Source organism: Rhopalosiphum padi, chromosome 2, assembly GCF_020882245.1.
Source record: "Rhopalosiphum padi isolate XX-2018 chromosome 2, ASM2088224v1, whole genome shotgun sequence".
NCBI lineage: Eukaryota > Metazoa > Arthropoda > Insecta > Hemiptera > Aphididae > Rhopalosiphum > Rhopalosiphum padi.
In genome coordinates this window covers 34,464,730-34,588,396 of record NC_083598.1, presented here as the reverse complement: position 1 = coordinate 34,588,396, position 123,667 = coordinate 34,464,730, and the positions used below count along the sequence as shown (strand labels likewise).

The 123,667-nt window shown below is 27.6% G+C and overlaps 6 protein-coding genes across 8 annotated transcripts; 3 read left to right on the top strand and 3 right to left on the bottom strand.

Annotated features, from left to right (window-relative positions):
* The first annotated feature begins 10,020 nt into the window (after positions 1 to 10,020).
* Positions 10,021 to 13,873, top strand: LOC132923443 (prohibitin-2). The gene is made up of 7 exons (XM_060987438.1): positions 10,021 to 10,261; positions 11,596 to 11,768; positions 11,828 to 12,001; positions 12,944 to 13,177; positions 13,255 to 13,332; positions 13,392 to 13,488; positions 13,734 to 13,873. Exons 1-7 carry the CDS (start codon positions 10,138 to 10,140, stop codon positions 13,850 to 13,852), a joined length of 999 nt encoding a protein of 332 aa, XP_060843421.1. The 5' UTR covers positions 10,021 to 10,137; the 3' UTR covers positions 13,853 to 13,873.
* Positions 13,874 to 14,307: 434 nt separating this feature from the next.
* LOC132923441 (kelch-like protein 17) lies at positions 14,308 to 63,591 on the bottom strand. Its single transcript, XM_060987433.1, has 12 exons — positions 63,232 to 63,591; positions 31,099 to 31,232; positions 30,900 to 30,996; positions 30,720 to 30,841; positions 27,768 to 27,882; positions 26,739 to 26,845; positions 25,395 to 25,511; positions 19,725 to 19,938; positions 19,456 to 19,600; positions 18,162 to 18,418; positions 16,772 to 17,027; positions 14,308 to 15,650 (listed from the first exon to the last, which is right to left on the bottom strand). Exons 1-12 carry the CDS (start codon positions 63,278 to 63,280, stop codon positions 15,335 to 15,337), a joined length of 1,929 nt encoding a protein of 642 aa, XP_060843416.1. The 5' UTR covers positions 63,281 to 63,591; the 3' UTR covers positions 14,308 to 15,334.
* Positions 63,409 to 74,104, bottom strand: LOC132923442 (uncharacterized). Of its 3 annotated transcripts, none has more exons than XM_060987435.1 (10): positions 74,024 to 74,104; positions 73,124 to 73,227; positions 72,931 to 73,052; positions 71,946 to 72,047; positions 70,929 to 71,062; positions 69,454 to 69,961; positions 69,072 to 69,293; positions 66,851 to 67,006; positions 66,582 to 66,737; positions 63,409 to 66,455 (listed from the first exon to the last, which is right to left on the bottom strand). In XM_060987435.1, exons 2-10 carry the CDS (start codon positions 73,182 to 73,184, stop codon positions 66,330 to 66,332), a joined length of 1,587 nt encoding a protein of 528 aa, XP_060843418.1. In that variant the 5' UTR covers positions 73,185 to 73,227; positions 74,024 to 74,104; the 3' UTR covers positions 63,409 to 66,329. The 3 variants fall into 3 exon arrangements, with proteins under 3 accessions (XP_060843418.1, XP_060843419.1, XP_060843417.1); XM_060987436.1 differs by lacking the exon at positions 74,024 to 74,104 and adding an exon at positions 73,681 to 73,811; XM_060987434.1 differs by lacking the exon at positions 74,024 to 74,104 and adding an exon at positions 73,301 to 73,424.
* A 120-nt stretch (positions 74,105 to 74,224) lies between these two features.
* On the top strand, positions 74,225 to 76,554 carry LOC132922080 (2-phosphoxylose phosphatase 1). The gene is made up of 3 exons (XM_060985405.1): positions 74,225 to 74,902; positions 74,971 to 75,141; positions 75,216 to 76,554. Exons 1-3 carry the CDS (start codon positions 74,812 to 74,814, stop codon positions 76,418 to 76,420), a joined length of 1,467 nt encoding a protein of 488 aa, XP_060841388.1. The 5' UTR covers positions 74,225 to 74,811; the 3' UTR covers positions 76,421 to 76,554.
* Positions 76,555 to 91,171: 14,617 nt separating this feature from the next.
* On the top strand, positions 91,172 to 96,303 carry LOC132923444 (uncharacterized). The gene is made up of 4 exons (XM_060987439.1): positions 91,172 to 91,653; positions 94,829 to 94,897; positions 95,037 to 95,129; positions 96,147 to 96,303. Exons 1-4 carry the CDS (start codon positions 91,279 to 91,281, stop codon positions 96,267 to 96,269), a joined length of 660 nt encoding a protein of 219 aa, XP_060843422.1. The 5' UTR covers positions 91,172 to 91,278; the 3' UTR covers positions 96,270 to 96,303.
* Positions 96,304 to 106,509: 10,206 nt separating this feature from the next.
* Positions 106,510 to 122,660, bottom strand: LOC132920450 (mitochondrial carrier protein Rim2). Its single transcript, XM_060982853.1, has 7 exons — positions 122,284 to 122,660; positions 121,881 to 122,174; positions 117,112 to 117,290; positions 109,894 to 110,018; positions 109,090 to 109,312; positions 108,530 to 108,803; positions 106,510 to 107,480 (listed from the first exon to the last, which is right to left on the bottom strand). Exons 1-6 carry the CDS (start codon positions 122,334 to 122,336, stop codon positions 108,556 to 108,558), a joined length of 1,122 nt encoding a protein of 373 aa, XP_060838836.1. The 5' UTR covers positions 122,337 to 122,660; the 3' UTR covers positions 106,510 to 107,480; positions 108,530 to 108,555.
* Positions 122,661 to 123,667: the final 1,007 nt, after the last annotated feature.

Sequence of the window (123,667 nt, the reverse complement as noted above, 5' to 3'; positions counted from 1 at the left end):
ACAATTACGTACAATTTTGATTAATACAACATGGGTACTACACAACAATTGTGAAACATCTAACATAATTATTACAACTATAGAGAGTCTGTCGATGAAAAAATTAGTGTCAAGAATTGCTGGACTGGAAAATTTTAAAATATTCATGAACATTTTTGAAGAGCTCTCATATGAATCAAATACTTTGAGTAATTATGATTTACAAACAGTAAATACTTTAAAAAGAATTGAAAACGATAATAATATAATAGCAATATGCAAATATTTTTCGTCGCTCCGAGAAAAATTACTGTTATTTCAAATGTTAATTGTTGGATTTCAAGCTAGCAATGCTCAAAGAAAAATTGATGACTCAGTTGTCAAAAGAGCAAAGGCGTTTATTTTTGAAATACTTATGCATATATTCCAAACATATATAAATCATGATACAATTAAAAAAATTATTTTACCTTTAATGATTCATTTTAAATATAATCAAAAAACAAATGAAAATTTAAAAATATTGCTTCAAGTATTATTTTTGAATATTAATATTATAGAACATTTTGAATTAAATAATTGCGATTCAGCAAAATATAGTATTGATGTGTATTATAATAAAATAAAAGATGTTTTGGGAACTTCAGACTTTCAAATTTTCAAACACGATGAAAGAGGTATTATTCAATTGAATAATTTATTTTGGGATAGTAAAGAAAGTATAATGACAAATATGATCGAATCAAATACAAATTTTTTTCATAAAGATAGTGAACTAAGCGATATTCGTTCAATGGTCATTGATCGACTTATACAAAATGCAAAATTTGGTAGTTGTAGTAGCAGTGAATCCGGTCATGGTGTTTCTGAACAACTTTTTCTTTGGGATGGGTCAATGGAAAGTGTTGAATCTGTTTATTCAGTAATAACAAGAGGTGTAATCGATTATCAGTATTTAGTCGCACTTCAGTGTTCCATAGTTAAATGGTTCATATCACAAATTATCGAAAATATTTTAAAAGTTAAACAAATATGTAGTAGTTGTACAAATAAAGGATTTATTTTGTATTTTTATAAAAATCAAATTAAAAAATATACAACAGAATTTGAAGAGATTCCTTTTTCAAAGTCTTTAAAGATGTATTTACACAATACTTTTCATTCTTTTAACGTATCATCAGATAATATTCAAGAAGAAAAAAGTCTTACGGAGTCATTTATAGAAACGTCAATGTTGTTTGTGAATATTGATCGATTTATATCGAGTCAACCATTAAACGAAGAAAATACTAGTCAGAGTATCGCGTTAGAAGAGGTGATAAAAATAAATACAATAATTGAAAATAACATAAAATTCTTAAAAGGTGTTGTAAAAAAGGTAAACGATTATAAATATATTTCTGAAGATGTACAATTTTCTACATGTATTTTTGTATGAAATTGTCGATTTTATACAACAATGATATATTATGCATGATTTTCACTTTTTTTTTTAAATTTTTGATTTTAAAAAATTTATTGCATATACATTTCATTTATATTAATCATAAACCATAAAATATAAAACTCCTAACATAATATATACATATATATATATATATATTAATAAATTAAAATAATCTATATTTTTTTTATTCTTTATTGGTTAAATAATGATTAATAATTATAATATCGGTTATAAAAAACATAAATTCTGATTACATTCATTAAAACATTATATTAATATGTAAATATTGTAAATTATAAATACTTAAATGTTATTTATTGAAATAAATTTAAAATGTTTCTTATACCTAATTTATTAGAATACAAATTTCGATGTTGTTTCCTTTTTTTTATCGGTTCACACTGTTCAAAGCGAAGCGTATAAACTATAAATATAATTTTTATATAACGTAATTTTATTTTAATTTTTTGGTCTAATAAACGGTTTTATGTTTTTTGTTGTTATTTTATATACTTTTTGAGTTTTAATCAGTTTTAATGTACCTAGTCCACTACCTACATACCAATATTTCGCGATTTTCTGCATAAACATAGATAAGTACTAAACTAATTATTATTCTAGGCAAATGTACGTTACAAAAAAACTATACATCGATCAATGCTATAAATAAATTAAATTAAAAATATTAAAGATTACGTATAAAAAAATTAAAATTATGGATGTCAATTGACGAAACTACTAATTAATCCAGTTATATCTTAGATTTTCAGCTCGGAAAAATTCCCACCTAGCTGAATTTTGGTACACACCTTTATGACATCGTTGTAAACAACGTTTAAAAAGTCGCCATCTGTATCATGTACCAGTCAAAGGTTATTCGAGGTCAAAAGTCATGAAATTGGCCTTTTTTGAATATCTCGCTTTTTATAAGTCGTACAAAAAAAAGTCCTAGTTATAAATTGTGGAGGAAGTAATTATCTATAAAAATAAGTCTTATGACATTTTCACGTAAAAGTTATAGATTTTGCGTTATAAGGCCATCAAAATGTACACTTTTAATGAAATATGATTTTTTTGCTAAAAACAAGTAGCCTTTGCGTTAATAACTCTCTTTATACTGGTTGTACAAAAAAAATTTTCATACAAAAATTGTGGAGAACAAAATTATCTACAAGATGGGTACATAATATTATCATTGATTATAGAATAAACTTATTCTATAATCAATGATATTATATATCCAATCGCATTTGCAGTATACGAATTTTAACGTTTACCGTACGAAATTTCAAATTACGATAATATTGTATATTATGTATGCTGTATATAATATAATAACGATAATAAGAATGCATTCGTTTCCATACCACCATTGAGGTAGAAGCACGGCGCGTAGGTCTAATCTATGTAGTCAACAATTATATTATCATAGTAAAGTTATCTAATAGTCAAAACAAAGTAATGCCTGCAGATATAAATGAGCAGATTTTACTTACAATTGGTTATACTTAAATTGGACTAAGATGATTTACTGGCAATTAAAAATTCCACATATTTAATTTAAAACGCAGAAATAGAATAAAATGTAATGAATACATAAAAAAATAATTTTGAATTATTGGTTACTAAATTTGCATACATATATTTAGAAATATCTGGAGGGATGCTACTTACAGAAAAAGTTTGTTCATTTTTTGTAAAGAAATGATTAAACACAAAATTAAACAATAGCTTCGGAAAAAATAGGAAACTCTGAAGTTTCAAAAAAAACTTAATTATATGTTAAAAATATTTTGTTTTAAATTCTTACAATAATACCAAGTATTCCTATATTCTAAGAGGCGAAGTAATTCATTTATTTATTTCACTTATTTTTAAAAATTATCTTGGACAGAAAAAAATTAATTTATAAATTAATTGTAGAAGAAGAAAAACAGCGCGTCTGTGAGTAATAATATAATATAACTTTGTTTGTAATAATGTAATGAACAATAATGTAACAAACAATTTAATAATATATATATTTTTTCTTAAATCCCGTTTTTAAAGCTTTTGAAAAATTTGTAAGTACTCATGTTGAATGTTTTTCAAAATTGTTTAGTGTTTCAAAATCTGTACTCCAATTATAATTAGGTATGTGCATTCCTGCAGGTACCATGAAGTCTAAAATATATATAAGACATAACTACAATTTTTGAAGACATTTGAATTTTTAGTTTTTACAAAATTGGATAATTAAACAAAGAATATTTTTTTATTAATTTTGTTATACTTCAAAAATATTATTCATAGACAATTGAAAGTTCAAAATATTCTTAGAAGTAGAGACTGACAAATTGTTTTCGTTCAGAATTGTTTATCGTATATTATTATTTATCATTCATTTTAATTCAAATTTAACTTGTCCATTACAATTTAAAGTAGCCAACTTAATGACGATGTACATAAGTACATTCGATATCTATAATAATATGTATTCAGAATTCAAATCAGTTCCCTAGATTACTTTGTCTATTAAATCATTTAAATCTTTTTTTGTTTAAAATCGTATATGCAAAGATGCCTAAATAATAATTTACAAAAAGTGTTAATAAATATTATGTACAATTTTCATTGTAACTTTTTTTACTATTTAATTTAATTTTTGAATAAATTGAAATAATGAAACATTTTTTGTAATAATAGTTTTATTTTTTAAAATTTATATTTAAATTATTATAACCATTTTATTATTAAAAAAAAAGACTACAATTTACTCGGGCGGGTAGATAATAAGTAATAACTAATAATTAATAATTTATTGATACAAAATAAAAATACATTTTTCATAGTTTATAAATTTATAGTTGATATGTAGGTACATATAATAAATTAATAATGCTTTCAGTACTAACCTAAAAGAATATAGTAGAGAACTGTTGTTTTTCGATTAAATTATCATCTTTAATGACTGTTAAAATATCTTTTATATTTTTAATGGTGTTTTGCAATAAATTAATAAGATCAGATTTAGATGTATACATATTACTTTGTTTTGTATAATATTCTTCAGAATACTTTACTGTTGGCATACTAATTATTTTGAGTTGTTGAAGTATTTTATCTTTGCATACTTGCATAATTGGTGTATTTTGGTTTCTTAATGCTATTAAATATTGATACAAAGAACTTTGTATATATGAACTTATAGACTCTGGAAATGGGAGATTTTTAAATACACTTACTTCATTTTCAATAATTGCCAAACAACGATCATCATCATAACTTATTGTTTCACCATTATTATTTTTTAAAATAATAAAAAATAATTGCTCAAAAATTCTTGAAATCATCCATTTAATTTCAAACATTTGAAATCTAACTAACTGCTGATAATCTACTATTGTATTAGATGATGTAAAAATACTGTTACATACTTCATGAATAGACTTTTTGGATCCATTCCATAGGAAATTTATAATTGTACTACCATCAATGATACTACAAATATGAATTGAATTTTGAATGAATTTGTCAACACTTGTTGAATAAACTGCTTTTTGGTTCTCATAAAGCTGATATATTTTTGTTCTTTCACTTATAGCATTTTCTAGTGTGTTTCTATAATTGACCAATAATGCAGCAAATGGTAAGTCGTAAAGTTGTTCACCCTTAACTTCACGTAATATTTCCCGATTAAATTTCAACAATTTACAGTTATTTAATTCATAATATTCAAGTAAGTTTAAAGCTAATATCATATTTTGTCTTAAAATAAAAAAATTATCAGTATTTGTATTATTTTTTAATTTGGAAAAATTGATTATTAATGGTAATAAAATTTTATTGAGTTGATCATTATATAAAAACGTTTTATAAAACCATAATATATTACTGTAAACATTCTCAATTATTGATGTATCAGTTGATTTTCTTACACTTATAAAGGTTCTATTAACAGTTACTTGTGCATTAATATTCAGCCAAACCAGTAATGTGACAAAATTATAACGAAGTTGTTCAATGCTCTGATTACATACTATTCCATTACTGCTATATTCAATTTTTTCATCGGCATTCTCTCGATAATAATAATAATCTCCCAAAGTATTTGATTCGTATGAGATCAATTCAAAAATCTGAATGAAATGGTTAAAAAATTCAAGTTTTAAAATATCCTCTAAAAACTGGGACATCACTAATTTATTTATTGTTTTATTTATTTCGATTGATTCGCTCCAAGATTGTATAACCGGGGTTTTGATTAATAGTATTAAAGTATTATCTGAAAGAACTTTGCCATTAGTAGGCTTAACCAAGTGAACATCATGATAAAGTGAATTTCTTAATGTTATGATCGGACTATATAAATTTGTTGGATAATTATTCGGTATTATTTTATCCACGAATTTATCAAATTCATCAAGTAACTCAACTTTTTTAGTATTATTATCCTGACAATTTTCTATATGTAAATTGATAAATTGTATATAAAAAATTTCTTTAATTACCTCAATTAATAATATTTGATAATTGAATATTATTTTAATATCATCAGTATTTTTAACTTTATTATAAACATTTTGTAGTTCATCCCATTCATTACTATCTTGCCATTTTACTTTAAGGGAAGGAAAAAATGAATATACATTTTTAATGCTGAATATATCTTGGAACATTAAATAATAAGGGTCATAAATTTTAAATAATATATTATCCGAAATATTCATTTCATCTTCATAATTTATGGATACACTCCTCAAATATGGATCAAATTGTTTTTCTGTGAATGTTTTCAATAATTCATAGATCATTTTATATACATCATCATTTTCTGAAGCTAAACTTTTAATGTTCTTATCTAAATCTTTATTAAATTTATATGCATCCTCAATATAACAGTGTCTGCAGTTATAACGTTCAATCAAATTTATCATTTGAGAAAGTACTATTTTTATATTAATTTCATCGCTTTTTGTTTTAAAGAACTCATATAACTCATATTCTGTTGCATAAGTTTTCTCATGGTATAAAAATAAATTTATGGAGATTAAAGATTTTAATAAAATTTGATCAGTAGATCCCAGATTTGGATGTATTTTCTTAAATTGCATTAAATCGTATATCATTTTTGCAATATACTTTTTTAATGTATAGATAATTTTAATAATACTTGCTACACATTGTTCTTTTTTATTAATTTCTCCGTCTTCAATTAAGTTATAACATGAAGTTGTGCAGTCAAAAAAATAAGTATATGTACTAATAATTAAATCAGAATACTTACACTTTAAAGCCGTATACATATACTTGGAAATAGGTAACATCGATTCGTTAAATTTATCGACTGCCTCGAAGTTATCATCATTAGTAGAAAATGTGGATACGTTTTTACATAGTTTGCTGTAATCCACAGTTTTTAATTCATTGTCTATAATAATTTTTTTTGACAAAATATTTAGCTTCCAAAAAGAATTGTTACAAAAATATTCCATTGCTTTTTTTCTTTTTGTATTAGTTAAAATTGATTTAAATTCTGCAATTTCACTGTATATTCCCCAAAAAATTAAAAAAATTAAAAACTTCATCTTGTACGTTAAATAGCTTTTTATAACTATTTTAATATTATATTATATTGGCAATTTTAATCAAAATAATTTTTTACAACAATAAATCCTCGAAGCTAATTTGATTACTAAATTTATTATACATTAACAGAAAAAATATATAAAATGTGGTTAACTCATTTTTTTTTCACTAACTCTATATCTCTCTTTATTTCTTTATTATTATATAAATAAGTTTTTGGTTTATATTCATTATAATACTTCACATAAACCCGTTGTACGACATTTTAAATATGTATTTTAACAGTTGTTTATAGTTAAATATTTGGTGAATACCATCTGCTTTAATTTTTACTTTTTAGTTAACTTTATCATATGCGTTTGAAAATATGATCAAAAACTTATTAAATCTAAAATATTTTAAATTAATAAAATAAATGCGGAACTCAATTAAGTCGAATAAAACAATTTTTTTTTAAAAATTTAAAAAAATCTTATTTGACGACTTTGACTTAGAACTTCAAACCAAGAAAAAAATTTACATTTACAATTTTCAAAATATTTCTCAAATTCTAAGACTAAAATAAATATGGAGAAATCGCATTACTATGAATGTATGAAGTATGGTATAGCTCAGCGGTTCCCAAACTGTGAGGCGCACCTCCCTTGGGAGGTGCGAGTTTTTGACAGGGGAGGCGCTAGCCGCGTAGTAAATATTGATATTTTTAAATCAACAATAATTTTGTTGAAATGTCATAACTATTTTAAACAAATATTTCACTATTATGTTAGTATTACTTAAAGTCGCGTACACCATTATCGTTACACCATTATCGCATTATCAATAACGGTTTGCGTATATTTAAATACTATAAATTTGCAATTTAATTTTTTACGGGAAGCGCAATTATTTTTTTTTAATTTTTAGGGTGGCGTGAACTAAAAAAGTTTGCAGGGAACCGCTTTTATAGCTATAGTTTAGGACACTCTAATATACTAATATACAGCAGAATTACTTGTCCACCTTGTCCTTTCATCATTTTTTTATATTCTAATTTTTGAAAGTATACTTAAAGATATTTCCAAATATTTAGATTTTGCATGTAATTTAATTGTCCTGGATTGATTCCAACTTACTTTTTTTTTTTAACTAGGTACTCGGTAGATGAGGTTTTTTTAAATGTAGATGTAAATAGATCAATAGGTAGTACTGGTAGTAGGTACACGAACTACTCGTTTCTGAATAATGAAATTTAATTTAATACTTTAATAGTAAGTACTAGACTAAATATTATATCTATTTTAAATGAAACTATTTTTAAGGACTATTATTACCATTAGTACACAAATATTGATAATTAGACACTAATAATTAAAATTAAAATTTACGTAAATGCTTCATAAATAAAAAAAATGATGTGCTTTACATTTTACACTACTTACTAAAAGCACTTTCCGTTCAATATAATTATATATTTGCAGTATAAAACTCTTTAAATGGTATAAACAAGTATTTGATTTAATTGATTTTGGAATATATTTCAAAATTCCAAGTATCAGAATTTCAATTAATCCTGACAAAAGTACCTATAGCAAATAGGAAAATATTCTTTCTACAATGCAATTTATAAAAATATGATATATGGTGCAATAGCCAATAAATACATAATTTTAATATTGAAAACGGAAAAGTATTATAATTTATTATACCATTTATACCATATTATTAAAATATCATACTAGAAAAATGGAATCATGAAAATGAAACAATTATATGACGTGTATAATTAAATAATCTGACAACAGTGACAACTAAGAATTTAGGACGCTCAACATAGCTCCACTCATTTGGATTTGTTGATAATTTTCTTCACCAATATTTAGTATACATATTATAATTTGTATGGATTTTGCAAAAATTTTCAAAATATGTATAATCATCTTTGTTTTTTCGTTATAGAAGAAAAATAGTGAGCAGGGCTGAAATTTGATTACAATCACAAATTCACAAATATGATTAAAAATTAAATATTCGTACCTATGCTTAATTGCACCATATAATATTATTAATACGTTATTTGTATTTTATGAATACTTTTAAAATGTTTACAATACCGTTCAATGGCAATTGCGTTTATTTGAAAAAACAAAACTACTCCACCCTAGCAATCTTCAAAATTTTATTTTATTTTTTAATCTTATTGTGGGCGGTGGTCGTTTGGGCGAAGGCAATAATTTTGACAAAAAAAAAATAATAGTCTGTTTGGGCGACTATCATTTGTACCATTTGGGTCAGTCGTGAGTGAAATTGTTTTTACTTATGCGAGTAAAATCCTGGTGACAGATACGGATTATATCGTTGAATATTATAAGCATTTTCATACAAAGCCAATAGACTGCTTTAAAATGTACTAATTATATAATATGTAATTATGCAGCCTTGGCTCTATATAGGCACAGAGCCTTTAATTCCTATGCACTATACCGCTCTGCGATGTCAAGTATTTAAATGACTTTATGGGTATAAAACCTTCTGTTTAGGAGAGGAAGGGTGAATTTCGGTGTTAGTCCTTTAAAAATAAAAAAAAAAATAAAATCTAAACTTTGATATGATAATAATTTTAATAAATCTTAAAAACCATATAAAACAACTTATTTTACACCAATTTGAATATTTCTTTATCCTTCGTATTTAAATTTAAAACAAGATAGTTGTAACAAATAAAAATTGTAGCCATACATTTTATTTTTGTAGGCCCAAGGCAGAGTGCCTATAGTGCCTATGTGCTAAATACAGCCCGGCCAGCTGCCTACAATCTACAGTTCTACACCATGAACTAAAATTTTAAACTATTAAGATTATGGATAACACCAATAATTTTATAACTCTTATCAGGGGTTCGAACGGCGCCGAACACGGAGTACCTATTATATTTAAATATTTAATCAATCCGATGGTATACTCTATATATGTCATGTTACTATTTTATGAACCACTATGTGTACCATCATTACCGGCGGTTTTGAGGTTATGACTAATGTGATAATGAAAAATTTTCGTTTTCTTCACAGACTACTAGATGATATTTAGCTACATTTTTTCGTTTTTTGAAATTTTTTTATTACATTTTACTAGTTAGGCAATAAATTATAAAAAATCTAAGTATGGACAATAAAATGAACGACTTTGTTAACAAAATGGGAGCTGCTAAAGGCTTGAGTTTGGGCATGAAACTGGTCGCTGGTGTTGGACTTGTTGGCTACGGTTTGGCGAATTCCATGTTCACAGGTAACATTATACTGACAGATTTTATTTTATTCAAATATTAACTTTTATGAACTATTCCATTTTGATTATTTATGTAATTTACTTTTTATTAATGTGATGTCAGTTTTAATCGTTCAGCATTTATGACCATATATCTTGACTTTTGGTTATTAGAAGTTCATACTTTATTATATATTTCAGATGTACATAATATATAATCATATATTAATTAATCTTATAATTATGATATTTTTAATAAATATATATTATTTATAAACATGTTATGTACATTCATTTTTATTTATTTAAAGCTATTTTTTTGAATGCTGCCATTTTTAAATTTTTTGCTAAACTATTTCTTTTTTTAAGCATTGAAATTGTTTAAAAAAATAAATATGTCAGTCTTTCCTATTTCTATGTGGTATAAAAAAATGATATTTTTCTTTTTTATTGATCTTTATTACAACTCGGCAATAAGGGCCAATAGTTACAGTTTCATACAGCTCAATTATATTTTGTCTATTATATTTATTAAATTTTAAAAGTTAAGGATTTGCCTGTTTGGTTCCGAGTTCAGTCCAAAAGGGGCGTTTACAGTTTTGGACATGTTGAGATTTAAATTTATTTTATTTTAAGTAGTTGGTTGTTAGTAGGTATATAGTATATTATTATTGCACAATAGTGTGACATTGTCATAGTCAGATCTAAGGGGAAGTAAACCGGAGCACTTGCCCCGTAAGCTTTAGTCTGGAACGAAATTACCAAATAATAAGTGGTTTGATTAACAGTTGAATTGTATAACTTGCTAATTTTATACTTTGTCCCGGGTAAAAAAATATGCTAGATCTGGTTCTGGATATCATAGTGTTTTAATACATTAATTTTTGCTAATTACACATATTATAATATATAGGTACCAAGATTTTTTTTAAATCACTTAACTATTATTAAATAATACTAAAAAAAATATGTTCTAAAAATTATTTGATATTATCAATTGCACAATAATTAGCATAAAAGATCGTTTTTTTTGTTGTAAATTATCAAAAACTATAAACATTTTTTTTAAATAAAAAAAAGTCAAAAACATAATGTCAGATTTTCAGTGTCTTGTATAGGTGAAATGTACTTAGGATGCTTCTATATTATATCATCATATTATGTAAAAAAATCTGATATGAAATTAATTATTATATAATACAACCCCTTTACTTTAATATTAACAATATAATATTAATGTTTTAAGACCAAGTTGGTTTTGTTTCCCATGGTTTTTTATTTCTAGATTTTTTTTACATGTATACCTATTTGTTTTAGATAAAAAAAATTAATTTTTACCCATATTATTTTTATAGTTGAAGGTGGTCATCGTGCTATTATGTTCAATCGTATTGGGGGCATACAAAGAGAGGTCTACCCTGAAGGATTGCATTTTCGTCTTCCATGGTTCCAATACCCAGTCATCTTTGATATTAGGTCAAGACCAAGAAAAATCTCTTCACCTACAGGTTCCAAAGATTTACAAATGGTAAAATTGTAATCATAATATACTGGTTATATTGTTTTTATACATGGGTTTTTTATTAGGTCAACATTTCACTTCGTGTATTATCCCGACCAGACGCCATTAAATTACCAGATATGTACCAACATTTAGGTATTGATTATGATGAAAAAGTTCTGCCTTCGATTTGCAATGAAGTTTTAAAATCAGTGGTTGCCAAATACAATGCATCACAACTAATTACACAAAGACAGCAGGTATTAAATACATTACAAATTATTTTTATTATATTTTAATTAATAATTATATTCTAAGAAATACTCTGTTTAGCAAGGGAACTGGTTAAAATCAGTCTAATCTGCATATCACCCTGCTAAATGCCCTTAACCAGACTGGTTGTAATCAGTGACACGAGTAGCGCTACTAATCAGTGCTGTGTCTAGCATAATCATTAGGGCTAGGATTTGTATGCAATAAAAAATTGTAAAATATGCATTTAAATTTTTATAAGATAAAAACAAAAATTGAGTTACAAAAATAACTATTTATTTATTGAAATACATCAGTGATTGGCTGTTTGTCTTAATATAGTATAATCGATAAATAAAATAAAATAATTTAAAAATAAAATTTATAATTCACATTCAATAGTGGAAATATGTGTGTTACATGCTACGACCATATATTTTTTTAAATTTTTGAATATAAATGATCGGCTATTGAATCGTAGTATTGATTTATATTGACTGAAGATTTAATCATATACCTATTGTACCATAGAATTGTATTTATAAAAATAAAATTTATGTTTGACAAAAAAACAAAGTTTTATACTTTAATCAGTGCAAGGCTAATATGAAATCTTAATCACGAAATATATTATACAACATGCAATTTTTGCTTTCTTATAATCGAAATATGCAATAATATGCATTTTATCCAAAATATGCAAAAATATGCAAAATATAAACACCACAATATTTATCTCATCATGAGGTGATTCATGGACATTTTTAAGAAAATCAATAATCAGAAGTTGCAAAAAAACATGCTGCTGCATATAAATCCTAGCTCTGGTAAGGAGCGCATGTTAATGCTCTAAAAAATTTAAAAATATGCATGCAATTATGCACTGTAAAGTATAAAAATATGCTTAAAATTTTTTGTGTTACATTTTGTATTTTTTTTTTTACACATAGGTTTCTCTACTAATTAGGAAACAACTTGTTGATCGGGCTCGTGATTTCAATATCATTTTAGATGATGTTTCTATTACTGAACTGAGTTTTGGTAAAGAGTATACTGCAGCTGTAGAGGCAAAACAAGTAGCACATCAAGAAGCCCAGCGTGCTGTGTTCTTTGTCGAAAGAGCTAAACAAGAACGTCAACAAAAGATTTTACAAGCTGAAGGAGAAGCTGAAGCAGCAAAAATGATATCCTTTTATTATAATACATTTATAGTACCATAATATTACGTATGATGTGATTTTGCCTTAACTGAAATATCTACTTAGGAGAAGCTGTCGGTAGAAATCCTGGTTATTTAAAACTTCGTAAGATCAGGGCAGCACAAAATATTTCCAGAACGGTATAATAAGATCGATAATTTTAAGAATATATTTAATTAATAATTTACTTGTTGTTTAGATTGCCACTTCACAAAACAAAGTTTTCCTCAGTGGAAACGGACTCATGTTGAACATAAGTGATCCCTCATTTGATGAACAAAGTGACAAATTGAAAAGTAAGAAGTAAACTGGGTGCATTTATATCTCCTGTAGTACGAAATTATTATGTGAACTGCTTTAATATATTCCATACACAACTTTGTATAGTTTCATCTTAAATTCAGATATAATGTGGTTCTGTTAAATTAATTTTTTTTTTATGTGTAATATATACTTTGTTAGAAGTGTATAAATTTAAAACTAATAAAAAATAGTATATTGAAAACATTTCTTGGGTGACGTTTTTTTGTGATTATTTTAGGCGGATCATATAGCATAGTATCGAATTATGAGACCAAAATTAAAGTTCAATCCAATGAAACTGTTGGTAGTATTGCAAACAAAACTGTAACCAACTTAATTAAACCGAATAAACTATAATAAAGATGAATTTTATTATCACTCTCTATTCTATTTTGTACTTTAAAATTTTAATATATTTCTGTATAAAGACAAATGAGTAATTCATTATATTTTTATTTAAGATATATTAAATAAATTATGTAGTAAATGGACTTAGTGTTCTAGATCCTAGATGTATTATTTAAAATTTGTCTATATCACTTAAAATATCATACTAAAATGAACAGAAAATTACCATAAATTTTATTTAATGTTAAATATTTGTATAGTAATACATTTTATTATTTTAATTTAACTCATAGAAGTATTCATTATTTGATAGTGAAGCTTAACAGTTTAAATTCCATAAGTGTTATTGCTTTGGTTTCATCCACATTCCACATACTTGACTTGACATCTACTATGTTTATATTGCAACTGAAAATTTCAAACAGGATAAACAAGTATTTGACACAAAATGAAATCAACCAAAATAAAACTTTTTAAAACACAATTATCACAAGGTTTATTCTATTATAAAAAAAAATATGTATATATAGCTCAAATCTGAAGTGATAATAGTACAGGTGAGAAATACACAAATTAATAATTATTATCCATCACAGTAAAAAGTTTAATAATTGGTACAAACGTATATAACAAAAACGCTAAAACAAACATTTCGACAAGCCAAATATTTATGTATGTATATGTAATAATAATATATAAATATATATATAAAAGGACACGCGTTAAATCTGCTGGTATATGTATAATATAAAAATGTGCTTAAATAATAATAATAACAAAAAAAAAAAATGGTAAATTAATTAGGAACCAATAAAAATCAACATTAAGTAGGTATTTATAATAGGTACGGCGTTTAGAAATCGTATGCGTAATTTACATTGGATGAGCATTTTGGTCCCCCAAATAAAATAGTAATTTAAATGTCCGTCCGAAATAGATTTTTTTTAGGTATAAATAATATATATGTTAGCGTCATATTAATGAATGTATTATGAATGAATTTGTAGTATCATATTTGATAAATGTATTATTGTTCAAAAGCGAACGAGCGATAAACCGCATCATTGCTCCAGGTCCAGTCATATTATTTATAACGCCGGATGCTGCGATACCGTACCGATAAATAGACTAATAGATTATATCAACACAATCGTAGACGATATCAGCAGCAAGCAAATAGAGAGAGAGAGAGAGAGAATAAGTGGAACTCAGCAAATGCGAATAGATACCGACTAATTCGTCGTTCGCGAGAATATACTTAATAATTAATATCTTTAAATACGCCGCGACGATTTCCTTCGTTCGGCAAATGCGCAGCGTGTGCAGACGTCGCGAACGTTTTCGTCCTGCAAACAGCAGCTGCCAGACGATTCAAAAGGTTTCTGGTGTTTCGACGGGCGCGACGTTCGCTGGTCAGTTTGGCAACGAGTGAGAACGTTCGGAATCGCTGTTGTTGTTCGACCGCCAACCGCTGGTGGTCGACCACGGCAATCATACGGACGTGGCCGTGGACTTGTACGGCGAACTGGTGACGGACGCCGTGCCGGAACCGGCGGTGGTCACCATCGAAACGCCTCCGCTGAGGATGGCGGCGCCGGCGGTGGCGGCCGTCGTCAGCTTGCCGTCCATGTTGAAGCAGTACAGGAGAGCGGCGCCCACCGAGCTCCGGCGCGTCGGCATCGGCGTCGACATGGTCCACCGGTTGATCCGCGGATCGTACCGCTCGGTCGAGTGCAGACTCGAATTGCTGTCGTTGCCGCCGAGCACCAGCAGCCCGCCGTCCAGTTCAACCATGTCGTGGGTGGCCCTGCAATACACGACAACCGCACGCATTATATCGATGTACCTGTTGTTGTTGTGATAATTTAGTCGCGTACGGGCACACGTCAATTATTGACGTGATCGTAATGCAATATTAGTCGGTCGAACTTCGAATGCGAGCGATTCAGCAGGTAACTATAGACGAAAGACAAGTCCGATAAAGTGTAGTAATATAAAAAAAAATGCCCCTATTCAACAACTGTTTGGCAGTCAAAACGTTATTAGTGTTATTACATAGCCGGTTTTATGACCAGGCGTCCGGGCTTTATAGTGTCAAATCGTGTAACGTTCGTTCCGTACAGGACTTACGACGGCTGTTAGGATAAACCCGCTTAAAACCGCTTGGAAGCTAAACTATGTTCAACTTAAAACGGACTGTATCCACGTCTAGTATAGATATAGATATACTATAATATATAGTTCAGAAATCGTGGTACCTATGGCGAGGTATAGTTTGAGTTTCGACCCTGAAAAAGGACTTGGCCCCGTTTTTAAATCAACCTTAAAATATAGGAAACTAAATAACCACTCTAATGTGATTAAAAGTCAATTGCTGAACTGTGGGAGTAGACGTTTTAAATGTTTAGTTGTTGATTTTATATTTTTAGAAGATATTAGGTATCATGTAATTTTCTATTTCGTATTTAGTTTAGTTTTTATAATACAAATAAATTAAATGATGCTTAGCTTTTTGTTGTTTATTTTTTACTGTTACTGTATTCAAGATATGTAGTTTGGGATACCTACATACATTTTATCAGTTCGTTATTAATTTATTAAAAATTAAGTTTTAAGATTACGTGTATAACATATTCACTCCTAGGCTCCAACAAATATATGTTAAATAGTTATTTTTGAACTAACAACGTCAAAATAGTAGAAAAAGTCATTATTTGACTATGTGAGTTTAAGAATAGGTGGATTTTAAACTAAGTAGGTAGGTACGAAGTATGCACAGATATAATTAAAAAGTACACATGTTTGTTATTGTAATGCACGTTAAGGGTAGAAATAAATTATACCAACTCCCTAGACTTCATTTGAAATACATCATAGAAACTGATAAATTGAGAAAATACTTTCTTAGTTTCTCGGATGTTAAGTTACCTGCGACACTGCATGGTAGCTATGGGCTCCCAAGCATTCCGCCTGACGTTCAACCGTTCGCCGCTCGACATGCACATCGTCCCGTCGTTGCCACCCACGCAATAAAGCATATCGTCCAACGTGGCAACTGCGCAGCTACTACGCCTGCTGCTCATGGCCGGCACGGTCATCCACTTGCTCATTCTGGGATCATACCTCTCCACTGTTGACTGGTAGTTGGTCGAGTCAAAGCCTCCCAAAGCGTACAGACAGTTGTCTAGAGGGTAACCAAAAAACGAATAGGTATTTGGCATACATTGACAAATTATAGATATTTGATTGACTAAATAAAATGGAAAAGTTGATATGGGAAAATTTGAGATAGTTATAGTTGACGTGATTAAATGCCCAATAGTATTATATTATGTGATATATTCACTAGAGAATTATAAAGCAGTTATAAATAAGAGATAGCGGTATTACATTAAGTATAATATGTTATATGCACCTATCTATCTAATTATCACTTATCAATCATATGTATTTTCATAAATATCATATTTTATTAGTTGCAGTCCTGTGTCTAACCCCTAACCCAGTGGTTTTCAAACTGGGTGCCGCGAGTATCCACTAAGTGAGCTGCGGTTTTTCCATAAATTACCGATTGCATTGAATTGTTATATAAAAAAATGCGGATATTCGTCCAAGAATTAAAAATATGTGTTAGCCCATCAATCACACATTTCTTATTAAATGTATATATAATTATAATTAATCCAAAACAATTTTGTTCATCTAAAAAAAAGGTCAGTGTGCCATGTATAATAAAAGTTTGAAAACCACTGCCCTAACCCTAAGGCACCTAGTGAGTTTAATATTTCATGATATTTTTTTCTTTGAAGACGATGATCCTTGAAAATAGTATAGATAACAGGTAAGTATGAACTAGTATGAACTTTTAAATATAGAATCTACATTGCAGATACCTTTTATATTTATAATTTACATAACGTACAAGATTAATGGTCAGGTATAAAGTAAGTATATAATATAAATATCAAGTTTACCTTTTGGCTATAACCTACCTATTTACAGACTATAAAATTATATTAAAAAAAAAGTTTCCTCGTTTACGTATATTATTGTTATATTAATATAATATTGTTACATAGGTAATATAAATTAAATTAGTTAGTGGTTTTTGCACGTCATGGTGGTCATGTCAGTGTCACATACGATGAGTGCTAATAACAGACCATATAATTTTATACTATTGGGTTAAGATTTTATGACTAACGAGTAAGCTGTGACTTCATAGGTACCGGTATCGGAACTCATTACATAAATGTATAATGTTTATTATATATACACGTATCTTAAAATCTTTAAGACCTTAACTTATTGATCTTACCAACGACAGATACGCGACAATACCGCCGACGGGTGGTCATGCTAGGACACGATGACCAAACGCCGGTTAGTGGGTCGTATCGTTCCACACTGCTCAGGCAAGATGCGCCATCAAAACCACCGCAAACATACAGCAATCCATGGTTAGCGCTAATTCCCAAACAACTCCTCTTCGTGCCTAGTGACGTGACCGCCGACCACTTGTTGCAGTTTGGGTCGTAGCACTCAGCCGAAGAAAGGTCCACTATGCCATCGTATCTAAAATATAATATAATATATTTATATATATATACGATGAACAATATAATGTCGAAGGGTTCGAAGTTATAGTATAAAGGGTAATCGTTTGATATATTATTTAATATTATAATTTATATATATATACATGGCACATTTAATCGTTCAATATAATATGATTTTGAACTGAACTGAAAAGGTAACTATAAAGAAAAATAGGAAGACGGGAAGTACCTAATCGAAATTGGTTTCCTGCGTGAATACTGAATAACCAAGCTGCAGAAACAGAAAAGTCAAATATTGAGTTGGTTCAACAAAGAATTACTATCCAGTGCCCTTTATAATATATGTATATAGTATAGTATTATAAAGCAAAAATTTCGAAAAATTAAAAATGAAATACGTCCACTATATAATAATATTGAAATTATATAATTGTAAAAAATAATGTATTAATATAATTTTTTTATTAAATTCTTATTTTTATCATCATTGTTATAATTATATATATTAAATTAAACATTAATAACATATTATATTATATGACGTATAATACTATAATTTAAAGTATTTAAAGTTTAAACTACTATAAACCATATATATAATATAGGCATATTATTTAGATAATACTCGTTAGGTTAAGTTAAGTGTTATTTTAATATACAGCTCTATCTACGTATTTGAAATAATATGTAACATTATGTAAATACCATACTAATTTTACTGTATGGATAAATTAATTTTTTTTGGAAAAATATAAATATAACGTCTTATAATATTATATATTTATATATCCATCCTATAAGTAACTCAGACCCATTCACAAGGCTGTAACTGGGGGTAGGGTCCAGGGGTCCGAACTCCTCCCCCTTCTACCGAAATTTTTTTTCAGTTACGGCCTTGTCCATTCTTACATATACATCTGGGCACCTGGCTAAATATTTTTTACTAAATATATAGCTTAGTACATCAGTGCCAGTATGATTGCATACACCTATATAGGGTACAGGAATTTGGTACGGATAGATGATATAATAATAATACAACAGTATATTTACCCTCCGATAGCGTAAATCAATTTGCCCAGTGACACGATACCCGCACGACTTCGACATTTGGACATGGGCGCGATCGGCAGCCAACGGTCGTGTCTAGGGTTATAACACTCACCGGCGCTGTGTATAGTGAACAAGCTACCTCCTCCTTTTGAAATTTAACCATAAAATAAAATATTATTCGATTATAATTATATAATAACGCATAAAACAATAATAATTATTAATTAGACAGGTACGAATGTATAAAATATTATGAATCATATGCTCACCAATGGCGAATATGTACGGCATAAGTCCATCCGGGCTCCTTTGTTCGGTCTGCTTACTAGCAAAATCAGACCTTTGGTCTGGCAGCAAATGGTACTTCATGGCACCTAACAACAGGTCCTTGCAACTAGGTTCACTGCGCACTAATGGTTCCGTCTCGACTACGTTCAACAGGAACATCTTTGACATTTGGGCGAGTCGCACGTGTCCCAAAAGCTGCAATACGAAAGACATTCTAGGCGTTATATACTAAATACCATTTAAGATATTTATAGGCTTTTCTATAGGGGGGGGGAGGTAAATTTGAACAAATTTATGTCTAATTACTAATTAGAATCTTCACCCTTAAACAATTTTTACAGCTTCAATATTATGTTTACGCAACATTTTATTGATATATTTTCAGTATTATTTAGACTTATCCGGAGATATCTTTAGGAGTTATCATCCTCACTTTCCTTTTTTAGAATACAGCATGTAAAATGTGCCTATATACAGGAATGACAGGATTTTAACATCCTTAACATCCATATAGGTACAGCAAAATTAATTACAATACCAAATAAAAAAAAAACTAAATAGTATCCACACAGCATGTAGATACATTAGTACATGTATATGTTTTAAGACTACTGACTAATTTATCACGACAATAATAACTAATAAGTTATTAATATAATTATAATAAGTTATGAGTTAAAATTACAAATACCAATAATTTCCGCCTGGTCGACATCGAACAAACAGTCAACCAATATTGGTTTTATTTATATAATTTATCATATATTCTTATTTTTTATTATTTTTTTTTTTTTTTTTTGGGTGGAGGATATAATTGGTTTTGTCCATAATGTCATGGACCATGGAACAATCTTTGTATCAAACAAAAATAAGAATGACCCACAGGGCCCTAAAAATTTAAATATTGTAAAAGAAACCTAACACTATATTTACAGATAATTTCCTTAACTTTGAACTTAAGGTAAAATGTATAATAATATCTAGATCAAACAATTATTTTAATATTAAAGCTATTAATACATGATTGGTTCTGCTGAACACATATATAATTTGTTGTACGTGGAAAACAAATAGGTATAATGCGCTGACATCCTCTTATTATTTTATTAATCTATCTTATACATTTTTAAACAAAAAAAATATAAATAATAAACATTATATAATCATATTATTCAGTAACTGTAGCTTCAGTAACAGATTAGATTTTAGAAATATTGTCAACAAAAAAAAAAAATAAAAGAAAGGGATTTTAAACATATTACATTATATTTATTATAAATTATATAATACTTAAAAATGTATTATGTGATAATACAAATGATTTTATTTATTTTAATCATCTCAATGGGGTATGTATACCAATCCTCTAGAAAATAATTTTTATTTTACTTACAGAAGCAACAGCAATTATATGGGTGAAGAATTAAGGCCAAGGAGGTATAAAGCAATATCTCGTATTCTGTTTTTATCATTTATATAATACTAGCTGAGAAGCCCGACTTTTCTCGTATGTTAAAAAAATCGATTCGTATATAAATTGAAAGCCTAGCCGTCAGGGACGTACACATAAAAAAGTTTTGGGGGGTATTTTTGAAAATCAGTTATAGAAAAGTAGAACTTTTTTTTTAATAAACGTACGAAATTTTTTTATGAAAACTAGCTATACCTACTTTTTTTTAAGTATGAACATTGATATACAGAAAAAATTACAATACAAAATCTAATTTTCTCGAAGTTTTAGCCATTATGTTAAGAATATCTTCACTAAGAATGTTAAGTCTTTTGAAGATTATAATCGTTTAAAAGTATTATTATATATATTGAAAAAATAAATTATATACATTACATGATTAAAAATTAATTAGCGTAGATCGAGTGACGAGTGTTTGGTACACTCAAAACCATATATCGTGTTGGTGCGTAACGGCCGTCCGACGATTCACCATTCGTCTAACGTCTTGGTATGTAATTTGCATTGCCATCACACACATATATATATATATATATATATATGAGTCAACCTCGTATGTTATTGGTGGCGCATCAGTTTCGTTATAAATACCTACGGCCCGTAAAATTCACTATTACCGGACGAAGCATCACATCGAAATCGCGCGTCTTCGCCGGTGATGCAAACACTGGCCGGTCACCTTAATGTAATTGTTCCGTTGTGCTCATTATTATTGTTATCAATGACGTATTGACGTTAATATCACATTATATAGTCCGTGACCCGATGTCAGTGATGTCACCACAGTATTCTGATACATAATAAATAATATATATGTCGTCACCATCACGGCTACAGTCAGGATATATATGTATATACGGATCTCGTTCAGTACCGCCGTGTCACTGCAATTAGACATTGCAGTTGACCATTGGTTGTATGTTCCCGCAATCCATGTCACTCGAGATTTGTATTTTATTTTTACTTTTACAATAATATGTTGTTGAGACGTCTCCGACACCGACATCGTATTTTTGTACGATCGCAAAATACCATTTGCGATTTTGATCGGCTGCTTTATCGGTCACCGTATTATTTATGTGCGTCTTCGATTGCGTTCGGCGGTTCGTCAGCCTCCGCCGGCCGTGTCGCGACAGGTAAACGTTGTACACCGGGACGTTTTTATTTCGACATGCGTCCTAGTGTGCCACCGCTTCGTACGCTTTAGTACGTTTTTAATGTTTTTATCGTTGTTGTCCGGCTTCTTCGCGGGCTGTTCCGTCGCCGCCCGCCAACTTTTATACCGTTTGTCGTTATACCTTTGTACGCGCGATGCAGTACATTATCGCTCTAACTATACCGTTACCCATGACGTTTCGTGTCCATCAAACAGTCGGTCGCATTGTTACGTAACGATTAATTGTCGATCTCTCGTAAATTAGTAACGATTGCTATAGCTGCTATTGGTGCCGTTAAAATGGTAGCACCGTTGTCCACTCCAGTACTGCTTATAATACAGCCACCGTATCGCCGTCGGGCCGCGCGATTGTAAAAGGCGGGTGTGCCGTTCGGCTTGCCGCCATGCACAGGGGGTCGTCTAACGCGTCCATAACCGAGCACGCGACACCCGTGAACGCTCGTCACACCATCACGGGATGCCGGAAAACGCGCGTTTGTGACTTATCGCCAGACTTCGTGCCTCCTCTTTATCCGGGTTGTCTACTGTCTGTCGTCCTATCCGACGGCTTCAACTAAGAACTGCAATTTTACGTACGTCGTCGGCTCGTCAACTGCTGTATCTTCAATACACGAAACCATTGTATTGCGATTATGATAATATACGATTACCGATGATTTCATTAATAACAACAGTGAGTCGGCGTATTCGATTTCATTGATGTTGGCTGATTCGTAGACTACAGCCATTCACTCTTGTGTGGTGTTTGACGTTTGAACTCTGAATTGCAAATGAACTAAATTATGGTTTCGTCCGATGCCGTGCCTTCCAGACGACGAGTAAAACGTTTTTTTTTTTTTATTACTAGCCAGCTATAGTGTGATGTTCATTATTCTTAACGGCTAGTAGATATTAGGAATTAACGCCTTTTATTATTTTCTATAGACGATTATTTTTATGTATAACACGTAGTAGTACCTATACGGCAAATAGAATATTATATTTTAATATCTTAACGAGGATTTGTATTATTTTGTACTCGTTTTATACTTTGAAGAGGGGGTCTTTTTTATATTTAATTTTTCTTCTTTCAATTTAAGTTTACAGACATACTTTTCCAATGACACTATAGGTAATTTGAAAAAAAGTCAGTGTTTGATTCAATGACTAGAAATCGTCATAATTTACAATGAGTAGTCATGTATAATACATAATCATTTTTGTAATTTAACTTAATTTATGATATTTATTATCACTGAAATGACAAATAAAATGAAATTGGAAATAATAATAAGAGTGATTTCCTCGTAGGAGTATTTGGAAAAAACTTTGTGAAAAAAAAAATCGTTTAATTAATTACATGATACGCTAAAAACCTGTAACACCTATTTAAATATAACCCCTCTCCCACTAGACAAAAAAAAAAAATGAAAAATCGGGTGACGTGGTGACACTCGGGAGAGTATTTGGAACATCTCTGTGAAAAAAGTTAAAAATAGTGTCGTCACAAAATTGGATCATAAAAAAGCCTGTTCTTCTTTTATATATACCTAAGGATTATTATCATAATACATGTGCAGTGTACAGCACTGAACTACTGAAGTCTTTTGAATGCCACGTGTCGTATCAAATGTTTTACTCAGTTTCGTAACGATACACGTGATTTTTTTATAATAGGTATGCCGTATGCGTCTTAAATATGAAATAGCAACTGTACCATTATTTACGGGAATCCGTAATCCATAGGCCGTGGTATAATATAATACAATACATGCTTATTATTGTGCGTAGGTACTATAGGTAGGTACGTCTCGTCATATCATCGAGGTTGCCATTGGAAAAAAAATGTGATAAATTTATAATAAACGCTTCGTCCCGTAATTCGAACCAGATAATGAATAATTATTGTCGCGTAATAGCGTTAACATAATTATATTATATAGGTACCTATTTGCTTCATTGTCGTGATCCGTTTGACAGTAATATAGCTACCGCTACAACCATAATGATTATTATTTATTTATTGCCGTATAAATACAAACAGTAAATGCAAAATGTACCTAGGTACCTAGGTAATTGTTTTGTCTGTAACACGGTAACACCTACATGGCTATAGAATATAATAACTGATGCAATCGGAAACCTATATATCAATGTATCTAATAGTAAGCGATCACATTTATAACAAGATGACTGCCCTATTAATTTCACTGATCTTGCCACGAACGGCTTGAGTATCATATGTGCATCACTCATCAGTAGTCTTATGAAATCGGGCCGAGACGCCGAGTATCCCTATATTTGGTTATTATAAGAGTTTATGGTATGGAAAATTCCCTAGGTATAAATAAATAATCTTGACAATTTTTGAAAAGTATCATATTATACGGTACTCAAGACAAAATTTGCAAGTACATAAGTAAAAAGTAAAACATAAAGGGCGTCTGATTAGTATAAAAAAATATATGTATGTTGTACAGATGATTTACCAAGTATACCCTCATATTTTTCTTTAATAATATATTAATTGTTTTTTTTTTTAAATATTAAATGACCATATTTTTAAATACTTAGATTTTGTATATTATTTTAGTGTCCTACGTCGATGCAAATTTTTTTTTTCAAATAAAAATCACTTTAAAATTATAATTTATAATAATCACCCGGTAAATTGTCAAGTAGATGGTATTTTGAATATGTTGATGTATTTTAATTAAAATTCGAACGCGTATTTTTTGAGTTAATAAGATAAATATGAATACCTATGCATCTTCTGAATAATTTACCGAAAAAGAGCAATTTTCATTTGAATAAAAAAATTTGCAGATATCGACATAGGATACTATTTAAATAGTATCTATAAGCATTTGAAAACAAGGTCATAAAGTTTACTAAAAAATTCCGAATAAAACTATAATTAAAATAAATTCACTGTGAAATGAAAAAAAATGGGAGTGAACATGATTGGTAAATCACTGCATATTATATGAGTTGTGTTCTAGTCGTTTGAGTTTGTTATTGTACCTGAGCAATGTATTGCGATCGTTCGGAGGGATTGTGTTTGATCCAATCCATGACAGCTACAAAAACCTGCTCTTCGGACACAACATTCAATTTGTCGTTAGATACTAAATCTTCGACCTGAAAATTACACAAGCGGTATGTTTTATAATGCAGTTTTTTTCGTCTGATAAGTAAATTGCATACATTTTATTTATATCCGTCAGCTAGGTGGTCGAATTATACAAACCTATCACCTTACTCCAGTTAACCTTTTACTGTGATTCAATCTATTTAACATTTAACCACAGTCTTTCTCCTCATGCGTGGTTTTTAATCAATTTTCCTATCACGTGTAACGTTTTTATATAAATATATATCACATATTAGTTATTAAAATAAACACTATATAGATAATAGATATAATGCACATTAACTATTATACGCGTCCCCGGAGGCAGCTGGCTCACTGTCTGCTAATATAATATATAAGTTCGTTTATTATTTTATTCAACCGCCTTGGCGGTGGAACTTTATCCTGTATTTTATCTCCGTGTCCCATTGATTTTTTACTAGGTACATGTATAATATTGTTTCGTTCCGTGTGCATTTTATTAATAAGCAGATGTCTGCCGCGGGGATAAATCCACATACATATATGTCGTATAATATATTAAACAGACGTGGAGAGAGTCTTGACGAATAAAACGACATAATTTTGTTTCATGTTTGTCAGGCGAACGATATTAAATACACAAAAATACGTATAATAGATAATGTTAAAAATATAAGTCTGTGCTATAGAGAAATTTAATTAACATTTAATTTTATGGCATACAGAATGTAGCCAGTGTAACCATAATAAAATAATATACCTATTACCTATATATTGACTAAAATTTAAAAAATAAACTAATGCTCAATAGTGATATTATTGTTATACCAAAAAGTATATTATTATCTCAGCTATGTTAAAATCTTATTGCTTTTCCTGATTAAAAAGTAATTTCACGCGGAGTAGATACAATATAAATAATTGTAATAATAATAATGATAATATTTTGTGGAAAGGTAGAAGCAATTTAACGTTAGTACGGGGTGAAAATTCTCATTAGTCTATACCACGCGCTGTCAAGGACCCGCCGTAGACGGTCTGTGACGCCATATATAACACCCCTTCACCTATGTCTGCAAGGTTTCACCCACTCATTATAAATTTCTACCCCAGTCCGGGCAGTCCGTCTGGGCTGACAGACTGCCAAGCGTCGACGACCTTTGGGGGACTCGCCGCAGCAGTTCTATAGCAGGTTTATATTAATATATTTGATACGTAAATAAAATTTGCTACAGTAGTAGCAAGTCGATTACCTCGGAGAACGATAGAAAAAGAAATTCTTCAGTTTTCACTACTTCTTCGAAATTTTGTAATGCATAGCGGTGTGATCGGGTCCTCAGTTCGTTGCACGAATGCGTCTCTAAAACAAACGAAAAATGTACAATTTATAAATAAATTATTCTAAATCATTTATTATTCCTTATGAAAAAATATAAGTTTTATTCATATAATTATATTTATTCAAATCTACTATATTATAGATCTATGTTTGCCAACGTCATAATATAATATATTATATAATATCTAAAGATATACTGTATAGTCATAGTGTATATGATCGAAAACTATTACTTTTGGTTTTATAGCTTATACTCATCTGAACATATACGCTACGGCCGCTCTATAGAGTTAATTTAATTTTTGGATCGTTACTTGTTAATCTACTGGGCTTCCAGATGGCTTTGAGCCAATCGTATCTAGAAAATGGAAGTTCACTGCGTCGACGACTTATACGATAGGATAGGTTTTAGTGATATTATATTGGAGAGGTTATTATTTGTATCTTGTTAATAATTTTATTGGACACTAGAATATTATATAAAAAGTTTCGAAAACCATCGAGTATATAAGGAAACGTCAACGACTTCAATCTGCTCCACGGGTCACAGCTCTGCCGTATCGCTAGATATGCGACGAATGCAAGACATTCAGTTGGGAGATCACGTTCGACATTTTACATAATAATTATATTATATTAACCAAATATATAGGTACCTAAAGATAATATACGTTTTATACACTTGTACAATGAACTGTCCACCATACATTGGTAATCGGCATCGATTATTTTCGTGAATAAATAAACATTTATTACGCGCGATACGCCGAGCTATATTATACCATTTATACCTGAAGCTACATATAGTCATATATTATGTTTTCTATTATATTCATATACTCGTGTTTAAATATTGTTTAAATTCGTATTTGTCTAGACATTTGGTGTAATTAATTAAATTACTAAAATATATAATTGATACTCAGCGTGCGAGGACACTTACCGGCAAATTGTCTGATACCCAGACAATTAGTCGGATGTAACTGTTTCATCAGGAATGTACAGCACGCGTCTCGAACTGAGTTTATCTGGAGCAATGAAGACGCGGGTAAAAGTACCTGTGGAAAAAAAACACCATCGTATAATGTAACATATCCGTATATTGATATTATAAAGATAGTTGAAATAGGGGAAAAGTTATTTTCGATAAGAAAATTCGCGACGGCAGTAGTGTCCTTGGACGTACAATGACACCACCACTATACCGTGACATCACTACTAGCTATGTATATATTAATATATATACATAGTAATATGACGTAAAACGTCAGTCCTTAAGCACGTAACGTCTGACCTAGTTATGGTCGTGCCGCTGCGGGCGAGAAAAACGGATTATGTGTTAAGGGCAAACAAAAGTTCATAATCAAATGCCACGACCGATGAACTGAGCTGCAGCGTGTGTAATAGACCGAATAAGGTCAACGACTAATTTTGTCTAATTTTGGATCCCGGTGGGATTTTTATAACCCATTCCGCGAAAGTAAAATCCAAAATGGACAACTATTTTTATCGATTCGATTAATGTAAAATGTAATTAAAATCGTAAACTTTAAAAACGTAAACTACAAAATACGATAAATCAGATAAAACAGTTTTGTTTGTTATTGGTGTACCCAGCTATATTTAAATATAAATTAATAAACCGATGTGAACCATTAATAAAAATAAGGTACGAGAATAGAGATAGAAACGTAGAATTGTTTTGGGAGAAAGAGAAAACTTGCGTCATCCTCTCTCGAGATTGATGATGATAGGATTATAGTTGGCGTGTGCGTGTATATACGTATATTACTTTCAGTTTTCTTTCTTTTCTCGTTCCTTTCGTATACCCCCCGAGGGTCGTTTCAAGTATATAATATTTCGTATGTGCCTTCACGAATGCCCTTAATCTTATTTTTGAGATGCGAATCTGTATTTCCCATGTAACTATGTAAGTACATACGTACTAGTGTTACTACAGTTACTACATAGATTATGTCTTATGCGTGTCGTTTCTAGTTAGACGTTTGTTAGTGATCGTAATTCTGAAGTTGCCAGAAAGAAATTAAAAATATGTTACTGGAAAGCCAGAAGATGCAACCGACTTTATCTGTATCAGATTTTATAAAATGTGTTTCGAGGGGAAGTGACCGACCGACCGACGTTATACGAAAGTATACCTAAAATGATGAAGAAATACATTAAACAAAAACAAACCTACCACGCATTTTTTTATGTTTCTCCAAAACTTGAACATTTTAACATATTTTTTTTGTTTTTAAACTATTTAATTATCCTATCGACCAACATACCCAATTAAACCAGAAATTATGGAAATTATTATTATTAAATTGAAAAAAAGGTAAACATTTTTATCAAAAGTTAGAATTTTTAAAAATAAATCTTGTCTTAATCCAAATAATTCAATGTTTTAGTGTGGGTTTTTTTGTTTGTGTATTATTTTATTGAATAATACCTAGAATACCTTATAAGTTTGGTTTTCTTATCTTCCATAATTTCAGTTATATACAGCTAAACATTACAGGTATTTTGTGATTATAATTATTGGCTATTTATAATAAACGTAAACATCAAGCATAAATGAGGTATATAATTTATATTATATTACACTGATGTAAAAAAATAAAAATCCGTTATTACATTTATTTTGAGAAATATTGTAATAAGTGGATGATAGTAAAAATAATAAAATTAAAAGCAATCAAGTATATATTATGTATTCTTATTTAATGCATCTTATAGACAGGCAGGCATATATATTTTTTATCTTAGATGACCATTAGATTCCCCTTTTTCTAATTTATCTAGATGAGATAAAGATACTGTAATTCTGTTCATAGGAGTCAACGCTCAACAGTCAGTGCACCATTTTTCAAACATCCAGGAATACATACTATAATAATATTAATAATAATATACCTAGTAGATAATTGTGATTATATTGTAATAGTTTTTAGAGTGAAGAGTAATTAAAATATTGCATGGAATATTTAAAATAGACAAATGTATTCCCACAATCCAACGACAACTACCTATATTATATAAGTATTATTATATGAACTCGTTAGACTGTACACATGGTGACGCCATAGTGGTTTATAGAATGTTTATTTAATTCCCAACTCCGATTTTATTATTTAAGTATTTAGCTCTAACTATACCAACTACTAGGCCAATTTCAAACATAAAATATAAATACAAAACATAATTTCTAAAACTATCGTATAATTAAATTTCGCTTTTTTTTCTTTCACTTTTAATAACTAGAAGTGCTAAAATTATATTAATTATTTACAAGGTTTAATATGTATGAACAAATAGATATAGCCGTTAGGACAGTTGGTCGTAGAAAATAATCAATAAAAATATTAGTTAGGTATAGCCATAGCCGGTATAGGTACAAAATTAAAATACGATATCAAAAATAGTTATTATTATAATACGTCAATAATAATTTAGAATTAAAAAATTAAAAATATGTTATAAAAGTTATACATATATTATTAATTAGGTGAAATATTTTAATGATTCCACGTAATAATTATGTTTTAGATTTGGTTTATAAATATATATAATCAATAACAGTCCTCACCAAAAACTACATTTATTGATATGCAAAAACGAATTCTAAGATTTTACGCCATGGGTCCCTCCTATAATCATAGTTATGCCACTGATAATACAGTTATTATAATAAGAACAAATATTTAAGTAGGTAGTATGTATATATAAAATATAATAAATATATTTTATAACTTTCAAGATTTACGGTATTTTGAATTTTGTATTTTAACTTGGACATTGATACAGTATTACGGTAAAACAATTTGTATTATGAATAAATGAATTATACCAATAAGTAATAACTGACATAACTCATTATGTATATACAAACCTGAACATTTTCGTCTGTTATGTGTACTTGTCCAGTATATGAATATTCAATTAGAAGTTGTAGAGCACCCAAGTCTACGTCGTGTAGTTCGACTTCGGACTGTAATTTTTCAGCCATGTCATCTATTAAAAATAAATAAATATGTTTTAATGAGAAAAACAAAAAACTTATTTCACTCACCGTTGAACATTGCGTAAAAATAAGGACTGGAAGAGGCTAACACCAATCTGTGAGCTTTTGTTACGCTGTTACCGACTCGAAGAGAAACGTCACAGAGCTGTGAATTATATTTGAAACAAAAATATAACATCTGATAACAGTGATAACACAATAAAATTGGACACGAATATCGTATTTTTTTTGTATTAAGTTGTCGTACTTGGATGTTGACTCGCATCTTGTTGATGACGGAAAACGACGACATAGGATGGTCGGGATCGTGGTGCAAGTAACAGGACATCGGTTCCGGTGATTCACAAGTCGGAGGTTCTTCGATGCCGGACTCTTCGTGTTCTGGAATATGTTTATCACGCACATATTAAAATATTTCACGATACAGAACAAAGGACACGTATAATGCATTAATGCATTATTATAATATGTCGTTTAATCAATGTGAGTTACAATCGTAAATTTAACATAGGTAATTTTAATTATAACTCGGTCATGCAACTTTATTATAATACTTTTATGCCAATACTGGGATAGGTGTAATATATAATACTATGTATAGGATTTTATAATATTTAACCATACATTATAAGCGTTTCCTAAATAAATATCATATAATATATAGTGTCTTAACGTACCAGACATGACGGGAATTGGCGTCATCACAACTACTATCACTGGCGCCGCCAAAAGGATTCTGTCGATAATTCGGGTTTTTTATTTTTATTTTTTTTTTTGGGGGGGGGGCGGGGGGTAACATGTATTATTATGTGTATACTAAAAACTTTTTTTACAGTTTAATCAGTTTTATATGTTATACGCGTATGCCCGGCTTTTATTTTTTGGGCGTAACTTTTATTTTTTTTTATGGATTCTGGGCAAAGTGATGTTAATCTGTTCTGTGGGTTTATAGAATAGTTCAAAAATCATATTACACTCAGTATACAGAAGTTTTGCACATATTAAAAAACAATCTTAGTAATTTACATATGAATCCAATGAAGTGTTCTCAAAATCTAAATTGTATTCTTAATCGAGATTTTTGGGCTAGTCCAATCAATAATAATAATATGATTTAGTTTCGCAATACTTATGTCATGTATTTATAATATTATAATAATAATATCGTAATACACATTGTAACTTGTAAAGTATTTAGCTATCGATTTTTCAATAATCCTGTAAAGTTCACAAAAAGTTCAATCAGAGGGATATTGTTACTATTTTCGAAGGAAATGCCTGATAACTAAGATAAATCATTACAGGAACTGACATTGATAAATATTTACGGCTGGCAATTCTTACTTCTTAAGTACGTGCTTATAATTTAGTAATGATATTTATATGGCGGATTAATTATTATAATTTACAAGACATTATCTCGGTATATGTTATAGACTTATAGTAAATTATAAAAATATGTTCAACGAAATTTTATCGAACACATCATTTTATTTTAATGTTATATGTTACTGAAATTGCAAGGGTAATAATAATTGTCAATAGTGATTATAGTGAATGCGTCATTAATTATTATAATATTGAAATTCATACCAAGTTAAAACGCTTTTTATTTTATTATTTCTGTAAGTATATATTAAATAGTCACCTAATTCTATAATTATATTTTGCATATCTGATGTATTCATATTAAGTCTAAGAAATATGTAGTAATTCATGGTTTGGCAATTATTATGTGTATAATTCATGTAGGACTTAATTAAGACTTAACATATTATCATCTACTATTATAGTACTATACGTCTGTAAACTCTATTAAGTAGACGGGAAACAGAAAAAAAAAAGAAAATTGTAGCATAACGACTATATATAGTATACATTATATATTGAAGTATATTATTACTATATTGTAAATGATGACTTTTCTAACGATTGGCATGTATACGCACAGCAGTCGCGTGTCTTGGGTCAATTGGCGACGACCCGACCGACCGGTTTAATCAGACTTGACGAGCGCCCACAAACGCACGACGAGCCTCTGGCCTGGTGGTTAGAGCTAGCATACACGTCAAACTCTAAACGACAAGCTGATGGATTATGTGAATGGGTTTGACGGAGTTTCCCGTCAAACTCGATGGAATTATAACTGAACGCAAGAGGTATAACGAAAAAAGTTTATTTATATCCTTCGTTATATGATATTTCCAAGGATCCGTCTTGCCAATCTATTTATTTATAATATAAAAAATATATAGGTACGTATATTGTAACCGTGACTTATATTATTATATTATAAAAAATTGCCGCGTATAGGCCTTTTATGGCGTGTTAGTATCCGCAAACTGGATTGGTACTGCGGCAGGGGAGTGCGCGATAAAAGTTCTTTTGAAAATTGTGTTACATATTTACATTTATGCGAATACCCACTTCGGAGTTAAATAGTGCATAAATAAAGTCTACTGCATTTTTCTATAGCTAGGCATGTTTAGTGTTTACCATGAAAGTTTTCTTGAAATGTCAAATCCTACTTTTTCTTGTAGAATTTTCAACCATAAATTTAATACATGTATATATTTTTTAATAAAATTTACTTACTAGAGTCTGATAATACATATTTATATTTATGTGTTTTATACATTCCACAAATTAGTCAAAATGATACATATTGATGGAACACTACATCAGGACTATTTTATGGTATATTGCTCTAGTTCTGTTAATAATAACGAACGCTGTATCGATAATAATATTCATATGAATCATTGAATCGTTTGTTGTTGGACATTATCTCCATTCCTCAATTACAACAACAACCTTTGTCCTTCTTTTCTTATTTTTTCTTATTTTTTCCTAATTGCACGTATTATATTATTTTTAATAATGATCTGAAAATGTTTGTCTTTTTGATGCACTTACAGACTTTCAACATCCATATTTTCTGTACTTAATATGGTTTAATTGTTTAATATATACTCATAATAAAGCCAGTGACAGTGAACATTCAATCGATTGATTTTACATCAAGTATCAACTCAACGCTTTAACATTTAGTAGTAAAATTAAACACATAATTTATTCAACTTAATAGCATTATAGGCACTATCATACATTTTTTATCATAATAAGTTTTAATTTTGCAATGTGGTTTTCTACATTTAAATGTTAAATCATATTATGTAAAACCCTTTTTTGTGGTATAAATATATATAATATAGTAGTAGTTGGATTATTACTTATTTTTAACGATTACAGGTTTTTATAATAAAAAATTATGTTCACTATTATTGTTTCTTTTAATTATTATTTCAATTAATTTTTAATAAAATCAAACATGTTTTCTATCTATACATTTCATACACAGATTTTATTATATACATATACTGTAGGAATATATATGACGATAATAAGTAATTGGTAATAATAATAGGTAAAACCTATTCAAGTTAGCCTTCTAAACCGTTAATTATTGTATTGAGTTAAACGTTTATACTATATATTACTTATTACAATATAATAAGATGTGCGTGTAATAAGTGCGTTAAATATATATTATGGAATAAAACTTAATTAATTTGAGAAATTTTGACTAGGTACTTTACAGGCACCATACATTGGTACACGTGCGTTGGAATTCATCATGCATGATGATATATACATGTAGATACACTATACAGGGTTTTTCTATTTATCTCAGTAAATTTAAGTGTTTTTTTTTCAACTTTTAGTTTTAATAATTAAATGTAGCACTTATTTTTGTATTTTTTATAACTATCATAATCATTTTATTTCTTCTCTATACCTCTCTTATTTAAAATTAAAAAGTATTTGCTTTTAATTTTTAATTTATAATTTGAATTTATTTTATTAGATATATTATTTTTATAAGAATTTTAATATGTATGCATAAATGATTAACCTAAATTTTAATATATTATTTTAGTGACCGAATTTGATTATTAAAAGTTAAATCTGGTGGAATAACGATATATTGTCCTAAAAAGTAACTATAAATATCTCATTTCGTATATTTATGTATAATAGATTATAACTTGCTATACTTTTTCAAATGAAAGTTTAAATAATTTAAAAAAATTCTTAATTAGTCCTAAGTGTTAAAGTTAAATAAAAATGTCTAGTAAAATATAATAGGTGAATAATTTATATTATAATTATGTAAAAGTAAAAAATATAGAACTGTGTAGTAGTGTGTACTCAAGTTTGCAAAAAATACGATTATAGGATCGAGATAATGGCCCAGCAGTCAATAAAAAAACACACTGTATATACAACGATCGTGTACTGTGCACATTATAATAAATTATAATTAATATTACAATGAACATGTTAGTATTTTGTTTTATGCGAGATGAAACTAAAACATCTGATAGTGTACTCATACCTATCTGGCTATTTAAATACGAAGATAACTTATCAGGCTTATGTGAAAATTAATACTGAATGAGAAAGATATTTGCAATAAGTATGGTATACACAAGTGATGATAAGTACATATACTCGTATTACCTATACAAATAAATTACATATGATATAAAAATATACAACTAATTGTTATATACTAATATTGTAATGAGAAATAGACAATAATAAAATAGTCGATCGCCGAAAAACGTATTGTTTACTATATTCTGTACACGAAATGTTGAAAATTATCACAAATCATAATAATACAATTCATATTATAATATGTTATATGCGCATCGTAATTCGGAAACATAATTCTGTCGATGTAAAAATAATCGATGATAAAATAAATAAAATATTCTATTTTTTTCCAAGGGGCAATGGCATACCACACATTATTTTGAACACTTTTCAGTTTTCTAAATTAATAATACATGATTAATATACCATAAAATAGGCACACCAACCAATGCAACCATGTGAAAATGAAATAGAATTTATGCAACAAGTTATATACATTTATTCCTATATAACTCTTCAATTTCTTAATATTATACATTTTCATAAATATCTTACTAGGTACTATTATCATTATTATTATTATTTATCATTTTGTGGACGTAAACATAATGTTAAACGAAAGAATTAAATTTGTGCGGTCGCGTCTTTAATATGGTAATTAATTCATTTCGTTTCTCCTATTATGTAATATAATATGTTGTTGTCTGTTTAAATAAGTATATGCTTGTCATAGGAGTATAGGTGATTTACCGTTGACCGATATTACACTTTTTTTACTGCAATAAAATGTGCAAAATAGATGAGATAGGTCTCGTATTATATTTATCATAGTCACGTACTTCTATACTCATAATAACGCTGTGGTTTTTTTTGGATAAAAGTACAATGTACATTTTTATAGGTAGGTATACCTATATCGTCAATATAATATGGTATTATAATACGTTTAAAAAATAATAATAAAATAAAGCCGTCAAAGTTATAATAATATAGTGTTCTTTTCGATATCGATACGATCGCTAGTATAAGCGAAGGTTGTAAGTAATAATACGTACCTATATGCATACATTTTTTTAAAATTTATTGTATATCTCACGCACACACAATATATATTATTCTATACGTCTAAACCTACATGAAATATTCAAATATCCACTTCCTTTATTTCCTTATTTTTAATTATATACAATTCGAATTACGATAACAATAGTGCGGATCAAAGTATTGATATGGATCGAGTTATGAAATAACTATTAAAGTGCATTGTAAGAAAATCGAATAAATTTGATAATAACTATCATCGATATATTTGGTACCTATCATTGTTTATTAAAATTTATCTCGGAGACGTTTTCAAAATTATAAATTATTTCCCATATATCAACACCTAAAAACGCCTTTGCGGTGCGTGTTTTATAGACGGGCAATGTTCCATTGCAGCCTCACAAGGACTAATCGGAAAACAATCGTAATGTATCTAAACGAGTTGAATAGTTGAAATCGGTGTAATTATATATTAAGTATATAATATACATATACTGATTTATCAAAAAGAATAATCAGACATCTGTATATTATTATTTTGTTATGGAACTTATCTACGTTGAATATTCTTAAATTATATTTAGCCAAAAAAATAAACATATTTTTTACGGTTTCTGGTAAATGTTTTTTTTAAATATGCTCCATCATAACTCACAATTACAATATGCAATCCTTTTTATCAGTGCGAATTGCATACCGTGGATATTCCATTCGTCGTGTTTAGTCGCAAATAATCGTAATTACCCAAAATTCAGTCGTTTATGTTGTATACAAGTGAGTGTATAGACGTGCCAATATACACACTAAGTGTAACGTACACATTATCACACGCCTTGTCGAAAATCAATCCGTCGACAAGCAACGCCGGCGACCAACACCCATTCGTCGACCGTCCCGCCAAGTTTCCGCAAATTCATGAAACTCGCAAGTTATAGTTTAATGTATACCTATACTATATGTCTACGTTATAGCAGACATGTATAGTACTTACGATAAAGTTTATTATCATCGTGTGGTTTTTTTCACACTGTCAAAATCTTCGCAATAATTTTATTAATAAACTGCTCTTCGGCGATTAACTTCTGAGAATATGATAAATATATCGCCGCAACGCAATATGATATTGCCATTCTCTAATAATATGAAATAAACAAAACTATTATAAAAATCGTATTATATTTAAATTACTGTGGCCGTGAATTAAAATTTAAAACGTATATTGATGTTCAACAAAAATCGCCGTTCAAATTGTGTGGTGTATAATGCATACGTGAGCGGATGTTTAGGTTTTGATAAATATTATTGGATTTATGCAGCGCTCGAAAAAAAGACGATTTTTTGATTATAGAATTAGTAGAAAAAATATTGTTTTACATGATTAAACATATTTTGGGGTTTATAGAGAATATATTTAGCTTACTATTCATATTTTAAAATATATATTATTTTATTATATATTTTATATTAGGTATAGCATTATGCCATTATATTTTAAACTTTTAAGAATCAAATAATACTCTTGCACTATAATGCACTTTAAACGATTGCTTTGTTTGCACATATTTTATATATATCGGACACGACCATTAATTCCATATTTCCGCGTTTAGACTTTAGTCGACACTATGACAAGGTACATTATATTAGATGTATACGTGAGATTTACAAAACATTTCAAATAGGAAAACTTTATATACAACATGCACACAAAGACGTTACACAATAAAAGAAACAATAAAATCATATTATCAGGAATAGGCACGTGACTACGTGAGTAATATATTTATCACACCTATATTATAAGACATAAGCACGATATGGCACTGGTCCAAAACTTGTAGGTATACACCGGCGTTTTAAGTACGCTTAGACTAAATCACGGATATAATTCAAAAACAAAAACATAAAGTAAAACAATTTTGACCTCGATACAGGTTAGTGTTAAATTATTTTTTTTTTATAAACGTTTATTTTGTATTTTAAAAATATTTTTATTCTAGTCGACATTTGAAGAAGATCATTTTATAGCAACCATTTACAGTAAAGTAATATATTTTCTAAATTTGCTATAACATTATGTATACCTCAGTTTACGGTTTACGCTATTTTGGGTTGAAATGAATAATATATTTGAAAATCAACGATCTTTATGGTATTTGGATGTCATTTGATTAGGTCCTATAGGTTCTAATTTTGTTAACCAAGAAAAACAATAGGATAATCTGGTTTTTAATAAAGCTCATACCGACAATAAAAAATTATCTCTTTTGTAGCAAAAGATTTTTGTTTAAAAGAAAATGTAAATACAAATATTATGCTAAACATATACATTGAGAGGCATATGTTCTCTAGTAAATATTTATTCAGTCAATATTTTATTTAGTACTGGTAGCACTTGAGTATTATATAAAACGTTATTGAATATTAAATAATATGTGGATTTAATTCAAATTATTATTGCATTAGAATATTCTGTAAAAAAAAACCTATCATTTCTCGGTTAATGAAGTTACAAGTTATTTATTATATTATTATTATTGCGTAGGTACTTAATCGTATTTATGCAAAATGTAATATCTGTTGTTTGTTTGTTAGTTAATAACCTGAGATATAGTATGTTTAATAAATTAATGTGTATAAATATGATAATGTTCAAAGTAATGAGTAAATAAAGTAAAATAGATACCTAAATGGCTATATGTGATGTTCCTTTTAATTACATTTATAGAATAATGCACTGAAAAGGTGTAATATAAACATTATTATATACTACATACATAATAAATAATAATAGATTAATTTTCATCGAGCAATGTTCAAAATATGTATATACGTTTTTAAACATAAACGATATTATCGTTGCTAACGCCAAACAAACAAAATAAAAACACTTTGAAGGGTTAAAGTTAAATACGAGAATTTTTAACATAGGTATATGAATAATTATCATTTTTGACACGGTTTTTCACTTAGCGTTTACAAAAAATATAATTCAATTCAATTTAAATAAGTGGTTTAATATAACATACCGCATACACATTTGTATATCGCCGGTTGATAGCGTCATATTTTCTTTATATCATTTACAAGTTAAACCATTATTATACACCTAATACTGTTATATTTTGAGGGGAAATTATTTAATCTATGTGCATTGTACATTATATTACTTTACGAAGGATTCCTCAATAGAATTAATATTAAATTGTTTTCACCCCTAATAATTCAACCACAGGAGCAAACGCAGAGGAAGGGTAGTTTACTCCCCCTCACTGAAATATTATAAGGAAAACAAAATGAAAAATAGAAACCATTCATTTTTGACAATATCAAATATTACGATATTTTTTCGAAAAACCACCCTGAAACATTTTCCAGCGTTAACCCCAGCAGTTCAACCGCGGTGTTTTTATCTCACGCCACCGCGTTACATAATGATTTATATATTATATTGTTGTTGTTTTCATGACATAATTCTGTCCATTGTCGTAGATTAGAAAAAACAAGACGTAAAATGCGTAATCATTTGAATGTATTTTTAAAAACCATATATTATGCACGTGCACAGCTGCAGCGTGATGAAAATGTTCTTATTTTTTTTATCTATTCGTACTACAATAAATTCAATGACACGCAACGTAGTTTAAAGTATTTATAAAACAAACCAAATATTTCATATAAATTCTATTTCATAACGCAGTCATATTTATTTCAATGAACTCTATAGCATATAATGTTATTATTGGAAACAAAGTTAAATTTATAGTATATTTAAGTTTTTTCTTTTGAAACAGCTATACGACGCACATGTTAAATGCGCACTGCAAATTATAATTACTTTATTTTAAAAATAACAATGAATACATTTTTTTATAGTTATTAGTTCTATGATATATTTATATACGTGGTATATATATATTATAATATATAATATGACATTAATCGTGCGAAATCAAATTGTAACTAATTCAGTATAGGAGATTATTATATATTAATACGAGTAGGTATTGTGTTACGGTTTAAATTTTGATATATTATATACATTTGAATTTTCAACAATTTTTTTTTAGAGAGTTAAAATTAAATTCGAGCTTTTTGTATAATACGACATCGAAGAAAAAAATCATATAATGCAATTTGTGATCACTATAATAAATTGTACCTACTATAAATGATATAATATGTCGTCTAAAATTTATCAATTTTTACACATTTTTCAAGAATGGACATCGAGTTTTCATTACAAATTTTCACGAAGTTAAATATATAATTCATATGCCTCACAACTCACAAATAGGAAGTAATATATTAATAAATAGTCATAGGCGCTGCCAGGAATTTTATCGGGGGGGGGGGAGGTGCATCGTGCAAGTAGGTATACGCTAATTTCTAAATAATGCTTATATACGTAATAATAATAACAATAATAATAATAATAGTTAAATACGTAATATAATATAATGTAGATAATTATGCAAAATAAAATTGTTTCAATACCATTCAATTTTTTTAATTTAATTTAACATACTTATTACTTATACATGATAATTCACCAAGTATGGCCCCAATAACGCACAGAGTTATTTAAAATCTGATTTTTATAACACTTTTATTTTGAAAATGTTTGTATTACATACTTAAGCTTGAAAGAGTATCGTATGAAGACACAAACTTCTGTTTTTTTTAATGAGAACCCGTCTTTTTTACTGTAAATTATTAGTAGATAATTTTTTTGATAATTTTTACGTGTCAAATCGGGACAAAGATAGGTTTTATCATATTACTTTTATGAATTTCATTATTTCAACGCAATATTTTTAATTAATTATTTATTGATTAACTTTTGTAGCTGACGATGCAATGACTATATATAATTATAAATTATATTAAATTATTTATGTAGTGTATGACGTATAGGTACAACACGTGTATACCTACTTCGTCAAAATAACCCAAGTTTTTTGTTCCATATGATTACATATCGCCAAGGCATACGTTGTCGTGAGTTACTATATTATTCATATTATTATGGTGTCATGTTATAATGTATGTTAATACACTGTGACTACTGTTTTAAGACGTAACAGTATAGTTTTCGTCACTAAACAATTTTTCTTTATCTAATACTGTTTCATTTAGACAAAGATTATATGTATTTTATACATATAGACATTTTTTGATATTAAGTGACTATAATAAGTTGTAATTTGGAACTGCGCTAATGATATATTATTGTGATTCTGAAATCCATAAATGTCTAATCGTAAATAAGCACTATAACCTACCGCATGGCGTGTATTTACTACGGAAACAGAGAACACTCTAAAACTCAGAAACTATTTTTGAATTCGGATTGCAGAATATTAAACTACTGGGCCATCAATAACACTGACTTGAAATTTTAACTCGTGTATTCTGTGCATACGCAAATATATATTTTTTTTAATTAGAACTCCATTTATAATAACATTGTTAAATCTGTTGAATGTGTACATGCAATTTTATATATTTCGACTAGTAAAATCCAAAATTGTCTAAATAAAATATATTGTCGTAATATGGAAAATAAATTAAATAAACCTAGAATTTTGTATTCTTGATAACAAAATTTGGTGTATAATTATTTTGAAACTGTTGATGTACTTATCTTAAAATTTGAACGAGTAGTTTCTCAGTTATTAAAATGTTTGTACTAAGAATAAAAGCCTTTAAAAATGGTTTAGTAAATATTTAAAATAAATATAATATTTTATCTAATAAATAGTATTTATTATCCTTTGACCATTTTTATTAATTATAAATGCTGATAGATTAATATTTTTAATTACTAAAATGTTCAAATTACTATAGCTATGTCATTCAAATCTATTGCCATAGAATTTTTGGCACATAAAGTTAAATAGGTAATTAAACACCTTTTCATTCAATTTTAGATTTAGATTTTTGGTTCGTTTAAATTGTTTGTTTAGCAACTAATGTAGAAAATGAGAAATGGGTTTTTATTTGAAAAACAAAAGTTTATATTTCCATAGGACACTTCTTAAATATACCTAGTACAAACTATTTCAAGCATTTGAAAATATGGTTTTTAAGTAAGTTTATTTAAAAATTCTAAAAATCAGATTTTGAATGACTGCAGTACCCATATTAAAGAAAAAAGGGATCAACATACTTGGTGAATCGTCCCGATTATTATTTAATAGGTTCCTATGTATAATTATGTTGATTTCACTTAAACAATCTCAAAGTTTTTCGATTTTTTATTCAGTGAAATGTCTTTTTTTCATAAATATCGACAATATTGTACTCATATACTCGTAGGCGTAAATTTGCCTTGTTTGAAGGGGGGCTAAAATTATAAACATAGAACAGGCTCGCGGAGAGTTTCGCCCCCCACACCCCTTACATATTAATTTTACAATTTCATTGTAACATTTATTATATAAAATGTATATAAAAACTTCAAAATTATTTATTTAACGGCGTATAATACATAACTTTTTATCGTTCTCGTTATCATTTATAACTTATAATTTAATATTAACGGATAGCTCAATCATTTTAATTTTATTACAAATTTATTGTACAAAATTCATACGTGAAGCTTAAATGTTTACATAACAGTATAACACATACCTATCGGATATCCTGATTAGAAATTACGTTTTACATTTTATAATTTTCTCTAATAAATAAAATTAAATTCCTTGAAAAAATTTAAAAAATGTAGGGGGGCTAAGCCCCCCTAAGTCCCTCCTCCTCAATTTACACCTATGCGATATACTGTTGAACATATTTTTACAAATAAAAGTTGTATAAAAATATTTATTCGATTTAATATCTATACACGTTATAAATTCTATCTATCTTATAATACTATTAAATTTACATAGCTTTTAAAATTCAAGTTCAGTTTAATGAACTTAACTATTACCATTATAATCACACTACTACACAACCAGTCGTGTAATTATTGTGATTACTGTGTATTTTTGGTTAACTAGATAGAATAAATAGAAATATACAATGCATTATTACTGGTAATGTGTAAATATATCTCAGTAGTTTCAATACTACAATATTGTAGCTATGGTGCAAAAATGACAAGTATAACTTCGATTTTTATACGTTCAATGTTGTACAAAGATAAAAAAAATTATCCAGATGATAAGATAACATTTAATTCATTATTGTATCTAGATAATAAATAAAGGATAACTAAATATCCACATTCATACACAACACTGAATATAAGTTATAATAATAAGTTTAATAAAATAATAATAAAATACATTATAATAACTAATATTTAATATTAATGTAATACATTTTGGCCAAGAGGACCTCCAAATGGTCTCATGAGAAAATTAAATTAAATCGCTGTCAGTAGGTATATTTAACAAGACGTTATATCACTCAGAATAAATTAAAATGTGAAATATTAATGACGATCTCCGTGTTTAGGTAATGAGTAATACCCCGTATATACCCGTAATAAACACCCCGTAAGAGATGTTATGCATGATGTATTTATAAATGCTCCCCTGTGATAAGGATTCAGGTAAATTATAGATGTAAAATTACGTTGTACACCCTCATCCATAAAATATTACCAGAGTCGGACGGGGCACTGTGGATCTCACCAACAATTAAGTTACAAAAGGCCTAAGCAACGTCTGTAATTAATAATGAAGATGGGTCATTTTTTCACCATAAATTATAATAAACAAACTTTATAATACTCAAGCTAACATATTTATTTATGTTTATTGTTTATTTTAGTTACGAATAAATTATTAGTTTACATTTTATTTTTTAGTAATTTTCAAGAATCGCGTTATTATTGGATAATAATTTAAATTATCAAGATTATTAATAAATAATTTGAATAATATTATTAAGAGACCTATTTATTAATTAACAGGAAATTTCACGTAAATTCAATTTTGTTTTTTTTGGCGTAACTTGAGAACAAATAACCATAAATACTTGACATTTTCATAAAACGTTAATGTTATTATTTTGTATTTAGGATTTATTTTTCAAAATATTTTTGCCATTTTTGAGCTATTTATAAACATGAGAATTTTTCGAATTTTTTTTTCAGTTTTTATATTCTATGAATGTTGATTTAAAATTATTTGCTTGGTATAAATGCTTGAAAATTTAATGCAAGATTTCTCATGAATAGTTCATATGGAAACTATAATTTCTATAAAATATATTAAGGCAATTATTTTATATAGATATTTTAAGTTTAAATTTAGACGAAATTACTAATTAAAACTTTTAATTTTGTAATGATTACTTTGTTATTATTTAAAAACATTATTCGCGGCAACTTACAACTTTTATATATACCTATTGTAATATTATGAATTTTACTATATATTATTATGCAATGACATTTTCAATTTATTTTAACTTTAAGATATTATCTATATTCTATATTTATACTATGATCTATATGAATCTGTTATTATTGTTTTACGGTATTTACAATACAATAATAATTTACAATAAAAAATATATGTTATTATATTATTAGTTACATAATCTGATTAGTTAATATAATGTGGTATAAACTATAAATATATAATATTATAATAATTAAATATTAATAATATAATACATAAATATAATACTTTTGAAAAGAATTATATCAGTCTAAACTAAAAGCAGAATTCAATTTATTCGTAAATTTCTATTTTCATACATCTTCGCGTATTACTTCTTCTATTGGAATTTGATAAGTCACGACTATACGGTTGAGTGCTGGGTTAACACGGCCTATGGTCAATGCTCAACCACATAATATTTAAATAGGATTCGGCCGGAGGCCTGTCTAGTGCAGCAGCCATTGTTCCTTAGGCATGGTAACGACACACGCTGTACAGGATGAAGCACTATAAAAGCGGCGGTTTAGGATTAAATTTTTCAAAACGTATAAGATCTCAAAACTCAATATATAATATAATATCTATAACCGTAGGGGTCGAGAATATTTGTATAGACCGAATAAACTTGTTTCCCCTGTATAATATAAAAACAATTTATGATAAACAAATGTATTTATATTGTAATATAGCACAAATGCGTTATTATATTCGGCGAAATAAAATTGCGTATTCGACACTAATATTGGTTTCTGTTATACAATATTGTGTTCCCTTTCTTTTACATTAAATTGTGTATTGTTTGCGGCTGAAACTTTCGTTCGAAATCATGTTTATTATACTCATAAATTGTACAAAACAGAGACGATACTCAAACATTTACATTGGCGACACGATTAAATGGTCTCCGACGAGACGCTTTTCCATTGTAGTACTTTTATTATTCGATCGATAACTTACAAGAGCTTTATATTATACAGCCGTCATCAATGCGGAAAAGCTAAAAATGCGCGATAAAAATGTTCATAAATATTTCAACTTTAAATTATTAATTATTATCAAAAACTCATAACAAATGTATACCATCACGAGGTAATTACGGGAATCGTGGCGACTTCGATTATAATATTATATTATAAATGAAAAAATCTAATAGCATACTTTATGAAAAAAAAAGAAAATATTAATATACATTATATGCAATTACATTTTTCATAAAAAATATTTTTTTCTAATTTGACGTTTTATTATGAAAACTTTAAGATATACTTTTAAACTCAATATACTCAATGAACTTAATATATTATTATCGGTTGTCTATGGAAATTTACTTTATTAAGGTCATTATTGTGCGATATAACTTATAATGATCATTATGCGTGCATAATATAGTAGGTAGTATATTGTAGTAGATAAACATATAGTACCTACCTACATATAAGTGAATGAAAACAAGGCTGGACAAGTTAACTAATTTTTTAAATCGTAAAGTTAAGTTAATATATTCATAGTTTCTATGGAAATGTATACAATGGTGTATTTATATATATAATATATATGACGTTATTTTGATCTTTATTGAAATTCAAAAATAGTGTGTTCCATACTTGAAAGTCTAAACATTTAGTATCTACTTACAAAGTACAATACATCATAATAATATACTCATATTCATTTTTAACATTATAAATTTATAATTAATATTTTTTTTTTATAAAATTATTATAAAACAGAATATATTTATAATCTATGAAGTTTATATTAATGAAAAAATAACTTAACGTGACTACATAATTAATTAATTGATTAATAATTACATATCATGAAGAACTATTCAACTCGTGAAGTTAGAAGTAAGGTACTTTTAAAATAAAATGAAACTTGTTATTGATATGTAACTTCAACTTTTGACTCGATAATTATTAGTCTTAAGTATAAAAAATAAATGTATAATTATATATAGTATGCACTATACTCTATTTACTCGTATATAGTAAGAACATATTATTATTACGGTGACATGTGTTTAAGAATTATTATTTTTAATAATAAAAAATAAAATAAGTTGGTATACGGAAATTCATTCACTTCGACAACATTGAGTTTTAAAACCGATTTGAAAATCGTATATAACGAGGGTCGTAAAATACCGCGAAACAGGAGTTGTAGCATTCATGTTGGTAAAAAGTAGGTATACTTACCCTTCAAACCATTATAATATCGTAATATGCGCGATCGAACTTTAACGAAACTCTGGTCTTGCGTATACCAACAGTAATACACGCAATATATTATTATAAAGTATAATGCGATATATTAACGTGTTCAATATTATACGCTTTTATACAACATCATTATATTATATACCTGTAGTCTGTACTCCGCGCTATAATGACTGTGTTGTAGTGTGTACTGCCGACTGCCGTATAGTGTATATATAATCAGTGATTTATTTTTCAATTATCGCCGTACATTATAAAATACCTACGAGTATCTCACGATTCAATTACGATTTATCGTCGTATTTCGATGCGGTCCACTGTGTTATAATATTTTTGTATGCATCTTATAATATAGTAATATATTATTATACATAATATAGTTTAGAGAAACTCGTCGTTTATTAAGCTGCCAAATCTATATTGTATGCAGCCGTTGCCCGTTGATCATAATAATATAATTTATATAGTAACATTTTAGAATATTTTAACGACTTTGAGACTTGAGTGTTTGTTTTCTACGATCTTAATGTTTTTCTTAGTGACTTGTCTACAAAATTGCGGGTACTCATAGATATTACAATATCTCACTTATCTAATCTCTCGTCAAAATCGACGAACAGAGCGTAACTTAGTAATAGTATTATGCGTATAATCATCATTATAATATTCATGTATATAAAATAAAATCGGGGGTCCTATTATTGCTAGAGAGCATCTCTATCATGTGCGTATACAGAAAAAGTTCAGGAGGTACTTCACTTATTGTATATGTGCTTGATTCCTCAGTTCTCACGTTAATCATGTCTAAAATATAATAATGTATATTTATAATGTCAATAAATCCACTTCTTTTATATATTTAATAATTTACAGTTCGTATAGATGTATACGTATAATGTAAATATAGAACACTTATAAATGAGAATAAAATCTGGAATATCTGAGTATTTATTTATGTCGAATTTATATTCGGTTGTATTCACTGAATACAGTAGTTAAGTAGAAAAATATAAAATACGAGTATAATAATTAATGTATAGTATTATTTTAATATAATATGATAATAGTAGGTATAGCATATTTTATTAATTCATAATGAGAGATTAAAAATTCTGTATTAAAGTTAGATTGATAATTACACTGTTTGTATAAATATATAAAAATGCACAATATATATATTATTATATTCATATAAACTTTATAATTACGTTGGCTTTCATAAAAATTTATTTATTTTTTAACGAATTTTTAACCGTTCTTCTTCAAAAATTAATTTTATTATTATCTTATAGTAAGTTCTTTTAATGATATTTAAATCATTTGTTTGGAAAAAATAATAATTTTAAAGTTTCAATAATCCGTAAAATCTGGATAATCCCTATACTTTAGGTTCAATAAATTATCTGGATTACAGCTCCCTGAAGTTCTAATCCCCATAAAAAATAAAAACCATCGCAATTATAATTGATTGCGTGTTATATATTATTAAGTAAAGGATTCGACGTGATAATAGCTTGTTATTATTGTCATGAATACTTCATATATTACATTTATGTCTTTATTGTAAGTGTAGAAAACTATTTGTTTACAAATATTAATAAGTACATTAGTATGAATTAGTTTTACTATAGCTAGTGGAATTTCAATTTAGAAAAAATATTTGTATCGTAATAATTTTTATATATTTTAATAATGAAAATGTCTTGATAATCACATTAAATTAATAACGCCTATATATATATATTTATATATATGTACGGAGGATTCTAAATTTCGTATAACAAAAATGATTGTGGTGATTCTGTAAGAACCAACATAATTCCTAGCATTTTTTTTACACAAAATATGGAAGATGCTATATATAAAATATATCACAAATATGTTATAGTTCATAATTTTATTGAAATGCAATAAAAATGTAACACAATTATGGCGTAGTTACCTACATATATACAACTTATAAAAACCAAGAAAGTAATGTGAATTTGATTTAATGTAATTTCTTTAACTATCAAATACTTTTAGTGCAATTTTCATATATGTATTTTATTATATTAATAATAAATTATTATGCTCTTGGAAACACATTTATCTTATCAAACGCTATTTTTAATCTTAAATTTTGCGTATTGTATGTATAATAATTAACAAAAATTAATAATTCTTGTTTAAAAAAAAATCGTTATTGCTGTCAAAGTTTATTCTTACATTATTATACACATAAAAGTATTTTATTCTCCTAAACCATCGACTTTTATAGACTAATAATAATATATTGCATTATATTTTCATTCGTGGCTACAAGTAATAAATAAAAATAGACTCGTTCAATAACAGAAAACAACACTTTCAAGTTTCAATAGTATTGCAGGACAACTTCAACTTGAATCGTACGAACATTTGTAGATGTACAATATACAATATATACCTATATAATAAACTATAAGCCACGAAATAAATCGAAAAACTTAAATAGCACATGACGTTTTTCAACTCTAAACATACAACATCCATATTCACGTAATAGTTTAATATGTGTATATGTTTTTGTGTGTTATTAGATCCTTGTTTTGTCTTAAGATTAGCACCCTTAATATACAGTCATACCGACATACACCAACATACTTATATATTATTTTATTAGCTACTTAAAATACAAGTACCTTGTACAGTGTTTGTAAATGAATACGATTCAACCCTGAAAGTAAAACCACACATACTTCATAGTTCGTGAATATAATATAAACTATTACTACTAAGTAATAACTAATAACTAATAAGTATAGACTATAGGTATACCTAAAGTATAGAAACGATCAAACGACTGACACGGGTACAATGGGTACATATAGTAAAAATGTAAAAAAAAAATTGTGTAATTATCCATTCATCTTTGATCCATAAAAATGCATGATAATTATGCTATAAATTATAATATATAGGTAGGTACATAATACGTAAAATACGAACGTATTATAATAACGGGTTGTGATCATAATATTCTATATGTCTCGGCGTTAAACTCAAAACGATATTTGTGTATGATAATTATTATGATAACATTCAAACGTTCCGCGTTTAAAATGGGTCGTTAACGAATGACATATACTTATTAGTTATTATTATTTAATTAGGTTAAAAAGTTGGTTATAGGTATTATATTATTATACATTCTAATATATTACATAATTTAATATCGATCATTCGACATTTGTTTTTAAATATCATAACTATATGTACCTAACCCAAGTCCAGCTATAATCTAACGTCTTATAGTTAGACCGTTCGTGCGATCGATTGTATTCGAGATCATCGGTCTCGTTTGCGTAAATAGAGAAAACGGCGCTTTTACAAAGACACCGCTACCCAGTGGATGTAAATCATCGGTTATCGGTACACGCTTCATTATGAGACGGGTCAAATATGGGACAATACGCCACACATGTATAGCGCGTGTAGCTTTCAATACCTCCGTCGTTTCGATCGCCACCGTGTAAGCTCGTACTTTAATATAGTGGATTGGGTGGGTATATTTCTAATAGGGAAAACAAATTCAATAGAGCGGCCCGTCGACGTAGGTGTCGTGTCAACGCCCTGAAGCGGCTGAAGCGAGTGTGGTATATACGCTGCCGAACAATCAAAACTTCCGGTCGGCGCAGGTCACGAAAATATATTTTTTTCTCCTATACAACGTTATCGTGGATAAAATAGTATGGATAGTTACAATCGGTGCCGCAGTCACGGAATACCGCTAAGGGATGCACAAACCCCCTGAAATCGTTTGATTTTTTTTATATCAGCACAGATGTGAAACAAATAGCAATTTGCACGAACTTCCGTAAAATTAATTCGGAATTGATAACGAACGTTAACAAGTAAAATATTATTGTGTCAACGGGACAGAGTTATATATACATACACAGAGAGAAAGAAGAGAGATAGAGCACGCGGAGAAGGTCAATGTCAAGGTCGGACACACAACGATCTATTATATTCGTATTTGTTTTTTGTTTTATAATTTATTTTAACTTTACCGATGATAATTTCTATTCAGTCAATGTTGTATTGTGTTGATTTATATGATTCAAACAACTACCAATACCAGTTACCAGTATACCATTCTCCGAGAATTAATAGTGATTGAATTTTTTTTATTTAATACTTATTATTTTATGTTTTATTACATAATACGTAATACGGTGGTAGTATATACGTCAAGGGTTTTTTCATACTATTTTATAACAGAGGTGAATTGTGACTTTTTTCCGTCCTCAATATAGCGCTATACTTACTTCTTATAGGACCGTACATAATATATCACATGAGTTATATTAATGAGTTCTTTCTTTTATGTTTTTTTTTAAACTTGACATCATATATATATATATATTATATTCTATAAGCCATGTATGATGAAGTGCCTAAATAAAATGTTAATAGTAAATAAAAGTTCTACGAACTCTTAACAATTTTCAAGCCTTATTAGAACATTTTTTAATAGTTTTTTACTTGTTTTTTATGTATACTATGTATGTATAGGACATATGTATTCAGTATGTTTACAGTATGGTTTAAATTTGATACAACCAATAAACATTTATAAATTCAAAAAAGTAATAAACGGTGTATTTATTTTTAAATTAGTTGTAAGTGTTATAAGTTATAACATTACTTAAATAAAATAAAAAAGAATACAGATACCTGATGTTGGACAATCTCGTCACTCACCCCGTCAGACGCTGCAGGTGACTTAATTATAGTAATATTACATTTAAAAGCAATGATAAATCTCACATTCAAAAAAAGATTTTGAGTGGAACTTTGTATAAAACAATACTGAACGCTTGGTTTGATAATCCTTATCTTCACTTTAAGAAAAAAGGAAGTTATCTCTTCCAAGTATGAACTAAACTTATTTTTCCAAGAAAAAAATCCGTAGAAAAAATATTGAAATAAATGTTCATTCCACATTCAGAATTTAAATTTAAAAAAAAACACTTCTAAAATATTAAGAATCGTGTAGGTACAGTAGTGTATACAATTTCTTTAAGTATACAAAAAATGTAAAATAAAAATAACGATGAAAGTTATTATTTTTGAGTATTTTTTCCGGTTGTTATATATATTATACTATTTTGGTTGCGATTTACCAGTGTGCTTTTGCAGCCTATCCTTTGGTGAAAAAGCAAAAAAAAAAATCAATAAAAAACATGAAAACAACAAAAACGAAGCTTAAAAATATGGCACTTCATGTTTTGTTTGATGTATACGATCGAAACCAAACGTAGTATTTTATTATTATTTATATAACACCATACAACACTAAAACTATACGTTAGTTGTAGACCAACTACAAAATGTTTTCTTTTAGATGTGCGTGTTTGTCCAGTGGCATACAATAACCCTATTACTAGCCAGTAGCCACTACAGGTGAACTAACTTAACCATTAGGCAGTTCTGACCAAAGTAAATATCATTAAAAATACACTCTGTCCTTGCTGTCCAATAAATTGTCTACGTTGATTAAAACTTTTGCATTTTAATTTTATTGATTTAAGTGTATGTTTTAATTATTAAGAATATTTCATTAACTATCATTAGTAATTTATTGATCGTGTAGGTGAAGTGAAAGTAATTAATTTAATAAAATGTGTAATCGAACTTAAGTAGATTAAAATTTTTTGAGTAATAGGTAATTAAGTTTTTTTGTATATGTTATTAATTAATGTGATCTTAAAAAAATTTAAATATTGTGGTGAAATGGACTAAAAAGAAGAGGTTTTAAATCAATATTTTAATTTTTAATGTTAGATCATGGATGAGTAAAATTATACGATATAATACATGAATTATGCGTATCTTGTTACACTTGAAACAAGTGTAACTGCGCATGTCATCGCCATAATAATAGCATATTATATACCCAACTAAATAAAATTAGTTAGCCACTCTTCGACCATCGTGAACGTATAGTACACATATAGTTGAAAACATACCATTCTATTATAATATAAATACGCACGCAGTCCATATGTCTAATCGATACCGCACATACACATAATAATATATTGTCATATTTAAGGTTAAATTGAAAACCTTTAGAGGACCAACGTCAATCGAACCCGAATGTATTTGTGGTAAATCAGTACCTCACTACCTACCACATAGTATCGTAGATAGAAATTTATTTTGTTAAGGGTGGCATTAATTTTATCATTCCAAATTTTTAGAGGGTACGTTTAAATAACTAATACAAATTTATTTTTAAATATAGAATATTGAATAATAATCATATTAGTTTATTAGAGAAAATCTAATAAATAGCTTAACACTATAAAATAACATAAAATTGAATAAATATAATAATAATCAAAATAAATTTTGAAATCTAAAAACCATTCTTTGGGAAAATAAATCAATATTTTGATCGATGTCCCTATGGGTATTTTGATATACATAACCATTAACCAAACCATTAAATCGGGTTTTACTAATAAAATGTTTCAAAAATTGTTACGCTTCAGATTTTTTTTCGACCAAAGTTAGAATTGTCACTTGTTAAATTGCGTCTTTGTATATACAAGTTTATTGTTCATTAGATATATTTTAATATGAGAAAAGAGTACAGACATCATATTATATAAATATATTTAGTTGGATAAGCTATTTTTTCCATCTTTCATTTTGTATATCATAACTCAAATTATCGTTTTTATATGTCTGTATCTATAAATACGATTTAATTTGAAACGTTTATACAAATACAGTAGCTGGTAAAACATCATCAAAATATTATGTACTACTACTGCATACTTTACATTCTAAAGTTTAAGAAGTAACAATCAAGACAGAGAAGTGAAAATTCTGAATTTGATTTAAATCTTTCATTAAAAGAAGAAAGCAAGAGACATCTACAGACGGATAAAAAAAAAATCCCGGAAGTAAGCTCAAAAATCATTAAGAATCTAATAATGAGGTCTGTGTTTTTGAGCTCCCACTATTCTTGGAACTGTAAGAAAAATATGTTTACTGCAGTCTTACTAATATAATTAAAAATTTATTTAAGCTCAACTTAATTTCTTTAACCTTTTAAGTCAACAACTGACGTGAAAATTGTATCTATTAATTATATATAATATCGTGATCTAATTTACAATGTTGTATCTAGTAATGTAATTATAATGATAATGTTAGTTATAATGATTTAAATAATCAATAATTTAAAAAAAAAAAAAGATTTTAATTATCACGGGCTCGAAGCATTCCCCTCCCACAACTACTGGTATCATACAATAAAATTCAATATCAATCAACACGATGGTTTTCTATTTTATTATTTCATATTTTTTCTTCTTCTCTTGTAGAACATAATCGATACGAATAATATTGGCAACAAAAACGCCGTCTGTCAGTTTAATATGTTATACTCTGTGTTATACAGTCCAGGCACGTACGACTATATATATTATGTATGTTGAATGTGCATATATGTGTGTATAAATGTATATGTTATATATATATACCTATGTAATATAATATAAGGTATGTTTCATTTTGCACGAATACCTACTCGTTTTTGCCGACTTTTTCTTCAGTTTGTGTAAATACTAAAATGTCAATTGCAAAAACACAAATAAGACATGTGTACGTTCCTATATACCTATAATATATGCACTTGTGTCTAATGTAAGTATAAAACTAAGACTAACCCAAAACAAAATCCAAAACCATTGAAACATATCAGTTCGATTACCATACGCCCTAATAAAAACAAATATAATTAGTAATTACATATAACACGTACTATGTAAATTATTGTATGTTGTAAATTGTGTACAATATAAAAACTACTATCAAGTCATGTTGTGTGTAAAACGAAAAAGATACTGTCAGTCCAGCACGCCCAATAAACTTTGATCGCGTGATCGTTGCCTAATATTTATACCTACATTTATATAGTAGCAAAAATAATGTTCGTAATTATTATTATACAGGAAAATAATATACAACCCTGCAGTGGTCTACTCTACTACAATTTCAGAAAGTTTTTTATTCAACTAGATCTTTGAAATATAAAATTACATTAGTGAGTTAGATATTTTCAGAAAAAGAAATTAGCCAATATTTCCGCTATAGTTTTCTAATACAAATTATCTCTACTTGATATATTATTATAAATCTGAACTAAAGATGAATAATACACACAATAAATTATTATAAGACGTTGATTTATTATGAACGGTATATTATAAAGTAGAAGCATCATACACGCGGAAAAATAACAAAATAAAGTAATGACCAATGACCATTATTAATAAATAGACGTGTTTTAGTATATTTATAATACATATCTTTACTAATCATTATATCCGTAGTTTCAATTATTTGGTAAACTTATTTTAAAATCCTTTGTGGCTTGCTGTTATAAAAAGATCATATAATACAATGTGTACATAAATCTGTCATAAACGATTTCAATAACAAGTAATTAATAACGACAAGATGTTATTTTATTTAGTTGTTATATTATATGCTTATGATTTATTAGTTATTAAATTGTACACTACGCACTTAAGTACTTAACTAAGAGATTATATAGATAATTATAATAATTCATATTTCATACGTCATTTAATCATAACTATTAAGTATTAATATTATTTGCATGTTAAAATACGTATTGAAAAAACACAAAGACATATATCTATATTCTCAAGTTTAGCGCAGGAATACGGGGAAAATGTAATTTAAAAACGATTTAACGCAAGGATTTCAAAGCAATAGTGTTTTTGGCGGTCCCATAGATATCATCTATTCATACATTATCATATACACCGCATATCGACTAGCGGCGAGGAGACAATATAAGATATATATGAATTTACATGGAAATAAGAACAACTATATTCGTGAAGTAGTAATGAACAACGATAAAAATAAATCCACGTTTCTGAACTGGAAATCTTTTTAAAGTTAATTCTATTAAGATTTAAAGCGTATTACGATCGGCTGAGAAACTTTTTACAACGACGTTTTTTGACGACCCGAAGTTTTATTTACATTTGTTTCGGTGAAATTAAAACAACAAATAAAGTCTTAAAAAAATGTTATAACACGTATTTTGTATAATATTTTGTAGTTAAATGACACATGCAGTGACAATCAAATCATTACTATTATTAAACACCTTAATTGGCTTAATTAGATAAAAGCGTCAGCGGAAAAGCGACAGTCGACAAAGGTGGGATTTAGAATTCATCCGGAAAAGTAAATGAAATATATAGGTTCCGTGAAAAAGGAAAATAAATGTAAACGTAATATTCACACCATCGTGTTATGTGGATTTTTATACGGGTTTTTAGATTACGAAAGAGATGCTCGCGGGATTCAACAATATCGCGATTCGTCGTATTGAAATATTTAATGGGACGCGCTTTCGTGAAAGCATTTAAATTTTAAATATATAAAATAATGCGTTATTGTCGTTGTTCAAAATATCACGTCGTCTTGACAATATTATGTACTCGTGCGATGAATGCAAGCCGTCATGCACATACATATTATAGCTTATAGGCTATTTGAAAATCGAGTGTCCGTCTACACAATATTATAATAATCGAGAGACCGCACTGCGCGTAATTCGTGTACCTGCCCATTTAGCGAATATTATCAATTATTAAACAGTGCCGCATTGCCGCGCAACGAAATGGCTGAAAATAGTTTCCACCTATTATAGTGATGACCGACTTCCAACGATCACCTGATGTCATCTCCGCTGTTTATTGTGGTTCCGTGTGATGTATAAGCATAATTCGAGTCTATATATATATATGTCATATGTATATCAATAGTTCAATGGAAAACGGAACCTTAAAATAACGTTTTTGCCGAAGCGGCGGATTATAAGAGACGTCGGAAATTCGGCACGGACCACATTTTCGGCGATTCGTCATGTCCGCGATTTTTTTTATTAGAAAAGTGATATAAAAACGAGCCGATAAAAGAATAAAAAACTAGAAAGAAACTGTGAAAATCCGCAACTCGTAGCGTTTATAATAATTGTTTTTGCTATTGTTTGTCGATGTCATCGGAAAATCAAAAAAGGCACGTTATAATATACATCATACATGTATATATCATACAATTATTCGTAAATAGAATAACAGCACAGAAACGGTCAATATTGTTAATATTTACATTACAAGTACACATAAGCACACGCGTATTTTAATTAATCTAAACAGTTTTTTAGGCATGGCGACTGAATTTATTTCTTAGAGGTATCATAACGGTTTTTAGTCACCAGAATGGGCACTTATTATATTTTCATTTAAAAAAAAAAACCTTTATTTTATTACACAATTATTACTATTATTATAAATATAATAGTTAAATAACACTACTACAGGGCCACCTAACTATTTTTAATATGCTTGATATATTTTAATAATTGTCTTATCGTTTCATTGGAACAATTGGAAAATTGTAGTTTGTATACAGCCAGTACAGACACAATCACTTTTAAATTTGAGCAATTTGTAAACGATTTTGGATTATCTACGTATTGTAGTAAATATTAACTTTTTATGTATTAATATACAATTTTAAATTCTTTAAATAAAATTTCTGTGGTGATATATGAATATAAAATACAAATTCTTAACTTAAACGAAAGTAGTGGTAGTGTAACGTAGGTTTTAACTTGACGATTTAAACTACATTTAATATAAGCTATATTCATTAAAAAACAATAAAACAAAAAAGTATATAGGTAGTTATTTTCCAAATGTTACCGTATTATTTTATAACTATAGGTACCTACTATAGTCAATGTGGTTTTAGTATTTTATAGGTTTATTAGTTATTACTTATTAGTATTATTACAATAGGCTTATTTTATTTAACTACTTTATAAAATATGTAATATTAATAAATGTTAACTAATTCGCTAAAATCATGAATCCGATAATAAATAAAAATATTTTTATGTATATATATATATATATATATTAGTTATATTATTTTTGTATTATACATGATTTTAAACATATGTACCTTTTTTTCTTTCTTTTTTTTATGGGAAAATTTACAATCTATACAAAATATACAATAGATACAATAAATAAATTTGAGGGAAAGAATCAGGAGAATGATGTAGGTATATTTTTATATAGGTATATAGTGTATAAATTATGATAAGTTGTAATGAGAATATAACTATTGTCTATTGTGATTTGATTAATTATTTATTAATTATTATCAATCATTCAATTTTCCTTTTTCTATATTGAAATATTTATACAAGGTAAAATCAATTGATTAGGTTTTAATTACATTACATAACGGAATGAACAAACTCGAATACTATAGGTAGGTATATTATCTAGTGTATTATTGCTATAAAATAAAAAATCAGAATGATGTAATTATCTTTTAAAAAAATACTATAATAATATATCGAATATTGACGACCAAAGTCAATTTCCTGGATTATATAAATCAATACTTATATACATTATTTAAAGGATAATAACTATGATAAATAAATGTATTAAAAAAAAAAATATGTTATTATCCAAGTGAAACGTTAAATTCAAAATACCATAATAAAGTCTTCACTTTTTTATGTTCCTTACATTTTTTTATTGACTACGTACCTACCTATGACGATTGACGAATTTAAACTAAGATTTATATACAAACTGAAGCTTATTGTTTCAGAATAAAAAAAAATATCAGAGGGATAGAAACGTTAAAACAATGAACAATTGAATTCATCGAGTAGGTACTAAAGAAAAAAATGGGTGTATATGTACTATATATACGTCACATATTATACAATTGATCAATTTAAAAAAAAATGTATACCTATTACACTTTTATTTTAATATTTAATCACTCAAATGCAATAAAAGAAAAAAATATTTTCATAGTTATATAGAGCACTTATAAATATAGAATAAACTGATGATGCTGTATATCATACACGTATAATTTGCGTTCCAGTTCCCTTATTGTCAAGTTTTCACTTAGGAAAATGGGCACATGCGTGAGTGTTCCTGCCTATAGTGCCTATACAATATATATAAAATATTAATGCGTAACATGATGCATGTATATTGTATATATATTTTACAAATCCTGGAACATTAGTTTTGTCATCGAAACCAATTCAGAAAAATAAAACGTTTACCCGCGTGTTTGTGGTATCCGGTCATCTTGCAGAAACAATGATCCACATTGTTACACGCACGATAAATGAACAAAACCACCATGTGCACTCCAGAATGCAGTATAAAATGTAAATTGCACATTAACTACAGTTGCACAGCAGTCTATGCAGCTGTGCTCGTGCACGACAGTAATATATTATCATGTACCTACCTAGATATCTATTGTATATACGATGGATTTAATTTCGTGTTTAAACTTATGTAGGTATAGTGAATTGAAGTTTAAACGTTATTCTTCCAAGTTTGATGGTTCGTTTCTTTTTTAAATTTGGTTTTCGTTTTAATTTAAATACGCTTGTGTCTTTGTACAACACAGTATTGTATGTGATCAATAAATATTAGGTTTATATACAAACGATGCATGGTATATTGGTATACAAAATTTAATCTGGCAATTCCGAATCGGAAATTACGAAGGTCATAAAATCCCACATTTCCGGCCTATTGGTCGTCGGGACTTTAATTTCCGACGGCGACGTCCCGAATACAGTTTATACTTAATATTCTTTCCTCTAAATTATATTGATCAATGTTTCAGAAAATAAATAATAAAAAATTGTAAATAAAAAATCTGTACACAAAAGTTTTTTCAATTGTATAACCGACGATGGTATAGATTTGTAGCGGAAATGGCAATGCGCCTAATCTTATAGTAAGTCATTATATTTAACATTATGATAAGTGGTGACTAAAGTCTAAATGAGTAGGTACTATGGTATTTATGTCTGTCAGCATATTTATGTATTAGCCGATTAATTAAATACACTAACTTGGTGTGTCAATAAAATGGAACATCAATAATAGTTGACCCGCAAGAATAAATACAATTCGGATAAGTATATTTTACATTAAATATCAATATTTATATTATTATACCCTACTTTATAAATTTTTAAGTGAATTAGATATTTTGTAAAAATAAAAAAATATCCGTGTGATAACTGTCTATATTAAAGATATTGATAAATATTATAATCTATTAAACTACAATTAATAAATATTAATTACCTAATGTGCATGTAATCATATACAATTGTATTAAATAGTTATTGCTTTCCTGATAAATATAGAAGTTGTGTTATTCATAGGTATATTATAAATTATGGCCGTAACCCATAAGATAAAATTCATTAAAAAATAACCTTTAGCCATTAGGTGAAGCTATGTAGGTATTATATATTTCAAACAATAAGATGACCGATACTGTGTGAAATTTAAAAATCGAGGCCAATACTACGTGGACTGATAGATTCTATGTTACAGTGATTTGGACATACGTGTTCATATGTACAGAACACTACAATAGTACAGTACCATATAAATGTATAATTATTAAATTTTTTTTAGAAACTAAACCTTAAACAACTCAACAAACTCTACAAAATTATTATCATTCATCTAAATTAAAATTCGTAGGTTTATGTTTAAGAAAAAAATGTTGCATTTCGGTTCGTTATATTTCAACAACAAAAAAAATTTGCTAATTAATTTCTTTAAATTTATTATATACCCGTGTAAAGTGAAACAATATTTATTATTTATTATTAACAAGCTATTGAGCGCTTGGTGTTTATTATTATCTTTAGAAAGCTAAAGAACAAGTCAGATATGGAATATTATTATATTTTACTGATAATAAAAGTGAAATAAAATGTATTATTTTTCAAAATGTTATGTTACAATAAAGAGTTTCATTTACAAATAAGTATATTTTAGCTTTCCAATCTTTTGAATTGACGAGAAAACCTTCGTCAAACCAATAAGTGTAAGGCGTGGTAACATCATGTATTCAATAATGATATCATGCAGCTATTTATTAACGGCAATCGTTTGTAAAATGTTTTATAACTTTATTCACCAAGAAGGCAAGAGAGTTGATATAGGAACTCTCCTCCGAAAAAATAACCATGCGAGCACTATAAAGCAAGTGCGAGTGCTTATATACAATTCTTAATCAAATAAGAGTATTTTTTTAACTATTAGTGCCATTTTACCATTATTCATTTGGCAGATTTGACGCGTGAATTTTATGTATTTTATTTTTTTATATTTTGTTAGTGGTTACAATTAAACGATTTTATATCATTTAGCCAAGTCATAAATTAGAATCATAACAAAAATTATGATAATTTAATTATATCTTGCGTTCTCTTTAAACGTTAATTTCAATAGAAGACCATGCCAGTACACATGCCATCACCGACACAGCACACTAATCGAGACAGGAGAAAAGTATAGTATGAAATATTATAATACATTTAATAATCAGAGCGGTAGCCAAGTTACAAGTCCGTATAAATAATAACCAGATGAGTTACTGCATCATATTATATTATTTTCGCTGTTTTCGATAGAAATTTTCTGTAGAATCCTAGCGATTTATTAATTGACACTAGCGTATGAATCGAAAAAAAACAGAAAAAACCCGAACTGAATAACACTGATACACGTGTTTTATTAATTGTGTTAAAGAGCGTTTATGTCAAGTTTCAAGTAAATTAGACCATATAAATAATTCAATAAATATTATTTCACAAAAAAACTTTTCCATCTTCTTTCACCACCTTAAGTGTTATTGAATTTCTAAGAAAACTCCTTCTAAAACGATTCATGTACAATATAAAATCAATACCCTTTCTAAATTTCAAATTTATATTCACGCTGTTTACTTTCAATCACATTCGAGTAGTTGTTCAAAAATCCTGTCCTTAGCTAGGATTCAAATTAATTTCATACTTACCGAATTTCATCAAAATCAGTTCAGCTATGAAAATATATTAATCTATAGATAGGTAGTATTGGTACTTTTATAAACGTTAAATTAACTGGCCATACCAAATATTTGATAAAGTATTTAGCGATATCGATAAATACCCCCGATAATAAAACCCATTAAAAATAATTGACAAATGATAATAATGCACCGTCTTCAGAAGATCTTATCGATTTGCACCGTTAAGACGCATGTCGTGTATAAAACTATCAAATCAATTGAAAATCAAACACAAAATAGGCATTTATAAATAAAAAATGCATTTAAAAGTAAAAAATGTAAAAAAAATACATCTATCGTCTTAAATATTAGATGTCACATATTTTTATATAAAAATTATTTTTCTATTATTGTTACTAAAAAAAGGCTTTTGCCTTCAAATTCGAACCCTAATAATAAATAACTATACTATTTAGATATGAATTTATAACGTACTTACTAAGTAAAATATTTACAGTAAATCATCACTGTCAAAAATTATTACTTGTCTTATCTTTATTAATAAGAAAATATTTTAGCTAGCCCTAACCGAAATGTTAAACGAGCGAATTATCTTATAACGTATATGCAGTAGCAACTAATATTAGCTAAATAAATTTGCTAAGTAGTATATTTCACACAGTTTTCATTAGACGTAAATATTATAATAATAATTAATAATATGATAGCAACTAGCAAGTATACAGTCTTTAACTAGGTACATTTAGTATAGGTATAAATGTATAATAATTAATAATTAAGTGCATAATATTTTATAAGATGGACGTAAGTATATGAAGTGGCTGATCCAGGATGAAATTTTGGAAGTGTGTGTGTGGGGGAGGAATTCTAAAAATAAATACTACCTATTAAGTAAAAAAAAACCTAGTTGAAAAATTAGATAGGTACACTGTACACATATTTTTTTTAAACAAAATTATACATAATTTGCCGCCATTTTTCTAGAAGACATATTACTCTGTTTAATATTTTATTGTATAAAAATGTTAAGGGAAAGTGGATGTCAACCGGTCCCCCTGGATACACCACCTCAGGTTTCCATAAACTGACATGTCAATTATCAACTACGAATAATTCATAATATTATGTAGATTATGTATTTAAGAATTTACGTATCTATAATATAAAACTACACTATTTACACTTATATTAAATATAAGTAATATTATACACGTTGCGTCGTGGAAATAATGCGTAAGCGGTCCCCACGACGTCGTCGATTCAAACAAGTAAAAAAAAAAAAAACGTAAGAAAAGCGTCAGCACTCACTTTGACTAGTCGAAGACGTCGACCACGCGCCCGAGGATGTGGTGGCCATGTCTGTGGGAAAATTCGATGGCGGTAACCTGGAAAAGCGCCCCCAGTTGAAAATTTATCAAAATCTTTAAGGAGGGTGTGTTCGACGGTCGGTAGACAGGTGGTCTAAACGCGTCCGAAAATCTCGTCTTCTGTTTGGACCACAGTTCTCTGTAGCGACACCTCTATCCCGAAAAAATAAACGAAATAATTAAAAAAATAACCCTTTTTCGCGGTGGCGCCTAACTATAAGCACGAACGCTGTTAACTACAATGCAAAGTAGTACTGCACCAACGGTAGAACGGTCCGGACGACGGCCACGCGCTCACAAGTCACAACAGGCCGCGCACACGAGCTCGTCGACGGTAGACGTCGGCAGCCGCCGCCGCGTCCCTTGACCCGTGTTCGATTGAACGCCGAGGCGATCGCATCCGACCGTGGCCGAACGGATAACTCCCCCTTCCACTATCTCTCATCAACAAAACGCACAAATTTTCCGGTTCGAATGCGAATTTCCTACGCCTCTGCTGGCACTTTAGTTACAGCCCGTGTTGTTATTACAAGTTATTGTAATATTTTTTTTTTTAATTAATCAAAGTTTTATAGCAGAGTAGTTTGTCATCGTCAAAAGTTGCACCCTGAGAAAAATGTTCATTTTGAAAGCCCTCTTGTCGACCACTATTAATATGCATATCTTTAGATTAATTTTGATGGTTAGGTAACTTACACTATTAGTGTAACACTAAAAAATGAAATCATTACAGACAATTACAGTTTTGAAGGAATATTTATATGAGTTTCGTAAAATATAGACTGTATGGTGTATAGTACTTACTACCTAGTGGGACAGATAATTTGGTCAGATGTTAGAAGTGAATAAAATACCCTCACACTTATATTATTGAGATCATTGTAAAATGTAGTAGTAAATTAAAAGTTGGACAGAATAATAATTTATTTATTAAAATAACAGACACGAGACACGACTAATTTAAAAAAATTATAAAATACAACTTAAAAGTAATGTACTTGGTTTACCTAAAAAGAGTATAAAGTATAAAGAAGTTGTATAAAAATATAAAAATTTATTTGAATAATATACTATATCAATATAAACATATTTCAGCTGTAATCAGAAATAATAATATTTTATGAATTTTGATTAGTTACATCATAATTTTAAATAATTTCAATAATTTTAATCATTTACATTTTTTCCATAAAAATAAATCAATAATCAACAGTAAAATATAAATTAACCATTAACCCAAGATGTAATGACCAAAAAATAATATTATATAAATAAATACATTTAAATATTTTGAACACTAAGGAGTTAGATCCTAGTCATAAATTCATAATACTATAGAAAAAATTAATAAGCAGGTCGTGACTTCGTGTATAACTTAATTTAACTTAATAATAATTGGCACTTTTATAATAATAGGTATATAAATCAAAATATAATTAATTTCACTAAAACATTTATTTAATAACATATTGGACAGGGAAGTTTTGACCCAGTATTCTACAATGATAAACCAATAGTAATAACTATAATAATCAATAAGTAATATAGTTAAATATTCTACAACATCCCCCCCCCAAGCTAAAACATTGATCCAGCTCAGTATGTTACAGAACACTTGCATATTATGGCCAGTCCAGTCCTACCCTAGAATAAGACTACAACTACAATTAACTCTTTTATTTATAGTTAGTATCTATAGTTATTGATTAAAAGTACTAGTACTTATAATCAATGCTATAACCAATTCAAACTTAGGTTCAAAACTTTTAAAAACATTTTTTTATTTTTAATATTTATTATTTATAGTTGTTTTAGTAAACAATAGAGCTTTTGTAAAAAGAGGCTCATTTCAGATACACTCAATGACAGTGGCGTAAATTGGGTCCAATTTCTGGTGGTGCAGTAGCATATTCTCAACTTATAATTATTTCCAATACACCAATAATCCAACTTCCTAAGTAAAATCCTTCCCTATAAACTATAATCTATTTTCCCATAATATATTTCTTTAAATAATAAATACATTTTGAATTATTTTAGCAGTAAAACCTTTATTATTATATTAATAAAAAAAAACAGTCAAAAATGTTTTTTATTTATTTTAAGTTGAGACGACATTCTCTTTCCCTAGATCCCGAATCGAATTCATCAATTTCTTGGTCCAAATTAATATTATTCTTTTTTTCGAGCTGCAAAGTAGCTAAACTACTAAGCCTTTTTTGACCCATAGTTGTTTTAAGGTAAGTTTTTAACCTCTTTAAACAAGAAAGATCTTTCGCAACCTGCTGTATTAGTAGATATTGTTCGGAATATTTTTAACGCCTCTTTTAAAACCTTTTTGAATGTCATTTTGTTTTATGTATTCTATTTTTGATTCTAATTTGTCAGGTACTGAATTATTACCATATTTTTGATTTTACTATTTTAGAATATAGATAAAATAATAATTTAATGCCTATTGCCTAATACATGCACGAAAATTACAATTTTGTACCTGTTTATATATTATTATATATTTCAATGGTTTTCTGGTGGTGCAAAAATATACCTTTGCACCACCACATTTTAAATGTGGTGATGCAAGTGCTGCATTTGCACTACCCAGTTACACCACTGCTCAATGAGAAAGTCTATTTTATATGTCAAATGTGATAAAATCAAAACAAAGGAATACATTAATGGATGGATTTCTGCTTCTTTTTCATTAAAACCAACAAAATCCAAATCTAATATTAACATAATATCCAGTGATAGATAAGAACACTGAACAAAAATTAAATATAAAATATGTAGGGGGTAGGAAGTTCAATTGTCCTATACAATAGATATAAAACAAAAATCCATTAAGTTTGGAATTTTTTCTTAAATTTCTGTTCACCTTATTTTTTTTTTAAATGTATTAACTTATTATTGGCACATGAAATTTTCTTGAAACTTTAATTATACCATTTTGGTAAGTGAGCCAAAAATGATTAGGTACCTTGCATAGTGCATAGGCCAACATTGTTTTAATTTTTATAATTATAAATACTACTAGTTTTAAGTATTTTTAAATTTTTTTCTTTTCATCTTTTTATGTTTTGAAGAATGGAGTTTTTTGAGAAATTTTTTTTTGATGATTTTTATTTTTGTTTTGGTTTTATTTTCAGTTTCTTCTTTGATTGTCTAAAAAAAAACAAATACAAAAATAGGAAATGAGTTAAACATTTACTAAGGAAAGTAAAGTCCTGAAATGTGATAATCAGCTTAATTAGTTTTATAAAAAACCTTTTTAAATAAAATTGTTATTACCTGTTTATTATGATTAACATTTTCTATAACATCCATATCTAATGTTTCTACTTCTAATACAGTACATTGTTTGGGCTGAATATTTTCGTGAACTTTTTCCATAGCATTTATTTTTGGATTACTTTCAATTTTGTTATTGATTGCCTTACTGTTTAACTAAAAATATTTATAATCATAATATGATGATTAGAAAAATATTACAGTTATAACTACTTAAAACATTTTTCTACTTAAAAACTTTATAAACTAGTAATTTAAATCTAGATTACCTTATTATTAGATTCTTTTTTAACACAATTATTAATGTCTGCATCAAAACTTTTTAATTTAAGTATAGGACTCCGACAAATTCTATTATTATGCAAATTGGTTGTTTTACTAGTATCTTGTATGTTACATTCGTGGTTAACTGTTTTACTATTCATCTAAAACATTTATAATATCAGTAATATATAGAATTATAAATTACTCATCTTAAAATTATTCATCTGATAATAAATCCTTAATAAAAATACATTTTTTTAAAACAAAAACATTTCAAAAAAAATTCAATCAAACTCTAGGTAATTGTTTTTTTACAAATCAATGGAGTTCCCCAGGGGTCAGTTTTCTGTATAACCATTAACATTATTACAAAGAACATCCCTTTTATTGCCTAATAGACCCATTACGCAAATGATTTCAATATTTATTGCTGAAGAAACAATTATAGCAACAATTCAAATCCACTTACAATGAGTCATTAACAAACTAATCAAATAGACGAAGCCATCAGGTTTCACCCTCTTCTCTGAAAAATCACAATGTATAGTTTTTACACATAGGACATAGATAAAATCATAATCTACTAAACATAAAAATGAGTGAATAACAAATAATAAATAATAATATCAAAATACTCGTTATTACATTACAAATGTTTCTGGGTTCAAAGTATTAATTTCTTGAAAAACCCTATTACTTCATGTCTTGGTGTCATACAAATGTTATCCCATACATGATGTAGGTTTCATCACAGAGGTTTTAAACTCATCATGTTTTGAAAAAATATATATATAAGTCTATAATCCTATCAAAACCTGATTAAATATCCTTTATTTGAGTATCTACACATAAATCATTAATAAACATCTTTATATAATTCATAACTCAGGATTTTGCATGTCAATTGGTACTCATCACTTAAACCCGATTCCCAGTATTTAAATTTAGCTGATATATCTCTACTCAACACGAAAAGACTTAAATTGACATGATACCAGACACAGAAATTTCACAAAATTAAGACAAAGTCGAAGCCTCAGTAATATGGAAAAACAAGGAATTTATGTATTAATTCTCCAGCTCTAGATTAGTTTTAACAGCAGTCTATGTTCATAATAAAAGAACATCATCTCCAAGACACAATCATTTTCACAGATTCTCCTAAGCACTATCCATAATATTAAAAATTACACATAATCCATTAGATCAGTGTTTCTCATAGTGTGGGTCGCGACTCGCGGCCCACTGGTGGGTCGTCAGTCAATTTTTGGTAGGTCGCAAACAATTTTTTGAATCATGATGTCAATGCTGTTATTAACCATAACAGAAAACAAGCACACATTTCGCATTCACCTCATTATTAAAAGAACATTTGTAAAAATAAATTGATTATAAATCTATAAAATACTAAATACATATTATAAATGTATACATATTATATATATAATTATAATACAAATTTTGATTTTTAAAACTACTTTTTGAAAAGTGACACCATGTGGGTCGCGAAAGATTTTTCGGGGGAAATTTGGGCCGCGGTACTAAAAAGATTGAGAACCACTGCATTAGATAATATTATATTAATCAACATATTCGAAACAAAATTAAACTCTTTTGGATCCTTGGACATTCTAATACCTTAATAGAAAATGAACTTGCAGACTTAGCAACTAATCTAACTCCATTATCATAGTTTTTACTAATCATCTCTTTCAGGGACATACAAATGCTAATAATAATTAAATTCCAACTAAAATGGTGTCAGAAATGTACCATGTACTCCACAAAATTAAACACAACACCGACATTTTGATATTTTCTATTTAAATATCTATAAAAGTTATTAAAATAAAACTTATAATTGGACATACTAAAATCTCTCACAATTACTTAATGGCCATTCAAGAACCCCCGAAATACACAGCCTGCAATGAAGTCTATGTTACAACAAATCACATAATTGCAAAAAATAACTTATCAGTTATCACCCTTAATTCTTATTTTCATTATTTCATACACTACGAATGCCAAATATACCAGTACACCAAACAACCTCAAGTCAATCTCCAACATCATGAAATTCATTTTTACTGCCAAAATATGTACACAATATCTTTTATGTATACAATTTTATATGTAAATATATAAGTTAATAAAAATAATTTATACACCCAATGGTTTGTGCTACTGATTCTTTAACAAAAATAAAAACAAATTTATAGTTACCTTATCTTTATATTTGTGACCAGCATAATGTATTAGAGTTTCTTCATCAAACCTTACTAATTGTACTCTACATTCTTTTAGTGAAATTTGAGATACATCATTTGAATTTAGAGGAAATGTGAGATTTAAATTTTTTTCCTGTTGATTAGTTTGTGTATCCACTAATTTATTTTTGGAATTAAATGAATCTTTATTATTAGTATGTTTACTAATATTATATTCCTAAAAATATTATATCTTTGATAAAATTAAAATAATAGTAATAAATAATTTTAAATTTATAATAGTCTGTTACAAAATCAATGAGAATACTACTAAATCAATTGTTATCACATAAAAAACTCAATATTTATTGATATTTAGGACAGAAGTTCATATTTACCTTCTTTAAAAAATATTGGTCTTCAATATTTTTGTCCATTTTTTCCAATAAAACACTGCATTTTTGTTGTAATCTGTTTTTTGTATGTTCTGTTAAATTATCTATTCTATGGGGATCTTTAGAGTATTTTTTTGAATCATTGTCAGTTGTTTTAAATAACATACCATTAATCAAAATTGATTTAATTTTGTTATTTAATGATTCAATCATTTTATCATTGTACAAACATTGGGAATCTGATATAAGTGAACAAGTGTTAACTAATATTTTTTCACATAATTCACCAAAGTTAATAAGACATTGTTCAATATTTTTTGTTTGTAATTTTTCATATCCATTTAACAATGATCCAATTTTTGAATTTAATAAATTATTTAAATTCAAGACTCTAATTTGATAAATATCGTCTTGAGTAAAATTTTCATTACATGTTGCCGATTTTATTATGAATTCACGTAAATTTTGTTTGTTTTCAGACTCTTCGCCATTTAACAAAAGCCTAGTACCTCTAAAATTATTATTAATTAATACATTTTATATTTATACAAATGAGAAACAATATATATTTTTTTAAATTAAGATTAAACATGTTTAATTTTTAAAAATCTCATATTAAAATTTGTTGTATGCCGAATCATATAAATATATAAATACATTACATTATTGCTATTTGAAAAGTATAAATATTTATAGTTTAAGTTTAAATTAAATTAAAAAATAAAGTTTTTTTTTTATGTGGCCCAAAGTTTTATTGTATATTTCTAAAATTTTAATAAGGTTCCAATGTACTTACTATGGTTCTATACTGAACATATAATTATAATTTCAAGTATTTATTTAGCCTTTGCTTTATATACAAATATATACATGTAATTTTACAAACATTTAAAATGGAAATAAATATTAGATAAAAATTAATTTATAGAAGTTTATTTCAGTACATTTCTAATAAGTTATTTTCTAAATAAAAATCAAATGTTAAACATTTAAAAAACAAATTTTAATTCAACCATTGATTATAAATACTACTGCTAGTATTTATAATCAATGATTCAACTAATGAATATTATGAATTTAATTATATTTTAAAAAAATAAAGGAAATTTTAAAATGATTAAATAAAATTGAAACCTATCAAAACTTAGTATTATTATAAATTTAATAATAGTTGCTTTATAGTTAATAGATTGTTTATATCTATTATACATCTATTATACTACTTGAACAATTTTCAGACCTGAACCTAATTACCATTTGACTATCCCATGCATCCACAGTTTTTAATTTACATTTTTTATTTTACTTAATAGCATAAAAATTATTATTTAAAAACGTTTTTATTGCACTAAATTGATTGCCCAATACTCGCATACACATCAACCTATATGATTCTATTTTTGTATTAAAATACAACATTTGTTATAAAATAATACTAGATTTATAATTGATAATATTTATATTTTTTTTCAACTTACAGTTCCAGTGAAAAACATTTTAAAACTGCAGCTGCTTGAGATCGAAGACTCCATAAGACACTTGATGAACAGCCTAAACAACGTTTTAAATTTTTTGAACGTTTTGGCTTTATGTAGTATCTATCCATACATCTCTAGAAAATAAAATAAAATTTAATATATTTAGTGCGTACTAACAGTTATAAATTTATAATAATAAAACATTTTGTAGTCGATTAAGTCAATGTAATGTAGGGATAGTGCTTTAAAGATCTAAGTACTATTGACGGATAAATATCAGTATTTTATTGAATATTGAAAGACATTTTGCTTATGCATATTACATTATCATTTTACTATAAAGAAAAACAAACAATTATTTGTGGTTTTTTAAATAACAATTTTAATTAGTGTGTACTGTACTGTATAATCTACAAAGGTTGGTGTGTTATTATTTATCCATATCATATTTAACATAGGATATTAGGATGTAGTTTAACAAATTAATTTGTACTTATGACATTCTGAACTAGTCATTTTGAAATTGAATTTGAATTGAATAATTCTTTTTATAGTTAACATTTGCGTTACGACTAGAAACAGTACACGAGTAGTGCAGCAACATCAATATTAAATTAAGTTTGTTTTTCAATATATCAGCTTCAATTATTCCAATAGTTGGAAAAAATTTGATAATGAATAATAAACAATAATAACGATATAATTGTGGAATTGTATGTTTGAATTTTGAGTAAAAATAATTTATAATTTTGAAGTATAGTAGGTATTCTGTTTACATTTTATTGAGATATTCTGTGGACCAATGGAATGAAGTTATAAGCCGGTATTGGGATGTATATTTACCCTAGTATGGCGTTAAAACTTAAAACTTAAAATGCAACGTTTCATAAATTATAGTTTAGATTGATCTTTTTAATTTTAAAAGCTTATACAATTTGTTTTGGATAGCTTAAAAAGTATCAGTTGTTAGCAAGTAAAGGGAAACAAACAATCGAATGACCAATTAAAAAAGTTTACCTTACACATGTTGCTATTACATATTTTACACGTCTTAAGTTTGGTTTTGAGTGAGCATAATATACATCCATTTTTTGAATCTGATAATTTTTCAAAACAATTCTGGAATAATAAACATAGTTTTAAAGAGCTAAAATTAATTTACTTTTATCATATTTTTAAAAATCATTCAAGCAATTACAAATAATATAACTTTAAAAATAATTATAATAAAGTTTTGTTACAATAAAAATTATTAATAGTCAGGGGCAATATATTGGGCAAGGGTGGTCAAGTGCCCCCTCCAAACATTTGATTTTTCCCCTCCATTGCTCCCTAACAATTTAATGTTAAAAATATGTTAATACCTAAATAAAGAAATTGTAAATCATTATTAATATATAAAATAATATTAATTACTTTAAAGAGTTTTTAGACTTAAGTTATATTATTTGAAGTTTAACTGTTATATACAAATTAAATATGCTTTTTTTTGCACATTTAGAAATAAAAATACCTAATATAGTTAATACTAACTGCACACTTTCTAAAATCTCATACATTAAAAAATAAAAAAGTTATGTATTGTAATTGTTACATATAAATAAAAGAAAACAAAGGAAATTTGAAGTTTTACTGTATAACATTTATGATAATAATAATAATATAGTAGGTATATTTTTTAATTATTTATTTAGAAATTAAAAATATAACATATTATACCCAAAATATTTTTAATTTTAGCAATACTTTCCTGAAAATATGGTAAAAACAAATTAATGGGTGATTGAGTAGCCATACATAAGTGCTCCCCCAAAAAAATATCTGGCCCCGCCACTATTAATACTGCTGTTTATTGTTTGATATAAACTTTTAAAATTCTCAATCTTGACATATATTATAATTTATATTTTATAAATCTGAATAAAATATTTTTAAGTACTTACTAAATATTAATGAACAATAATTATAGGTAGATAATTAAATTCATTTTAGAAACACTTACTTTACAACAAAGACATAAAAATTTTTTATGAAGCATAATTTTTTTATTCATGATGATATTCTGTTTTAAGTCTGAATTACAAATAGAACACCAAATAATACTGTTTAATACATCTTGAGCATCTGATAAATAGGACAAAAATTGTAAATAGTATTATTAAATTACATAATGCTTTAATTTTTTTAATACTTACGTTTATAATGATTGTTTCTGTAATTTATTTCTAAATTATCGGGAAGTAGAGTATTGTTCATTTTGTTTTTATTTGCACTTTATATAATTTAAATATAATATAATCTAAGACAAAAAAAGATACATAATTAGTTATAAGTAGATTATCATTTTTTATTTTAAATTCACACTATAGTACCGTCAACCAAAATGGTGATTTGGTTTTGAAATTAAGCCTTTCTGATTCTGATCTTTATTTTATGCTAGCAAATTAAAAAAACTTAAATTGTTTAAAGGTTCTTTTGTAGACTGTATTTAATGTTTTTTACTATAGTGCTAGTTTATGAAAATTTTGATTGTCTTTGAAAAAAGCATAATATTACAGCATAGTAAAAATTTATATTTATAATATAGAATGTAAATTTTGATTTAGTATTTAGTGTTCAATTTTTTTCTAATAAAATCACAGGGTTCATTTGTATAAGAATAGATTAATAGAGTACCTATTAATCTGTTTTGGTTGATCTATTAAATATAAATCTATTATCTATATATAGATGTAATATAAAATGGAATTACCTATATATGTTAAATCTATAAAAATAATAGAATATATTGTATGGTGTTAAATCCCACCAAAAGAATTTTTTATAATAAACATAAATTTTTCAGTTTTTCTATGTAACCAATAATAGAAATGTAACACTGAAAATTAAGAACTAAATAAGAACAATAGTAAGTAAGTACATGAAAATCATAAAAAGTAATTTTACAATGAACAAATTATTTATTAATGAGTGTATGAAAGATATATTATTTGTCCATGGTAGATGATCTACACAACTACACTTTAGATCTATATAAATACATAACATGTCATGAGAATCTCATTTTTATGTAAAAGATTTTCATGAGTACTTACTAAAATAGGTAAGTCAGTAAGAACATTTTTTTATACATCTCAATTTATCAAATTATTTTTTTGATATCATAGAATATTCTGATTTCTGATCACAGCACATATATATATATATATAATAAATATGTGCCACAGGATGAAAATATTTACCATGTTTGTTTTCATCGGTGTGATAAGTGATAAAAAACTAATTGATAAGCAAAAGGAAAGTAGGCAACGTATTCACTATTTACACAGAATATTGTGTAATATTAATTTATTCTGTGGTAGGTACCTATTTACTATATAGTGTTAAATTATTGTATACTCGTCTATGAATAATATCAATAGTATATCATTATTCGATTAATACTGATGCGGCTTTAAGTGAGCATAATGCGTATTGCGAATTGTAAAATTCAAATTCTAATTTTCAGTCTTAGTTCCACGAGTAACATTATGTAGACGCTCTGAACAAGGATAGAAATTTAGAACTTAAAAATTACATATTTTAGTAAAAATGTTAAGTTTGTTAAGGCTATCTATTTTCACCGAAGATCATCTGAAAGACAATCACACGACATAAAATGCACTCGTATTATATGCGTGCAACGAATGTGGCTCTAGGACACGGAAAAGCAGGAAAAGGCATTCCTGTTTGCCAATTAAGTAATGTAATTTATTGGAAACTGACAACGTACCTAACGTTTCTCACCATCATTAAAAGTGAGGTGTGACAATAGGAACAATGTGAATGCAAGTATTAGTGGTAGGCTATTCCTAGAAACAACTGCACACTTGAATAAACAGTCATGGCTAACGTTCAGGCAGTGACCGTCAGAAATATGGCCCGCCACCGATATTTAGTCTACTTGATCATATGGCTGTGCATTCTTTTCCCAGGTGACATTTTAACAGTCTGCTAGTTGATAATTTTGCATCTAAACTTAAAACTGGTTTAACTGTTTCAGTGTTGTATTTCAAGATTTCTGATCGCCCTGTTCCTGATAATAAGACTGTAAACACGTCCGAAAACTCTGCACTCAAGTATAAAAGACCAGTGTCCAGAATCGATTACAGTGAACTCACTAGAGTGTGTAATCCTCCCCACATGATCGAACGTGGCGATGAAGGAGATATTGGTATTTATATTTATTTAAAAATAATATATATTACACAATGGCTCATTTAACTGTTCTAATATATATGTTTATAGGCTTGCTAAACAATAGCCTTACAATTCAAGGAGTAATAATACTGACTAGACATGGAGATCGTGGGCCAATGAATCATGTTCGGAATATAGCTGATATAGACTGCAGCATGGAACCTGATCAGGAGTTTAATGGTTATACAAAATTTTTACAAAACATATTCTTCAACATGTCATTACAGTTTTTAGGTCCCTTTCATGGGTACCCGTTATATCCGCCACAAAACAATTGTTCAATAAGTCAACTCACCCCGATTGGTGTGTCCCAAATGCTTAAGCTTGGACGGACCCTACGTTCTGTGTACCACTCTTTGCTTAGTGTTTCTAATTCTGATGACATAATAATATATAGTACCAAGTATAGACGTACATTCCAAAGTGCATTGGCGTTTATGTATGCAATTCTGTCACCTGATGTACTATCCAAAGTCACATTCAAGGAAAGTGATAGTTACAGTTATTGTTTTGATCATTGTGCCTGTTTTAATGTTAATAACTTTCAAATGAAAATAAAACAGTCATCTGCAAAACGGTTAAAGAGTCGGAGAGTAGTAGAAAAAATGCTCAAGCGCATACATAATATAGTACATCTGATGTCCAGTAGTGTACGGGTAGACCCTTACTTACTAAGAGATTCTATTATGACATATGTGTGCCATGGAGCACCGTTGCCTTGCTATCAGGATGATTGTATAACACATGACAATGTTAAACAGCTTTTCAACTACATAGACTGGGACTTAGAACGTTATGCTAAACATGGGCTGTTGAGAAAATATGGACTCTTAAAGTCATATGGTTTTGCATTGAATATTGCAATGAACTTGTTGAAAATGGTATCTGAAAGTAAACCTCGTTTGGTCCTATATTCGGGTCATGACTTGACCGCTCAGTACCTATTAGCTGCCTTTGGAGTTCTCAATGCCCAAACCATGTCACCACACTATGCTTCTCGCCTAGTGTTCGAGGTGTATCGAAACAACACGGTTGACACCACTTATCCTGGCAGAGACTTTTACTTTAGAGTTATTTTCAATGGCAAAGATGTGACCCAATCAGTGGCTTTCTGTAAAAACCATGCAGGTAGCTGGACAGACTCATTAATTTATCTGTGCCCAATAGAGTATGCTATTAGGTTCATACATGACGATTATTTTACCACTTTCAATGCTTCTAACTACAAAGAAGCATGCGGCACTCGTTCTTGATTTGTAAACACTATTATATTATGTCCTTCTTTTGCTAAAAAAACCACTAAGCTATGACATTATTTTATAAGCATTTATTGTTGAAATGAAATGATAAATATTAAATAAATATTGTTTTTTGTTACCTACCATTATGTTTAATAATTTTATTCAATTTGCTATTACGTTGAGTACTAATTGAACAAAATATTAATCTGTGAAATACATATCAGAACCTTATTATATATGATAATTATATGCATAATACATTTAATTGTATAGTATTATAGTGCATTAGTGTAATTATAACAGTTACAAATTACTAAAATGATCTATAATAATATCTATATGTAATTTAGCTGCATTAAAATATTGCACTGTATAAATATGTTATTATTATTAATTCTAGTCACACTTGTCTTTCTATTAATTTTTTTTCTTTATTGTTCTATATTTTAATTTTTTGTATTAATGTTGTATCAAATTACTATTTTTTTTATACCTTTTTATTTATTGGACATAGATTTATTAGAATGTTTATCAAAAAGACATTAGATTTTTTTAGTTTATGTAACAGATATGATGAGTATTACTGGTAAATATATATATTATTTAAATTATATTTTTGTATAGACAATAAATTATTAATTTATTATAATATATATTATATACCTACAATTATTACTCATTAATCACAATTTAACAGGGTTGTAAAGAACACTTATATGTATCAAATGTGTTTGAGTGAATAATTGAATACATTAAGAAAAAGTATAAGGGAAAGTTTTCATGAAAATCCAAAATTTCATTGATGGGGAAGAGGAAGAACATGACACGTAGAATTATTCAATCTTGGTGGTTGCGGTTGACTGGAGAAAAGTTCAGGGGCAGTAATGCAACATAATATGCTGCTCCTATGGGCATGCATATGGCAAACTCTATAAGGATCATTCACTATGCACATTTACACGACTTGCTTAAAATCACTTAGAATCCTTTAAACTGGTCGGTATTGAATGCCTCATAAAATATAAATATTTAAAATGTTCAATCTTAATATCTAAGAGTTGTAAATATAATAAAGTTACTATCATATGTTGCTGTTAGTGTAATAATTCAAAAATATTCGTGAGAACTTGACATTTTTACATATAGAATTATATTATTACTATACCAAATAAAATGTTGAAAATATTCATATTAATTTTAATCTATTGCTTATTTACACGGTATTACTAATAATAAAATTAAATGTAATATAAATTTCTCCTTCTATAATAAATCGTACATAATTACCCTATCGAAAATTTAAATTATCTATAAATAGCTTAAAAAAGTCAAATTATTTTGAAAATTTAATCGTAAGTAGATAACGCTAATATAAACATCTGGTGAAAATTTCAAGTATTTACAATGCTTCATTTTGAGTTACAGCAAAATAAAAAAATCGATTTTGTCGAAAACTGGTTATGCATAAAAATTCCCGTTTTTCCGTTACTTTTTTAGGGTTTTTCACGCTTTTAAAAACTTCTGGACATTTTTTACTCTTGACCCCCCCCCCCCTCAAAGTACCAACTATAAATTCATTTTCCTTTTTAAATATGGGATAAAGTCAAAAATCAAAGCACTATTACAACTCCAAAACGTAATGGCTGACACAAAAGAACACACATCATTGTAAAATCAATACATTCATCACTCCGTTGAGAATCTAAAAATCGTGTGTTATACAATTTACAGTACAAAAATCCGGTTCCTCGTTCAAAATAATTTCAAGTTTTTCTTTTATCAATTATAACAATAAAACAAAATTTTAATCTTGTTAAAAACTGGTAATGCATACATTCCCGTAAACAATATTAATTTTAAACTTTTGACCACTGAAATTATCAATTAAATACAATTTTCTACCTCAATATTTACATTGAAACACATGAAAAAACAGATATTTGTAAAACTTAATTATAATACTTACGTTTATCGCTCCATCTAAAATCTAAGATATTAAAATTAAAAATAAATAAATAAGTAGGTAAATATAATTATTTATTAAAATTTAATAATAAGTGAAATTCTAGAAATATTTATGTTCGGTTCCTAATTTGTATGTTAAAGTGTCGGTTCGATAATTTCATTTAAGGTCATTCAGCTTACTTTACTTATAATATAGTCATTCACGTTCACTTCTATAACTCTCACTCATCATGCATAACAAATATTTATAAATAATAAAATTGTATTCATATTAATTTAAGACTTAAAGTGTAGCCGGTGTAGGTATCTAATACCTATACTCTAGTGCTCTACGCTTTATTGTTACGCTACGTATAGCTTATTCAGAAAGATTCACTAAACATGCTCATCTCTGTTATTTCCGTCAATAATGAATACATTCAAATTCCTATTCATAGAATTTCAAGTGTACTTAAATATTTTATTTTTATATAATTAAATTTGTATGCCATTAGAAGTATTCTGTACTCCTACATGCTGCAAAATGTCTTTTTAATACATATGAATCGCGATTTTTACTCTACATTTTTAAGCTGATAATTTTTTTGAAACTGTTCTTGTAATTAAATTAAAAATCATATGAGTATATTCTGGGTTATTGAAATGTATATATTAAAAATTGAATACTCCAAAGTTAACATTTTTGTTGTACAAAATTTAAATATAATATTTAATGTTTAAATGTTGGATCTAGTAAATACTTATTATACAAGTAGGTACTAGGGAAATGTTTACAGATTATAAAATGTTGATGGATAATTTATAATAATAATAATTAATAGGTACTAAAATATACAAATCATCATAACCTCCACATTTTTATCTTTAGTAGGTACACAAAGTTAAATAACTTTGTAAAAATAGTTTGTGTTGACATTTTATCCATGTTATAATCACCAAGTAAAGAGCAAAGCTTAGATTATACATTATGTAGTTACATCCAATAAAATATACGGTCGTAATAATAACAATTAACAGGTGAGAAAATGACCACATTAAAATATAATCCATTTGTTATTGTTGCACGTTGTAATAATGAATAATATTATCAATCCTTGGCTAAAGGTGTTTCAACATTATTATTAAGAATATAATTTTTATACTTCTAAATATATAATTATTTAACATACTATCTATTATTGTTAATATTTTGTTTCGTATTAATTTTAAATTAATTCATTGCCTAACGAAAATATTTTCCACCTACTTTAATAATGACCAGACCATGATTACAACAGCGTTTATAATATATAATATAGGTACTCGTATACATATTTTTTATGGATTGATTAAATTAAATAATTGCACACTATTTTTTATAGATGTTTAATGTGTACAATTAAAACAAACTTTCATTATTAGTTTGATGGGTACTTAAAAACATAACATGTCGTCTTCACGAAATACGTTTAAATAGAACATAAAAGTAACGTATAATAAATAATTTTTACTAGTGTGCAGGTGCAATTTTACAAAATAAAACGCAAGTACAAAATTGTAGATATTATCATTAACTTGTTAGATAAGTCCTACAATTACGATCAGTACAATTTAACATAATATGTTATCTTTATGTATTCATATTTATGTTAAATATAGGAGCACCTGGGAAAAACATATTTTAATCTTAATTTATTTTAATTTTAATTTTTAAATTAAAACACGCTTATATATTTATAAAAAATTTAAATATTAAAAATCTATTATGTGAAAGATAGATAGAGAAAACAAATGTTGGTGTAGCGGCCCTTTAAGGCTATATATTATTTATCCTGCTGGATTTACAGCTACGTCATCTGTCGTATCGTACCGTGTCCAAAAGTTGAGCTTGGCTCAACTCACAGTAGATCATGGTTAGTGAAAAATACCTTGATAATTACACCGGTCAATCAGAATGCGATACAAAAAATACGCTACAATAGATAACGTAGCAAAAAATCGGCTTAATAGTTAACAGTAATACGTTTTTTTCATGTCATTGTGAATTTTTTAACAAAAAATAAATAATTCTTCATGTCTAAAAAAAATAATAGGTCTTTTTAATTCCGATTTAACTATAACTATAATATAGTAGCTGTATGCTATAAACATTAACATTTTTTACTATAGGTTTTTGATCCATTCCGTCCGCAAAGTCCCTCACATGAAAAGTACAAACGTATACGCCATTATTAAGGATAATTACTACATTTTAAGGCTTGTATCCTTGTATATATTTGGATAACTTAATGTCTTGACATCTTTAACTATCCAAAATTTTATCTCATTTTTACTGTCATTAAAATTTAAAAACATATATATATATTTCATAAAAACAACTGTAATATATTTGCGAGTAATGTAAATTTTTATTATCTCTTAGTAACAAAATTCCTCATTGCATCATCGTGTCTATCAACGGTACTTAGGAGAAATTAAAGATTATATGGATATTACATTGAGAAAACAAAATTGTCACTCATATTTTCAACGACTGAGATATAGATTGTAATTTAATACAAGATTCCTCGTGCTATTACTGCTATTATAGGTACTTATAAGCTATAAGTTTCAGCGATTAAATAAGTTACGGTTATTAAGTCATACTAATTTTTTATGAATCTTTAAAATAACTATTTCTTTTAATTAATTATAGATATTTTGTTATAATATAAATAAAACATAGCCGCATATATTTGAAATTTCCACTATAATATGTTTATATTATTATTTCCTACACATGGCGTAATTTTCTAAACATTTTAATTCATTTGAGCTATTTACAGAAATCAACAATTTCCAATTTTTAAGTTTTATTTCAATTATATAAAAATAAATTTTCATACGATTAATTAGTTTGAAAATTTAATACAAAATCAAAGTTTCAGTTTCTTTTCGGTAGTTAATAGAGTAACCGATGCCACGATGTATCGTAAACATAATATATCAATTATTTCTTTTTTGAACAAAATAAGTTAATTAAACGGAGAATAACGATTTTAGTTATTTTTTTTTAATTTAAAAATATTATTCGTGGGCACCTTATATTTTTATCGTATGTAATATATGTATTATATTTTAAACAAATAATGGCATTTTTAAAAGAAATATTTTCAGTAAAAATAAAATCAACCACTTACAATGATTTTGAAATATTAGAATATTAAACTTTCATACGTTAGCCACTTCATAGTCTCAACCTAATGCTTTTAAAGATACAGCCTCTATTAATAACGACTTGATGTAATAATTTATCATTAGATTATGTTATGTGTAATATTTTAGTATACGTTACTGACTATCTATTCTATAGTTGTAGAAATTGAATATAAATATACCATTATATTAAAATTCATAATGTATTATATTATTTATTTATAATTTTAAACAAATACAATTTTATATTAAATTGTTTAGGTACAAGATACCATAGTTTATGATCTATACATACATTATCGTTAACAAATTATAAGCTATTAAGTTTTCATTTGTTTTTTGGTAAAGTTTTAAAACATTTGAATAATAATTTGACTTTTTTTTAATTACAAGTATTTTCGTAATTTTTAATGATATTGCTTGTATTTTCAAATGTGTTCTTATACCATATCTATGATGCTATTAAGTTATGCTAACCATGTACATTAAGTTAGGTATGACAACTGGTAATTACAAATTGTCTAAAAAAAATAATCATTAATAAATATATTTATATCATCATATCGATAAGTAATTATTACTTATTATCATTCTTCGTTAATAGACGTAATAAAAAAAAAAAATCATAAAAATTAATTATGTATCTTTTACAAGTTATGCGAATACGTGATCATTTAAATACATTTTCTACAGTTAATCAAACGACTGAGTTAGATTAGTTTTTTAAAACAGCATAATAACCACGATAAAGTTGATTTTCATTCAGTTCTTATTAAACTTTTAGTTATAAAATTGGACAGGTACATAAAGTACAGTCAACAACATTTCACGGTAAATATTTATATTTTTATTTAGAAGTATAGGTATGTAATATATTTAATATACCTACAGAATAAAATATCAGTTAAAATCCACATTTAGATATATTATATTGTATGTACTTGTATATACATATATACTATGGTATGCATGTATGTATGTTGTGTATTTAGGTCCGGGAGCGAAATTGTTCACTAAGTGATTCTTGAACATTATGACCAAGTAGTAAAATTTACTATCACACAATATTAAATAATTTTGCATTTTTTGTTAGCAGAAATGAACGGGTTTCGTTTAACAGTATTGTTTTCGATTACAATGATAATATTATTATCGAATTCAGTTGTATCTCGATTAATTCCTATTAAAAATGCATGGAAAGTATCGGATAACACGATATTAGAATGCAAAGTGTTCAATGGGGCTATATCAAAATGCCACGTGAAATATGAGCCGGCTACTCAATATAAATTCACTCGTAACACACTTCCCGGGAGTAGTTTCAAACCAACAACAACATCAATAACGACACTGATGCCCAGTAAAGAACAAACCAATCGCGGAGGTTGGAGGTACAAACGACCACGCGGTCCACGCGATAGAGAGGACCATCGTAATAGACATCACAATCATCTAAAACCTAAAGAGAGGATACAACCAACACCACCGAGAACAGATTATAATATTGTATACTGCGAATGTTCTGATTTTTTTTGTAAACTTGATAAATTTATAGGATCGCATTTAAATGAATGCAACAAACATAAAAAAGGTAATATACCTGGTGCTATGAAAAATGGATTCGGTAAACTGTTGCATACCGTAGGCCCACTAGTGGATCCTTTGGTAAATATTGCAGTTAAAATCGTGAAACCTGTAATAAAAGTTGTTTCTAAAATAGGTAAAATAATATATAAAGGATTTTCTAAAGCAGCAAAAGCTGTAACGTCAGCAATAAGTAGTGTAGCCAATGTAGGTAAAAAAATAATTGGTTGGCTTTTTTGAATATAGTTTTTATTATTATGATTTAAAAAATATATATTTTATTTTAATTTATTACTAATATTTAATACTTATACAATAAAAATTATAAGTCCCTATTATTTTTTACAATGGTTTAAGCTTCTGTTATTAAGGTTTTCTTAATTTACCTATATAATAGTCAATAAATAGCACATCTTATAACTATATGATAACAATTTAAACAAATAAACAAATAATTGTACATGCAAATACAGTTATTGAGTTATATTTTAGATAACTATATTGAGTTAAACTATTAAATCTGAACAATTTTCATTAACTAATCACTTCTTTGTTTATTTTATAATATGGTTTTGAAGTTTAAAATGGAACTAATTATAAAACATTTTTTTTTTAATTCCAATAATGGCAGTGTAACTTTGTACTTATTTAACTTACTTGTTTAAATTATATTAATTCAAATTGGCAAAAACTGAAGTTAAAAATTCTTTGTACCATATTATGTGATATAATCTAATTAGATAAAATTAGGTAAATATTTTTCACGACTAAAAAAAATCAAAAAAAAAATCATTAGTTTATTTTTGTAAGCATGAACAGTTTTCATTGTTTCTTATTTTTTCTATAGTAAGTCAACGAGTTTAGATACAAAAAGCCTTATTCAAAATGTCTATGGACAACTGTGGTAGTATTGTATATACATTTATACAACAATTTTTATTGCATAAACAATCACAAAATATTTAATAAATCATTAGACATAGTCTTCTTGGTACCTTCTTTATAAATGATGTAGTGATTATTCCATTATTTAAGTGAACTATTAAACGAATCAAATTTTTTATGTAACTTAGTAGTTAGTACAGGTGATTTTAATATAAAACACATATGCAAATTATGTATGCATTTTAAAATTAAGTAATATTTATAAAAATAATGTTTAAATTTAATTCGAATCAAATTGAAATTAAACCTATATTATTTTGTATAAATAAGTATGTAGGACATAGTTATTATAAATTTATATTCTGTGAATAATTATTTATATCTTTTATTATTTGAGTATATTAAACATATTTTTCCTTTGGAATTTTTTTTATAAACATTATTACTAAATGGCAAATTCCTACCTTGTATAATATTTTTAATTTAAATTTGTATTTTATTTATTTTTATTCTTTATAAAAATAATGATGTTCACGATTATTATTCATACATATATATGTTTTAAAAATTAAAAAATAATTTAATAATACGAAAGTAATTGGGTTATTTCATTCTAAAAATATATTAAAAGTAATAATATACTAACTATTATAAATAAAAATATTATATTAATTATGTATTTATTCCTAATCCTCTATATATTGTAAGGTAAATTAAATTTGATTATATTAGTAGATGAAAAAAAAATCAGTGTAATATAGATATGAGTTCAAAGGCTTAAACCAATTTTTTAACAAGGAATTTTAGAAAATTACGATTAACAATCAATCTTTGATTAAAAAAGGGTTGATTTGAATTATTCGATGGAGAACATTATTGTATATTCACTGATTATAGAATATATGAGGTATTATATTCTACCTGTAGCTTTATACAATGATTTGATCATTGGTTTTGTAAATGAAAGTTTTGAATATGAAATATTTGAAAAATAAATATCAAAAATAACAAATAACAATATAGATTTTAATAGATGCACTTTCTAATACAATTTAAATAAAAAAAACTTAAGAAACTTTTTTTTACATTTAATAAAACATTTAAAATTACTCAATAGTTACTATTTTTGAATCTCTATAGTATAAGTATTGTATTAAACAACATTGTTCGGTCTTGACGTCAATAGCCAAATATATTGGACATTGACGTTGAATGTATTTTATACTATTAAAATTAAAAATCAAATGATGCGTCGTTGTAAATATTTATATTATACATCCAACTCTGTATTTGACTGCAGTTTATGTAAGTACTATCATTTATCAAATTAATAATTAATAAATAATAATATGATATACTATATATACAACACTCCAACACGGGGTGTTGAATTTCATAAAAAACATAAAAAATACATTTTAAATAATTTTAAGGAATTACAAACAACATTTTGGAAAATTCTATCGTTAAATTTTTCAAGATTTTACTTTTCTTTTTTTACTAACTTTAATTTAATTCCATGTGGAAGCAAGTCCTTTTAGTTATTATGTATGAAGAGTGTAATATTATTGTAATTTAAATGTATTGCAGTATGTTAAATATGAAATCGGTGAATGTAGACAAACAAACTGAGATATTTAATTTTTTTCATCGATATATAAGTATAACCGTCAATAAACTATTTAATTCTTTAGGCACTTTTATATTATAGATTCCAATATGGAAGAATAATTTTATCTAACGACTAAAAATTATTTGGAAATTTTTGATTAAAAAGTCAATTTTTCACCAAGGATTCAATAAGTAAATACATTAAAAACAAATAATAATGTAAGAAAGTGATGCCAAAAAGGATAACAATAACGGGAGGTCACCGAAAAATAAGCTCCGACGCGCTCGATACTCGGTAGAAGAAAAAAATCAAAACATTATTGTTTTTGAGGGAAGGAGAAGAAAAAACATTAGCACTGGGGCGCCAAATTTCAGAATACGTCTCTGATTACCGCGTAGGCCGTAGAGTATTGTTAACCGTTAAGACGTGTTAGATGTTAATTAAAATATTTTATATGATATTCATCTTTATACTTACATTTTACCGTAGACTATCATTATTTTTATGTTTTTATAATAACTGCCATTCGAAATTAGAAATTTATTTGTAATGATTAATTTGATAACAACTTTTAGAAACGACAAAATGGACGAATTACTAAAACGAAAATATGATTTGGGCGCTGATATTACAAGTACAAGTAAAAGAAATATAAATAATGATAATCCCAATAAAGAGAACAAAATAAAAAAGCCAGTAGATAATATTACATTGATTGTTTAAATTCTGAGTTCACTTTAGTAATTTGAACATAATTGTCAAAATATTTAATTCCCTTTTGAGTGATTTGTAGGGAAAAGCTTACTAATAGCACAATGATACCAGCAAAATTAAAATTACATTTTTCATCTTAACATGACAAGTATGATTTGTTTAATTTATTATAACATTTTAATATATATATATGTATAATTTTTTATTTTATTTTTATTTAAGTCATTAAAAAAGGTAAAACAAAATATCACGTTAAAAAATAGTGCAAAATTTATAGTTTTCTAGAAAGATGTTATTTTTTAACGACTTGAAGTGATGCAACATGTAACGGTCGAAATAATAATATCATATATTTTATTTAATATTATTAACCATGATGCAGCAGCGCTCTCCGTCCCGCGGGCCCCTCTGCCGCCGCCTGAAGACGACACCAATCTACAAGGACGTGCACACACACACACACCATCTATTTCCCAGTACCCGTGGTCCGGAGTGATCGGCCGTTAAGATATTAATTAGATGCCACCAATTAAAATATAAATATAACATATTATACCGGCCAACAATATTATTATATAACCATTAGGTAACATCGTCGACGTACTTTGTCCGGTATATGATATGTCCAACGGCCTTATATAGATCACTTTTGTTTTTCCACTTCACCGGACAACATGTCGGAGTAGACAGAAAAACCGATCGCCGAGGGCGTCTCGGGGACGGCGCTCCGGACAATAACGCGACACAAAATTTGGTAATATGTTTTATATTAGATCGTACGTATGTTACAAACAAATGCCTTGGCCGATATGAATTGTTAAATTATATTTTTATATTGATAATTATTATTTATTGGTGTGCCCAACGGTCTTATTTATTATATATTATATTATTATATGATGCTGGTGCTCAATGGCACTACATTTATGGACAAAGTAATCATTATTGTTGTTGCCCAACAGGCATTAGATATTGTGATATATATATATTTATTATTTATTATTATTGGTATACGTGCCGGTAACCGATGATCGGAGCCGTGCCCTATTGAATTATTATTATGCCGTATTACATTTTTATTATTATTATTATTTTGGTGTGACCTTTATTTGGGGCGAAGTTTTTATGCCGTATGGCTTTTCTTGGCCATAACTTACATCTTACCTAATCTTTTTTTTAATTACTAATAAATTCCGCAAAAATAACTATACCCAAAAACAATGCGTTCATTATTATTTATTCTTCCCTATTTGTTTTATTTTCTTCATACATATAATATTATAAAATCCTACACGCTCCAGTTTAAATATCTCGGCTGTGGGTTGGCGACCTTACCACGTCAATGTACGCTCCACAAACCGAACCTGGGTACAAGATTGTGCGAGACGTCACAAACAAAAATGTATAAATTTAAAAGCTTTAATCATTTTTGAAATAATAAGTAATTTATGTTGAATTAAATATCCGGTATAATAGTTATGGTTATAATATACCTAAATATCAACTATGTTTATTTAAATATCTAATTCAATAAAGTATACAAGTATTGATGTTTGATTTTCAATTATGAATATTGGATTCTAAATATTATTATACATTTTTAAGTGTACATATTGTAAATATTTAATTATATAATCGATACATAAATAATAAAAAAACTCTGGTGACATTAACTTAACTTAAATTGTAACTCGCTCCAATTGTTAGCGTAATAATGCAAATGTTGTATTCTTTTGTCAAATCGATGTTCCCATAATATTGCAATAAAAGAATAATAAATAAACATTTGTTTTCGATAAAACAAGAAGTTTCTTGCAGTCGATTTTTTGCTGTTCGATTACCAAAATGACCAGTAATTTTAAGGAAACGCTGAATCTTTTTATAAATGCATCTAAAATAGTTGGTTTAATTAATTATTGTTACATTATGGAATCTGAATTAATGTACCGGAACATGACATTAACGTATTATTTATTTCTTGAATTGATTCGAATGTTTATATACTTAATTATTACTTATCATATGATTTTTAATATCGGATTTTCTTACGTTATAGTTAAATTTAATATTATTAAATATTGGGCCATCATCATAGCAGCAAGAGTATCGGAGAAATGGATGATAAAGTATGAATAACTAAAATGTATACATTTATAATAAAATATATTATTTAGTATCACTTTAGTAATAGATAACTTATATACATAAATAATTGTATACATCACGGGTTAGACATTTTAAGGGATAATTTAAACTTTAAAGGTGATGGACATATTTGCTCATAATTCGTAATTCCATTATATAATTTCACTGTACGTGTAGTAAAAAATAAAACACGTAATAGCAAAATATCTAAATTCCTTAAAAATAGTATTTTTTAAATTATTATATTTTATTTTTTTTTTATTATTTTTAAGCTAGAAAATTGTACAATCTGTAAAATAATTATTTACAATAAGCACAAGTGATTAAAGAGTTAACATAGAAAAGACAAAATAACATAATATAAAGTAACAAAGTTACAAATCGTAATAAGTTAAGTTAAATTACGACTATTTACATCAATTCAGACAGGGGGCTTGAGTGAAGAGGCCAACCATTGATGGTACTTCATGTAAATTATTATGTAAAAAAAAAATATGTTCCAATCTCTTAGAAAAATTAATTTCAAATTTCTGTAAAAAATTACCGTGTAAATAATTTATTGAATTTTATTAAAACTTTGTAAGACAATTTACATATTAGGAAAATGTCATACAATTTAAGTGTTATAAATAGTTATTTAAGTTAAAATCTTTAAATCTTTAAAACTTTGAAACCACTAAATATTTTGTAAAATATTATAATTTGATGAATTTTGTAAAAATATTTATTTTAAAGAAAATTGTGATAAGGGTAACAAAATAAAAATATATCTTTAATTACTAAAATCGATTCGACTAGATTTTATTTTTATGATAAAAATGATAGCCTTTAGAAACTATAAATAAATTGTCGTCTTTATTTACTTCTCTTCAACTACCATTTAATTATATATTCCAGGGATAATTAGACAAATAAAATAATAATAAAAAGGACATACAACGTTAAGTAAATTGAATAAATAACTTATAAAAATTCAGTAAAAATAATTATACTTTTTAAATAATCACAATTTTAATTTTTTTTTTAATTTTTTTTGACCGATGAAAGTAGTTATATTGATTTTTTTTTTTTAATTATATTTTACAATGATATTTGTTTTTTGTGTGTATGTGTTATAAGTTATAAGTAGAGCGCGGATTTCTATGCAATTGCATATTTTTTTCCTTTTAATATTTTTGGATTTTTATCAGTTATCTTCACGAATCATCATAATTTTAAGCTAATGGTGAAGTTTTTTTTTGCATATTTCTGCATATTTAAATGTTATTGCATATATTTGCATATTTTGGCAAAATTCAAAATTTATTGCATATTGAAGCGAAAATTTAAAAAAATGTATAAAATAATATTTTGTCAAGTAGAAAAATTAAAAGTAAATTTCGAAAACATTCAGCTCAAAGATCTTTATCAAGACCCGACAATACTAAGTTGCTTCAAATATGCCCCAATAACTTCGGTTGACGTCAAACGTTCGTTCTCAGTCTTTAAAAATACGTAAACCGATAAACAACACAGCTTCACAAAAGAAAAACTTGAAATGCATATGATTATTCATTTTAAAAATAAATTAAGTTCAGAAAATTCCCAAAATTTTTTTTTATTAAGTATTTAAATAATTAATTATTATAAATTTTATTGTAAAATTTAAATAAATAAAAAATTCTTACATATTTTTATAATTTTGACTGCATATTTTTTTACATATTTTCATGATTTAAACTGCATATTGTTTGCATATTTTCATGATTTTTACTGCATATTATATGGCATATTTCGATAGTTTTAAGTGCATAAAAATCCGTGCTCTAGTTATAAGTTATCTAAAGCATTATACATTTTTCGACTTGCAACTATAGAGATTCTAGAAGTTTCTGGTAGAAAATAAGATCTAGTTGGTACTTTAAGAATAAAAAGTCAAATAAAGAAAAAAAATTCAATATTTTAAAAGTAACCGGAAAAAACCAAAAAAAAAGTTAGTAAAATGTGGAAGTTTTCCACAAAATTTACTTTGTCGTTTTATTGTAAATCAAAAATAAAAAATTACAGTAGTTACTTGAAATTTTCAAAAAATCTTTTTATGGTCATTCTCTATACTTGATAACATTTTTTTTTGAGTTATTTATAGGCAATTGAAATTTTTCAATTTTATTTTCTACTAATAACAATAAAAAATCTATGGCTTGATTCACTAAGTAAAAATAATTGAAAATACAATATTAATTAACTGAAAAAATTGTTTATTTTTCAAATAAAAAATATCAAATACTTTTAGTCATAATATTTTATAGTTCGAACACTGGATTAATCGATTTAAATTTTCTATAACCATTTGAAGTTCAAATTTTTAAGACACTAGATATTCATAAAATACTAAAAATAATGTTATTGAATATTTAGAATTAAATCCAAACATTTTACGAGCATAATATTATGTCATTTACTTAACTAGTATAGGTACTCAAAAATAAATAAAACTGAATATTTATTATGAAATATCAAATAGCTGTAAAAATTTGTTTATATTATAGATTAATTTTATTATATATTTAATTTCAGGTTTATTAACGGCATCATTGAATTCGACCACAAGTTGTTTTTAATAAATTCGTTTTTCCCTGTGAAATTATGCTTAATAAGTAAAAGATTTTGGAATGTTACTTTTGCCTTTTTTTTCTTGTTTTTTATTTTTTGTCAGATTTATTTTTTAAGTAAATACCCTATACCAATAAATGACATATTTTATTATATAAAAATCTTGTTCCATACGCCAGATATCATTATTTTTGTAGTGATGGTTACATCGCTTTATTATCTCAGTAACTTGGGGTACCGATTTTGTGAATTGAATAGATTATGGAAATGCTTACCTTTAGGATTATTCGCTTTGTCGGGTGGATGGACAATTTCAGAGATAACAATGCTAGTAGAACGTATACGATTGTTGCATGCTGAACTTTCTGAATTGCTTAGATTGTTTAGTTTGGGTTATGGACCGGTCTTATTGGTATATTTTACATTTACTTTCGCACATGCTTTGATCGAAACATTTTTGTTTACAATATATAATGATTATTTGTGTCATGATTATATTCCATATTTATTCTACCTACAACATATTTTTAACATGATTTCAATCCTATACGTCACTTCGTGGGTCATTGAAGAGGTTTGTACTATTTTAATGTATAACATTTTTAAATAACTAAATGATTAATTATTGGTGGTTTTTTTTATAATGCGTGTCGCGCGAATACGCCATATTACTTTAAATTTTTAATATACGAGAAACAAATAAATTAATTTATAAACTTGGTTGTACAACATTTTTAAAATGAAAGTAGTGATATCGGGGCACCTTAGTTGCGTCCCGTTAAAAAGGTATACATGAATTGCGTCCCACTATATTGGTTAGGTAGTAGAATTTTTATTTCGTTTTCAGGGGTTCTCCGAGGTATATTTTTAATAGTTATTAATAAAATTAATAAGTTTTAAATACGTTTAATGTAAATATAAATTCAAATCTAAAAGTTTTAAGTGCAATTTTTGGGATTTTTTTAACTTTGTTGCAATTTTGTTGAATTTATTCATCTATACAACTATTTTAGCTAAAGTCGACACTCGACAGTCGTATAGATAAGTTATAACTATAATATCTCCAGCTATAAAATCCAATAACTAGTATAGTATATAGTAATAATCAGTGGCGGATTTAAGGAGGGGGCCAGAGGGGCCTGGGCCCCCCCCATGGCCCCTAAGATGTTTAAAAATATAACTATGACATGAAACTTATAATCACAATTCACGAAAAATTCCGGTTATATTTATAAGTCATCCTTAAAAGTTGAAACTAAATAGGCTGTAGCTATACTATAAGATAAGACGTTACATGCTATAGCTGCTATAATGTAACGTCTTATCTGATACGGCAATTTTTCATGAAACTCAAGCAATTAATACAGTGGCGGATTTAAGGAGGGGGCCAGAGGGGCCTGGGCCCCCCCCATGGCCCCTAAGATGTTTAAAAATATAACTATGACATGAAACTTATAATCACAATTCACGAAAAATTCCGGTTATATTTATAAGTCATCCTTAAAAGTTGAAACTAAATAGGCTGTAGCTATACTATAAGATAAGACGTTACATGCTATAGCTGCTATAATGTAACGTCTTATCTGATACGGCAATTTTTCATGAAACTCAAGCAATTAATAATCAAAATATTGGAATATTTAAACAATTGTTATTATTTAGAATAGACGCTGGTGATGAAAATCTTCGTAAACATTTTGAATCGGCGTCAAAAAACGCGACATTCGTCAGTAAAACTGTTCAAAATGAATTGATAAATATATGTGGCTCAATCATAACAGATAAACTTATAAAAGAGGTGAAGGACAGTGTTTTTTATTCAATTTTATGTGACGAAACTTCAGATTTGGCGCATATTGAACAAATGAGTTTATCTGTTAGATATGTAGATACAACAACATGTACAATTAAAGAAAATTTTATTTGTTTTGTACCTGTATTTGAATGTACTGGCGAAAACTTGGCTAATATAATTATTCAAAAACTGAAGGAATTAGGTTTAAGTTTAGAATTTTTACGTGGCCAAGGATACGATGGAGGTGCTAATATGTCAGGGAAATATAAAGGTGTACAAGCTAGAATTCTTAATTTACAACCAAAAGCGTCTTATACACATTGTGCATCACATCGGTTAAATTTAACATTATTAAAAGCTTGCAATGTACTACCCATAAAAAATTATTTTCGACCGTTAAAGAAGTATGCAATTTTGTACGTGAATCCCCAAAAAGAGTTGATTTGTTTAAAAAAGTAATCGCTGAACATTTACCGACATCAAAATCTGTTATTTTAATAAAACTATGCGAAACGCGATGGGTTGAATCTCATGAAGCGATTCTTAGATTTTCGGATATGCTTTTGCCTATTGTAATATTTTTGGAAGATATAATAGGTAATGCAGATGGAAATATACTTGCAAAATGCAACGGACTTCTTCAATCAGTATTAAATTTTGAATTTATTTTGTCTTTGGAAGTAGCGGTATATAATACATTATACATAATTATACATTTTAAAATACTATTATACTAATACAAGTGTTTTTATAAAAATATGTACTAATGTAAAAAAAAATAATGGGCCCCCCCCAAAAAAAAATCCTAGATCCGCCACTGGACTAATAATAGTATCTTATCGAAATAAAGATAATATCAAGTCGGTAGGTATTCAATACAATACAAAATAATTTGTGAAATGTGACTGTTTGACTGTATACGTAGAATATTAATATAATATATTAATACATGATGTATAATATAGTTGTATATATACAACCTCCTATAGGTATATACTTTTTTTGGTAGAATTTGAGATTATAATTAATAATAGTAAACTTAAAACATTTATAACAAAACGTTGTTATTTATAACTAATAAGCAAGTTCGTTCATCGTCATTCGTCGTTGTGAACAATAAAACATGATTTCTATTCTACCTATACTATATCGATTATCGGTAAAGATTTGTATTATATGTATGTGTATATAGCATTTAGTTTCGCAATGTTTTATTTATTAATTAACTTATTTATTATATTATGGACTACATTAATTTTAATTAGATTTAAGCAATTTAACGTTTATTTACTTTTTTATTATATTTGATAAACAATGTTTTGATTGACTTATATTATATTTATAATTGTTATTTATTTTTGTTAGTTATTTAAGAACCCCTGATTAAAATATACGAATTGCGTCCTGTATTTTTTGAGACGCAATTCGTGTATACCTTTTTTACCGGACGCAACTCGGGTGATCCCATTGATATCTGTTAGAAATGTATGTTAGTAACACTTTGCTTGTATATTAATTTAGTACTACTATGAATTTCTATGATTAATAAGTAGTATTATTAAATACTAATAATAATATAACCTAGGGGCGGCCAAACGGTCGATCGCAAACGATTTCAAAGTTGATCGTGTTGGAATTTATTTTTAGGCTACGCACTCGAAAATTAATCATGGTGGTTAGGTTTATTTTCAGTAGATCGTGGCTAAAAAAGTTTGGCCATCCCTGATATAACCTATAACACCAAATATAAAAATAAAAATAATAATAACAAAATCAATTATAATACCTAAACATTTAAGTAAGTAATATAAAAAATAATAAAAGTTTTGTAGATATATTTCTGTATACCTATATTATTATATTAAGTTTTTAATTTCAAATCAAATGAGATTTCAAAAGCGTTTTTCTGTTTATTTATATTTAATGTTAACAATATATATTTTATTATTTTTAGAAAAGAAAAATTATTTCATTTTTGCGACTGAATCGGATTTCTGAAATGAATATTGATATCAAGTTACAAGTGAATAATAAAACTAACTTATAATTTATAATTTATATTTAAACTTAAGTTATATATATATATATACTTTTTGGATTATCTAATTTTTTATTACTGTTTATTTTATGGTCACTATTAACAATTATCTTTAATCAAATAGATTAAAACATTCATGCATCAGATATCAGCTTATGAACCAAACGAATTAACAGCCTTTGGTTTCTTCAATTTTGATTTAAAATTAACAATGACTGTAAGTATATAACAAATAAAAGTTAAATGCTTAAATAGTTAATCATAGTTTGTTTATAACTATAGAATTTATTAAAAAATAATTACCAAAATTTTAAACTTCATATAAAAAATGATATACAATTTGTATATTAATACCTATATGTTGTCATAAATATAATGATATAAACATTATAAACCTATTACAGTAACAGTAGTAACACCTATAACGTGTTGATAAATTCTAGGTTATTCTAGTGTTTTTACTTTACCGTACCTATCATATAGTTATAATGGGGTTACTAGATTAGTTCATAAAATTTATAAGTTGGTATATATAATTATCATTTTAAATTCCTAGATACGATAAAAAGGCCTAGTAATACATTTTAAAAGCATCTCTAAATTTCTAAATAGAAGTACAATTTATATCTCAGTTCAATTTTAAAACTATAACAGACGACAGTTAAATGAGTGCTTTTAGCAAAGGTAGATCTAGGAGTAGGTTTGCACATTTTTTTTATACAGAAACTGTAGGTAAAGATAGAAAACAATATAAACATATTAATTTTTATTCTTGTTACATTAAGGTTCATGTTTTCAATAGATATATGATCAAAATAATCATAGACGGAAATCGGGGGGGGGGGCTTGAGAGGACTAAGCACCCCAGAAGTTTAAATTACAGGTCTTAACATTATATAGATGTAATGACTAATGACTAATGAGCATATATTGTTTAGCCCCCCTAGTAATTTCACCAAATTTCCGCTTATGAAAATAATTCTAAATAAAAAAGACTGGAGAAGTTGTTTTCTTGACTAACTGTAAATTATTGTACAGGAAATAAATTCTGGGCGGAAACTGTGTGTCCGTCTCTATTTATTAAGGTTATTTTATTATTTATTTTTAGGTACAATAACAGACTTACAATAGTGGAACGTTATAAATAATACCTATATGATTAGGTCAAGAAATTAAAAAAACTGAATAATAACAAAAAAATAATAAACCGCTTTATTACATTATGCTATTACAGATTTTGGTATTATTAATTACTGGGATCTCTACAATGATACAAATGAAAGACCATCCGTGGATGTTGTACTTGAAGAATGGATTATTAAAAAGTCGTAATTATATAAACACTATTCAGTATTAAATATAAATATATAATAGAGACTCTTTTAGGTATTGTAGATTCATGTCTGTCTTAAATAGTTAAATATGTACATACATTTCCGATTACATAACTAATAACTATAGTATCTATCTTGATCATTTTTGAATATAAATACACTTTATAAAAAATAGGTAATTAATGTTAGCATGAATGTAGATGTAAATTAGTTCATTCAGGTTTAATGAAAACTAATACAACATTATTATTAGAATTGTACAACAAATATATCATATTATAGAATAATATTTAGTCTTATTTTTATTTGTTTAACACTTCCATATTATAAATGTATAACATATACCTATAGCTATAACATATTAATATATATTATGTTAGTGATTGCCTGGATCAGATTATATATTTTTTTTTACTTAAAAACATATTATAATTATTTAGTAGGTAAATATTTACAAAATATAGGTATAATGCACCTTCATTAATTTTTCAAATAAATATATTACCATTTACCATAGGTAACTACTATTACAGTACATTTTTTAAAATTATAATGAAAGGTGATTATAATTTATAGAAAATATTTGTTGAAATAAATTAATATTTATTAAAAAAATTATTTATTACTAATAAAATAATCTGCTTATGTTATGTAACTTTAATATTCAAATTATTTTTAAGACATGAATTAGGTAATAATTATAATATAATTTATATTGCAGTATAAAAATTTCATGATGGTAATGTAGTATTTTTATAGCAATGTTTCCCAACATCTTTACCGCCACGGACCACTTAGAGACCACCTCAATTTTAGAAAATTTAGATAGACTTTTTTGCTCATAAACAAGAATACGTATACACAAAAAATATTGAAACTATATGACATATGTTTATTGTTATCACTTTATATTTCCAAATATCAGCATATTTATCATCGTTGACAAGACTTTGGAAAGTCCAAAATGCCGTTTACAATTTTTATTTATTCACTTATAATTTTGCACACAAATGCACGAATTTTACCTTTAAAAATACAAATATTCACTTGTACCTATAAAAAAACGCATCATGTTCAGAATTCAGCAAATAGTTTCTTATAATTACGCGAATTAAAAGCTTTGCTCTTCACAAGTCACAATGTTCACTTATTTTATGCTCAATCTCATAAACTCCATTCATATTTAGAAATTTAGAATCTACCTACGTGGCCGTCTTCTGTACATGCAAGAGTGTAACACTATGCAATGTATATATTATATATTATTGATGGTTGATTAAGTAAAGGAAACAGTTATTTATGACCTGTACGTTGACGACAAAAACCAGTCACCTCCAGGGCTCCAGGGTCGCATCTTCATCATTGTGAATACCTATACGAGTATAGTATAACAGGGCGTCGTTCATAACCGCACATTTATATTCCTTAATCACACATATTTTCCACAAATCAAACCGTTCAATACCGCACATATTGATATATATTAATAACGTATAAAATAACATTATATCGTTTACTATCATACACCAGTTAATCAAGATCACAAAATCATAAAAATAAAACTTTCGAGATTATACAGAAAAATCAGTTCTATTCCAAAGTAAAAAAAAATACAATAATAAAAATTCACAATCTGGATTATGGTTAAAATATTTTTTTATGTTTGTCACATTTTATTCCTAAGGTGTTTGTTGAGATAAGGCTACTTGTCCAGATAAAAACAGTTTTATGATTTTGCTGTTTAATATTTAACTGTGGATCAAATGTGTGCGGTTTTGAACTATCGACCTTTCAAATTTCCCTTTTTAACAATAGAATAAATGTGTGCGGTATTGAACGGTGTAAAATGTGCGGTTATGACAACCACCGCGGTATAGCAATTCTTCCGTTTATACTTTTGTAGGTAGCGCTTGGCGACAAAATATTGTAGTATGTCGTTAGAGTCGAGGGATTTTTACCGATGTTGCGACACCCGAACGAAATCCTATTATAACAGGAGTCCTGTCAGTACAAAAGCCTACTAATTTCTTCTACTTCCGACCATGAAATTCAAAATAATTGCTAATTATTTTCGTTAAATTAATACCTTTCGACATTATCTTGAGTTTTTTCGACAGAAATAACTATTTTTTATGATCCTTACCTCAACATTTAAAAATGTGACAAATACTAGTAATTGACAACATTGTGCTATGCCAGTAGTTTCATCGCGTTGGAAATCAAAATGAATAAACTTTTTATTTTTATCAATAACTGCTCTTTGACACCGAATACTATTTTTTCAACTTGTATCTTACCTGTATTATTGGACAACCTTGAATCTTGAATCTTTTTTTTGGTATCTTTATTGAACATTTCTGCAGTTTTCAGCAAGCAAGACTTAATTAATGGTTCACCAAATACTGGGTACCTTTTTTTATTTAAGAATCAGTTGTAACATTTCAAATGGTGCAGTCAGTACTTGTTGAGACAATGCGACACTTGCACCACTTGGTTAAAGTTTCATTTTTTTAAGCTATTACATTTTCCTTCAAATAATTCTATTGGTCGATCTTTAAGGGCAGGATGTACTATATTCAAATACTGTTATAACTTTGCTGGTTTCAAGGCATCATTACTGAGTATAATATTTATATATTATCACGCACTGAGGCATTATTTCCGATTAACTTAAATTGCATTGAATCTGTATTTAATGTAACTACTATTATCATATTTCGTCTTCAATGCCACTTATCTTAACCACTGTGTAATACAAAAAAAAAAAAAAATCCCCTAACAAGACCGAACTATAAACTTTTAAGCTGCAATTTCTTTATAAACGTATACTGCGTGTCGCGTGGTAATTAAACGAAAATCGGGCGCGTACTGAATCAATATTCAATACTCATTAATCATTATTAATTGATAAAAATAAATAAACAACGATTGAAATCGGTACTTACATCAGTGGAAAAATACTAATATAATCGATTGGTTTTTTTTTCCCGGGAAGCAGTTATCGTTGACGAAAATCAAGTCCGGTACCTATATATTATATTATTATAGCTTAAATGCTACATACATACATACATAGTTATTGAAGTGTAGTCGTTTCCTTCCGTTACGCTTGTAATTGCGCGTCGTGTGAACGTTATATTATAGGAAACCTGTATATTATCTAAATACGCAAAATTTACTGGCGTGGTTGTTACACATGAATACATAATATTATGTTAATCATTTAATTTGCGGAACACCGATTAGGTAACACTGGTGTTGCAGTCATCCTAATAATATGCAAGACGACACGCAGATACAAAATTTGTGATATCTCACGTGTAATTAATACCGTGGTACTCTAACCATGGCTTACGGAAAGGGTTTGGGGGGTTCAATCCATCCTTTTAACAAAGTAAAAAATGTGAAAATGTCTAGTATATTCTAAAATTTAAAATTGTTCAAACTATCTTTTTTTAACCGAACAAATACTTAATATAATATGATAAATTTATAGTATATAGTGCTCAAGGTGTATATTGATGGTAATATCATTGATATCAATCACAATTTTGTATTTACAGATCCGCGAAATATTTTTTAGTTAACGTTTTATAAAATTTAGCATATGTGCATTTATATAATGCATTCAAATACTTTAAAAAGCGACTCACACAAATCACTAGTTATTTTTCTGGAGTCGACACTATACTGTTAATGATAATAATAGTGAAATTGTTTCTCAATCATCTGAAATAGCACCTATTGGTATTGACCAAAATCAAGCGAGTATTTTTTATAAACTGGTTAAAATAATTTAGTATTATACACTATAATTATTACTTATTATTCATTTAACAGTATTTTTAAATGAAAAATTGATATGCATTTGCTAATAAATCAGTGATAATTCAAAATTTAAATTTAGAAAAAAACTCTTTATTTTATTTATCAATTGTTTTTGGGCATACTACATACATATTGCATATTTTTGTGTAGTGACTGATATTAGGAAAAAAGTCTACTGTTGCATATATAAAAATATATAAAATATAAAATTATAATACATTTATTAAAAATTAAAAAAATATATCTTATAATAATATTATTAAAAAATATAACAATATTTTTATTCAGTTATAATAGATCTCTTATTTTTATATTTTAATCTATTTGTTTTAAAAAATTAAGAATATATGCAGATTTGTCTTTGTTTCGTTATATTTATACTGCAACAAGAAACTTTGTTTTGTTTACCCTAGTGACTATTCAGCTTACTATCTATCTAAGCATTCGAAGCCCGAAACAACATTTTTATTGCATTTCTATTTTTTTTAAATAATAGCTAATATATTATAATATCTATAGCTTATTAATTTACTTTATTAGCTTGCCAATGCATTTTGCCTAATATCTAAGCTTTTTTAAAGGTTATTGATTCTCGTAATAATGATGTTGGTTTGTTTATTAATGCTAATGGCGGTAATTTGACTGATGAGCAATAGTACCTAATAAGTTATAAAATGTCTACCTATGGGACTGGTCCCTCCCCATCATAGAAAATTCCTAGCTACGGCCCTGACTAACTACTTTTAAAATATAATATAAGGAAAATGCGATTCTAATCAAAAATACACTTATTAGAAAGGATTACGTCTAGTAAACTTTAGGCATTACTGCATTAGCAAACATCTATATAATACGGGCTCTAACTAAGGGCTCGAAATTTTATTCTTAGCTGGCGACTAGTCTAGTGGGCAGTGGCAATATCCACGCTAGCTATTAACTATTAAGAGGACGTTATACCCGCACGTGTTTTCTCTGTCTTACTAGCGTAGGTACATCATAGCAAATTTGCGTTCAGCAGAACAAATTTTATGATGTTAGCTTTAATATTAGAATAAATTTACCTATTATCAAATTTAAAGCTAAGAATGTAATTTTAAAGTGAGTTATGAACATTTTAAAGTTGTAATATTTTACATAGCTATAAGCCTATAACTTACTTCAAAATTATAATATCAATAAAAGCATAATATAGCATTTTCTAGATAATATTCTTACCTTTAAATTTGATAATAGGTAAATTTACACCTTTCGTCAAACTTGTTCCTTATCTGGATCACAAAAGGAAATTTTTGCTGCCGAAACTAGGAATCTTCATATAGATCGTATTATTATGACGAGGATTTTTACACGAATCATTCAAAAGGAATTTTATTAACTTCTCAAAAAGGATATAACATCTGCAGTAAACCAGTGGGCTATAATAGAGACGTCAGAGTCAATTTAAATTAAATCAGTAATGTACTATAATTTGTAATCATAGTCCTATACCAGACGGTGATAAACTTCGTAATAGTATACCAAAATCTTTTCCCAAAACCATATTTTCGATATTATTTATTTTTAAACACCAATCGTCAATATCAAGTTTACATATTAAGTTTAGTTTGCAATAATTGTAATAAATAATACACATCATTACATCAACATCGAATAAATAATAAGAGAAACTCAATATAAATTAAATGGTACTATATTATACTACAGTAACCTATATATTTATAGCTAACGTATTTATACACATATTAAAATCAAAACAAATACTATTTAAATTACAAAGCAAGGGATGTATGTAAGGGATTTTATGTCTATAGGATGTACTGTGGGTTGGTACTTGGAAGAGGTACTCGTGACTTCTGGATAAGAAGAAAGGTATACAAAAACTTGCGTTATTGACGATATCTGGAGTATCTATGGTGTTTCCTAGGAGCGAGATTATAAAGTGCTTATAATAGTAGATTATAACATACGCTTGGATGTTCAATATTAACGAATATTGATATACACAAAGAAATTTGAACATGAGTATAACTATACTTTAAAAACGGATGGATATTGAAAATTGTTGTGAAATTCCCTAGGCTCCAATAACTTATTACATATTATACAAAGTATTTCCTTTTAAATTGTGAAAATTTTTTTTTTAATTTCGTATATTTATTTTATTACATTTGTATTGACTATAATATGTAAACTGATATTTGTTGTGTATAGTTTATTTAATGTATTATACAATTTAAAAAATGTATCTGTGTGTACAAGTAAAAGGAATATCAATAATGGAAAACGATAAACCCAATAATTTGAACAAAATAAAAAAGGTCAGTAGACAATATTGCATTGATTATTTAAATTGTAAATTATGTTGATTAATATGATTGTTAAAATACTTAATCCTCTTTTGAGTGGTTTGTAAAGAAAAGCTTAATAATAGTACAATGGTACCAGCGAAATTAAAAATTATATTTTTCATCTAAACATGCAATTTAATTTATTAAACAATTAAAAAAATATTTATAAATACTGTTTTATTTTACGTTTGTCATTAAAAAAAATACTATAAAATAGTTTTCTAGAAATTTTTATTTTTAATGACTAATTTAAGTAATGTAACAAAAATGTACTTATTTTAAACGCGTTAATCGTTTTTTAAATAATAAGCAGGGCTGTAGCAAGAACGCCAAGAACCAGTAGCGTCCCTGGCAGAATACCGAATCTGCGCCCCCTCATTTAGTTTTTTTTTACCACCATAAAAATAAAAAATCCTCATTATTTAAAAAAAATAAAATACCCAAGGGTGGTTTCCAATATACAATTGCGTGACGAGAACCGTGTTGCGATTATGCTAAAAACAAACGACAGATTTTTATTTTTGTAAATCATCATATTTGAATTAAGAATGCTACTCGATGAAACTGAGCCTTTTGTAAAATTGCGCCCCTAGAAAATGCCCTCTTACTAGTGCCTAGCTACGGCCCTGATAATATAAGTACTTTATGTTAAATTAATTATCCGGTATAATAATAATGACTAATGGTTATAATTTTGATATCCTAAATCGGCTAAATCTCAACTATGTTTATTTAAATATCTAATTTAATAAAGTATACAAGTATTGATGTTTGATTTTCGATTATGAATATTGGATTCTATGTATTATTATACATTTTTAAATGTACATATTGACTTATTGTAAATATTTAATTATATAATCGATACATGAATAATAAAAAAACTCTAATGACATTAACTTAACTTAAATTGTAACTTGCTCCAATTGTTAGCGCAATAATGCAAAAAGTTGTAAGTAGTCTTTTGTCAAATCGATAATCCGATAATTGCAAATAAAGTATAGTTAATTGACATTTGTTTTCGATAAAACAAGAAGTTTCTTGCAGTCGATTTTTTGCTGTTCAATTAACAAAATGACCAGTAATTTTAAGAAGAGGTTAAATCTGTTTATTAATGTATCAAAAATATTAAGATTAATTAATTATTGTTGTATTATTGAATCGGGATTATTGTATCGAAACATGACATTAACCTATAATTTATTTCTTATAAAGTGCAGACTACGAATCAGCAAACATCAATAAAATCGAACTCACTGTCTCGCTGTTATTATTAATGAAGTCATCAATACCTAATAAATACCTAATAGTATTATTATCATTATCAATATGAATAAACTGAATAGAATAGCATCGAATAGCACTAATTGAGCTCTAAATAATAATGGTGTTATAGCGGAAATTAGTGCTCGAATTTTTCCGCTAACTATTCGCGCACCTATTTCGTAGATCGAAGATACAGTACATGAGAAACAGCAGGAACGGAATATGATGACATTATGACAAGTCACTTGCACGCGTTTATTGGCTATGTACTAACGGGGACGGCGACAAAAGCGATCTCAATCAAATGGTGAACAGGTAATCGCTAATACAAAAAACATCACAACGGCTGTGGAGTGTCGACGATGGTTTAACGAATACGAGACCGTTGCATGAATACAAAGGTGACGTCTAGACGAGTATATTATTATGTATAATTATATAATATATACTCGGTTTTTGCGTTTGCGGGAGACGAAGGAACAACCTGTAGCGGGCAACGTAAAAAAACTTACTTTGCGGCGGCATAACTGGACGCACAAGATTTGTCGTCCAAGTGTTCGACAGTGTACGTACATCTCGACGTTTTTTGTGACGGACTTGACGCATATATAATGCATAGTATAGGTAATGCTACACCAGTAATCGGACACGTACTTAATACAATAATTAGTTAGTATCAGTTTGTATATAGTGCAGAATGACATAGCACCGAAGTGTAAATAATGGTATTTTACGATAACGTAAATAGCGTGAAATTATACAAAGATGCAATGTCGCTGTCGCCTTTCGACGATACAATTGTTGACGAACCGACGACGTACGTAAAATTGTGGTTCCTAGGTGAAGCCGTTGCATAAGACGACTGCAGCTATGCAGGATCGCGGGTACGAAAAAGGGGAGGCACTACGGAGTTTGGCGATAAACCACCAACGCACGTTCTCCGGCACACTGTCGTGTGACGAGTTCACGAGTATCGCACAGTCGGTTATTAACGCATAAGACCCCCTCTGCATGGCCGCCAGCCGAACGACACCTACTTTATACGATCACGCGGCTCGGCAGCGACGGTGACACGGTGGCTTACGGTACCGAAGTGGCGAAGTGGACAACGACGCTGCCTTAATGACACCAATAGCAGTTATTATTATTATTACTGCAGTCTGCAGAGGTACGAGAGCTCGACAATTAATCGTTACGTAACAATGTGATCGACTGCTTAATCATGGACACGAAACGTCATATATAACGGTATAGTTAGAGCGACACTGTATTGCACTTACAACCAATAGGTAACGGCAATCGGTAGAGAAGTTGGCGTGCGGCGTTGGAACAATCGGCGAAGAAGCCGGACAACAACGATAAAAATATTAAAAACGTACCAACGCATACCGAAGCATAACCGTACCGAGTAGATATTAGGATGCACGACCATATAAAAACGGCGTTGGAGGACTTGGAGCAGGAGTGATGAGGCAGATGAACACATAAAAATAATACGGCAACCGACAAAGAAGCCGATCCAATTCGCAAATGAAATTTTGCGATCGTACAAAAACTCAATGTCCGCGGTTTCGGAGACGTCTCACCAAGATACTGTAAAAGTATAAAAATTAAAAATAAATCAAATATCATGTGATGTGGGATTACGGAAACTCACAACCAATGGTCAGCATATGTGTGTGTGTGTGTGTGTGTGTGTATGCTGCAATGACGATGGTACTGAACGAGATCCCTATATTATATTATATATATCCCGACTGTGACTGTGTTGAGAGGTGACGACATATACACTTATTTATTATATATCAAAATATTGTTTTGACATAATTACATCACGTCATAACTGACATCGTGCTGTCAGTTTTGCTTCGGCATGCGCTCCGAATGCTGCATGTATATGTTACGGTTAATGATGTTAACGTGGTAAATGTCGTCATTCCCCGGTAAATGACGTCATTTACCTAAAAATTGATAAATGTTGTAAATGTAGACATTCCCCGGTTATTGACGTCAACCCCCTACTTAATTGGAGAATGATGTTCAATATACGTTTATAGAAAGAATTGTATCGAACTTAAAAAAATAGTTTTGACTTGACAAGACAAATAGGAATTTTCAATTGATTAAGTATGTACTTAGGTAAGTTAAGTAACTTAACTATTAGTAGCCACTAGCCAGCAAGTATCACCTGTTATTTACATATCATGTTACTTAATTTTAATGTATAGGCACCTAATATTTATTGTTTTTAAAAATTATTATAATATTATCACACCTTAGCTTATGAGTTGTGACTTGTGAGTAAGCTATTTTCAATCTTTTAATTTTAATGCTTATAAATAAAAACAATTAAACAACTACCATGTTTAATATATTTTATTCATTCTTGTTTATATAAAAATGATTCTTATATTTTTCAGTTAGTGGTTTTGAACTTAGATTTAAATAATTTTACAATGTTCATGCCATTAAGTTAAAGTATGATATGTGCATACAATAGCAACAATCAACATATTTAGAAAATCTGAAGCTCATTTAAGTAATTTGAGCGTAAATACTAATTGATGGAAATGTATGCATATAAAGTCAACAAATTATAACATAATTATTAATAATTTCTGTCACAAACTTCAAACTAACAATTAATCTAAAATCAGGATCATAACTGATCAAATAATGTAGAAAATAAAATACTTTTATTTGTTATGTATAAAAATCCATCATCATTATTCATTCCTGATAAAATAAATCCTTAGACAGTGTTTTTGATAAATCAGAAGGTTATCAACTTTTTTTTTATATAATTGATACATTTTCAGGATTGACTTTATAGGTATACCATTTATTATTAATTTATAAACAATATATTATTTTATTATCAAGCCCAATGGTATGACAGAATACAGCAGAACACAATTGTTTTAGTTTACTTTATAAACAATTTTAATATAGGTACTAAAACAAACATCAAAAGTTCATAAAACATTACATTGTCACATAAACAAAATACAATAATAAAAACAAATATATTCGTTTTGATAACATAAATAATAGTTATTACACTATAAACAAGACTATGTTGTACACGCACATAAGATACAGCATTTCTTACTTGACTACTTCATCACCAAATAGTAATACTTATATTTACTTTTGGTGGCCTCTGCACCTATTACATTGGAACCTTTATTTTTGGATATTACATACAATATATTATCATAAATAAAGTATGAAAAAAAGACCTTACAAATCGCACAAATAATTATTATTTTGGTATAGTAAATATCATACGACAGACACATAATATTGTAGTAACGCAATATATATTTTAGGATCACCTTTGACTAACTTGCTTGTAGATGTAGAGAACCTAGTTCTATAAATATTAACTAAGTATAATAATAATGACTTTAATTTTAATAGAATTAATGCCAATAAATAATAATATTAATAATAATAATAATGGTTAAATTATCTGACAGACAGCTTAAAAATTATAAGCTAAAAAAACAAATGCTTAACAAATAAATTATAATTAAATTGTAAATATAAGTATGTAAAAAAAGAAAATTAATAGGAAGGCAAATATAAGAGGGACGTGATGAGAGAATAGGCTTATGAGAGAAAAAATTGTTGGAATACAATAAATATATCATGTAATAAATAAGTGTGGCTCATGCTCTTCAATGACTTATGTGCGCAGAGATTGTTCAATAGTAAATGGAGCAAATTTTCGGATAGTAGGTGACTATGTCAACATAACTAAAATCGCGATACGTTGAGATCTTCAACCTGAAAAAATAAATAAACGGCGTGTAAAAATATTATATCACATGTGGCCAACTAATAAATTACGTTTGGCTGGTCGGTTGTCTTTATAGAAAAACAATTTTATCAAATGTTTGACGTGCAACGGACGTCATTCAATCGTGCCTATTAATAGATTTGCATTCAAGACATTTAAAATTGTTTTGTTACTTCTTTATATTACCGAATCAATCAAAGGTTATCAAAATGTCGTATTAGAAAATAAATAATTTTCGTATTGATATAATATTATCATTGTGATAAGCTAATACTAATAATAAATATTATATGATACCTAATTGATGAGCCTACTTGTTTTGTTTAATAAATTCTGATATTATAACTATTATTCATTGTTTACCTTTGAAAGGTTATGGTGTGTCATATTTCTCGATTAATTTGTATACATTTTGATGACTATATAGTATATAATGATTATAATGTATATTTTGCGGATAAAATGTCCTTGTAAAGATAATGTGAGATGTGAGCTAACTAAACGACAAGGCAGATATCGATTAAAAATACTTAACTATGAAACAGAAATTTATTTTATAAACGCTATGCGGTATTTTTTTTTTTTTTTATTAAATTTAATATTACGTAATTTTGTATACGTATTATTATTATATATTACAAAAAACTATAAAGCTATTTATTAACCGTTTTACAAATAAAATTAAATGACCGCGTGTAATCTGTAAGTTAGTTGGTAATAATTTTATAAAATTTTTTTTTTGTGCTATCAATTACTTTCGATTTAGTAAAAACTAAATAGCACTTATTTATAAATTTATAATAAACGAATTATATAGTAATAACAACTCTAAAACTTGATGGTTGGCTGATACAGTGATACTGGATACACCGTATCATTCAAATAATTTTAATTGGATTTTGTGTTTTAAACTAAAATTGTTTGTAATAAATGTGTATTTTTTGCTTACAGTTTCAAAATTTTTTTTCAAATGTTTTACTCCACCGTTAAAAAACTACGAGGGTAGCACTTGTACATTTAATAAATTAAAACTCACCATATAATTAATAATGGCAATATATATCACTCGTATCGATCATCGGTGTCCTCGTAGAACACAGCCTCGTTAGGACTATAATACGTAGTCATCACATAAACAGCAGCCTCGTATGTTGCCATCATAATGGCCGTGTTAGGTATTTGTCTGACCAGCTGTGTGGTTAGTCCACGATATAGCCCCCTTGGGCCCTCCTCGCCGTAAACCGTTAACAGAGTCTGGAAAAAGCTTCGATACTTGGTACCTTCTTCCCGGAGCCTGGTTCTAGCGACTTCTGTATAAACACATGAAAAACAAAAATAATTATTACGTTTACAAAGATAATGTACGTTCCAAATTATTTGATTATACTGTATTATAAGCACCTCATATTTTTTGTATGTAATAAAAGAAAATATATTTTGGTTATTTCGCTTCAATTTGAGAACGAAAGTTTTACTAAATTATTTATGTAAACCAGAGGCGCCGAAATTTGTATTAGTACTTGCGGGTGGGTGTTTAAGTTTAAAAAAATATCGGCGCTTCTGAACTGTAAACTATAGATATAGTTAACGCAATACCGTGAGGATAGGCGATGGACGAAGCAACAGTCTTAGAAATGGCACCGGCCATCATAAATTCGAGGAAATCTTTGGACGTTTTGGTATTATCTTCAGACTCATTGAGTCCAACACGGGCAGCTATCAGTCTCGCTTTGATTGCTTCATAGATGACAAAGTGCACAACGGTTTCGGATATTCCAAAGTACGAAGCTGTAATACCTTTGTAGAAACCTTTTATGCCCTGTGTACATACATAATAACAATTAATTTTAATTAATATAAATAATAATAAAAATACTTTTATATTAAATTGATATCACACGATATGACTCACAACCACTTATGATGTCTTCGTCTTATGAATGTATGGTATCAACTTTGCGTTTAGCAGTTTCAATTTTTCGTAATAACTATAACCTCTATAACCATTAATAATATAAATAATTGATTTATTATCAAACTTGTAGGTAAGAACAATTTCTACGTTTACACTAAGGGTTTTTTTTACAATATTTTAATTTTTAAGCAAATTATAAGCATTGTTAATTGTTATGCAAATTGCATAATATTTTACATACGCACTCAAAACTTTCTTACAAATTAAAATATCGTAAAAAACCCCTAAGTGAATTCAAACAAACTAAAGCATAGATAATGTTCTTCCTTGATTTATAATAGACCAATTCATTCTATTATTCAAGATTATTACACGAAATTGGAACTGTTGAACACAAATTTGCTGTTATACGTTCATAAGGCGAACAACTGCTGGTGTGGAGTCCTCTTAATAGCAAGAGTAGATTGAGGTGTGTGAATATTTACCCCTGTTCTATATATCCTTCTGATACATTGACCAGCGGTAAGTCTTTTCCCATTTTTGTTCAAGTCCAACTGTAGTCTAGTTTTGACCAGCCAAATAGGATTAGTTGCTGAACATGAAGCAAAACCTAAAAATTAGAAACATTTTAAACCCCAAATTATATTTACAGTTTATTAATAAATAATAATAAAACATTTAAAAAATATGTTAACTAATTAACTAATCCTATAAATGACTGAACTATACTCGTACTCTAACCAGTGATAGAACATGAAGGGGCTCGACAAAATTTTTTCTTTTATGAATCTTTCTTCACAATATCCAGTATGTAGAATAGGTTTCATTAGCAGTCAGCATGGGAATCGGGGATATATAATATTACTAGAATTGGCCAGTTCTTTTGTTTGATTAAGTATATAATGTGTATAAATTGAAATAATACAGAATAATTATTATGAAATATAAGGATCTCATTATTGAAGGATTAACAGATACTCGAATATGTTTGACATCAAATAATTAACCTCGAATGTCCACGCAAAAAAAGGATTTTGCATAGAAGCCAAAGAAATGCAATTTCTCAATAAGACTTATTTATCTATGGTAATGAGCCAGACAAACGTATAATAAAACAATATTTACTCTCGAGCTTCTATTTTAGAAGTATATTAGTATATTTTTATCATTATACTGTAGATTATATTATTAAAAGATTAATAGATTACGTAGATAGCTATATTTATTGAAAGCTGAACGACGCGAATCAATGCAATAACGCCAATAACAATTAAAAAAATAATCAACCATTGATTTTTCGAATTTAATAAATAATAACTAATAACATTACCTACCAAGTCATTAGTTAATAATAATCTTAAAAATACCACTGTATTAAAGATATCTTTTATACTGCGACAATACCGTACAGAAAAGTTTTAACTAAACAATAGGTTTGTATTCAAATTTTATCTTTATTTTTGTAGGTTAAAGCATCATAATATATTCAATATACCTAGTGATAATAAAAGTAACATTTATACACATAGAATTTATTCTCAATTCACAATAGTATTTTAGATGAATTTTTACAGTTAATTCGCGTATTTTTTGTAGGTATTTTTAATTTTATACATAGTTATAAACTGATACAACGAAGCTACATATTAGTTATATTATAGTCTATAGTGTATGTAGATGTGATTTTCAAATATAAAGTATTAGATTTTTTAAATTAAAAAAAAACCGTGCAAACGCATACAACAATCTGAACAATCACATATACGTTTTGGTGGGACGTGAAATCGACCGGAACAGGTCAAAGCACTAGAGTAATTTAATCTATTCTATATATACTAGTGAGATATCAACAATATTAAAACTAATGTAATTAGTTTTTAATGCGTTTTACCTGGATGCACAAAAAAAAAAAAATACATAGACGAGGCAAGGATTTCTAATCTAAAACCGTATATTTAATTCTAAAATGTAATCTTAAACATGGAAATAATTTTTTTTTAAAACTGTAGTGTTTTGTATAATAATTCGATAAAAATATTTTTTAAAGAATAGATGTTTGAATTACCTAATTTTACTCAAAGGCTGAGACTTGGTTATACACTATGTTTTCCGTCACGTCTCACGTACCGTACTCGGTGATTTTACGTACTTTATCAGTTATACGGGGCTGTGTTTTTATTGTAGGTATCAGTTATTCGCCCCGTATTCATCGACGTATTTCGTTGCCTACATCATATATTCATATGACATATACAATTATAATTTAAACGTGGTTTTTCATCACCCATTCCTTAAGGATAGAAAACGCTACGGGATATCATACGAAATGCGTAGAAAAACGCCATGTACAATCATGGTTACGACCTGTGGTGTCGTATATACCGCGTTTTCCGTCTGATCCAACATTCATTACGCCAAGTAATAATAACATATTTTTAAATTATGATTGACTATATCAGCGAAAAAATGTCTTTAATTTATGTTACAAAATACGCTGATTACCTACAATAAAAACGCGATGGAAACATGGTGTATAAAATGCAGTGAATAGCCCAGAGTTTAATTAATTTATAACTGTATGATCGTGTTCATCTATAATGAATTATGATACTGGGTACAAATGGTACAATTACGTTTTGTTCGATCGCTCATCAATGTTCTCAGGATACTTGTGTTGTGGTTTGAAAAACTATCTTTCAAAGCTACCTACACAATTATTACCACAAAAGCCTAAATATTTTAACGATATTAATTAAAGAATTTATCGAGTAAAAAAAAATCTTTAATGACAATAAATTATTTAAATTATTATTTAAGTATTCAAACCATTAAAATCTAATATCCATCAATAGTTGTAAAATAAATATTATTAATCAACTCGTGGAAAAATAAAAATAGTTTCCCCACTTACAAAATTTAAAATTCATATTTCATGTACCAAAAATATAATTGAACATACATTTAAAATTTACAATATATATTATGAAAACGTTATACCAGCTTGTATTATGTCCATCTTAGTAATGCATAACAATGGAACATTTTATGTTAAGAAAAATCCATTTTATTTTATTATATAGAAGTAAATTGATTATCATTAAATTTAATAAGATAATATGTAAAAGTATTATCTAGGGTTCTTTGAAAGGTCTTTTTTTATATTTATTTTTGAAGCAAATTATGAATATTTTAAACATAATTGACATAAAAAACAAGTTTGAATATCTAGTTAAGAGTTTATAAGTATTGGTTTGTTGCAAATCAGAAGTCTTGGGCATTATAATGAGATTATCAAAGGATCTTAAGCTAACTTCATCATTTTAAATTTCATATTGTTCATTAGCCCAGCCAATTATTGAATATGGTGCTATAATTTGGGATCCCTATACCACAGAAAATGCTTGACAGGTTGAAAGAGTACAGCATAGGTTCTTGCGGTTCACCAGCTACTGTTTGGGCATCAAATGTGTACCACATAAATACACTCCAGTTACCACCAAACTTGGTTTAGCCTCATTGGCGGAGTGTAGACGCATTATGGGTGCTAACTTCTTAAAAGGACTAATAGATGGTACAATTGATTTCCCGACTTTACTCTCCTTAATTAACTTTAAAAGTTCCTCAACACATCAGTCGTTTCATTACGACATTCATGTTGCTCTATAGTGTTCTACCAACATTAAAATGAAACTATTAACGTGTGTTATATATGTTGCATAATACCAATACGGACTCCATTTTTCTTTATTAACTACTTATTTAGCTATCATTTTCATTTGAAATGTTTTTTTGTTGTACTTATAATTTCATATTTTATCATTGTTTCTTAATAATTTCTGCTTTTTTGTTATATAATATTCTTAATTTATATGTTTATATCTATTATACAATAAATGTTCATTAAAGAGATCTGTACCAAATTGTATTTATTATATAATGTAGAATATTGAGTATTAACACATTTCATTGATTTTATTTTCTACGCAAAAATATATTACCGCATTACATAAACATGGTTTGATTTAATATGTTTACTGGTGATACTAGTAATACTAGTATAATTTATTTTATAAAAGAACATTCAACCTGTTACATTTATGTTAAATTTTTAACAATTTAAAGAAAGATATAATTATTTTACAATAACATATCTCAACATTACGGTGAATGCAAATAATAAATAAGCATGATTTCGTTTATTATTAGCTGAAGAGTAATTAATACAAATCGGTAAGTACATAGTACTACAATTATCAACAATATGAAAGGAGTACAAGAGATAAGGAAAACTGTTTTTTCGTATTATATTACTTAAAAGCAGATAATATATTATCTTAATACCTTGACTTAAATTATTAAGTTCCTAAAATTTCTGAAATGAAACTGAAAGACTGTCCAGAAGAAAATTAAAACTTTTGACAAAAATTATATTCAATTATAATCAATACTATATATCATATATCAATAATTATATCAATAGTTGCTTATATTTAACGAAACATCGATGTAAGTATGGTAAAAATAATATACTATAACAAACATATTTTTATGTAGTAGGATTATGAATAGTTTTTGTAAGTTTGAAAATGATAAGATTAATTCATAATAATAAAACCAATTATATTAAATAGCGTCTAAAACTGGTCAATAATTTAAACACATTTCAGATACATAACATTTGTATAAAAAAAACAAAATTAAATTGTATGCACCATGTTTTGAATGTATCTTTTAACAAAAACTATTATAGTTGTCCGAACAACTTATGTCATACGTATAACAACCATCACTTCTATGATTTGACAAAACCAGTAGTTTTTTATTATAAAAATGAACAGTCGTACCAACACAATTTCATAACGATAAAAGAACGTAACTATAATAAATTATTAATAACTTTTAAAGCATCGAATTTACTAATATTCATTTTTTACTATTCTCGATATTATAATTAGGTTTTTGACCGGTTGGTAACCAATGCACCAATGCGGTAATCGTTATATTCTTAAAATAATTCAAAAATTAATAAGGATATTTTAGTATTTTATAAAAAGCCGTTTTAGCCGTTACATATTACGTGCACGTTTGTTAGTGTTAACTAAATAATTATCTTTTTTTCAAGTTGTGTATAATAACTTTTTTGTCAGAAATGTATGTATTTATGAAATTTAATATTAGAGGAAAATGTCCAATGTTGTGTAGTTGTATTCAAATTTCAAATTCACGTTTATTATATTTAAGGTAAAATAGATTAAGCAATGAATGAAAAACGGTTCCAAGTCGTTTGCATTATAGGATTTCAATACCTTGTAACATGTAAATTAGAGACATTGTACCTACCTAATATATTATAATATATTAATATGCTACCAAAACGAGTTTTAACTGTTTTTCAAATACAAATCTGTTAGAAACCTACTCTCACGATTCACGGGGTATCCACATTATCGTAAACGTTTTTTTTCTTTTAAGTGATTTTGGCAGTCTGTCAACTACAGACATACAAATGCGAAAAAGTGACTACTGTCTTTACACGCGAACGATTTTAAATATCCGATGAGTTTGAGTCATGCGAAACAAAATGATCATAAATAATTCGCACAACAATATTATCATCTACACGCCGCAGTGCGCGATAAAGTCAAAAACACGATCGGCACGTGTCGACGAACTATGTTCCGCGGAACATAACTACATTCGTAAATAATAATAATAAATAAATAAATAATAAAAATATGTATTGAATGTTTACGAGACGGATTTGACCCACCCCGTCCGCACATCAACTAAATAGCTAGCGGCGTGTCGGTGTCCATCGCGGGCGGTGTGGTGGGGCGGAAATTTCATACCGAAACACCGATACAGACGACGTGATACTGAAACTCGCGCGCGGCCTACGTGATAAAAGTAACGTTTACGTTTTTATTTACGCGGAAAAAATTTATTATAAATATACGATACTCTCTCACCGGTCCACAGCGCGGGTTCGAGGACGAAGCAACTCTGCAGTTGTGCAGTGGCGGGGTGGGGATACGACCACCGCCGCCGTCGCCTCCTAAACCACCATACGATAAACGATGCGCGCGCACGCACCGTAACGCGCACACGACAATAACAACATTACGACAACAACAACACACAGACGGAGGAAACGAGGCCAAACGCCACTGCCGTGCTTGAAAAATAAACAAAACACAGAACATATGATTTTTTTTTATAACCGTTTGCGCCGCCGCCATCGATCCGTTCGCGTACGGTAAAAATGGATGACGCACACGAGACCTGCGACAATTCAAAAATCCGACTGACCATCCCGACAGGGGCTGATTCGTAGCGCGCAATTCTTCGTTACGCAACCATCGAATTCCGTCTTCCGATATTATAAAATCATGACAACAGAAAATTATTCTCGCCGTCCATAAATGAAAACGCTGCCCGCGCGTGGCCAGAAATCTAGATATTGTGCGATCGCGATCGGACCGCGAAGAATTTTCAATATAATAACAAACAACGGTTAAACAAATCTACCGAAATAAATCGTGTATGTATATCGTATACGATACATACGCCGCGAGAGCGAGAAGGTCCGTAAAACAATAAAGCAAACTGACTGGATTAACTTGTTTCGCCGACGATTCTAAACGCGTAATCCACGCGGTGTTTTTGTCTATTCGGTTGTTGATAAATATTAAATTGTATGATAGTTCAACGTTCATAACAATTTACAATATAGTATCAAAATATATCAAATATGTAAACATAGTATGGTACCTATATCATTTGTTCCAAAATATCTACTACATAAATAAATTGAATTGTTATTAATGTTATTATAAATATAATTTACAACATAAATTAAAAATAATTTGATTCATTAAAAAAAAAATACATCAGTCAACAAAGAAAAGCAAGAATACATTATTGTATGTTATTATTTGATAAATGTTTATAGTAATGAATATACATACATATTTTCATTTTTGTATCAATATTTTAAACATTTTTGATTTTTTTCAAATTTATTTAATTTGGTTACAATTTTTCATAGGCTAAATATGGCTCAACAAATTAAAAAAATTAAAATATTACCTATATAATGTTTTATGTGTATTTCTTTACAATATTGAAACACAGTGAATGTCTACGTACTAAAAATTATATATTTTCTTATAAATGTGTATAATTTTTAAACGAAGTATGTTTTTAAGTATAAACATTTTGTTAAAATAATTATACAATTAAATTATATTAAAAGTAAAACTAGGTATACTATTATTAGTTGTTTTCAAAAAATAAGACACAAAAAAATCTTGCCAATTTTCGTGTAGGGAATGCATATTTGCATAGAGAATGCAGTCACACAGAGAAATGAAATGATTGTATTCCATTTTTAGGTAGATACAAAAATATGTGATACAGGTATAGACAAATAGTGAAAAAACATTAATCTAGGCTGGGTAGTGGCCAGGGGTATGGGGGGGGGGGGGGTCATTTTGTAAGTTGGTTGCGTAATTGTATAATATACTAGGTAAATAAAAAGAAACAGAAAACACCGAGTAATTCAAATTTACTACTGCGTAAATTTTAAAATATTATTCTCAATTCTCATACAGTCATTAGTATAGTCCGACAAGTTTACATTATAATTAATATTTTTTTTCCGAACACGTTTTAAATACATCACAAACAAAAAAGATTATTACCTGCAAAAGACGCCGATAATACATGTACCATCGGTGTGTCCGGGTTAAGTACGGTGTTGAAAAACTTTTTGGATTGTGCGTAGGCCCCGAAATAAATGGCTCTGGACGGAGCGACGCCCACGATGTTGGGCACCAGTCCTTTGAACAGAGCCTTGGGGCCTTCGGTTTTTACTATGTGCCTAAAAAAGATAGAAAAATGCCAACTGGATAAATAAAGAAGGAAATACGAATGTATTTTAGTGGCGAATAATTAATTGTTTGTTTACCACTGGGCACTAAGCAAGTAACTCCGAAACTTGTAAACAGGTCAATAAAAAATATAGGAAAATTTTATTTTTACTATGTACATAGTATAGTACACAATAGGTACACTTAGGAATAACACCAACAACTAAACACTTAGAATTCATGCTACATGCGCATTTAATTTATACTTCAAAATTTTAATATAATACACTATAGTACTCAGAAGATTATATATAGTATATTATAATATACTAACCATATTATAGTTAATATTATTATTATGTATTATATAATAACTGAAAGATAGGTTTGCATCAAAAATCTAGCACTCTACAGTAGCAATGTAAATTAGAAGTTGCAGTTAAATTATCGATTTTGTTTAACTAATGAATTAGGTATGCAAACATGCGTATAGAGTTAAGATTAGATATTTAATTAGGCAAACGTGAACTACAAAATTATATTTTTTATACCTATTAATCATCAAGCTTTATAATATTATCTGAGTAATAAATAATTCGAATCTAAATGTAAAATAAATTATCACTGTTTTTGATACATTTATTTATAGGTATGTATTATATAAACATAATACAAATATAAAAACATAAATTTAATTTAATTGAATATACTAATGCATAGATAATCTGAACTATTATGAAGTTAATTTATTAACTTATTTTGATTGTTAATATCAAATTAATTATACGAGAATATACATATTTTTTACCAACATGTTAATACGCAAAAGAAAAGGAAAAATACACATATTTTGTTATTCGCATTTGCACATTTTAAAAATTGATAATAATCAAATTTTCAAATAATAATTGAACACATTTAATTTATTATAATTTTGATTTGTGAATTAAGTTACGAATTAGGTAAGGCATAAAGCTTACATTTATAACATCTATTGTAAACATTGATTAAAAATAAAAAATTATAATAATAAAAAGTAAAGTATGAATTGAAATAAATATGTGTGTTAATACTAGTTGCGGATACTTCTATACAATTATAAATAATTAATAATTATGATAGTAAGATAGCAAGATATTTAATGATTTAATATTTAACAGTAACTGGTAACCAGTGACTTGAGTTTTTTTTAATTACAATCTCCCTCTAGCTACAAAATGAGTAAGTAGTATACTCGTACGCTACTAAAAATATATAATCATAATTAGATACAATGAACAAATATTTAAATAGACGAAAAATATACTTAAAAACGGGGATTGAATTTTAACGGCATAAAAATAAGAGTGTATCCCATGAGAAATAATGTATATAAAATAAAATAATAAGAAATCCTAAGACCCTAGGCGAAAATTGTTGCAGTCTGTAGGTCAGTACACTTTACCGACCATACAATTAATATACTGTAGACAAGTTCTATAATAAAAATATCACACACGCGGTGATGTGATGTCAATAAACCTTCCAAATTCATTGTGATTTACTACCGGTCAACCATCCAAAATACAATATAAAGTTATTATATAAGTCCTTGTACTTGTATATCAAGCGGCAGTGGGGCTTTCTCCGTGGCGATTTTGGCTTACGTGCTAACCATCGCGTACCAACTTTTGCTTTTGTTTATATTGTTGTGCAGAAACCGAAATCCCATTTACAGGTACAATAATAGGCAGCCAGTCGAAGATAAAAGAAAAAAAATATATTATCTACCTATTTAATAAAGGTCACGGCTGATATTCGAAGGACAACCGGTTGTTACTCGCGTTGGTATAAATGTATAAAAAATAATAATATACACTATAATATAATATAGTAGACACAGGATAGCGTCGTCGTACTACGCAGTAAATACATGCTGTCGTACTGTACGATATTATTTATTGTTCCCTCACGTCTGCCGTTTGCGCAGGCCACCGAGACTGAGGGAACCGACAGGCTATCGTTATCGAACGACTGGCGTACGTGAGAGAAGAGTTTGATCACTGAAAGTATAATTTACATCAATATTATTTTGTAGGTGTATTGTATTTCTCAATCGTGGTACCCATAAATTAATTAATTTGTGTTCGTGTTTAAATTCAACGTTTGTCATGAGAAAAAGTCACGTGTTATTTCGTAAAACAGCCGACATTTATTATAATATGTACAGTTCAACTATGGATTCAACATATTTATTATTTAATTATTATTATTAATTCAATTATAATCAAATATAACGTTGTTATTTTATCAAAACGTACGTCATTTAAAACAAGAATATTGAATGTGCAGTATTTGTTCTAAGAAAAACATATAACTTATATAAAATTCAAGTAATAGCCAAAAATTATAAATAAAAAAAAGTTTTCTCGGAAAAAGTTTTAATATGTCATTAGTTTTTATTAGAAATGTAAATAATTGTAATTGATACATAACCATTAGTCAAGACTAATAATTATATACACTAATAACTACAAGTTTTTTTTTTACTATATTGGTCTTTGACGTATCATATTAATAATATTATTAATCATTAAAATATAACCTCAGCTTTAAATCTAATAATTGTATTTACCAATTAATCAATGAAAGTAAAATCATATCTGAATATTCGAACATAAAATGTATAAGTGCTGATTTTAAACTTTAGTAAATACTTTTCATGATTATAAAACTATTATTTTTATTAGGCACATCATTACTCATACATATAGGTACATATTTATAATAGTATATTATAAATATATTATAAGGATTATATACTGATATGAAGTTTTATCATTGGCTAAACCATAGGCTAAAACCAATAATAGTATATTAAATTTCAATATAAAATGTTGACACCCTAAATTATTTATTAGTATTATAAAAATGTTATAATAAAGAAACACTCAACACTTAGATAATATGGATATGTAACTAAATAATAGGTGTTATCTAATATTGGTGTCTTTAAGTATTATTTGTAAATATTTAAGTAACGTCAACCAAGAATGCATGTTGTTTTTTTAGATTTGACAAGTTTGGCACTCATAATATGAAATCTATTGGCTCAGAGAAGGTAATGCTACGTTAATTGGACTTGGTCCATAGATTAACGTCAAACAATATTGGAACTTTTTTCAAAATTTTAATGAACGATGACAACCTTTTAAATACGCTTTGTGCATAGGCAAGTTTGTATTTCTGGTTAATTCTTGACTTAAAAATGTCACCTATAATATCTTGTTAAAATACTATCTAGAATTATAATATGGTTGCTTAATTGAAAACATAAGGTTATCATGTTTTGGTAATATTAATGATATGACTTATGGACAATAATAATCATAATTGAACATCAGACCAAGTATAATTATTGATGTATCAAATTATTTTCTTCTTAGACTTATTATTTAAAAACTTAACTTTAAAATGTTAATTATGGTATATGGATAATAATAATATATTTATTAGCAACTGCTTATCAGTTTTTATAAAAATTGAAAAATATATTCAGATTGTAAATTTAACTACTGTAAATAAATAAAAGACTTATTGCATATAAAGAATCACATTTATTTACTGAGACATGTTCCTAGAACCTTACACTACATAGCTGCCTACTTATTAGTTATCAATTTTATTTTAGTTAACATAGCATTTCTTAAATAAATAATAAATAAAGTTTATGATTATAGATTGAAAAATTAGTCTTTGTTCAATGCTATTATAAAGTATACCTGAGAAAAAAGAAGTTTCAAAAACATATATTAAGAACAGGTATGAAATGCTACCAATTACTGTCATTTGTGATCAGTGTTTCTGATTTTTTAAACACAATTATAGCAAAAAGGCTTTCTATTTAAAATTACACTTTTAAGTTTTAACTATCACCTTGATTATTTAAATATTACTTATTCGATTACTAACAATTAAAAATAATCAATGGTAATAAGGTATAGACTAGATTATAAAGAACTACAGTTTTCATTAAATAAACAAGAATTTGTACAGACTTAAGAATTTAAGTTTATAGTTGACAGGAATTTAAAATTATTTTAGCCTTCAATGCATTAGAATTGAAAAAAAGAAATTAAATTTATTGCATTTTGAAGATAGTAAACAAAACAATTTAGGTTCATTATACTCCAATTGTTGAAATTTTAAATGCAATAAGTTTTGTAGATGACATTTTTTCTTTGTACAATTAAAAAAATTAAGTAAAGCTAACTACCTAGTATAATTTAGGTAAAATACTATATCTAAGTACTTCTAATTTATTAATTTTAATATACCGTATAATGAATACCTTAATTGAAAATAGTTCATCCATCAATACTCCCTATGTTGACATTTTTAAAACGTTTTATAAACACATTCATTGTTTATCATTTGTTCTTATCACAAAAAAAAATAGTTACTACCTAGGTACCTAATTTCAAATTAAATTTGTACCTACATAAGGAATTCAGTAGTTCTTCATTGGATGATTAACTACAATGGTAGATATGGTCTATAGGCTATGATTAGGTAATTGAAAAATTATAGCATTGAACAAAATATAGATTCAACATTCTTACCTGAGACACTGCAAGAGCCCCATTGACTTAGTCGTCTGGTTGCCTACACCACATTGAGAAAATGTTAGTATTTGTGTGCTGGAGTGTCGGCCACCAGCGCCGCTCAAGGTGTTATATCGCCGTCGCTGCAGCGACGAAATTGTCTTACATGTCATGCGACTACCGCCACTGTCTTCAGATGCAATTCTAGGCACATAATCATAGCGTGTAGCTCCAAAGCTGGAAGATGACTGCAACCGAGTCTTGACCACTTCTAATGGGCAGGTAACCACAGCACCAGTCGTACCGGCCAAACTGGAATAAATAATAAATATCGAAATAATAAAAACCACAACACAGCCATTGCAACTTGTAAGAACAATAACGAATTGCACAAGTAGTTTGAAAATATTATAATTATTACCCTCCAGATACGAGGTGGATGACCGTGTCACGAGAGTACTGCGACTGTGACATACTGACTTCCCTTTAAACCGACATGAAATTTAAACGCATCGGTCACTGACGTGAAAGTAAATCGAAGAGGAATTTAATTGTATTTAAAATCCACCTGGTCGTTAATTTTGTTGTTTTTACACACACGGATTTAAACAAATAAATCAATGGACGCCGATAATACGAACAACAGAGTACCACTTCAAAGCGTAATAAACACAAGATCGCTGAACGGTCAGCAGACGACTAAAAGCGGAGAAACGACTAATGTAGTAACGTACACTGTACAAGCGTACAGCATGTCAGCGTGTAATATCAAGTTTTTAATAATAATAATAATGATCAAATAATGTGCGCGGTGCGGCGCTACAGATGCCCTATCAAGTGTCCGTACGGCGAAGACGAACGTCGTCAGCTGATATGCATGACCAGTGTGACCATGGAGAACAATTTAAAATCTTTCTCCTCAATTACCCGTTTTGGAACAATTTATTATATCTTGTCTAAAAATCCGAATGAATGACATCGATCCCATAAGATTTCTGTCCATCGTTACCAAAAAGTTATTGTAAATGACGGTGTAAAATTTTTTTTTTCAAATTTAAAATTCAACCATTATCAACGTACTTATCATGTTTCGGAACAAATCAAAAACAATTGATAATGTAATCTAAGGTTAAAACCACGGTTAAAGATATCTTTAATCGTGGTTAAAACCGAGTATACTGTAGATAATAATAATATATATATATATTATATACTCATAACAAGAAAAAAAACGCATTAATAAAATGGCCAATATGGCAATATGCAATATTTTTAGATGTGACTTATTATACATTTTGCATATTCTTATGCATGTGTGTATACTTTAATAATTATCATTTAGTTCAACATTTTTAATATAATTAATATTATAAATACACATTAAAATACCTATTTAATAGTTAATTATATATTAATATGTATAATTGATAGTAATAACATTAATAACTAATAAGTGATAATAAAACAAATCATATACACATTATAATTACATTTTATATTTATTGAACAAACAAACAACTATTCATAGGTTAGTTAAATAATATAAGTAAGGCAATCAATTCATAATTATACTCAAATAGTAAATATATACGTATCTATGAATACGAAATTATAAAACGCACATTATTTATGATAGAAAATATAATATAGATTATCTATAATAGAAATAATATTATGTTAGAAATAGGTATCTATTGCAAAAATCCAATAAAAAACTTTAACACTATAATAGACTATGACCATTACAATTACGACACATTTTGGTAAATTTTTCTATTTACGGAGTTTTGTCTCCTAACTTCTAG

What these genes read in the sequence shown, in the direction of transcription:
- LOC132923443 (XM_060987438.1), top strand. Translation starts at nt 10,138, where the DNA reads ATGGACAATAAAATGAACGACTTTGTTAACAAAATGGGAGCTGCTAAA. An exon ending in GTTCCAAAGATTTACAAATG is followed by an intron (nt 11,769 to 11,827) that starts GTAAAATTGTAA and finishes GTTTTTTATTAG; the next exon opens with GTCAACATTTCACTTCGTGT. An exon ending in CACAAAATATTTCCAGAACG is followed by an intron (nt 13,333 to 13,391) that starts GTATAATAAGAT and finishes CTTGTTGTTTAG; the next exon opens with ATTGCCACTTCACAAAACAA.
- LOC132923441 (XM_060987433.1), bottom strand. Translation starts at nt 63,280, where the DNA reads ATGGCCACCACATCCTCGGGCGCGTGGTCGACGTCTTCGACTAGTCAA. An exon ending in GACGTCTTCGACTAGTCAAA is followed by an intron (nt 31,233 to 63,231) that starts GTGAGTGCTGAC and finishes AACATATTCCAG; the next exon opens with AACACGAAGAGTCCGGCATC. An exon ending in GGGTATCAGACAATTTGCCG is followed by an intron (nt 26,846 to 27,767) that starts GTAAGTGTCCTC and finishes CGTTTGTTTTAG; the next exon opens with AGACGCATTCGTGCAACGAA.
- LOC132923442 (XM_060987435.1), bottom strand. Translation starts at nt 73,184, where the DNA reads ATGAACAATACTCTACTTCCCGATAATTTAGAAATAAATTACAGAAAC. An exon ending in CAGAAACAATCATTATAAAC is followed by an intron (nt 73,053 to 73,123) that starts GTAAGTATTAAA and finishes CCTATTTATCAG; the next exon opens with ATGCTCAAGATGTATTAAAC. An exon ending in ACCAATATTTTTTAAAGAAG is followed by an intron (nt 69,294 to 69,453) that starts GTAAATATGAAC and finishes TAATATTTTTAG; the next exon opens with GAATATAATATTAGTAAACA.
- LOC132922080 (XM_060985405.1), top strand. Translation starts at nt 74,812, where the DNA reads ATGGCTAACGTTCAGGCAGTGACCGTCAGAAATATGGCCCGCCACCGA. An exon ending in GCTGTGCATTCTTTTCCCAG is followed by an intron (nt 74,903 to 74,970) that starts GTGACATTTTAA and finishes TAACTGTTTCAG; the next exon opens with TGTTGTATTTCAAGATTTCT. An exon ending in TGGCGATGAAGGAGATATTG is followed by an intron (nt 75,142 to 75,215) that starts GTATTTATATTT and finishes ATATGTTTATAG; the next exon opens with GCTTGCTAAACAATAGCCTT.
- LOC132923444 (XM_060987439.1), top strand. Translation starts at nt 91,279, where the DNA reads ATGGTTACATCGCTTTATTATCTCAGTAACTTGGGGTACCGATTTTGT. An exon ending in CTTCGTGGGTCATTGAAGAG is followed by an intron (nt 91,654 to 94,828) that starts GTTTGTACTATT and finishes TATTATTTTTAG; the next exon opens with AAAAGAAAAATTATTTCATT. An exon ending in ATTTAAAATTAACAATGACT is followed by an intron (nt 95,130 to 96,146) that starts GTAAGTATATAA and finishes ATGCTATTACAG; the next exon opens with ATTTTGGTATTATTAATTAC.
- LOC132920450 (XM_060982853.1), bottom strand. Translation starts at nt 122,336, where the DNA reads ATGTCACAGTCGCAGTACTCTCGTGACACGGTCATCCACCTCGTATCT. An exon ending in ATCCACCTCGTATCTGGAGG is followed by an intron (nt 122,175 to 122,283) that starts GTAATAATTATA and finishes TATTTATTCCAG; the next exon opens with TTTGGCCGGTACGACTGGTG. An exon ending in GAAGGATATATAGAACAGGG is followed by an intron (nt 109,313 to 109,893) that starts GTAAATATTCAC and finishes GTATGTACACAG; the next exon opens with GGCATAAAAGGTTTCTACAA.